We start from the raw sequence: 111,685 nt of genomic DNA, 5'->3' as shown, positions 1-111,685 counted from the left end.
TATTCCCCGCCAGCCCTCGGGGTACACGAGAAGGGACCCCCCCCGCCCCCCTTTCCCCTCCGCAGAGCTGGGATCTGCTTACACCTGCAGGAGCCAGGCCCCAGTGAAACCGAAACACCTGTTTCCACCCTGCCCCCCTCCCCACCCCCGCCTTGGGAGAACGAGGTCACCTGCTGCTTCTGGGGGACCAGGGCTGGGAGGAGGGGAGCAGAGGTGGGCGCCACGGATGCCAAAACTAGGTCACGCCCAAGCTACGGCCCCCTGTGATGGGGGAGGGGCCCTGCCCCCCTGAGCACGGGGAAGCTGGGGGAGGGGGCCGGCCCCCGAGCTGGGGGTCCAGAGGGCCGGGAACACAGCAGGGCTGCCCTGGGGGCAGGACTAGATATGAGGGGTGATGTGGACTTCTGGAGTCCCAGCTGAGGCTTAGGGGAGAGGGCTGGTTTCTGGGGGGCTGAGGGGGCCTGTGGTGGGGGGGCCAGGTGGGAAGCTGGTGGGCTTTGGCCCCGGCCAGTGTCGGCCTGGGTTCCATGTACCAGATCATGGGGCTGGGGCTGAGGCCGAGAGACTTTGCTAGGGACCGGAGCCGGGCCTCCGGGTGGTGGGCCTGGGGCCTGAGGTCGGGCTGGGGGAGTGGGCTCGGGTTGGAGTTCTAGAGTCAAGCTCAGGGGTCTGCAGACGGAGCCCGTTTCCAGAGCTGAGCTGGATTCTTGAGCTGGTCTGGGTTCTGGAGCTGGGGTGAGTTCCAGAAATAGGCGGGGTTCTGGAACTGAGGTGGGCTCCAGAGCTGGGTTGGGTCTCAGAGCTGAACTGGGTTCCAGAACTGGTCTGGGTTGTGGAGCTGGGTTGGGTTCTGGAACTGAGGTGGGCTCCAGAGCCGGGCTGAACTTTTGACCTGGTTTGGGTTTCAGAGTTGGGCTGGGTCTCAGAGCTGAACTGAATCCTGGAGGTGGCCTGGGTTCTGGAGCCGAGCTGAGTCTCAGAGCTGAGCCGGGTCTCAGCGCTGGGCTGGGTTCTGGAGCCGAGCTGGCCTCCAGAGCTAGGCTGAATTCTTGTGCTAGTCTGGGTTTCAGAGCTGGGCTGGGTCTCAGAGCTGAACTGAGTTCCAGAACTGGTCTGAGTTCCGGAGCTGGGTTGGGTTCCAGAAATAGGCTGTGTTCTGGAACTAAGGTGGGCTCCAGAGCTGAGCTGTATTCTTGACCTGGGCTGGGTCTCAGAGCTGAACTGAATCCTGGAGCTGGGCTGAATTCTTGCACTGGCCTGGGTCCCGGAGCTGGGCTGGGCTCTAGAAATGAGCTGAGCTCCAGAGCTGGTCTGTTTTCCAAAGTCCAGCTCAATACCAGAGCCGCCTTGGCTTGTGGCCTGGAGCTGGTATCTAGAACTTGTCAGGGTTTTCGAGATGAGCTGGGTCTCAGAGGTTGGTTGAGCTCCTGGGCAGGGCTGGATCCTGGAGCTGGGCCTGCTATCGGAGCTGGACAGAGTTCTGGAGCCTAAGTCTGTTGCTGCATTGGTCTGGGTCCCAGAGCTAGATTGGATTCCAGAGTTTGCCTGGATTCCAGAACTTACCTGCGTCTCTGCCACTGACCGCATTTTGGAGCCGGCTGGGATTTCAGAGCCAGTCTGTGCTCCAGAAGTGAGCTGGGTTCTGGAGCTGGGTGGAGTGCCTGAGCTGGACTGAGCTCTGGCCCTTGGCCAGGCGCTGAAGTCGGTCTGGGTCCCGGAGTTGGACAGCATTCTAGAGCTGGTCTGCGTTCTGCGGTGAGAGTGGGGCTCAGCATCAAGCTGAGTTCTGGAGGCGGGCGTTGCTTCGGAGATGGATGGGGTTCCAGAGCTCGTCTGAATTCTGGAGATGGGCCTGGTTGTGGCACTGGGCTGGGGTCTAGAGCTGGGCTCAGTCTCTGAGCTGGATTCGGCACTGGAGCTGGACTGGGCCCCAGGATGGGGATACGTACTGGAGTGTCGCAGGGTTTCAGAGCAGGGCTGGGGTCTCGATCTTGACGGAGCTGCAGCGTGCCTCTCAGTTCCTGAGCTGGGCTGGCTCCGTGCATGGGCTTGCCTCGGGGAGCCGTCTTTGAGTCCTGAGCTGGCGTGGCTTCTGTAGCTGGGCTGTTTCTGGAGTCTCGCCTGGGTCCCAGAACTGACTGGCGTTCCTGAGCTAGACCGGGTGTCCAGGTGTGGCTGTGTCACGGAGTTGTCTTGCGTTCCAGAGTTGGGTGGAGCTTTATGGCGGGGCTTGGTCGGAGAGCTGGGTTGGGTCTTAAAACTTGTCTGGGTTCCAGAACTGGACTTGGTGTCAGAGCTCAGCTTAGCCTCAGAGCTGTCCTGGATTCTAGAGGAGGGCTGGGTTTGGGAACCGGGCTGGGTTCTGGAGCTGGGCTGGCTCTCGGGTTGGGGCTGGGTCTCAGAGCTGAGCCTGGCTCTGGAGCAGGGCTGGCTCTCGGGTTGGGGCTGGGTCTCAGAGCTGAGCCTGGCTCTGGAGCAGGGCTGGATCTCAGGTGGGGGCTGGGGCGGGGGTCCGGGCTCCGGGCTGGGGCTGCGCGCTGCCCCGGGGCAGCCTAGCCACAGGCGTCCCTGGCCTCGCCGATGGCGGCCCACACCTCCACCACGAACTCGTCCGGGAAGGCGAACTCGCCCAAGACGGAGTCTAAAAGGCGCGCAAACTCCTGGACGCTCGCCGTCTTCTTGGACGTCTCCACCATCGTGGACGCTGTGGGCCGCGGGGAGGGTGTGGGTGGCGGGCTCCTCGGCCCCCATGTCCCCCGGGGCCCCGCCTCCTCTGCGCTGTCCTCCCCCCCGGGGTCCAGCCGGCTTACCCTGGCCCCTTACCCAGCTCTGGGTCCCGGATGCCCATGTAACTCTCCAGCAGGTCGTCCACCCTCCGTGTCGCCTCCTCTTCGAATTCACCAGGCTGGGGGCACAGGGGTGCGGAACGGGGGGTTGGACCCCTCAGCCCAGCCCCTGCCCGCCTCCCCTCACCCCTCAGATGGGAGAAGGTTGGGACCTCACGTCAGTCACCGCTTCTGGTCCCACAACGAGGACCCATTTTGCAGGGGGGGGGGTGGAAACTGAGGCCGGGGAAAGCAGAGGGTCCTGCCCAAGGTCACAGGTCAGAGGTTGAGCACCAGAGGGAGAGCCCCTGATGACCCCGTCCCCGAACTCACCACCTCCTCCACCGTGGCGGCGCCCCCCGAACGCAGCCGCAGGGTCTCCCTCCCGCTGGTCACCTTTCCTTCCACGGGGCACTTGCTGCCACGGCTCCTCTGGCCGATCATATCTGGAGGGGACAGAGTGGGGGTGGGGTGCGTGTCCCGGGCGGATCCGCATCTTTGTAAACCACTTCGGAAGCCACTCGGAGCCTTTCTAGAACCTTCTTATCCTTCAAGGCCTCTTTCCATCTGTGGGTAATCTTCAGACACCCTGCCTGGGAATCCTTTTGTCCCTGAAATCTCCCTCGGCTTCTTAAAATGACTCTCTCTAAAAGGGACGGCTTAAGACCGTCCAGCGGCCAGAATCTAGAAGAATCCTGGCTCCACCACCGGCTCTCTCTCACTTTCGAGGTGGCTCCCAGAGGCGTCCCCCGCTGTGACGGATGCAGCGCAGGTTCCCGGCCCAGTCCTGTCCCGCTCTCCCTGGGCCCTCCCTCCAGACGTACCAGGGCACTTCTGGACCTTCTTGTTCTAGAACAAGGCTACTCGAAGGACATAACAAGGTTGTGCTAAGATGGAGACCAACATGCTGCTTTCTTCCTCCGAAAAGCCTTGCTGTGAAAAAAAAAAGTCTGCCAAAATAAAACTGACGATCTACATTCTAGAGTGGGGGTTCTTGACCAGGCCATGGTGGGGGGGGGGTGACATTGACAATGTCTGGAGGCATTTTGGTTGTCACCACTCGGGGGTGGCCCCTGGCACCTGCTGAGCGCACAGGACGGCCCCCCCGCGGAGAACGACCCGGGGCCCCAAACATCGCTGGTGCCGAGGCTGCGCACCCCTCCGGGGCCGGTTCCTTCGCTCATGGGTGGACCAGCCTCAGGCTTCTCTTTGAAAGCATCTTTCTAGAACTCCCTCCGAAAACCATTCTCCAGAACTCACCAGGGCCTCAAGGCTCCCGGCCAGGTCACAAAATAGATGGAGACACTTCCTGGTCCCATCCGCGTCTTCCCAAGCTCCCCGCCCTGCCCGGACTGACTCTATAACAGTCTAGAAATTACCTACCTGGTCCTGATACAGTGCCAGAAGCCCCCTGGCATGTCAACAGGGGCATCTAGAACCTTCCATCCTGTCCCATCCCCCACCCTCCACCGGCCCCGGGCACCCAGGGAGCCCCCTCTCCGCCTGCCCCCTGGGTGCCAGGCGGCCCTCACCAAAGGCTCTCTTAGGCTGCACCAGGCGCAGGGTGAAGGGCTGGGCCTTGGGCAGCTCCCGGAGCATCTTGGCCACCTCATAGTGGCGGCAGCCCACGATGGAGTGGTCGTTGATGGCCTCGATGCTGTCGCCCACGCACACGGCCTCGATGCGGTTGATGATGCTGCCCTCTTTGATCCTCTGCAGGGACCCGGAGTCACTCACGGGGCCACCGCAGCCACCCCCCCTCGGGTCCCCCAGAGCCCCCTTAGACCAGAGAGGGGCGGTGGCTCGCCCCAGGTCACCCAGCACCGGGGAAGCCGCCGCCCCCGCGGGCACCTTGATGAAGGCGTAGCCCGCCCCGTTGTCCGTGATGGTCAGTCCCAGCGCGTCCTCCGTCTTGGTGACCTCCACCTCCTTCGTCTCGCCGCGCACGTGGGCAAAGATGAAGTCCTCCAGCCCGATCTGGCCGCCCAGGAGCTTCTGCATGTCCACTTTGTGGCTGTTCAGGGTGCAGAACAGGATCTGTCCCGGGGGGAGAGGAGGAGCCCAGAATTACCTAAGCGGGCACCTCCGCCGTCTGCGCACAAAGGCTGGGACGATGGGCTCTGGGGCCCGATGGGGAAACTGAGGCACAAAGAGGCATGGAACTGGCCCCGGTCACCCTACCACCCAGGATCCCAGCCCCTGGGAAATGGCAGGGCTGGGACCCCCGGAATGGGGAGCGGGGTGAGAAGGAGGCCGCGGCCAGGAGGAGACCCCCTCTCCCCCACCCCCGGACACTCCCAGACCGTCCTTTTCGGGCCTGTCCGAAGCTGCGGGCGCCCCCTGGGGGCTGCGAGGCGCACTGCTCTGCGGCCCAGCCCCTGACCCCTGCGACCTCTGATTTCTCCGCTGGAAAGTGGCTGCGGAACCCCAGCCCCCGCCGCGCCCAGGAACCTCCCCAAGGGCCGGGATCCAGTCCGGCTGGGGCGGCAGAACGGTTTCCTGGACGGTCTGGGGATCCACCTACCCTAAGACCTGCTCATCCTTCTTGCAGGGCATGCAAAAGGGGGGTCCCCGCGGTATGGGCACCCCGGGATCTGAGAGGTGCGTCTCTGAGATCTGGAGATCGAAGCCCCTCCATCCGGGGATGGGGATCCGGGGCCCCCAGTCCAGGGATCCAGGCTCCACCCACCTCCACCCGGTGGTCCTCACCTCGGTGGGCGCGATCCCGAAGGCCTCGGCGATCTTGGCGTAGAGCTCGCGGACGTTGGTGAAGCCCTCGATCTTGCCCGTGGGGCTGCCGTGCGCCAGCTGCGTGCGGAAGACGAGGCGCGGGCGGGCGCGGGGCGCGGCGGGGGGCTCCGCGGGCGAGGGCGGGGGCGCGGACGGGCGCGGGGCCTCGGCCCCCTGGGGCTCGCGGGCCGCTGCGCTCTCCATGGCCCGAGGCGCTCGGCCACCCGGGCCGCCGTCGCCGCCGCCGCCGGATCCGCCGCTTCCTGCAGCCTCCCCTCCCCCGGCCCAGGGCGCGACAGCCGAGCCGCCCGGGTAAGGGGATCCAGGAACACGAGCCGCCCGGCAAGACGACACCGCGGGGTGCGGGGAGGGGCCGGGCCCCAGGTGTCCGAGCCCTGCCGGGGCCAGCTGCGCGCTCCCATGGGCCGCCGGACGTGCGCGGGAACAACAAGGATGGTGGATAATTAGGGGCGGGGACAGCTGAGCGTGTGCCAGCGCTCACTCTCTGCTAGGCGCACCTATTCGTCCTTGCAACAACCCTAGGAGGTGGGGAGGATGGTCACCTTGGTATAACCTGAGCTACATCCGGTCTTTCCTCTGCCCGCAGTCCCCCAGGCTCCACCTTTCTCCAGGAGGAGGCCTGAGGCCTCCCTGCTGTCCTCCAGGCCCCCAGGAGCTGCCTGTCCCCTCCCTGCCCTCCATCCTCCCTCTCTCCTCATCCTCCCTCTGCTCCAGCCACACGAGCCTCCTCGCTGCTCTTCATATACGCCAGGCCCAGACCTGCCTCAGGGCCTTTGCACAAGCTGTGCCTGCCACCTGGAACGTCTTCCCTCACCTCCTTCAGCTCCTTACTCAAATGTCGCTCCTCTCACCACCTCCTCCTGGTCTCTCTTCCCAGCTTGCTTTCTCCCCCCAGCCCTGAACACCACCTGACATGCCAGATATTTTACTTACTCATCTCGGGTCCTGTCTGCCTCCTCAACTGGCATGTCAGCTCCAGGAGGACGGGGGTTCTGGTCTCTCGTTTCCCCTGGCTGTGTCCTGGTGCCCTGGGCCTGGCACACGGTGGGCGCCCAGGCAATCTGTGCGGAAGGAGTGAATGGACCCCCAAGGTAGAGATGGGGAAGGCGGCTCCAGGCACCAGGAAGCGCCTGGAAGAATCGGCTGGAATACAACCCCTGGGCCTCCACCCACAGGAAATTCAGCTCAATAAACAGGCGTGCCGGCCGGGGGGATGGACTGCCACACGGCCGGGCGACAGAGGGGCCTGGGAGGAATCTCAGAAACCAACATGGATGGGAAAGGCAGGTCGCCCAAGGCTCTGGAGGATGCGAGAAATTTATGTAAAGCTTAAAAAACCTGCACAAGGTGACACAGCCGCGCGTGGACGGACTTGAACCCATGACGCTCAGGGACAGAAGCAGACACAGAAGGACACACGGTGTGTGATCCCATGGACGGGAAACGTCTAGAACAGGCCGATCCACAGACAGAGAGCGGGCTCGTGGGTGTCGGGGGCTGGGGAGGGGGTGGGGGTGATGCCAATGGGACGGGGCTGCTTTTGGAGTGAGGAAAACCTTCTGGAATTAGATTGTGCTGCTGGTTGCACAACTCTGGGAATATACCAGAAACCACAGAATTGCACACTTCAAAAAAGAACTGGAAAAACAAAAACCAACCTTGTTAAAATGATGCTCTTGTAGGAAGGTGTGCAAAGACCCACCCAGGAATGAGAAACCCCAAATCTGGGAAGGGGGTGCGTGTGCCAGGGCGGGGGTCACACTAGGGAGCACACACCTGGAGGGAGAGGGCACGTGACACTTTCTGGTTCCATCAGTCTTCCAGGGCTGCCAGAACAAGACGCCACAAATTGGTGGCTTAAAAGAGAAAAGTAGGGGGCCGGCCCGGTGGCGCAGTGGTTAAGTGCTCACATTCCGCTTCGGCGGCCCGGGGTTCGCTGGTTCGGATCCCGGGTGCGGATATGGCACCGCTTGGCAAGCCATGCTGTGGCAGGCATCCCACATAGAAAGTAGAGGAAAATGGGTACGGATGTGAGCTCAGGGCCAGTCTTCCTCAGCAAAAAGAGGAGGACTGGCAGAAGATGTTAGCTCAGGGCTAATCTTCCTCCAGGAAAAAAAAAAATAGAGAAAAGCATTCGCCCCCAGTTCTGGAAGCTGGAAGTTCTCATCAGTTTGTGGGCAGGACCACGCTTCCTCTGAGACCCAGGGGAACCCTCCCTCGCCCCTCCTGGCTCCTGGTGGTGGCGGCAATCTTTGGTGTCCCCTGGGGCTCTGCATTATTCCAGTGTCTGCCTCTGTCATCACACAGCTGTCTCCTCTCTCTGTCTGTCTGCATCTTTATCTTCTTATAAGGGCAGCACCGCTATTGGATTTGGGGCCCACCCTGCTCCGAGATGACCTCATCTCCACTAATTATATCTGCAACGACCCTATTTCCAAATAAGGGCACATTCTGAGGTGCTGGGGGTGAGGGCTGCACCGTTATCTGATGCATCTGTCATTCAGCCCCATACGTTGGGGTTTGTCAAGTTCTCCGAATTTTTAGGATGCCTTAAATATGCCATTAAACGCAGCAGTCTCGGAGAGGATTCCTCAGTAAGTTAAGCACAGAATCACGACAGGACCCAGCAATCCCACTCCTGGGGATGCACCCAAGGGAACCAAAGGCAGACGTTCAAACAGAATCCCGTACATGTGTGTTCCCAGCGGCCCGAGGGTGGAAACGGCCCAAATGAGCATCGACGGATGATGGACCCACACAACGCAGTCCATCCATGCACTGGAATATTACTCAGCCAGGAAAAAGAAGCGAGGCCCTGACACAGCTGCACGTGGATGGACCTTGAACCCCTGACGCTCAGGGAAAGCAGCAGACACAGAAGGACACACGGTGTGTGATCCCAGGGACGTGAACCGTCCAGAACAGGCAGATCCACAGACAGAGAGCAGGCTCGTGGGGGCCAGGGGCAGGCCTGGGACCCCCAGCAGGGGCATCTTGGGGACCCTGGGCACATCTTCTGGCCCATCCCCACCAAAAAAACCCCACACGCACAAGATTGAAACTGAAATTCCACTTTTTATTTTAAAAGTCCGGATTAGGTGGTGGCAAAAGGCCGCTCCAGGAGGGTCCCTCGGCTGGGTGAGGGCGGGATGCTCAGTCCCACCCCCCCATTCCGGGGTGCAGGCGGAGGGCCCCCCGAGTGTGCAAGCGTGTCCCTGCAGTGTGCCTGTCCGTGTGGGGGTACCTGTGGTGGGCACCTGCCGGGAGTCCTGGTGTCTCGGGCGGGGGTCTCCCCTGCCTGGTGTCTGGGACAGGTCCTCGAGAGCTGTGTAGCGTGTGACCGGGTGTGGGAGCCGCCGTGGGTCCCCTTGTGTCCCGGTTACACTGCCCGCGTGTGGTGTCCCTAGGTCCCTGTAGTGTGACGTGCCCCGGGGGGTGAGCCGGCCCGGCCCGGCCCTGGAGCCAAGGGTTGTGTGTGTGTCGTGCACGGCGGCTGGTTTTCCTAGGTTGCGGTGCTGGGGAGGTGGGAGGCTAGAAAGACGCTGTAGAAATTTAATTTTAGGGGGGCTAGAGCCCCCAAGGTGCAGGATCGGGCCTGGCCCCAAAGGGTGGCCCCCGCCCCTCCTCCATGGGGTGGGGGTGGGGAAGGGGCTGCCACAGAACTTGGTCTTCTCTGCATCCCGGGGCCGCCGACACCCTCATAGGTGCTCACTGTGATGGGAGAGAGGGCACTGGTGATGGGGGACCCACATCACGTCTCAGCCCCCACCCCCACCCCCAGCTCCTCCAAACATGCCAGAGTGGGGGGGCCCGGAGTTGACCCCACCCAAGCTGGACCGCGGGAGCCACCCAGCAAAACCCACCGAGAAGCTCTAGGGAGGTTCTGGTCCCTTCCAGCGGACCCCCGCCAAGAGGGGCTGGCAGATCCCCCCCCACCGGCGACATGAGCCCAGAACCGGCCTCACCGGCGCCCCCCAGTGGTCAGGCTATTAGCCGCCTGCGTCACGCAAACCCCACCCAGAGGATCCCCCAGGGCGGTGGCCCCGGAGTACGACCCGGGACCGGGACCCCTCCCACCCCCCCTGGCACGCCCACGGACCCCGGGAACCCCACTGGAGGGCGAAGCCCCGTCATTCCTGCAGGGGCCGCCCAGGCAGGGCAGCGCCACCAGGACGGAGCGGCCCCGGGGTCCTGCCGGGCACGCACCTGGCGACCTGGGCCAGGATCTCCTTGATGCGCACGATGAGCTTCTCGTGCTGGGCGGGGTCGCGCTCGATGGCGCCGTGCAGCCGGGCCATGTAGAAGTCCAGCGTGCTGAGCGTGGGCGTCTCGCCCGTGCCTGCGGGGGCGGGACGGTCAGCGCAGCCCGGCGGGAGTCGCCACGATCGGGGCGCCACAGGGACAGAGGTCAGAGGAAGAGCGGGGTCCTGGGGAGGGGGCCGTTGGCGCGCGTCAGGAGGGTCGGGTGGGGGGCCGGGGCGTCTGCACCCGGGGAAGTCGAGGTGGGCTGTGGGTGGGGGTCAGAAGGTGGAAGTTGGAGAGAGCGAGGTCGTCATGGTAATATGGGGACAAGTGAGGGACAAGGAATTAGCCAGGGTCAGCTGGGGACACAGTGGCGGGAGGCGGGGACGAGGCGGCGGGGCAGCCAAAGAGCTGCGGCCCATTGGGCGGGGCTCGGAGTGGCCAGGGGCGGGGTCAGCGGGGCAGTAGAGGCAAGAAAGCAGAGTTAGCAGGACAGGGTCACAGGGGCGGGACTAGCGGGGGTCCAGGGCGGGGCTGGCGGGCGGGACTCAGGGAGGTCGGGAGTGAGGCGGGGCTAGCAGGGCTCGGGGGTCAGGCATGGGGTCACGGGCCGAGGGACGGGACTCGAGGTGGTCGGGTCTAGCGGGGTGATGGGCGGAGCTCGGCGGCAGGAGGCGGAGTTAGCGGGGTTCGGTGGGCGGGGCCAAGCGGGACCCGGGGCTGGTCTGGGTGGGCGGGGCTCAGTAGGCGGGGCCTAGCGGAGCTCGGGGCGGGGCCCGGCGGGCTGGGGGCGTGGCAGGGGCGGGGACAGCGCGCTGGGGGCGTGGCTCGCACCGGGCACGGGCAGCGAGGCGAAGCTGGCGGTGAGCGCCTGGCGCACGGCCTGGAGCTGCTGCTGCAGCGCCAGCGTGCGCCGCTCCTCCAGCGCCAGCTCCTGCTCCAGGCGCTCGCGCGCGCTGCTCATGCTCTGCGTGTGCCGCTGCAGCACCGCGTTCTGCTCCTCGAAGGCCACGTTCATCTTCCGCAGGCGCCGCAGCTCCGCCTCCCGCGCTGCAACGGCGGAAGGGGGGGCGGGGCCCGGGGTCAGCGCCTGGCGCCGCTTCGCGTCCCCTAGGCGGGCCCTGACCAGCCCCACACCTGAGCTCCCCGGGCCGGGGAAGCGGGAGCAAGGCACCTGGCTTCTACAGGCCAATTCCCCCAACCCTGACTCGGGTCTGGGCGCCCTCCTGGCCCACCTCTCCCGCGCCACCTGCCCCCACTGAATCCCCACGAAGAAGGATCACTCGTCAGCGCTCACCTTTGTTTTGGTCCAAGAACTCTTCAGTGAAGATGGGGACGTCGAAGGTGGAGAAGCTGTCGCAGTCCCCACCCTGGGACGACAAGACAAGGTGGCAATTTTGGGGGGCAGGGGGCAGCCCAACTCTCCCTGGGACATACACCAAGCTTGGGAGGGTCTCCTCCAGCCCCCTGGGTGGGAGTCCGTTTGCCAACATCCCCAGGGGTGGCTGCCCCTCCTCGGCTTGCACACCTGGAGGAGGGGTGCTCACTTCCTCCCATGAGCGTTGGTCCTGGCTCACCCAGGGGTCTTGACCTCCAGACCTCCCTCACCCAGATGCTCTCCTTGGAGGAGTGGCGCTTACCTTGTGTCCATTCAAGAGCGTATTCATGAGCCCGGAGCCCGAGTCCTCTGGTGGCGGAGGGAGGAGGGCAGAGTCAGCCTCGCAGGTCCCCTCTGACCCCACACTTCGCACATGCTGTTCCCCCTACTGGAATATCCTCCTTCCCCTCCCACCTTGGTCAGCCCTACTCATCCTGGGACAGGCTCCCTGCCTGGGGTCCCCGTGACTGCGTGTCCCCCATCTCAGCTCCGATCAGCCCAGCTCACTCCCAACTGTGGTTACCTATCTCTCGTCCCCACTGGACTGTGCGAGCCACAGAGGGGGGCGGGACGCGGGACGCGGGGCGGGGCCCTCCCCACCTTTCTTGATCTTCTTCTCCTGGATCTTCTCCGTGCACATCTTGTAGGCTTCTGACTGCTGGTACGCCCGCAGCTCCTTCATGTACTGCTGCTTCTCCCGCTCGGCCTCGTCCAGGTACCGCTGGCGGGGCAGCGCCAGAAGTCTCGGGCCAGCCCCGGGGCCGGCGAGGCCTCGGAGGCTAGGACTCCGTCTCCAGCCCTCGGCTGCACCTTCCCAGAGCTCCCCGCTGCCCTCCACACAAAACCCTGCCCTTGGCCTGCCGCTCAGGGCACCTCCCAGCTCCCTCCCTCCCCCTAACTCCAGCTTCTAAAAGCCACACTCCCTGTGGCCTGGATGACGACAGGCTCCCACCTCCAGGCTCTGCCCATGTCTAGACCGCCCTCCAGCACCCACTTCTGCCTGCTGAAGTCCCAGTTAGAGGGGACAAACTGGTGGTGGGTTTTGTTACGTTTCCATGATGTCTTTGCAATTTCTAAATTGCCAGGATTTGAAAATCGGAAGATTTCACATGACCAGACCCCATCCTACATCTTTAGACACATTCACGCTGGTTATTGTTTTACTCCCTTCTGCTTACGACTACCCTCCCCTGCCTTCAACAAGCTGGAGAGGGCCCATGGGTGGTCACTTCTCCGGGCGGAAGGAAGGGCCCTCCACAGCCGGTCCTTTGGGGAACGTGGCTGGCAGGGGGCGTCCAAGTAGGTGGGGGGAGGTCAGTGGTCCCGGGCCGGCCCCACCTGCTTCTCCGCCGGCTGCAGCTTGCTCCACTCGGCGCCCAGCATCTTGGTGATCTCGGGGAAGGGCAGGTCCGGGTGGCGCGTGCGGATCTGCTCTCGGCGCTCGTTCAGGAAGCGCACGTAGCCCGTGACAGGTGCCTTGGGCCCGTTTGGCAGGATCTTCTTCCGCTTCTTGCCCTTGGGCCAGCCGCGCTTCTTCACGGGCTGCAGAACCGGGCTGCGCCGTTGGGAGGGGCCTGGAGGGCTGGGGCGGGGCTGAGGGGGCGGGGCCTTGGACGACGTGGGCGGGGCTAGAGGGGTGGGCGGGGCCTTCCAGGAGATGGGACCTGGGAGGCCTGGAGCTACGACCTGGTCAGGGGTCAGGATTGGGAATGGAAGGTTAGGGGAACCCTGGCCAAGGTGAGAGGATCAGAGATACTGGGGTCAGGAGTTCAGCCCAGGGATTGGGCTGGCTTGTGTTGTGGGAGTGGCCTCTGGGGGCGTGGGCGTGGCTTCTGAGCTGGCGGAAGGGCGCCAGGAGGACGGGAACGTGCCTCCCGCAGGGAGGGGAGCACGGCGGAGCTGGCATTCGGCGGTGGGCGGAGCCTGGGCACAGAGTGGCAGTGGCCCCCCTGGGGGCGTGGCATCTGACAAGGGGCGGGGCCTCCGCTTCGGGAGGGAAATCTGGACTGTGGGCGGAGCCACAGCGAATTCAAATCTAGCCCGGGGCGGGGCTTCAAGGCTGGGGGCCAGACCCAGGGCCTCCCCCATCGCAGTGCAGGGGCTCTCACCTCCTCCTCGTGCGACCCCTTCTCGCCGGCCCGCGGGCCCTCGCCGCGCTCTTGCTTGACAGCCACCACGAAGCCCCCATGCTGGCCCGGAGCCTTGCCGCCCGCCGGCCTGGAGCCACGGGACGCCAGGGTCACCCCCACCCGCCACCTCCCACGCCCGACGGCGGATCTGGCAGCGAGGGTTCTGGGAGGACGGATCGGGACAGGAGCACTGGGAGGGGGCGGCCAGTTGGGAGCTCAGCGGGGGCGCTGCTCCAAGCTGTGGGAGTCAGGACCCTGGGGGGCGGGGGTCGAGCAGCTGCGACGGGGCGGGGCTGGGCTGCACCCCGAGTGGGCTGGGGGAGGGGAGGTGGCACTCACGCGGCGGCCGTGCCGGGCTGCTTGGGGCCGTGGGACATGGCCGCTCCCGGCCGCACCTGGAACGCAGACGCGTGGCGGAGTGAGGGGCGCCCGAGCGGCCGACGGCGGGGCCCCGCCGGGCAGCCCCGGAATGCCGGGCCCGGGGCGCTTGGGGGGGCCGGATCCGGGGGCGGGGAGGCCCTCGAGGGCGGGCGCCCCAGGGATCCTTTGTTGGGCGATCGCCCCCCAGGAGGCCCGAGTCCGCCCCGTCCCGGCCCAGGAGGGGCCCCGCCCCGGCCCCGGGACCCCCGCGCCCCTGCCCCCTCGCAGGGCCCCGAGTTCCGCGGCTGTTTTCACCTCCAAAGAAACTTTCCCGGACCTCTCGGCTGCTGCGACGCTCCAACCAACCGCCCCGAGCCCGCCCCTGCCTTCCGCCCCGCCCCGCCCCGCCCCCGGCATGCTAATGACCACCTCCGCGAGCGTCCGATTGGCTGCGGCCGCCCCCTGGGGCGTGACCATGCAGATGAAGGTCGGCGCGCCGGCCGGCGATTGGCTGAGGCGGCCGCGGCGCCGCGTGGGAGGTGGGTAAGTCGGGCTGCGGGCGGGTGCGTCAAGTTCGGCTGCGCTCGGCCGCTCTCGGGACCAATCAGGACGCTTTGAGGCCTCGCTGGGCGGAGCCTCTTAAAGGGCCAGTAGGCGCGGCGCGGGCTCCTTCTCCGCGGCTGAAGGCGAGACTCCCCGCCCCTGCGGGATCCGGGCACCTGCGGAGCCGGTGGGGCCCCGCCCCAGTTGCCATGGGGACGGCGGCAGGTTGCTAGGGAAGGAGTTACGGTCCTTCGGGCCAGCCCCCTGCCCCGGGGCAAGGTGAGACCTGCTCTTAGCACCCTGCAAACCTGGCTGGGAGGTGTCTCATTCATCCACTGGACTGCGGTCCCTGCTGTGGGCCCGCAAGGCTTTCCCCCTGCGGCCGGGGCTTTCCCTCCTGTGCAATGGGGACGGGGGACGCTGTCCGGGACCAGGAGGATGCGATGCTGCGAAGCTGAGACCCGGAGCTGGGCTGGAAGCATTTGGAAGAAGGTGGTGCGACAGGAAGGCTGCAAGGAGCTCGTGAAGATGGAGGGGCAGGAGGCTCTGCCCTGGGATCTTGGGGACCCCCCCCCCCGCCCCAGGAAGCAGCCTGGTCGTCTCCTGACCTGGGCTGGGGCTGGCCCTGCTCCCAGGATCCAGTGGTGCTCCCGATGGCCCATTAGGCCCTAAATAAGCCACCCACATCACCTCTCTACCCTCATCTCCCCCCGCTCCACCCCTCACTTTCCCCACGCCGGCCTCCTCCAATACGTCCATGTCACTCATCTCCACCTCTGGGCCTTTGCGCAGGCTGTTCCCTCCACCTGCAGGGCCCGCCCCTTATCTGCCTGGCTCGCTCCTCAACCTCCTTCAGGTCTTTGGCCAAACGTCCACGAGGCTTTCCCAGGCTTGAGCCCCACCCTATACACCCCGTCTTATTTTCCCCATGTGTCCATTTCCTCCATGTGACCTGGGCAGTTCCTCAAAAGGCGACATAGACACGGAGTTACCGTGCCATCCAGCCATTCCACTCCCTAGGGACAGGCCCAAGAGGATGAAAAACCTGTGTCCACGCAGCACCTTGGACGCGAATGGTCACGGCAGCAGGATTCCCAATAGCCCCAAAGGGGAAACAACCCAAATATCCATCAATTGGTTCAGACAGAAGCAAAATGTGACCCATTCATCCAGTAGAATATTTTCAACCATCAAAAGGAATAAACTGCTGATTCATGCTACGACAGAGATGAGCCTTGACAACATGACCGTCAAAGAAGCAGTCACCAAAGGGCACACAGCGTGTGATCCCCTTGATGCGAAATGTCTGGAACAGGCGCATCCACACACCCAGAGTGGGTTTTTGGTTGCCGGGGGCTGCGGAATTAGTGGCAAGGGAGAATGGGGTTTCTTTTTCAGTGATCAAAATGTTCTAAAATTAGACTTCGGTGATGGTTGCATAATTCCGTAAATACACTAAAGCCACAGAACCGTACCCTTTAAATGGGTGCATTATATGGTGTGTGAATTAAGTCTCAATGAGCCTGTTTTCCAAGAGGCAGCCCAGGGTCGAGGAGGATGAGCGGCCCTGGAATCTTGACAGAGCCGCATTCCTGACCTGCTCTGGTCAGCAGATCGGCTGTGCGATCTCCTCCCTCGCGACCCCTCTGCTCGGTTAACAATTCAGGTGAGACGTCCAAGCCGGAAGACGGGAGGAAGCCCCGCCCTCCGAGCCCCGCCTCCTGGGCGTGATTGACACAGCTGGCGTTGCCATAGAAACCGTCCTTTTCCCCCTCGCGAGGTACCGCGCAAAGATGGCACATCAAAAAGAAAGGAAAGGTTTTGAGGTTGCTTTTGAAAGCAGCTTGGCCCTCCTTGGCAGCAAGAGAAGGGCCTTGCTGCGTGGCTATTCTCTACAAAAAATTAAAGCGTCTTCAGTCCAATTCATGCCAGCCACCCCTTCCTCCACCCCAGCAAGAGACAAGTAGCATTTATCCTCTTTGACTTCTTGTCCTTCATGCATTTATCTAAAAGCACATCCATTTTGCTTTCCAATTATACATCGGTTTGTCTGAGCAACGTGAAACGCTCTTAATTCCGAGCTTTCAGTAAAACCAGTAACCAGAGCTGTCTAAAGTCGCATAATTTTGTGTTGCTCTCTTCGCATTCCTTTCTGTGCTTCCTTTGGAAATCTATACGGTGTGAAACCAGGAAGAATATCCCAATTTGTGGTCCTAGAAATGCGAGCTCCCCGAAGGATCTTAAACATCTTTGTTTCTGAAATGAACTTTGTGAGGCAAATAACGTGCAAATGGATTTCATTTGTACAAAAGGAAAGTGTGCCGTCAGGCCACCGCACCTCCGCGGCGCTCCTCATTATTGGCTTGCTACGTCTCTTACTAAAACTTTTCCGACAAACTGGGAAAATGTCAACAGAAATTTTAGCATCTCATAGTTCTGGGGGCCAGAAGCCCAAGATCGGGGACTCGATCAGGGCTGGTTCCTTCTGGGGCCGGGAGGGAGAGTCTGTGCCACGCTCTTCTAGATTCTGGGAGTCCTGGCCGTCCCTGGCGGTCCTTGGCTTGTGGACGCATGACCCGGCTCTCGGCCTCTGTCTCCACGTGACGTTTTCTCTGTGCTTATGAGTCTGTGCCCACAGTTCCCTTTTTTTTTTTGGCAGATTAGCCCTGAGCTAACATCTGCCACCAATCCTCCTCTTTTTGCTGAGGAAGATTGGCCCTGAGCTCACATCCGTGCCCATCCTCCTCTACTGTCTACGTGGGACACCTACCGCAGCATGGCGTGCCAAGCGGTGCCGTGTCCACACCCAGGATCCGAACTGTCGAACCCCAGGCCGCCAAAGCGGAACGAGCGAACTTAACCACTGCGCCACTGGGCCGGCCCTCACAGTTCCTTTTTATTAGGACATCAGTCATGGGACCAGGGCCCGCCCATTCTAGTGTTACTCATTCAACTGACGACATCTGCAATGACCCTATTTCCAAATAAGGCCCCATTCTGAGGTCTGGGGGTTAGGGCTCCACCTGTTCATTTGGGGGCGCAGCGCAAAGTGCAACACGCTCCTACGCACGTGCACATCCCTGTGTGTGTCCTTGTATTCCTGTAAGTGTGAGGTCACGTCTCGATTTTTCTGATCACAGTGGCCTTGTCCTCCTTCACGCCATAACCTTTCTCCGAGTGTGTCTACATCAGGTGCACGGCAGTGCCTCATTCGCCCCAGGCAGGGTGACATTCCACCTCGTCACCGCGCCACCGCCTGGTTAAAAAATCCTGGCTGACGCTGACGCACCTTCTGGTCCTGCCCGAAGTTGCTCCATCACAAACGTCCCCAACCTGCTGTCCGGGGCCCCTGGATCGCTTTTCCAGGCCAGGCAGAGGGACACGGAATTGCTGGCCTGGGGCGTCTCCCATTTAAATGTTTCCTGCCTATTTGCCAATAGTGGGTGGCTCAACCTTTCTCCCCCCTCCCCGCCCCCAGGAAGAATCAGGGTCTCCCAGGACATCTCAACCTCCTCAGGCTTTTTTACAGGGTGAATTGAATACAGGGGATCACTTTAACAGGTCGTGACGGGAAACACTTCCCCAACAAAGGGGAGTGGGGACGGGGGTCTCAGACCCCCAAGGATGCTGGACCCTCAGAAGCACAGGGAAGCAGCGCTGAGCCCCCGCTGTGTGACTTGAGCAACTTAGGAAAACTCTCTGTGCCTCAGTTTGCCGCTCTGAGAAATGGGATGATAGCCGTGTCTACCTTCATGAGGTTGTGGGCAGGGCTCAGTGAGTTTCATGCACGCGGCTGCTCAGAGCCGGGCCTGACCAGCCAGGGCCGCAGAAAGCATTAGCTCGTCTTGTCCACGAAGGAGAAATCCCCTGATACGGAGAATTTTCTGGTGGATGGCTTCCCCCCCCCCCGGGGCCGATTCGGCCCCCCAGGGGGGGACTGGGCAAGGTCTAGAGACATTTTGGGTTGTCACGACTCGGGGGTGCTCCTGTCACCTGCTGGGCGGACGCTGCGGTGCCCAGGTCCGCCCCCCACCGCAAAGCAGGATGAGCTGCCACATGGCCATAGCGCCCAGCTTGAGAAACCCTGCGTGGGGCCTGGAAGTCCTTACCGGCCTCCCAGGAACCTCCTCCGTGGTGGTGTTCTCACCCCCATTTTACAGAAAGGGAAACTGAGGCTCAGTGGCTGGCATGCGACTGCCTGGGTTTGAGCTTGGCCGTGGCCTTCCCTGCCCACAGCCACCCTGGCATCTAAGGAGGCGTAGGCTGAGCCTCAGAACCCCCCTCCTTTCCCCTCCCCTCCCCTCTCTGCTCCCTTCCTCCCACCTCTCCCTCACCCCAGACCCTGGGCCTGCGTGGCAGAGGATGAAAGCCAGCGTCCCCCCCGCCCCCCGGGATATCCGATGTCCGGCCGAGGGAGGGGGGACGCCAGGCCGGCGTCGGCGTCGGGGCCGCTGGGAACGCTCTGGGGACATCAAAAGCTGTCCCCATCTCTGCTGACCCGAGCCTGTCTGTGCGTCTGTCCTCCCCCTCTAGCATTCATCTCCCCTTCCCGTCATCCCTCCCTCCAGGCAGGCCTTCTCTGAGCTCCCAGGTCCATCGGACACCCCTCTCTGATGTGCCCTCTTCTGGTTCCGGCTCTGGGACAGACCGCCCCACCCCCACCCCCCAGGATTCTTTATCTGACCTTCCCAGCCTCTCTCAGAACCCTCCCATGGCTCCCTGTGACCCGAGGGTGAAGTCCTGACTCCCTGTCATTCCATCTCCCTCCCGGGAGGATTCCTCCAGCCCTGGCACTGACCCTGGAAGGCTGTCCCGGCTCAGACTAGGGGGCTCCAGCCTCGCCCAGCGTGAGGCCAGATCCACTGAATGAATGAATGAATGACACGGGGGGCGGGGGGGGCAGCTCCCCCTGCTGGGCCCCAGGGTCAGGCAGCCTCCCTCCTGCCTCCCCACAGACTCAGGCCCAGGAAATACTAGCTGGCTCCAAGAGGATGAGAACCCAGAGACTTCCACCAACCTCCCCTCCTCCCCGGGTCCGATCTGCCCCAAAGGGCTGCTGGGAGGGTTCCGTGGGTCCCGGACCATAGGGGAGGCGGGTAAGAGCAAGCCCTGAGCCCCTTTTCCCGCCCAGCTGGGCCCGCCCCTCTGAGCCTCAGTTTCCTCATCTGTAGAATGGGCAGGAAGCGGTGTCAGCACTCCTGGGGCCGGGGTGGGACAAAAGGGGACGAGGACCCTACTTCAGAAGCCTAGGTTCCAGGTATTTCAAGCGTCTTTGAGTTCCCTGGGAGCAACCTGACCGGGACGTGCCCTGCGGGGAGGAAAGAATTGACTTTCTTATCTCGCTTATCCGTCCATCTCTCCAGTGCGGTCTACCCCTATCTCCCCCCGCCCCCCTAGATTGCCTCTGAGTCCCCGTGACCAGGCCACACCCAGACTTCAGGCTCCTGTTCATGAAAGAGCGGGTGTGGCAGGGGGGCGGTGTATCACCGCGTGGGGGTCTGCGCTGGGGGTCCCTTGGGCAGCCTGAGCCTCCTGCTTGTCACTGGCTCCCTGTCGTTTGCCGGATTTGCGTCTGCATTTCTGATTCTCTGCCTATATGGCCACCCTTCGACCAGGGGAGAGCTGATGTCAGGGCGGGATGGGGGCAGCCCAGGGAACTGGGGGGGACCCAGAGTCGTCACTGAAGGGGAGGAGGCGGTGCAGAGAAGGCTTTCTGGCTGAGAATATTAAAAGCTGACATTTACGCCACTTTTAACATCCGTCATACCCATTCCAGAGCAGGGAGACTGAGGCCCCCCCCCGAGTTAAGGGAACAGCTGGCAGGGGGTGGGGGGCTGGCTCCGGACCCCACGATTGATTGCGGCTCCGGAGAGCGGGTTCTGAGCCGCTACCCCAGGAGGCCTGGAGGCGGGTGGGGGAACGGTGCCAACGCTTGGGGGAACTTGAAACCGCTTTGTGTGACCCAGTCGTGGGAGGGCCTTTGGCGGGGTTGGGGAGCACCGGCCGGAGTCGCACGCGCATGACTCACCGAACGCCCCTGGGCGCCCGTCCCCTCGCCCGCCCTCTTCCTGGAGGGTTAAATGGGAGAGACACTCGCTCCGCCTCCCCGCCCGGCCGGGATGAGAAAATCCACGTGGGCGCTTGGCACAGTCAGCGCTCATTAAATGCCAGCTGGTGTTATTATTATGATGGTCCCCATTATTATCGTTAATAACTAATTAATTAGAACTAATGCGTCCGATTGGGTCTCTCCGGTCCAGGATGTCATCGGACCCCAAGGGCAGCTCCAACTCAGACCTCCCCCCCCCCCCACGCCCCCAGCCCACTACCTCCTCCCCGGCCCACATGAGGCCTCGGAAAGCTGCAGGCAGGCTGGGGTGGCGCGGGCAGGGAGGCGGGGTGAGGGCGCCCCTGGTGACGCCCCCCACCTCGGTGGGGAGTCCCGCAAACCTCATTTCGCGTAGTCGGGCTCTAGGACCGCGCGACCCCGTCGGTGCCGGGTGTGGAGGCCTGGCTAACCCCGAGGCCACGCCCATCCACCTGGTGATTGGCTCTGGGGCCCCGGCGCGCGGCCCCGATTGGCGCAGGCGGCCGCCGCTCCGGGGATTCCCCGCCCCGCCCGGGCCGGAGTCTGGGGTTCGCGGGTCCGGCGGGCGCAGGCTCGCTCGGCCGGGCGGGCGCGGGGATCGCGGGGATCGCGGGGATCGCGGGGCGGGCGGGCGCGGGGATCGCGGGCCCCGGCCGGGGGCGCGGCCGCGCCATGGTGCCCGGGTCCCCGGCGGCCGGAGCGGGGCCGGCGCCGCGGGCGCTGTCGCTGGCGGCGCGGCTGAGCTACGCGGTGGGCCACTTCCTCAACGACCTGTGCGCGTCCATGTGGTTCACGTACCTGCTGCTCTACCTGCACTCGGTGCGCGCCTACAGCTCGCGCGGCGCCGGCCTCCTGCTGCTGCTCGGCCAGGTGGCCGACGGGCTCTGCACGCCGCTCGTGGGCTACGAGGCCGACCGCGCCGCCGGCCGCTGCGCGCGCTGCGGGCCCCGCAAGGCCTGGCACCTGGTCGGTGAGTCCGCCGCCGGGGCTCGCGCCTGCCCGCCCGCGGGGACCGGCCCGTCTGTCCGTGCGCCCTCTGTCCATCCGCCCGAGGCCTGGGCCTCCCCCCTCTGTCCCCTGGCCTGGGCCTCCCCCCTCTGTCTGTCTGTCCTGTGGCCTGAACCTCCCCGCTCTGTCTGTCTGCCTCATGGCTGCCCTCTGACCTGCAGAGCCCCCTCCACCTGTTTATCTTTCCCTCCAGTGCCCCTTCCCTTTGTCCGTCTGTCTGACCCCGGGGCACCCTGAACCCTCTCTGGGTTGGGCCTGACTGTCCAGCGCCTCCTCTCTCCGTCTGTCCGGTCTGTCTGTCAGGGTGACCACCCAGGATGACTCTGTCTGTCTGAGTGACGGTCAGGCTGCCCAGAGCCACCCCCCGTGTCCGTCCGTCTGTGTGTCCGTCTCCTGCCTCACCTCGGGTGACCTGGTGACCGGGGGCACAGCCCTGGGAGTCGAGCGTCGCGGCCGTGCTGGCTGGCGGCCCTGGGGGCTGCGGGTAGCAGAGGAGGCATGGGGCTGGGCGCCCTGCCCAGTGCATGCTGGTGACACTGCCTGCTGGACCCGGGGCCTGGTGACAAGCCAGCCACTGTCCCTGCAGCTCGGCCGGGCAGAGGCGCCCGCATCCTGGCATCTGGCCGCCTGGCGTTGGGGGGGCACAGCCAGGAATCCCGCCCACCCCCGGAATTCCGGGCGGCGGCTTTCCAGAAGCCAGGGGACAGTGACGCTCGGCCCGGTCACGTTTGCAGGTGCAGCAGTCACCTGTGCAGCCACAGCTGGGGCGGGGTGTCAGGTGTCCCGGGCACTGAGCGTCTCGTGAAACCCTAGCAGTTGGGAGGGGACAGGGAGAGGCGGGCGGCTGGCGGTGGCCACCACGTCAGGGACGGCCGTTGAGGTGTCCTCTCCGGGCTCATGGTGGGGTCGCGGGTGGAGCCGAGCCCAAGTCTCGGAGGTGACCTCGTCCACAATAGTGAGATAAGCTGCTCGATGAGCGACAGGATGGCTTCTGGGCCAGAGAGAGGGGGACCCCCGAGGAGGAGCCAGCTGGGGACAGGGTCCCGGTGGAGGACACCGCGTGTGCAAAGGCCCTGAGGTGGGAGCCCCAGGCATGACAGTCGGCCTGTTTTGTGGGTGGGAGGCCTGAGCTTCCGCGGGGGTCCCTCCTGACCCCGGAGCCAGGACCTGGGTCCCCAGCAGAACCACCCATGTCAATCCAGAAGAGGAGGCTTTGTGCTCATGCAGACGGGCCGGGCTGGGTGCCCCTGCCCCACACCAAGCCCCACCTGTGCCCCTCCCCCACCTCAGGCCAACCCTCGGGCCGAGGATCGGTAGGGAAAGGAAGCTGGCCACCCCTCGTGCTGCCCGATAAGGTGGCTTGAGTAAAGGTCACCTCCGCAACAGTGCCCACTTCTCTATTCTTGCCCCGAGTCTGTGGGTGGTGGGGGGGGACTCTCCCTTATACTGCCCTCGGGGCTCCCCCTCTAGCCCAGGGAGGACCCTCAGCGCCAGACGTGGACGTTCCAGTGGGGTCTGGGCTGGGGCAGGTGGGGGACTGGGCTTCGTAAGCAGCAGAGCTCTGGAGGTGGAGACATTACCTTTGGGGTTTTGAAGGATGAATAGGAGTGTGTCTGTAAACTGACACCCCAGGCCGTTGAAACAGCTTGTGCAAAGCTGTAAAGTAACTCAGCTTTGAGGGGGGCAGGGGTTCAGAGCGGTGGGAACTCTCCCTTTCACACTTGAACTCTTAATTCTCACGCCGACCTTGCGAGCCTCGTATTTTTATTGTCCGTTTCTGGAAACTGAGGCCCAGCGGGCGGAGTCACTCACCGTCGTCCCCAGCGGGCAGCCGAGCCTGGCAATGGTTAACCCATCCGGCCGGGGCAGCACATTCTTTGGAGCTGAGTCCACGGTCAGGCCAGGCCCTGGGGGCCGCTCGGCCTCAGTTCCAGAGAAACAAACGGCAACGAAGGAGGTTTTGCTTTCAGTTCCCGGTTCCAGGCCCCAGGGCGGGCCGAGCCTGGGATGAGGTCACCCCCCGGCTGGGGACGGAGGCAGGCCAGCTGCCACCGGAGAGGAGGGAGGGGGCAGAGGGGAAGGGAGGTGGAGGGGAGAGGAAGGGGAGGCAGGATGCTCGGTGCCCCCTCTGCGGCCCGGTCCCCCTGGAAGCCGTCCAGCTCACACCTGACTCATGGTGACTCATTGCTGTGCCCGTCCCCGTGCCGGGGGCTAGGGACACAGAGGTGACCAGAGGGACTGTTCCCCACCCCACGGAGCCCACGGTCCGGTGGGGGAGGCAGGCAGGAAACAGGCAGATGGACAGACGCAGAATTCCCAGGTGTGCCGAGCGGGGTGAAGGACAGAAAGCAGCGTCCAGATGTGTGCCGGGCGGGGAGGGGACTGCTGGTGACCGGGCTGGTCAGGGAGGGCTGCCTTGAGGAGGTGGCATTTGAGTTGAGTCCCGAGAGATGAAAAGGAGCTGGCCCTAATGGGATGTGAGGGGAAGAATGTTCCAGGCAGAGAGCACAGCTGGTGCAAAGGCCCTGGGGCAGGCCCGGGCCTGGTGTGTTGGAGGAAGAGTGAGGAGGCCTGTGTGGCTGGAGCAGAGGGAGGAGGGGGAGAGAGGGAGGAGGGAGGGCAGGGAGGGGCCTGGGGGGGGCCGCAGGGAGGACGGACGTGGGCTTATTCTGAGCTACTGGAGTGTTCTCCAGGGAGAGGCCCCCTCTTGAGGTGACGGGGACACAAGGCTCGGAGCGCAGGGTCCAGCCGAGACCCCCAGCGTCACCTGGGCCTCCTGACTCCTGGTGGCCCCACAGGACCCTCAACAGGAGCTGGGAGGGAAGGCCCCTCCGCTCTCCGCCTGCTGCATGACCTCAGGCTCTCTGTGCCTCAGTTTCCCCACCTGCCACCCCCCTCCCCTCTCCGCCTGCTTCGTGACCTCAGGCGCTCTGTGCCTCAGTTTCCCCACCTGCCACCCCCTCCCCTCTCCGCCTGCTTCGTGACCTCAGGCGCTCTGTGCCTCGGTCTCCCCATCCGACACAAGGGGCATGGAGCACGGGCTGGCTGGCGGGTGGAGGCCCGGCCCGGCCCGGCTCAGCATCCCGTCGCCCCGCCCGCAGGCACCGTGTGCGTGCTGCTGTCCTTCCCGTTCATTTTCAGCCCGTGCCTGGGCTGCGGGGCCGCCACGCCCGAGTGGGCCGCCCTCCTCTACTACGGGCCCTTCATCGTCATCTTCCAGTTCGGCTGGGCCGCCACGCAGATCGCGCACCTCAGCCTCATCCCCGAGCTCGTCACCAGCGACCACGAGAAGGTGGAGCTCACGGCCCTCAGGTACCTCCCGGGCGCGGGCGGGTGTCGGGCAGCTGTGGCCGCGGGACAAACGGCCGCAGAGTTAGCAGCTGGATCCTTGTGCAGCGTCCGCGGGTCGGGGGTCCGGCTCGGCTTCGCTGGGTTTTCTGCCTCTGGGTCTGTCTCGAGGCTACGGTCCAGGCTTCAGCCCTGACTGGGGTGTCACCTGAGGCCTGGGGTCCCTCCCCCGTGCTCACACAGTTGGTGGCAGACGTGGCACTCAGGGTGGCTAGCTGCTCTGAGGCCAGCAGGACCCTCTCTGATCTCAGGGAAGGGCCAAGTCCTCGGTCTGAGGATCACCTGATTAGGTCAGGCCCACCCAGGGTAACCTCCCTTCGTTGCATCGCTCAGTCTCTTTACCTAGACATGGGAGTGACAGCCCGTCACCTTCACAGGCCCCGTCCCCAAGGGGAGACGGGGTGTGGGGCTCCCCAGGGCCGTCTTAGAATCCCGCCGGCTACATGTGGGTGCAGTTGGCACCCGGCTTATCTGTCAACCTGCTTGCGCTGCTGAAGGGGATTCCGGATATGACGACAATGGGAGCATTTATGGAGCGCCTGCTGTGTGCAGGGCACAGTTCTAGACCCGACATGCGGATCACCTGCTTTAACCCTTGCATACCTGAGAGGCTGTCACCGCCCGAGGCCAGGGTTTGGGCAGAGCGGTGCCCCCAGGACGTGCGCGTGGGAGGGGCACAGGGACAGCACGTGCGCAGGGGCGGGTGGCCGGAGCTGCTCCTGGTGGGCGCCCTGTCAGTGCCGGTTCCTCCTGCTGCCGCAGCGGTGGCTTTCTCGAGGCCCCCGTCCCCACTGCCGCGGCCTGAGTTCCCCATTCCGGCCGCGGGTGGGCTGGAGGCCCCTACACGGGGTTGCCCAACGCCGCCCCGGGGGCCTCTGCCTGCGAGCGCGTCACCGCCAGTCTTGCGCCATCGCACCTGGACCTCCGGGGGAGGCTGTCCCCACTTCCAGGAAGGAAGCAGGCCTGGTGGGATCCAGAGGCCCCCCCGCCCCGTTCTGCCCGGATTCGGATTCGGATTCGGGTGGCGGCCGTGGAGGGGGTGCCGGGGGTCCAGGCCGCGCTGACCCCTGCCCGCCGCAGGTACGCCTTCACCGTGGTGGCCAACATCACCGTCTTCGGCGCCGCCTGGCTGCTGCTGCGCCTGCAGGGCTCTGCGCGCGAGGGGCCCCCCGACGAGGCCGGCGACCACCTGGGGGTCCAGGACGTGCCGGTGTTCCGGGTGAGCTGGGGCCGCGGCGGGCCGCCCCGAGCCCTGCGCTCGAGCTGCGGCCGCTGACCGCCCCCCGCCCGGTCCGCAGACCCTGTCGCTGTGCGTCGTGGGCGTGGGCGCCGTCTTCTCGCTGCTGTTCCACCTGGGCACCCGGGAGAGGCGCCGGCCACCGGCGCAGGAGCCGGACGAGCGCAGCCCGCTGCTGGCCCCGGCCACCGCGCGGCCGCTGCTGCTCTGGAAGCACTGGCTCCGCGAGCCCTCCTTCTACCAGGTACGCTGGGCGGGGGGCGCACGGACACCCCCTCCGCGGGCTGGGCAGGGAGGGCCGGAATGGGCACACGCGCCCCTTCTGCAGTCCGCACCCGGGGCAGACATGACTAATCGATCAGCGTGCTCTTCCCACGGCGCCGGCCCGGGCCGTGGCTACTAATGGATCAGGCGCAGCGCAGGGGCGCCCCCTGCTGGCGGGAGAGCCCCCTGACCCCCAGCATCCCTCTGTCCGTCTGCGCACAGGTGGGCCTGCTGTACATGAGCACGAGGCTCATCGTGAACCTGTCCCAGACGTACATCGCCATGTACCTCACCTACTCCCTCAACCTGCCCAAGGTGAGCGGCCGGGGCGCCCGGGGCGGGGGTGGGGGGTGTCGCCCGCGAGGACCCCGCTGAGCCCGCGCCCGTCCGCCCGCAGAAGTTCATTGCCACCATCCCCCTGGTGATGTACGTCAGCGGCTTCTGCTCGTCCTTCCTCATGAAGCCGGTGAACAAGTGCATCGGGAGGAACGTGAGTGGTGGCCGCCGCGCCCTCGCAGCTCAGGCCCCCGGAACCCCGGGATCCAGACCGCGGCGTGGGCGCCCCGTGGAAGCCCCGGGCCTGGGAACCGGGTTCCTGGATCTCGGGGCTGCAGAGCGCTAGAACGTTCGGCACTGACCACAGGGCTGGGCAGGGGGTGGCCCCGAGACGGAGGTACAGAAGCCTTTGTTTTGTTTGAGTAGCTCTGCGTTTCCATGTGGGCAGCCACTGCCTCCGGTGGCAGCCGCGTGCGACGGCCCGGGCCTAGGATGTCGGCTCCTCGGAGCTCCCGGCACCTCGGGCTCCCACAGTCCCAGGATCCTCTGAGCTCAAAGCTGGGGCTCCTTAGGGACGGTCTAGCTCGACCCCCTCATTCCTGGGAGGAGGGCAGTGGATTGAAGACCAGAGAGGGCAAGCGCCAGGCTCCTGGCGCCCAGCGAGGTGGGCCTGACTGGGGGGCCGGCCTCCTCTGCAGATGACCTACTTCGTGGGCCTCCTGGTGATCCTGGCCTTCGCAGCCTGGGTGGCGCTGGTCGATGAGCTGGGCATGGCCGTGTACGTGGCCGCCGTGCTGCTGGGCGGGGGCTGTGCCACCATCCTCGTCACCTCACTGGCCATGACGGCCGACCTCATCGGCCCGCACACGGTAGGGCTGGGGGCAGGGCCGGGTGGGGGTCGGGGACCGGGGTCCGGCCGTGGGTGCTGACCCCCTGCGCGTGTCCCCCAGCACAGCGGAGCTTTCGTGTACGGCGCCATGAGCTTCTCAGATAAGGTGGCCAATGGGCTGGCGGTCATGGTCATCCAGAGCCTGCACCCTTGCTCGTGAGTGTCACCCATTTGTTCGTTCATTTAGTAAGAGTGTCCTGAGTGTGTGCTGTGTGCCAGGCACTGCCAGGTCTGGGGGTTTGGCGGTTTGGGTTTGGGTCTAGGCGGTTCACAGGCTGGGGAGACCAAGTTGTTCCTGTCCTCAAGCACTTCGTTTATTCATTCAACAAACACTGTCTCATGTGCCAGGGGCTGAGGGCACAGCATACAGGTGTATGGGGGAACGTGAGTGGGCAGGGCTGGGGGAACCTGGAATCTGCGTACCTCCGGCCCTCAGAACGTGGGGTTCCAGACCCCCGAGTTCACACCTTGTAGAAGCCGGGGACCCGGAACCAAAGCCGGCCTGGCGTCTGTGCTCGGCGAGCTGGGGCAGCACCCGCCTCTCCACTCATCGCACTAACCGATGTGTGACGCAGACCAGTGGTGAGGGGTGGGGAGGACACCACTCACGGCCTGGCGGGGCGGCAGGTCAGGGAGGGCCTCCCGGGTCGGGGGACGTTGGTCCTGGACGTCGGGGAGGTAGTTCTGGCAGACGGGGAGGGACAGCCCTGGGGCAGGACGGGGCCTGGGGTGTGGGAGGAGGAGCCAGGGGGATCCTGTGGCTGGAGCAGAGGGAGGAAGGGGACAGAGGGAGGAGGGAGGGCGGGGAGGGGACGGGGCAGGTCGCGCGGGGCCTGGGGGGCCCAAGGAGGGGAGCCTGGAGGGCTGCGGGCGGAGGCGGCGGGACGGACTCGGGCTCCGGGCGCCCTCTGGTGGCGGCCGCGGGGAGGACAGACGGGGACCAGGAGGAGGGGCCGGCGCTGGTCCGGGAGGCGACGCTGGGGGCCCAGGCGGAGGCGGAGCGGGGAGAAGTGGGCGGGCCTGGGGTGGCCTGTGAGGCGGAGCCGCACCGGCTGAAGGTGGGAGGGAGGGGAGGAGGGGGTCGAGGGGGCCCCTGGTGCCGGGAAAGGCGGGGCTGTGCCCGGCTGAGCGGGAGGAAGGGCATGGGGGTCCCTCGGCGTCCGCTCACGGCCGCGCCCCCCCCCCCCAGCCTGGAGCTGTGCTGCAGGGCCTGCGTGGGCTTCTACCACTGGGTGATGGTGGCCGTGACGGGCGGCGTGGGCGTGGCCGCCACCCTCTCCCTGTGCAGCCTCCTCGTCTGGCCGATCCGCCTGCGGAGCTGTGAGTTGTAGCCCCTCCCCCCCAAAAAGCCCAAACAGCCACGCCTGGTGGGACAGGGACAGACGCCCTCACTGACCCCACCGCCTTCTCTTGCAGGGGACCCTGGAGCCCAACCCTGACCCCGCCACGACCCCCCGTGTGGAGGAAGCACGACTGCACATTCCACGTCCAGCTGAGGCCGAGAAGCGCCCTGCCTGGCTGCGGGCCGGCGGGCGAGGGCGGGACACGCAGGACCCTGGCGGCTTATCCCGCTGGGACAGGGCCCCTGAGCTAGGCCCTGAGGTCCCCAGGGCCGTGGGGTCCTCGCAGGTCTGGGGGTGCCCCGGTACAGCTCTGGATGGTCTGGGGCCCTCTCTCTGTTGTGTGGGGGCAGGACGTGAGGGGCCCAGGGCTGTGCCGGGCTCAGCCCCGGTTCCTGGCTCACCCTCGGCCCCGCTGGGGTCTCCCGGCCGCTGCCAGGCCTCTTGGGGACAGTGTGTCACGGAGGCAGCCAGGAGTCCCCACTGGGGCTGCCCAGGCCCGGGGTGCCGGCAGGTGAGCCCAGCTCCTGGCTGCGCCAACAGTGAATAAAGAGCCGCCGGTGGGCGCACAAGGACTCGCTGGCTGTTTGCTGGGACCAGGAGGGGAGGGGACGGCTGGGGCCCTGCGTCCGCCCGGGCTCAGTCACTAGCGCCCCCCAGCTGCCCGCCCATCCCCATCCCGTCCCCATGTGGACACACACACGGCGGCCTGGGCAGCAGGTCTGTATCAGTAAGGGGCCGTGGGGAGAGCTGGGGCCCGCTGGCCGGTGGAGGGACAGTAAGGCTCCAGGTTCCACTGCTGGTACATCTGGCTGGTGTGGCGCGGGCGCTGGGCCGCGGACAGGAACGGCACATAATCGGATGCCCGCCACAGCGGCTCCACCCCGTGCGGGTGTCTGTTGACCACTGCAGGGCCAGGACCTGTCACCTCCTGGCCCCACCTCCGTCCCCGGGCAGGTTCCCCCCTCTGGGGGCCACCCGTCCCCGTCCCCATCCCCTGGCTCGGCCACTCCTCACCGTACTCCTTGCCGGGGGTGGCTCTGTCCTTCCACAGCATGCTGCCCCAGCGCGGGTGGGGTGCCCCGGACTGCGCGGGGACCACCGGGTCGTACCAGGCGGTCTCGCGGAGGCGCAGGGTGTAGGCTGCAGGGGGGGTGGGGAGGGGGGAGGTCATCTCCGCTCTCCGTTGTCCCACCTTCCCTGGGGCTGGCCGGGGGCCCGGGCGCTCACCTGACGGCAGGCTCCGCTCCCGATGGCTGCAGCATCCGTGCCAGCGGGCGTAGGCCTCGCGGTAGGGGCTGTCCGGGGACCTGGGGAGCGTGTACCAGGCCTCACGGGGGTCCGAGTTGGTCAGGCCGGTGTACCACAGCTGGCCGGCCGCGTCGTGCCCCATGGGCGTGTACTTCCAGCGTGTGGCCTGCTTGATGGCCGGCGCCCAGCGGGGCCCCTCCAGGGACAAGTAGTCATCGCTGGGGGCGGGAGGTGGGGGAGGCTGAGCCCACAGCCGCCCTGTCCTCTCCGGGCCTCTGCTTGCCCGTCTCCAGGAGGGGCGTTGCCACGCTGAGGGTGCAGAAGCCTGGCCATGGCACGGGGGCCTGCCTCGGTCCCCACCCGGCCCTATCTGTCCTTCGGCGCTGGTCACCCCCACCCGGGCTGGCAGAGGTGGGCCGGCTGACCCCTTGTGGCCCCCTCCTCTGCCGCTTCGTCCTTGGCTCCCCAGGACCCTCCCAAACCTTTCAGCTTTTCTTGCCTCTTCCCCAGGGGACTCCAGGGAGGGACGAAGGCTCTGGCCTCTCCTGGGATCCTGACCTTGTTCAGCCTCTCAGCCCTGCAGGCCCCTTCCTCCAGGCAGCCCCCTGGCCTGGAGGTGCGTCAGGAGCAAGGGATCTAGGCTGCAGCTGAGTGGGTGCCCGTTGGTTTGGCCTGAGAGCCATGGACTGGGGACACAGGAAAAGCACGTGGGGGTGCCCACGCTCCTGGGCAGCCCTTGGGGAACCCTGTGCCATTGTCCTGCACCCAGTCGTCAGGGGCCAGCTGGGAGTGAGGCCGAGCTCTTGTTGAAAGGAGAAACTATGTAGTTACATGTGTCTGTTCCAGGGGCCTCTGGCGCCAGAGACTGCCCTGGGCTGAAGGCACCAGGAGGGCTTCCCTGAGGCAGAGGGGGCGGCATGTGCAAAGGTCCTGGGGCAGCAGGGGGCCGTTTAAGGAACAGAGGCTGCGGTGCAGACAAGGGAGTGGAGATACACTCATCATGGCAACAATCAAACCTCAGTGAGGTATCATTGATACTAAAAATGAAGAAAAGTGACAAGACCCAAAGCTGCAGAAGCTGCAGGGAAATCTGCTTGACTGGAAACCTCGAATGGCAGTTCCTTCCTGGACACAAAGACGGGCCTGTGCTTTGACCTGGCGAGCTTGCTCCTGGGAAATCCCCCCAGAGGATGAGGGGTCAGCCCCAGGATGGCCCAGCAGGGCTCCGACAGAAGGCTTCCATCTCTGCCTCGCACGGGGCGCCGGCTCAGGGTCCTCGCTCCAGCAGATGATCGGTCATGGAGAACCGGAACCCACAGGTCTCATGAAAGGTGGGGCCTTCAGTTCAGTTGAACGACACAGCAGAGGGTGGGAGAGCAGACAGGCGAACCAGAACAGAGGGTCGGCCCACTGAGGACCAGGCAGGGGAGTCACCCAGTCGGAGCAGCAAAGAGAAGAGTGAAAAATGGTGAAGATAGCACGAGGGGCTTATGGGACGACATCAAGCAGACCAACACTCGCATTACAGGGGTCCCAGAAGGAGAACAGAGAGAAGAAGGGGCAGGAGTCCTGAGGACATAGAGACTGAAAGCTCCCCTAACCTGGGCAGGGAGACAGACATCCAGACCCAGGAAGCCCAGAGGGTCCAAATAAGATGAATCCAAAGAGACTCATGCTAAGACAGATTGGCATCAAAATGCCAAGAGTTAAGGACAAGGAGAGAATCTTAGAAACAGCAAGAGGAGGCCAACTTGTTCCGTACAAGGGAACCCCCGTGAGACCATGGCAGGGTTCTCACTTCGCAGGCCAGAACGGAGTGGCATGTGCTGAAAGGAAAAACTTTCAACCGAGAAAACTACCCAGCTAGGTTATCATTCCGAATTGAAGGGGAGAGGAAGAGATTTCCAGACAAGCAAAAGCTAAAAGAAGTCATCACTACTAAACTGGCCTTACAAGAAATGTTAAAGGGACTTTTTTCTTTTTTTTTTTTGAGGAAGATTAGCCCTGAGCTAACTGCCGCCAATCCTTCTCTTTTTGGTGAGGAAGACTGGCCCTGAGCTAACATCCGTGCCCATCTTCCTCTATTTTCTATGTGGGATGCCTACCACAGCATGGCGTGCCAAGCGGTGCCATGTCCGCACCTGGAATCCAAACTGGCGAACCCTGGGCCACCAAAGCGGAACGTGCGCACTTAACCGCTGCGCCACCGGGCCAGCCCCTAAAGGGACTTCTTTAAGCTGAAAAGAAAGGGCACTAATTAGTAACAGGGAAACATGTGAAAGTATAAATCTGACCAGTAGAGATAAATATGTAGTAAAAATAGTGGCTTAATCACTTATAAATGTAATATGAAAGTTAAAAGCAAAAGTAGGAAAAACAACTAAGTCCAATGATTAGTTAAGGGAGACACAAGACAAAAGATGTAAAATGTGACATTGAGGATATAAAACGTGGTGGGGAGTAAAGATGTAGAGCTTTACACCGGGATCAGGTATCCGTGAGCCTCGTCACCACAAAGCAAACACACACAGTAGATACACACGAGATAACGAGAAGGGAACCTAAGCGTAACACTACAGAAAGTCATGCAACACGAGGGAAGGAAGCGAGAGAGGAAGAGAGAACTGCAAAACAGCCAGAAAACAATTCACAAAATGACAATAAGTACAGCCTATCAATAATCGCTCTAAATGTAAATGGACTAAGTTCTCTGATCAAAAGACAGAGTGGCTGATTGGATAACAAAACATCTATATGCTGCCTACAGGATACTGACTTCAGATGTGAGGACGCACAGACTGAAGGTGAAGGAATGAAACAAGATGTTTCATGCAAATGGAAACCAAAAACCTGGGGTAGCTATTTTCATATCACAGAAAATAGACTTTAAAACAAACACTGTAGAAAGAGACAAAGAGATTCATCATTACATATGATAAAAGGGTCAATCTAAGAAGAAGATATAACATCTCTAAGTATTTATGTACCCAACAGAGAGGCTCATAAATACATCAAATAAATATTAAGAGACCTAAAGGGGGAAAGTGACAGCAAGACAATACTAGTTGGGGAGTTTAATACCCCCAGTTATGTCCATGGATAGAGCATTCACACAGAAAAGCAGTAAGGACACACTGTTGGCCGACCTGGTGGCATACTGGTTAAGTTCATGCACTCTGCTTAGGTGGCCTTGGGTTTGCAGGTTTGGATCCCGGGCGTGGACCTACACACTGCTCATTGAGCCACGCTGTGGCAGCATCCCACATACAAAATACAGGGAGATTGGCACAGATGTGAGCTTGGGGCAAATCTTCCTCAAGCAAAAAGAGGAAGATTGGAAATGGATGTTAGCTCAGGGCTGATCTTCCTCACCATAAAAACAAAAACAAACAAACAAAAAAACTTTTGGAAAAAAATGACACACTGGCCTTGAACAACACATTAGAATAAATGGACTTAAGAGATGTATACAAAACATTCCATCTAATAGCAGCAGACCACACATTCTTCTCAAGTGCACATGGAACATTCTCCAGGAGAGACCCTATGTTAGGCCATAAAACAAGTCTCAGTACATTTAAGAAGACTTAAGTCATATCAAACATCTTTTCTGACCACATGGTTTGAAAATAGAAATTACACTAAGCAAACTGGAAAATTGATACATGTGTGGAGATTAAACAACGTGCTAATGAACAACCAATGGGTCAAAGAAGAAATCTAAAGAGAAATAAAATAACCTTGAGACCAAAAAAATGGAAATACGACATACCCAAATCTGAGATGCAGCAAAAGCAGTTCTAAGAGGCAAGTTCATAGTGATAAATGCCTATGTCAAGAAACAAGAAAAATCTCAGATGAACAATCTAACTTTACACCTAAAGGAACGAGACAAAGAAGAACAAATGAGGCCCAAAGGCAGAAGAAAGAAGAAAATAATAAAGATCAGAGTGCAAATAAATTAAACAGACTAAAAAGATAATAGGAAAGATCAATGAAACTAAGAGCTGGTTCTTTAAAAAGATGAACAAAAGTGACAAACCTGTAAAAAAATGGGAGAGGACTCAAATAAATAAAATCAGAAATGACAGAGAAGTTACAAGTGAAACCAAGGAAATAAACGGTTGTAAGAGACACTACAAATGAGTGAATGTCAACAAATTGGGTAACTTAGAAGAAATGGATGAATTCCTCGAAACATACAACCTACCAAGACTAAATCACGAAGAAACAGAAAATGTGACCAGAGCAATTACTAGTAAGAAGGTTGAATCAGTAATCAAGAATCTCCCAGCAAACAAAAGTCCAGGACCGGATGCTTTCACTGTGACTTCTACCAAAGAAAGAAGATTTAATACCTATCCTTCTCAAACTCTTCCAAAAACAGGAGAGACCATACACTTCCAAACTCATTGTATGAGGCCAGCATTACCCTGATACCAGAATGAGGCAAGGAGGCCACAAGAAAAGAAAACTAGACGCCAATATCCCTGATGAATGTAGATGCAAAAGTCCTCATCAAAATATTAGCAGACCGAATTCAACGATGCATTACAGGATCCCACATCGTGACCCAGAGGGATTCATTCCAGGGATGCAGGGGTGGTTCAACACCTGCAAGTCAGTCACGGTGACAGACCGCCTTGGAAGAATGAAGAATGAAAACCACATGATCATCTCGATAGATGCAGAAAAAGCACTTGATAAAATTCAACATTCTTTCATGATAACTCTCAACAAAGTGGGTACAGAGGGAACAATACCCCAACATAATAAAGGCCACATATGATAGGCTCACAGCCAACATCAAAGTCAACGGTGAAAAGCTGGAAGCTTCTCCTCTAGGACCAGGAACAAGACAAGGATGCCCACTCTCACCACATCCAACCTAGTATTGGAAGTCGTAGACAGAGCAATTAGGCAGGAAAAAGAAATAAAAGGCAGTCAAACTGGAGAAGAAGAAGAAAGCCTGTCACTCTTTGCAGATGACATCATCATATACAGAAAACCCTAAAGACCTCATCAAAAAACTGTTAGGACCAACAAATTCAGTAAAGTTGCAGGGTAGAGAGTCAATATGCAAAGAAATCGACTGCATTTCTATACACCAATAAGGAACCAGCGGAAAGAGAACGAAAGCAACCCCATTTACAGTTGCATCAAATAAGAATAAATACCTAACAATAAATTTAACCAAGGAGATGAAAGACCTGTATATTGAAAACTAGAAGACACTGATGAAAGAAACTGAAGACACAAATAAAGGGAAAGATAGTCCTTGCTCAAGGACTGGAACAATCGTTGTTAAAATGTCCATATTACCCAAAGCAATCTACAGATTCAATGCAATCCCCATCAAAATTCCAATGGCATTTTTCAAAGAACTAGAATAATCCTAAAACCCGTATGGAACCGGAAGAAACTCCAAATAGCCAAAGAAATCTTGAGAAAGGAGAACAAAGCTGGAGGCATCGTGCTCCCTGATTTTAAATTGTATTACAAAGCTACAGCCATCACAACAGTATGGTGTTGGCATAAAAACAGACACATAGATCAACACAACAGAAGAGAGAGCCCAGAAATAAACCCACGCACATATGGTCAGTTAATTTACAACACAGGAGGCAAGAGCAACACAATGGGGAAAGGACAGGGTCTTCAATAAATGGTGTTGGGAAAACTGGACAGCCACATGCAAGAGAATGAAACTGGACGCTATCTTACACCAAACACAAAAATTAAGTCAGAGGAGATCAAAGACTTTAATGTAAGACCTGAAACCATAAAACTCACGGAAAAAAACATAAGCAGTAAGCCCCTTGACGTTGGTCTTGGTGATTTTTTTAATCGGACACCAAAAATGGAAACAATGAAAGCAAATAAGTGGGACTACATCAAACTAAAGAGCTTCTGCAAAGCAAAGGAAACCATCAACAAAATGAAAAGAGAACCTACTGAATGGGAGAAAAGATTTGCAAATCATCTCTCTGATAAGGGACTAATATCCATAATATATAAAGAACTCATACAATTCAATAAAAAAAAATTTGATTAAAAAATGGGCAGAGGATCCGAGTAGGTTTTTCCAAAGACGACACAGAGAGATGCTCGACATCACTAGTCATCAGGGAAGTGCCAATGAAAACCACATGAGATGCCACCGCACACCTCTTAGGATGGCCATCAGCAAAGAGTCGACAGATAACAAGTGGACGTGGAGAAAAGGGAAGCCTGGTGCGTGGCTGGTGGGATGTAAATTGGTGCGGCCACTATGGGAAACGGCATGGAGGTTCCTCAAAAACTAGAATTCTCATACGATCCTGCAATCCCACTTCTGGGTGTTTCCTAGAAGAAAAGAAAAACACTAACGCGAAAAGATCTATGCACGCCCGCGTTCATCACAGCCTTATTTACAATCGTCATGGAAACGACCTAAGTTTCCAACAATGGATGAGTGGATGAAGAAGATGAGGCGTGTGTACATATATATGCAACGGAATATTATTCAGCCAGCAAAAAGGATGAGATCGTGCCGTTTGTGACAAGATGGCTGGAGCTTGAGGGCATTACGCGCAGTGGAATAGAGAAAGACAAACACTGTATGATCTCTTACACGTGGAATCTAGACAACGACAAGCTCATGGATAAGAGAACAGACTGTGGTTGCCAGAGGTGGGGGCGGGGGTGGGAGAGCCCGGTGAAGAGGGTCAGAGGCTAAAAAGAGAAAACGATACGGTGCATTACTGAGGATCGATGACGACAGAAGACGCGATCGGTTTCTTCTTGATGAACGAACAGAAAAGCAGGATGGAAGTTACCACAGTATCAATTCCAGTTCAAGTGACTTTCCTTTTGAACCGTAACATGACAAGAAAACTTACTTTGAAATAGAAACCCTAGTTTAAGGAATATCCATGCTCACATTTTCCACTTGAGCAAACAACTTACATTTACCTGTTTTCTGCAAAAAAAGTTGATTCTAATAGGACCTTTTTAGTCAAGCAGAGCAGCTATAAAGGGTTAAGCATGAAAATAACCCTTGTTAATACTGATAGGAACCTTTCATAATATAAGCCTCACACCAATGAAATACACAGAAGGTGACTTTCTAAGTATTTCTGGCATCATCTTAAGTTTAAAAAAAGAAAAAAAAAAAAGACAGAGAAAAAGCCAGGATTGGCCTGGCCGGTTCCAGATCGTCCGTCTGGGGAACCCCACATCGCCGGGTTTGCCCCGCCAGGGGGATTTCAAGGGACGCCCCACCCTTTAGAAGTGAACGTTTCTGAACTGCAAAAGGCACCTGGTTTGTGAGATGCGCTTAAAACGCTCTAAAATAAGACGCGTGTGAGTCTCTATGTTGCCAATGATCCCTCATGAAAAAACAAACATTATAGCTGGGAAAAATTTTTTTCTCGTGACAAATGAATGCCTTTTGGTCTCGGATCAAGAGATTTCCTTGCATTGAAATAAAAATTAGTGTTAAAAAAAAGTGTCCCCTCTTGCCCCAGCCGCCAGCCCCCGGCATGTGGGCTGCCACCCTCATTTCTTCTGCCCGCTTCCAGGAGGAGGCAGCGTGCGTGGATCTGCCTTGCTCACCGTTTCACTTTTTTTTTTCTTTTTTGAGGAAGGTTAGCCCTGAGCTAACTACTGCCAATCCCCCTCTTTTTGCTGAGGAAGACTGGCCCTGAGCTAACTGCTGCCAATCCCCCTCTTTTTGCTGAGGAAGACTGGCCCTGAGCTAACTACTGCCAATCCCCCTCTTTTTGCTGAGGAAGACTGGCCCTGAGCTAACTGCTGCCAATCCCCCTCTTTTTGCTGAGGAAGACTGGCCCTGAGCTCAATCCGTGCGCATCTTCCGCTCCATTTCACACCTTTCCTTGATGCCTTTCTTTGGACACAGAGCAGAAGCTGCTCGCTCCTGTTTTGAGAGCCGCGTACTCATCCGTTAGTCACTGTAAGCAGTCCTTATTAACAATGCTTTCCAGGGCTGGAAGTCCCCCCAGATTCACGTGCCCTCCCGTGGAAGCAGGGGCGAGTGCAGGACTCTGTGGAGGTGAGGTCATGCTGGGGAGGGTGGGCTGGCTGCACGGCCTGGGCCCTTGTAAGGAGAGGGCATCTGGACACAGACGGGCAAGGTGCGCCATGACGGAGGCAGAGACGGGAGTGAGGCCCCCACAGGCCCAGGGCCACCAAGGCGTGCCAGTGAGTCACCGGAAGCTGGGAGAGACACGGGACAGAGCCCCCTGACATGAGGCCCGGGGGGAACCCCCTGGATCCCTGACTCCGGCCGCCAGAGCTGGGGGAGGACGGATGTGTGGGGCTCACGCAGACACTGGTTCACTCCGTGCTGGGCACAGTGACCACTCCCGTGGGCACAGCCTGGTGCGCTCTGCACGCCAGCTGGGAGCTGGGTACCGGGGTCGGGGGCGGGGAGGGGATGTGGAGCCGCCCGGCTAGGATGCTGGAGTGGTGCAGACGGGCCGTCTATGGGGCCGGGGAGCTGGGCATGGGGGGGGGATGCGGGAGCAGCGGGGTTAGGATGCGGAAGGGCGGCACCGCCCCTCTGCTCCTGCGTCGCTGTGCACCCCTAGCCATGTTGCACAGGGTCCTCAGGGCCTGGTGCCCCCACACCTTGGAGCACTGGGAAGCCCCCCACCCCAGCCCCCCGGCCCAAAGCCGTGGGCTCCCCCTGGGCCGCTGGAGAGAAGCCAGACCCAGGCCGAGCGGCCTGAGACCCAGCGAGCTCGCTCCGTGCGGGGCGGGGCGGGCGCCCACCTGTACAGAGGAGCCGGGGAGTCCACTTCGAGGGTCCCCCGCGGGACGTAGGGCAGGGCAGGGTCCCGCTGCAGGCTCTGCATGTCTGCCTCCGGGTCCCAGGAGCTCTGGCCTAGAAGGCCTGGGGACCACTGTTGACAGCAACAAAGGCCGCCCACCCTGGGTGTCCTGGCAACGGCGCTGGCCAGCCCGGCCCCATCCAGGCCCCTCCCCCGGCTGAGGGCAGAGGCTGCAGGCAGGAGGTGGGGACACCCCTGGGGGGGTCTAGCCGTGAGCCCCGCCTCCTGGTACCTCGAGCTGGGCCCCTCCCAACACTCCCACGGTGGGTCTGCCAGCTGAACGAAGCTTCCCGATTCCCCTCCCGCATCCTCAGCTCCACCCTCCCAGGGCTCAGGCTGGGACCCGAGTCCCCAGCTCCTCTCTTCTCACCCCACCACCATCCAGTCCTTCGTGTTTCCAGAATAAACCAGAGTGAAACCCTGCACACCCACGTTCACAGCAGCCAAAGCTCAATGCCCATTAACCGCAGAACGGATCCACAGTGTGTCCATCCACACGCTGGAGCACAACGCAGCCGTGACGAGGAGCAAGGCCCTGACACAGCCGCACGTGGACGGACCTGAACACACGACGCTCAGGGAGAGAAGCAGACACAGAAGGACACACGGCGTGTGACCCCATTGACAGGAAACGTCCAGAACAGGCAGATCCACAGACAGAGAGCGGGCTTGTGGGGGCCAGGGGCTGGGGAGTGACTGATGGGGACGGGGGTTTCTTTTGGGGGAGATGGAATGTTCTGGAATTAGTGGTGATGGCAGCACAACATAATAAATATACTAAAACCCACTGAATTGTACAGTTTAAGACAGTAAATTGTATGTTATGCGTGTTTTATCAAAATAAAAAAAATGGAACAAAACCCCAGAATCTCCACTGTTCACCACCCCCACCTGGTCCCCGCCAGGGTCACATCATCACCCTCCTAGACAAAGCCTCCCCCCTCGTCTCTCTGTGCCCCTGCCCCCGGTTGTCGGGTCTCCACACAGCAGTCTCCTCCCTTCCCAGGTCAGCACACACCCAGGGCTCCCCACCACTCAAGGGAGAAGCCCAAGTCCCGCCCAGGCCCACTAAGGCCCACACGACCTGCTCCATCTCTTCCTCCCTCTGTCCCCCTCACTCCCTCTGCTCCAGCCACATGGGCCTCCTCACTGTTTCTCCCACACGCCAGGCCGGGGCCTGCCCCAGGGCCTTTGCATGGGCTGTGCCCACTGCCTGGAACACCCTCTGCTCAGGTGTCTCCTGCTCTCCTTCAGGCCGAGGGTTCAATGTCGGGTGTGTAGTGGCCTCTACTCAAAGCCGCCTCTTCCCAAGGCTTCCTACTGTGACAGCCACGTGGGCTGCCTAAGGCTCTACTGTGCCACTCACATGCCACAACAGAAGGTCTTGGGGTCTGGTCTCATCACCATTGCCCAGGACGGGGGTCTGCACCTGGAGGGAAGGGCCTGGGGTGCGCCACCCGGTGTGGGCAGCAGCTCGCTGCAGGGGCCTTACCCCGTTCTCAACACCCCAGGGCCCCCAGCCTGCCGGCCGCATCCCGTGTTGCCACCCCATCAGCCTCCCCTCTGGCTTGGCTTTCCAGGCCCCGGACCTCCCGCTCCCCCTCGGTCACTTCCGCCACCCCTCTCCTCTGCACCTTAGCACCCTGGCCATGCTCCCCGCCCCTGAGCTCGCCCCCCGGAGGCTCCTGTGCCCCCCGCGGGGATGCGCGCCTTCTGCCACTCCACCCTCGCCTCCCTGCCACCACGCCTCGACCTTCCCCTCTGCCAGCACCAGCTCCCTCTCCCTTCATCGCAAAAGCGACTTCGGGCATCAACAGAGACCAGCCTCGCCCCAGCCCAGCCAGCCCTCCTGCGTGCAGGGCCCCCGCAGGCCTCGGTCCCCGTCGGGCAGCCGGAGGCAGCAGCAGCGCCTGGCCCCCGAGAGCTGCTGTGCGCCCCCTCCGCCAGCCCTCACTGCGAGCGCAGGCCACCTGGGCCCCATGCTCCTTGCCCAGACAGCCACTGGGGTCTCCTCCTCCCCACAGCAGGGGTACCCGGCTGGGCCCCAAGGACTGGCAGGAACCCATACCCTCAGCCTCAGGGACCACAGATTCAGGGACCCCGGTGCCCCCCGCAGACCGCCCACGAGTGGTCTCTGCAGCCAGCTCGCCCAGGGCCAGCTGCTCGCTGCCCGTCCGTGACATTCAGGCTGGTCTGGGGCCCCGGGTGTGTGCAGACTCCAGCTGTGGGCCCCCACCCCAGCTGGGCACCAAACAGACAGATGGACAGCCAGCCCTAGGTGTGCATGAACCCACTCTGGTTTAATGACAATGACACAGCATTCATTACATGAGACCTAGGCTGGCTCTGCGCCGGGCGCCCGTCGCCTCCCCTCCACCCAGCTCGCGCACCGGGAACAGCCTTGCCACTCTCAGCTGGCTGCCCTGGTGCAGTCGGGTCGGGCGGCACCCAGGGGCTCGCACACAGACAGCTCCCAGGCCCTTTGGCCACTGCACGGGGCGGGGGACCACAGACGGGCTGTTTTCTTCTTAAAAAAAAAGACTCGAACAAACAAAAATAAGGTCTCGACGGATCGAAATACACACATCTATGTACACTGCCCCTCGCCCACCCCGAGTCCAGGCAGGTTCCGGGCGCGGAAGGTGGCGCCCTCGGCCCCCTGCCCTCCCCAGCCAGCCTCACACACTGCGGGGACCCGTCTACAGAGACACGAACACGTCCAAAGAAAAGTCACAGATACGTATATACACATGCACACACGAGGCCGACGGTGCGAGAGCACGAGGCTGCCAGAACCCGGGAGTGGGGTGATGGGGTCTCTGTGCGGCCGTTCCCGGGCCCTGCAGGACCCTCGCCCCGCCCAGGCCTGCTCGGCCCCGACCTGAGGGGGAGGCGGCGCTCAGGCCGCGGCCCAACCTCCCTCCCATCCGATTTCTCCTGGTCTGGAGCTAAGGTCAGAGGGAGCGGGCCCGGGCGCAGCTGGGGACAGGGCAGAGGACGAGGAGGCGGGACAGGGTCTGGGAAAGCTCAGGAAGCTTCTGGGGGACCAGCTGGCTGCCCCAGAGCTGGAGGTGCAGATGGACAGGACCCATGGTGGGCCTGGAGGGAAGGCTGGGAAGGATGGCCGGGCGCCCGCAGGACCTGGCCCTTGGGGTCACTTCGGCCCTCAGGGCCCCTAACTGGCCGTCCAGCATGCCACAAGAGCCGGAGTCCCACTAGGGAAGGGAACAGGGCTGTGAGCCCGTCAGTGACAAGGATGACACACGGTCAGGGTGAGGACATGGTGACACGAGGTGACTTCAGTCTTGCCGGGACAGCCGGTCCATCTCCAGATGACCTTCGGCATGGAGCCGCCTGGGGCCTGCTCCTGCCGCCCAGCTGGGCCCCCGGAAACATCCCCAGGGTGGCTGCCGGGGCAGGACGGCAGAGGCGGCCACGAAGAAACCTCAGAGGTGGCAACGTCCCTCTGACCCACGGGCCAACCTGAGGTGGCACGTCGGCCCAGCACTCGGGTCCTCCTGCGGCCGGCCGGCCTGGCGTCCAGCCGTGCGTCCCATGGCAGGTGTGGCAGGGGTGGCGGTGGTGAGCACAAGCTTCTGGGAAGAGCATGCAGCCCCGAGGTGGTGCCGGCACGAACGGAAGCGGGCGGGGGCCAGGAGGCGTCCAGCCCTCTCTGAGGGCAGCTGGTCCGAGGCAGGGCCCGCTCCTGGGGCCGACGACGTCCCCGCCCCAGACACCGGCGACAGGCTCACAATCAGGCTTTAATGAGAAGCTTCAGGGTCTCTCCAGGCCCGGCTCCCCGCCCACCCGGCCGCCTGCCTCCGGGCCCACGAGCGGGGAGGGGAGGGTCTGTGCGCGCTGACGGGCCATCTGCCGACTGGGACGGCGGGCCCGCAGCTTTACCGGATCCTGGTGAAGAGGTTGAGGACGGACACGGATTCCTGCAGGGCACACGGGGCGACGCTGAGCTGCAGCCCCAGCGGCCTCCCGCAAGTGGCTCAGCAGGGGGGGATGTTCATCCCAGGGGGAACCCAAGGCTTCGGGCCAGGGGGCTGGGGTGGGCGGCTTCCCAGCGCCCAAGGTGTGGGGCCACCAGGCCCTGAGGGCCCCATGCAATGTGGCTAGGGGTGCACAGCCATGCAGGAGCAGAGGGGCAGGGCACCCAGGAGGACCCCCGGGGAGAGATCAATGGGGCCAAGGGTGGCGGGGGACGGCCAGGGGACAGGCCGAGGGGACGCGCAGGGGGACAGCTGGCACTGATACCGACCCACTTTACCTTTGTCGAACGGGTTTTGCTAAAGACATTCCAGAACCTCAGGGTTTCATCTCCAGCACCAGTGACGATGGCCTCTCCATCAGGGGACATCGCCTGCAGAGGGACAGATGCCATCGTCCTTGTGCCCTGCAGATGGCCCCGCCGACAGAGGATGGCAGGAGCCAGGGGCAGGGAGTCGGGCCCCAAAGCCACAGCAAGCCTCGGCTGCCAGCTCGGAAAGGGAAGGCAGGCCCGAGGCTGCCCCACCAGACCTGGGGTGGAGCGTTCCTCTGAAAACACGGAGGATGCCACCACCCTATCTCCAGGAGGAACGGCCTGCTCTGTGACGCTGGGCAAGGGATAGGCCAGATGCAGCACAGAACATTTCTTTCTGGTATGACACAGAAAATGGAAGAAGGAGCATGGCCGGGAGACGGGCTCCTTCTCCAGCCTCGTGCAAACGACTCTGAACCGTCCAGAGACAACCGCAGCCGTTGGCACGGGGCACTTCTGGCAGCGGCTGTGTGCATGTACACACGCGTGTGAAAATAAACACCCAGGTAGAGACTCGAGGAGGCACAGCCGCCCTTCCCCACAGGGCGGGGGGAGAGTCCGGCCCAGGAGGCCCAAAGCGATGCCACCACTGGATGCCCGAGGGCACCAGCCACCGGGCGGTTGGGTCCAGGCCCCTGCGCTGGAGTGGCTGACCCCCTGCCCCGGGCCCGGCGGACTCACCAAGTAGAGGACCCGGTAGGAGTGGCCGGTCAGCTTGGCCACCTGCGTCAGAGACGGGTACTTCCAGACCAGGATCTGGTTCTGCGAGTAGCCGTGCGTGCTCACCTGTGGGGAGACGGCGCCATGGGCCCTGGGGCTCCTCCCGCGGCCCTGGGCCCAACACACCCCTGGGAACAAGGACAACGGGCCTGCCTCGTGGTGCAGACCACGGTGACAGCCCCTCCCCCTGCACTCGGTGATGGCTGGATGGAGACGGGGCCGCTGGCTGACTGAGCCCAGGTCCTCTGAGACCTGGGGGCAGGGGCCTGGCTTCCCCCAGGACCCCAGGGGAGGCCGTGACGGGCCCAGGGCTCGTGCTCTGCCCGCCTGCAGCGCCTGGCCGAGCACCCGGCCGAGTGCCCCCAGGCTGGGGGCCCACACTCACCAGCTCGTTGGCGTGCTTGGACCAGGCCAGGTTGCACACCTGGGAGCCCGTGTCGATGCACTGCAGCGGCTGCCCCGTGAGCGTGTTCCAGAAGCGGATGCAGCGGTCGGCCGTGCCTCCGCCGGACGCCAGCAGCCCGTGCTGGTGCGGGGACCAGGCGATGGCCTTCACAGCTGCCAGGTGCTCCGTGTACTGCTGCACGGGGCTCAGGCTCGAGTGGTTCCAAACCAGCAGCTGGGGGGCAGTGGCTGTGAGGCCGGGGTGGCGGCGGCCCCCATCACGGTCCTCACTCGGGGTCCCCTGGGGGTGCACCCTCTCCACCCCTGCTCTCAGAGAGGGCTGGCCAGGTGGGAGGGACAGGCTGAGGCCGGGCCAGTGAGGGGTCGGGGTGCCTACCTTGTTGTCGTTGCCCCCTGAGGCGAGGAGCTGGTGGTCCGTGGACCACTTGAGCCCGCACACCTCCTGCCGGTGGCCCTGGAGCCGCCGCTCCGACTGCAGGGGCGGGGTGCGGATGTCCCTCTGCAGGATCATGCGGTCCCGGCTCCCCGACGAGAGCTGGTCCGCGTTCCAGGCCAGCGCCCCTGGAAGCCAGACCAAGAGCGGGATGAGGCCTGGCCTCTGGGGGTCGCACCCGCCCCCAGGGACCCGGGCGGCTCCTCACCGACACGCGCCGTGTGGCCTTCCAGCATGGACAGCTTCTTGCCCGCGGCCGCGTCCCAAATCTGCACGAAGCCCTTGTGTGTGCCGACGGCCACCAGGTTCCCCTAGGCCCGAGGACGCAGGCAAGAGGGCGTCAGGCCCAGCGTGAGAACCCTCACTCGGCCGCCTGCCCCCGGCCTCCCTGCTCTCCCCTCCCCCTCCTCACGCAGGAGCCTTAGGCTGTTTCTGTATAAGATCTTTAACACACATCCCTTTGGATCAGGGTGACAACCTTCCTCAGAACTTTTCGGGAAGACGGTTACAGAGCGTAGGTTTGTCAAAACCCAGCCACTAGGGGCTGCGGGCAGCTCTGCGGGGGCCGTGCCCGATCCAGTGTCTCATTCCCACCAGACCGGGGACAGGCGAAGGCACAGACATCCCTCCTGGGACCCAGACACGTGGCCTCCAGGCTGGAGTCTGGCTCCTCTGGGTCTCTGAGACCCCTGACACTATGGAGGGTGGGCCCTGCCAGCGAGGCCTGGTCAGACCTCCCTGCGCCAACCCTGCCCAGAAGGGGACGGCCTGTGTACTGACCCGCTCAGACCAGCCCACGGAGGTCACCGAGTCCCCTTCCACCGAGAGGTCGCAGAGCCGGGTCACCTGGAGGAAAGGGGATCAGTCGGCGTGAGGGGACGTGCTGCCTGCTGGGCCTTCAAGGCCCTGACCCTCCGTTCACCCATCCATCCATCCTGACCCTCCATCCATTTATCTGTCCGTCTGTCTGTCCATCCATCCGCCCACCAGCCCACTCGCTCATCCGTCCCTCACTCACACCCTACGCCTGAGACAGGGGCACCAGGACTGGGATGGGGACAATGTGGCTGGCTGCTTGGGTGGCTGCCCAAGGATGACTGACTGCACAGGGCCTGGGGGACGCTCGGGTGACGAGGGCATCACACAGAGGGGTCCTTCCAGCAGGGCAGGCCATGGCTGGGGGTGGTTGGGGGAGGTGCCAGCCCTCCTACCGCGGGGGCGGTGCTTGCCCTGACCCCCCGACACTGGATTCATCCCTGAGAATGCCCACGGCAGGGCACTGCCCTCGCCCTGCAGCCAAGCCCTCGGTGCGGCCGGCAGCTCCTCGGAGGTTTACCGCTGGGGTGGCAGGGACGACACACTCCATCAGGACGGGGCCTCACGGCGGTGCCCAGGCTCAGTGAGCTTGGCTACCCGGCACCCCTTCTGCTGACTCGGGCCGGGGGACACAGGGCCTCCACCCACACTGCTGACAGACCCCAGAGCCTGGGCTGCACTGGGGGCAGGCCCCATGGTGGGGACGCGCAGGGTGCCACCCTGGGCTCCGGATGGCCCCGCCCGGCTCGGCCACCAGGAGGCCGCTCTGCAGCCTGCGGGGACGCAGATGTGCACCAGCGCGCGCCCACGCACACTGCGCTCAGCGGCGCCCACCTGGCTGGTGCAGGCGCTCCACAGGTACACGCAGGTCCCCAGCCCCACGCTGAGCACGTTGAGCGACGACCAGTCCACCAGGTTCAGATAGAAGTCGTCCTGCAGCTCGGGCGCGTCCAGGACCTTGAAGGGGATCTTGGAGATCTTGCGGGTGGGCTTCCGCGGCGACCGCAGCAGCTTCTGGCTGCAGGGAGCACCCGAGATAGTGACCCTGCCCCGCCCCTGAGCCACCTAGGGCAGCTGTGCGGGAACCTCCCCACCCTGGGGCCTGCGGGCTCCTCCGCCTGCCGCCCGCATGCTCCCAAACCTGCGGGGGACACTGCGGCTGCCGGCCCCTGCGCCACGGGACACCAGGCCACCCTGAGCTCCGACAGCCCTGTCACCCCTCCACCTGGTGCCCCCTCTGGAGGGCCCTCCCTGACTGTCCTCCCTGGGTCTGGGTCTGGGCCCGGGCCCAACACCACCAAGCCCACAGCGTGTCCCCAGTGAGGGGGTCCTCTGGGCCACCTCTGTACCCCACACACAGTCCTAGGACTGACAACGGCCCCCGGGCCCCGGCCGGCTGCCCTGCCCACCCCCCGCCCCCACAGGCGAGGACTCACCTTTTGTTGCTGACAGGGGACAAGGAGTAGGGAGACACGTCGTTGCCGTCGTCGGGGCTGGAGCGCTTGGTGCTAAGGGAATACTGCGGGGGATGGGGACACCCGCTGAGTGGGCACTGCAGCCCCAGAGCTCAGGGATCTCAGACTCGAAGCCCTGAGGTGCTGGGCCCCCGACAGCTGGTGGGAGAAGCCAGGGCCCACGCCTGGGTTCCGCGAACACAGAGGCAAACCAGGCCTTGCCCCGAGGCGTCCTCCGGACAATGACGGCCAGTGCTGGCCTGTCTCTCCTGCCCCGTGGGGCCACCAGCCCCCAGCCTTCTCTCGAAGAACCTCGGCCAGGCTCTTTCCGACACTTCCCTGTGCTCCCTGACCACCCGAGGGAGCCGTGCTGAAGCCACGGCCCCGTCAGCCCGCACCGGGCACCTGCCCCACGGTCGGCTGACAGTCCGGACAGCCCGTCCCCTGGCCTGGGGGCTCACCGTGAAGAGGCCCTTCTTCTCGGGCGTGGACGGCTGCAGTCTCCGGTCCTCCGTCTGCGGGTCCTGCACCCGCTCGATGCCAGCTCCCAGCAGCTCGTTCTTCAGCAGCGCAGAGTAGGCCAGGCCATCTGTGGGCACCAGGCTCAGTGAGGCCGGGTCGGGGGACAGGGGAGGGGTCCCGAGCTGGGGCCGGGCGGGGCCTGACTCCTGACCTTTGCCGTTGTCCGAGGTGGCGTCCTTGGCTTTCCGGTTCTGGCTGGGAGACTTCTCATTCTCCTGCGGGGGAGGGGAGGCGGCGGGTGAATGGGAGGAGCGCCCCCGGCCCCCAGCAGCCTGGGTCCAGCCCGCCCCAGGCCTCACGGTGGGGCCTCACGTTGATCCTGTGGAAGTTCACGCTCCAGTTGGCGCCGGCTCTGGAGGGGATGAAGCGGTCTCCGTGCTTGCTGGGGGAGGACACGGGGGAGTTGGCGGGCGTCAGGGTTCGCCGCATCTCCGTGACCTGGAAGGACGGCAAGGGGCTGGGTGCTCAGAGCCCCAGCGCACCGCGCTGCCCAGCACACCCTGCCCCCTTCCCTTGCTCTGGCTGAGGAACGAGGGGTCAATCCTGGACACCCGAGGGGCGGAGGACAAATGTTTTGGGGAACAAGTCACGTGCGGGAACCCTGCCAGCGGCCCCCATGTCTGGGGCACGTTTGTCCTCCAGCCCCATGGGGCGGGAGGAGGCCGGGAGGGACACCCTGGGAGCACTGCTCTGCCTCCTTCCCTCTAAGCCATCACGGGCGACGGAAAGGTTGAAAGCAAAGGATGAAGAGCATTCATCCCCAAGCGCGGAGCGCTGGCGGCGCCCACATGGATATTTTCGCACCGAACCCCACACAACCAGAGCCTGGACGTGCGGCCAGGGCGTTGTTCCCAGCGTCCCTCCCACCCGCTCGACTGCCCAGAGGTCCTTTCTCTAAAGGCTCTGCTGCGGGTTAAACTGTGTCCCCTGAAAGCACATGCTGAAGTCCTGACCCCTGGGAACGGGACGTGGGACGGGACCTCATTTGGAAACAGGGCCTTTGCAGGCAAAATCTAGTTAAGACGAGGTCATCCTGGACTAGGGAGGCCTCAGATCTAATGCCTGGTGTCCTTAGACGAGAGACTGCCACACACAGAAGAAAGGATGCCAAGTTGGACGCAGAGACTAGAGTGACGGGTATGTGGCTGGGATCGTGGCTGCAGCAGAAGGTGGGGGAGCCTTGCAGCGGGGGCGGACACCCTGCGAGAGAGCCGTGACGGCCCAGCGCGGAGCTCCGGGAACGCGGCCTGTGGCGTCGGGAGCCCGCGACAGAGAAATGGGGCATGGCTGGGGGGCGCAGGAAAGAGCAAGGACGGGGCTCCCCTAGATCGCGCTGGGGTCCAGGAAACGGGCCAGGGCTCTTCAGGCGCCAGCACCCTTCCGCCCCACCCCACCCTGGGAGCGCAGCCCCGGGCCTCTGCCCGTCAGGCCGCCCCACAGGCTCCCACGGCCCAGCGCCCCCAGACCGGCTCCCCCGTGCAGGCTGTGGGACCGCATCTGCACCCCGGCTCCGGGACTCTGGGCCGGAAGGCAGCTCCCACTCCTGCGTCCCCCAGTTCGTCCTGACCTGCGGCCCTGCAGCAGCAGGAGGAAGCGGGGCTGGGGGCTGGGGGCTCACACCCGGGGTGCGGGGCAGCCGTGTTCCTTGCCCACCCGGCCTGCTGCTCCCCGAGGGCTGACTGCCCCGCCGTCTGGCCGCTCCCTGGGCGGCGCTGCACTCACGCACGGCATCGTGTTCTCGTTCTGGACGACGATCTGCCGGAGGAGGCGGCGCTCGTAGTCCTGGTCCATGGCGAGGCGAGGCGGGCACGGCCAAGGTCGCCCAGCCGAGGTCAGCCGGCCAAGGTCAGCCTGGCAGGAAGGGCAGGAGAGGTCAGCAGCGGCAGGCAGCGACCCCACTGCCGCCTGATGACCGCAGGGACTCCTCAGGGACCCCTGAGCCCCCTCCACGTGGCAGGGCCTCCTCGCAGGAGCCCAAGCACGAGCTCGGCCGCAGTGCACAGGCCCTGGAACCAGTGGGGAGGTGACAGGGACAAACAGGCTCCTCTCCACTTCCTCTGCAGGGAACCTTACGCCAGGCCCCTCGCCCTCGTCCTGGTTAGAGCATCTCCCATGGATCCCCGGCCCCAGGGGCTCACCCTAGGCCCCTGCTCCTCCGACCCACGCACCCCATCTCGTGGCCTTCCTGCTTCAGACCCTCCGAGGTCACGAACTGCCCCGGGACCGTGTCCATGCTCCCTAGGCCCCGCGAGGAGTGGGGGTGGGGTCCCCCTACAAGTACATGTGTACGTGTGGGCACGTGTGCGTGCACGAGCAGGAAGTGGGGTTCGCTAAGGCCCAGTTTGCTGCTCAGGATCTGCCAGAGCTGACTGTGCGCCAGGCGCCATCCAGCACTCGGCCAGGCCAGGCAGTGGCCCAGGGATGCTGGCCTCCAGCGGACAGACACACGCTCATACTCAGGTCCACCGAGCTCGACCCAACCCGGGCGGGCCTCTCTGAGGAAGAGAAGCGAGAGCACAGCAGCAAGAGGTAGCTAGAGAAGAACATTCTAGAGAGGGAAGAGCAGATCTGAGGCAGGAAGGGGCTGTGTGACTCCCAAGACAGGGCAGAGGAATGGCCGCCTCAGAGAGGACGCTCCTACTGCGGGATGCAGGCAAGCCCAGGCCCAGGGCCGAGCAGGCCCGCAGCAACGCCCATGCGTCTGCGCCCCTCCGGCTGCCCTCTGCCAGCACGGCACTGTACGCCTTTAGAGAAAGGCCTGCCAGCTTGCCCCGCTCAGGAGCGGCACAGAGCCAAGGGGGCGCGGCAAGGGTCTCCAGGACGGAGCCGGCACAGAGGGCTCCGCAGACGGCAGCCTCGCCCGCCAGGCGCCCGCCCGCACCCTGGACCCCCCCGCCTCTAGCCATCACTGTCACTCTGCTCCCCGGATGGAGCCTGAAGGCTTCCACGGGCGCAGGGCTGACAGCGGCCCACACACAGAGGGAGTCGGAAAGCGAAGGCTGGCCAGACTGAGGACGAGCTCCTGGGCGTAGCCCCCTGGTCAGGTCAACACTCGGCTTTCGAAATCTTCTGGTTAAATACACACAACATAGAGCCCACCAGCTGAACCATCCTAAGGGCACAGCTCGGAGGCACAAAGCACACTCACACTGCTGTGCAGCCATCCCCACCACCCGTCTCCAGAACCTTCTCACCTTCCCAAACAGAAGCTCTGTCCCCACTGAACACTGACTCCTCACTGTGAGCCCCTCAAGGAGTCAAGCACAGCCACGTGGCCCAGCGCATCCTAGGTGTCACCCAGCAGCAAGGTCGACGGCCCCACACCAAGACTAGACTCGAATGTTCCTCCCAGCATGGCTCACAAGAGTCAAAGGAGAAACGCCCCAGCGCCCGTCAGCGGAGGCATGGATAAAGTGCGGTCCATGCACACACTGGCCTGTCATCCGGCTGTACACGGAAGGAGATCCCGACACAGCCACAACGTGGATGGACCTGAGGACACGAAGCTCAGTGACACAAGACAGACAGAAGGACACACTGCATGACCCACTCACAGGAGGTCCCCAGAGGAGACACAGCCACAGAGACAGAAAGCAGAGTGACGAGAAGATTTGTTCCTTTAAGAAGACGACACCTGGGGAAGGGGCCAGCTTGGCGTCACAGGGCACAGGCCTGGTCACCCCGTCCTCGTCCCTCTCCGCGGGCCACCACACGATGAAATATTTAGGCGGATCTGCCTAATTCCCATTTCCACATCCCCAAACAGCCTCTCTGACGGTTCCCGGGTGCTAACAGAGCCCGTGCACCCATGAGCCTGCCGGGCCCCGGTCCTTACCTGTGACTGCGGGACACACAGGGCCACCTCAGTGTGGCCCAGGCTCAAGGCCGGAAGCCCGGCCAAAGGCGAGCCCGTCAGATTAGACTCTGAGGGACAGGTCGGCGGCCAGCAGTCACTGCGCTGGGTTCCACGCCACGTGCCGCTTTAGCGGGCTCCTAAGTGTCTGTGTCCTCCACATGGCCTCGTGACCCAGGTGCCCACCCCACCCGCCCCCATCCACCCCCTCCCTGCATGCCCCGAGCCCCGTTGTTCCCCCTCGGCAGAGAGTGGCCCCTACTCACTGGGAGAAGGGGGGCACGGTGCCTCGGTGCCGGCTCCGTCCCGGGGGAGCCCCAGGTAAATCCCTTCTTGGTCATTGGCTTCCTGCCCCCTCCAGCAGCTCTGCCTGGCAGAGGGCCGCAGGACAGTGACAGGAAGTGGTTCACGGCTGTCTCCCTCCTCCCAGCCTTCCTCACGTCTCCCGGGGGCGGGGCCACTTCCCCCTCCTCCTCCTCTGCTAGCCTGACACTCTCTCCTCCCCTCCCCCCACCACCGGGGCCTAGGCCAGGCCCAGCGCCCCATCTGTGTCCTCACCACGCCCCACCCCGCCTGGGACAGAATGGCCACACTCAGGACAGGAGACACCCGTCGAGCATCTGTCCCGGGTGGAAACACCCGTGTGGAGGCCAGTGTCCCAAGGGCAGGCCCGGGCATCTCGCTGACCACAGTGCCAGGCCGCGCGTGAACTAGAACGGAGCCCCAGGCACCACCCTGAGTGGGGTTCCCGGGGGGCCAACACACAGAGGAGCAACCACGGCTCTGTTCTGGAATGCTCCTGCCTTCAGTGGACGCTTCCCCAGGGTCAGGCCAGTGAGGCGTCCCCTAGTTTGGAGACAGACCAGCTAACTCCCAGGCCGCAGTGTGCAGAGCCGGCCCCGGCTGGCCCTGACGAGGGCCTCGTCTGTCACCCCTAGGCAGTGAGCCCTCGGGAGCCATGGCAAAGGCCGCATTTGGTCCATGTGCTCAGCAGCCAGCCCTGTCCACGCTTCCAGCCCAGCTGGAGGCCACGCGCCACCAGTGCCCCATTCCAGAGAGGCGGCAGCTCGCTCCCCAGCAGAGCAGCTCAGGGCGCGGGGGCCTGGAGGAAGGAGGGGCCCCCAGGCTGCCCTCTGTGCAGGCCCACTGTACTGAGAGCAGGACCAGCTGGCACGCACGAGAAGTCAAAAGGCTGACGCCGTCCCGGGGACACGGGGGGCGGGCGGGTGCTGCCCAGGAGGCCTCGGGAAGCCGCTGCTGAGGCGCCCAGCGTCCCGGAGCCGGGCAGGCAGGCAGGTAGCTCTTCCCGTGCAACAGGTGTGTCCTGCAGGCGTGCCCCGCCCCCGCCCCAGCAGACCCGCCGCCCCTCTGCTGCCGGCTGCATCCCGCCGTGCAGCTCCTGCCAGGGTCTCCCCACTGACAGAGGCGGCTACTCAGCGCACAGCGGCTCCGGACTTGCCACGTCTGCAGGGTCCTCGTCCCCGGACCTGTGGGTGTGTTCTCTCACGTGGCAGAGGGGACTCTGTAGATGGGTTAAGTGGCAGCCCCTGGGATGGGGGTGACCCAGGATTCCTGGGGCCTAGGGTCATCCCAGGGTCCTGATCAGAGGGAGGCAGGAGGGTCACAGGCAGAGATGGAGACGCTGCGCTGCTGGCCATGCAGACGGAGGAAGGGGCCCAGAGCCCAGGACGCGGCGCCTCTGGAAGCTGGAGGAGGCGGGACACGCTCCTCCCCTGGGCCCCCGGGTGCCCTCCCCTGATTTAGTCCAAGTAGACTTATTCCAACTCCTGACGAACAGAACTACGAGAACACATTTCTCTTGTTTTAAGCCATCAAGTTGGCGGTGACCTGTGACACTCACACATCAGGGGCAGGGCAGAGGAGGGTGGAGGCCATCCTGCAGCCCTGTCACTGAGCTTCGGGGGGTGGTGGCTGCCAAGAGGGTCTCCTCCACACAGGCCCCCGCGGGCCTCCGCTGCCCCGGCACCGGGCGGCTCACCCCGAGGGCCCACCAGCCCTGCCTTCTCGCTTCCCTGCGCCTGCCCCGCCCCCTGACTTCTGTCGGGACGTGGCGGGTCTTCATTTCCCCAACACACACCTCTGCCGAGCACCCACAGGCCCGGGGTCGGGTGCGGGGGACACGAGCAGGGGTGGGAGGCCAGGAACAAGCTCCTGGGTGACAGAGGGTCTGGCAGCAGCTCTTGCCCCCAGGAGGCACGTTTCAGAAAAGTGGTCCCTGACGAGCAGCTGCCTGAGTAAGGGCGACAAGGACGAAGGGCCCAGATGGAGGAGGGGCCCGAGGGCCCGCGGATCCCAGCAGCCAGCCTGGGACGGGTTCCCAAGACCCAGCGCCCCACAGAGAGACCCACGGGCGCAGCACAGACAGAGGCGCGCCACAACTAACTCCTTAGCAGGCTCTGACTTTAAACGTGGACAACAGGTCCCGGCGGGAGGTGCCTCTCTGTTTCTAAAGCGCCCCCCGCCCCCAGCCACCCTCCGCGCTTTCTCGGTAAGGAGGTGGAGGGGGAGGCAGACACTATGGGCGCTGACCAAGGTCTCAGAAGGAGAGCGCTAGCGAGCAGATTCGACGGGCTGCAGACACCCAAACCACACGACGCTGGTGACAAAGGCACGCAGCCTGGCCTGCCCAGCAGCCCCGAGACCCTGCCAGCCTGCTCTCAGAGCCCAGGGCGTGCAGCTCGGCGAGTCTGCAATCGGCCATTCTAGAGAGCTGCAGGTGGCACCTGAGAGTCCTCGGTCCCACGCCTGGGGCCTCGGGAGCCCCTGTCCACCTCCTCCGAGATGACCGCTTCCTGCACCACAGAACAAAAGACCCCGAAGCCGTAAGGGAAGAGGCGGGTGAACCACGGATGAGAAACGGAAAGTGTCTGCACAAGACACCGAAGTGATTTTTTTAAAAAGGATGAAACAACCAGGAAACAGATCTGCCACCCGAGGGCAGCCCAAAGGCAGGACATGAGCAAACCGTCTCGGGAAAGGATGCCTGCCCACCCTCAGTCGGAGAGGACACGGTCCCCCAAGAGCCCGGCGTCGTCCTCAGACGCAGTGAGGCACCCTCGGCACCTGGGCGGGCGGAGACGCAGATGTGCTGCACTCTTGGCAGGAGCTGGAGCGGCAGGCCTGCGAAGGCGGGCAGTTTGGCAACCGCTCTCTGAACCCAGAAACGCACGTCCTTTCAGGGCGGTGTTCCTCCTTCTAAGAACGGGCCCCCAGAAACGGGGCGCAGGCGGGAAGACGCCCTCCGCGCTGCTCGCGAGCGCAGAAGACGAGACGGACAGAGCGCCTGCGCCACGGAGGCCATCTCCCCGCAGGGGACTCTACAGTGCGAGGGGGCGGGGGGCGGGGCCCGCGGGACCCTCTGCACATGGGACCCTGCTGTGCAGGACAAGCGACTGCTGAAGGTGGGAGAAGGTGGCAGACGCGGGGTCAGCTCTGGGGGGCACCGAGGATAGGACCAGGAGGCAGAAGCCGCGTTCCTCCTGCCAGCTCATCTCGCTCTTCCTGACTCTGCATCGCGGGGACATGTCAGCTGCTCAAACAGAACCAGCCGGAAGAGGGGAGCACACAGCCCAGGCCGCGACCTGAGGAGTGTGGGGGGTGGGGCATGGCCCTCTGCCGAGTGTCTAAGTTTCCTAACGAAACGTGGAAGAGAGCAGGGGTGGCTCGTCCCTGACGCCGGGGAGCGCAGATGACCTGCCTGGCCCTGGGGAAAGGCGCCCCTGTCTGCAGGATTTAGAGCTGACGCGGAGTCCCCAGAACCAGGGAGCAGGCGGTGAGTGAGGGAGGGAGCCACGGCCGCGCCCTGCTGACCAGGCAGGTGCGCCCTGCTGACCAGGCAGGTGCGCCCTGGGGGGCCGCCACCTGCAGGCTGCTGTCCTGGGTCTGCGGAGGAGGGCTGGGCCTTTGGCCATCCGCTGCCACTGTCCCCTCTGCAAGGGACTATCGCTGGGGGTCTCGCCCACCCACTGAGCCAGCCCTTGAGAGTCTCTCCTTACCCCCTGTGGGCCCCAGAGTGAAGGGCCAGGAGGCCCGCCTTCTGCCACTGCCTCTGAGCCTCACCTGCTCCTCTGGGAAATGGGCATGAATCCCGTCATCCGACAGGACAGTGCCAAGGTCCCTACTCAGCTAGGGCTGAGGTTCCATGTGTTAGGGACCCCCGACCCCCAGAGCTGCCCTCCCGTGCGCACCCATGCCCACCTGGCCTTGGCCCTCTCTGGGAGTCGGCCCACTCACACCAGACAAAGAGGTCCTGGGGCACTGACGGAGCGGGGCTATGTTTCCCAGACGCTGCCCACTGCCCGCTGCCCTCCCGAGGAGGCCCTGCCTGCACCCACACCACCCTGACCTCACCCAGGCCTGCGGTGCTCCAGGGCACCCAGCACCAGCACCTGGGCGAGACCGTTGGTTGAGGATAGCCTAGCAGTATAGCCTGCCCCCAGGGGACATAGGGCTGTGTCTGGGGACATCTGTGGTTGTCACACTGGGGGAGCCCGTGGCATCGGGTGGGTGGGGCCAGGGATGCTGCTCAACTCCCCCAGCATCCAGGACGACCCCCAGAGAGAAAGACCTGACCCCAGCACCGAGGGGGGACCTGCTCCAGGGCTGGGCCAGGGAGGCCGTGAACGAGTGAGATGATGGCGCGTGTGCGCTGGCTCAGAGAGCATCTGTGCCCGAGGCCTGCAAGCCCCTCCTCCAGCTGCAGCAGTGGCGGGCCAGAGTCCCAGACAAGGGACAAGTCCGTGGGCAAGCTCTAACCTCGCCAAGTCAGCCGCCAGCCCCAGATGAGGAAACAAGGTCAGAGGTGCGGCGTGGAAGGCACCACCGGGGCAGGGAGCCCACGCACGGCCTCCCTGGGGGCGGGCGCGGCCCGGTCGCTGCTGCCGCCTTTGCACAGGCCCCGGGCCGCCCGGGACAGAGGCTGTGCTTCCAGGAGCTCAGCCAAATGTCAGGCCTTCCAGGTGCTGCCTGTCTTGAAAAACTGGTCCCGCTGTTTCTACATCCGCCTGGCCCCTCAAGGAGGCCCAGGAAATGAGACATCCCCATGACAGGTCAGTCCTGACTCAGGGTTCTGCGGCTGACTGTGTCTGCATGTGACCACCTACGACGCAGCTTCTACCAGGGTCTGTCCCCGTCGGCACTGTGGACATCGGGGCTGGGTCATTCTCTGGTGGGCTGCCTTGGGTGCTGTGGGGGTCTGAGCAGCACCCCCTGGTCCTACCCACTCGATGCCAGGAGCACCCCCAGTGTGACAGCCACAGATGTCCCTGACACCCCGACGCCGCCCAGCGTCCCCTGGGGGCAGCATCTCCCCGAATGAGGAACTGCCACCCCTGAGGGGCAACCGCACCGGCCAACAGCTTGAGGTGGGGGCGTCTGCCCTGCCCACGGGGTTCGGAGACGGGGGTGGGAGGGGAAGAGTACGCCAGCAGGAGCCTGTGGACACTGCCCCGTCCCGTCCCGAGTGGGCACCAGGCACCCGCGTGAACAGGACACACTCCTGGCCCCGTGGGGAGACCATCAGGACACAAACAAAGGCGACGTGACAGCGGCAAGCCCCGCCTACAGCCGCCAAGAGCCAGCACGGCTCACAGCTCTCGAGCGCCTTACAGAGTTCTGTCCCCCAGCGCGATACCATCTCCACCTTCTCAGGTGGTCACCCGGCTTGGCAGCTGCTGGCGGCGGAGCAGGGAGCCGAGCCCGGGCAGTCCGGTTCCAGCGCTGCGCCCGCCCGCCGGCCCAGGCCGCTCCGAGGGCAAGGGGCCCAGGCCAGCGCCCAGTGAGCCTGGCCACAGCTCAAAGGCACACTCTGGGGGGTCAGCACAACCCCAGGGGACTCTCCACCAGCCGGTACCATCAGGGACCAACCAATCAGGGACCCTAGTGACAAATGGCGGGGGCTCCCTGGAACATCACTTCAGGGCACAGGCTTTGGCAGACGGCCGAAACTGCAGCGGACGGTGCTGCTGTCTGAGGCACATGGCGGAGGACCAGGACACTGGCGGCGAGCTCCAGACGCCCCCAGACTCCCTGACCGCCAGCCCCTGCCTCCTGAGAAAGGTGGGGGATCACACTGGGCCCCAGGGCTGGCCGCCTTATTCCCAGCCATCCTCTAAAGGGTGGGGGACTAGTGCCACATAAGACAGCCCCATCCAGAAAAAGGGGCAGGCATCCAACTGCCCGCCTCAGGCTCAGCAAGCTGGAGCCGACCCTCGCAGCCCCCTCCCTCCCCTCACAGTAAAGCAAAACACCTCAGACGCTCCTAGCAGGGGCATCAGAGAAACGTGCGCCCTGGAGACGGACAGACCTGGCTTTGAGCCCTGGCTCCAACCCTCACAGGCCACTCTGGGCCAGCCACCTCCCTGCAAACTTCAGTCTCTTCATCAACCACCACGTAATGTCGCTGTGAAACTGATGCAGCTTTATGGAGCAGCTGGCAGAGTGCCCGCCGCAAAGGAGACACTAGGAAGTGGTGGCTGGTCCCCTGGGCTCAGTGACAGGCAGACAGCAGGTCCCAGGTGCGCCTGCATCCTGTTCCTCCATCCATGCAGGGCGTGGTGGCTGTGTGGCATGGGAGGTGCCCTGGCGGCCACGGCGGCTGCCCCAGTGAGGTCAGGCCTAGAGCTGTAGGCTGGGTGACCAGGCAGCCCAGCTCCTGCCACGCTGCCCCCGCAGGTGAAAAGGACAACCTCCCCCAAGGGATGGGAGCGGCGGCCTCAGTCAAGGACGTGGGAGGGAGGGCACTGTCTGCCAGGAGGGCTGCCCGTGGTCTGAGGGACACCGACTCTGGCCTAGGCCCCAGGCAGCTGCCCTCATGATGGCAGAAGTAGACTGGGACCTTGGAGGGGAGAGGTCCCACCCCGCGTTGGGCACAGGATGAGCTGGCGGCCCCTTCCTCTAACACAGCAAAAGATGAGGCCAGAGGCGCCAGGATCAACAGGGGCTGCGCCCGGCGCACGGCATGTGGTACATGGCACAGAGACGCAGGCCCCCCTGGGGGCTGATGGGAGTCACAAGACAGGAAAGTTATTTCAGGGGGCCTGGCGGGGCGCTGGGGCCCGGGAGCACAATCCAGCATGCATTCACTCACTCATTCATTCATTCATTCAGCTGATGTTTACCGCCCTCGTACTGTGTGCAGGTTGTGCCACATGCTCATCACGGAGCTGGAAAGCAGAGAGCCGGGGCCACTGTTCCCCAGGGCTCACAGACCAGACGTGAGAATTCCGTCAACACATGGTCTTCTGGACCTTTCTTCTGTGACGATGGCCTGCGGGCACCCTGCTGGCAGCAGTACTCTCACCTCAGACACAACGCCTGAAGGGAGGGCGGCCCGAGGTTTCTCGTCTCCGTGGCCCTATGACCACGCACGGGGTTGTCACTGTGACGCCTGTCAGAGGGCCCACTCGAGGCCAGATGGGGCCATAAAGGGGATCACAGTAAGCAAGCCTATCAGGTTCCCGGAGCCCCTTGTGTCCGTTTGCACACCCACAGGGACGGGGAGCTCACCCCGTAGCTTCCTCTGTCTGCCTCCCTGCGGATCCCACCCATGGGTCCACAGAGGGGGTGACAGAAGGAAAAACCTAGAATGTTTAGGGCGGGGTCCCGTCCTCCCCCACCTGCTAGCACTGCTGACACTGGCGCCGGGTCGGCCTCTGGGGGAGCCGTCACACTGCGGGGGGGGGGGGGGGGGGCGGGGAGGGGATTGAGCAGCATCCCTGGCCCCACCCACTCGATGCCAGGAACGCTCCCAGTGTGACAGCCACAGACACGCCCCCTGGCGGAGGCCCCCTGGTTTAGTGGAATCCTTAGCGGAATAACTGTCCCCCTGGATCCACAGACCAGCGCTGACCTCTCTCGCTGCTCCGCCCCTCCAGAAGTGCAGACAGTCAGCCCGCCTCCACCCAGCGTCGGCACCCCCTTGCTCCCTGCCCCCCGCCCCTCCCCCTACCGCGGGACGCAGTACAAGTACAGCCTGAGCCTTCCCCATGGCCGCACTTCTGGCGGGGACGAGACCATCCCTGAGGGGCAGAGAGCAGTGGGTCCTGGGTCAAGTCTGATCTGGGGAAGCAGGGGGTGCTGGAGCACACGGAGGTCTGGGGAGGCTGGGGTGTGATGGGCACGCGGGGCGGGGGCGGGAGAGGAGGCGCAGCCAGAGGGCAGTCTCCTGGCTGGGCCCAGGGCCCAGGGCAGCGGCAGGGGCTCTGCGAGATGGGCGCTCCTGGGCTGCGGGGGTGTTGTGCGGAGACTGCGCAGTGCGGGGCAGGGGTGGGACAGAGGGGCCAGGGAGCCGGCCAGCGGTGTGTGTCCAGGTGAGAGAGGGGCCGTCCTGAGAAGACAGGGGTGGGGAGGAGGAGCCCGTGGGAGGCTGCGGAGCAAAGGGAGGGAGCCGGGCAGGTCTGAGGCAGGAGCGGCCTCTCTGGACACCCAGGACAGAGGCCGGACGGGCCACATGGGCCTGGACCCCAGGAGCCAGCTTTGGGCAGCAGCAGCAAACGAGGACAGGAAGCTAGGACGAGGGGCAGGCCGCCGAGGGGTGTGCAGAGGAGCAGAGGCCGAGGCCCAGGGAAATGAGATCCGCCACACACAACCCAGACCGACTGCGGGCAGCTCTGTTCACCACAGGGAAGGCGGGCACAGCCCAGGGGTGCACCAGCCGGCGAACGGACACGCACACGTGTTCACCCACACGCTGGAACACGACGCAGACATGAAAAGGAGCAGGGCCCTGACACGGCCGCACGTGGACGGACCTGAACACACGATGCTCAGGGAGAGAAGGACACACGGCATGTGATCCCACTGACGTGAAACGTCCAGAACAGGCAGATCCACAGAGAGCGGGCTCGTGGGCGACAGGGGCTGAGGAGGGGGCGGGGCACTGCTGATGGGATGGGGCTTCTGTTTGGTGTGATGAGAACATCCTGGGATTAGACAGTGGTGATGGACGCACAATCTTGCAAAGAGACTGCACACCACTGAAGCGCACACTTTAAATGAGTGAATCGTACGGCACGATAACTGCATCTGAATAAAGCTGTCACCAACAAGAAGTAATCAACAAGATACGCCCAAGAAGAGCGAGGGGAGGAGCTGAAGGACCGGGGGCAGCGCGCAGGAGGCCGGGGGCGGAGTCCCCATCCTGCTGTGTTATGGGGCCACTACCTATCACCATTACGCTCACATGGTGGCATGAAAAAAGGGCAGGCAGGGCGCAGCGGGTTCTCCAACTCCATGCACACGAGAGGAAACTGAGGCAGGAGAAAGGAGTCACTTGCCGAAGACACAAGGATGTGTGGCCATCAAGAACGCCACATGAGGGGCGCTTTGGTTGTGTCCCGAGTCCTGGTGTCAACAGGCATCTGTCCACAAGGTCGGGGCTGCGGGGCCACGGGGCTCGCCTGGCTCCAATCCCTGCCGCCCGCAGCCCACAGCCCACCGCAGGCATGGGGCTGGCCCTGCAGCACGCCCAGCCCAGGGAGGTCGAGTGAGGGGTGGGCAGGGTGTGACAGGGGGAGTGGACGAGTGGAAGGCCAGTGGGGCAGACACTGGACCCAGGGGAGCCGTCAGGACCCAAGCGGGGCAGCCAAGCACTCCTTCCCAGCTCCACAGGCCTGCGCCCCCAGGCTGGCCTTCAGCGCCCGCCCTTCTCCAGCTCCAGCCCCCCAGGGCACCGCGCAGGCTCTGGGGATGGAGCCCCTGCCCTCAGAGGGCTCACAGTCCATATTCCAGTCCAGGGTGCCCCCCAACATGCTGACATCAGGGCCGGGTCACTCTCTGGGGGGCCGTCCTGGGGGCTGTGGGGGGCTGAGCAGCATCCCTGGCCCCACCTGCCCAATGCCAGGAACTCCCCCAGTGTGACAGCCACAGTGTCCCCAGACATGGTCAGTGTCCCGAGTGGAGAACCTCACTCTAGAAGAAAGGAAGGACAAGGCTGCTGAGATTTGCTCGTCCCTCAGAGACCCAGCCCCTCGATCCTGACGCCAGCCAGGAGTCCCCGGGATGGGTCCTGCAGACAGGATGACTTTTGGGTCCTCGTCCTTCTCAGCGACATCACCACAGCCAAGCCCACTCTGGATGTCCCCAAACCCAGAAGTCCCAGGCAACAAACCCACCCGGCCAGAGGCCAGTCCACAGCGGGGGACCTGGCGCCATAAGCAGACCCACACCTGGAGCCTCCCTAGCCTTTTCTATCTGCTTCTAGGTCCCCCCCCACCCCCAAACAGTCACCACCCCCGGCCCGGGGACAGACTCTGAGATTCTCCCAGGAAACCACATGGGGGGAAGTCGGCTGCCACAGCCACCTGAGACCCTGCCCCAGCTATGCAAGGCCGAGAGCCCCAGCTTTTGGGGAGCGAGAGCCTGCATCCTTCAGAAAACCCTCCCCAAGCAACCCAACCTCGCCAGCTGTGCAAAGCGCAGCGCGATGGCCAGCCCACCTGCTTCCACCCCGGGTCAGGAGGGACGCGCCCAGCATCGCCCAGACGGCAGGGTCCTCCACGTCAAAGAAATTTGCCCGGTGAGCAGCCTAGGGTGCGTTCTGGGGGACAACGTGCACCACTCCGGGACTGTCCCCAGAGGATCTCATGGGCTCCCTGCGTCCCGAACCCACCCCACCTCCTTCCCTTCAAATTCCCGCCCCGTCTCTAACCCTGAGGATGGATCTGAGGGCGGCTGCACAGGCGCTGGTGGATGCCTTTTCTTTAGACAAACGGTCCTCATTCAAGTCCGGTAAGGAGTGGGCATGGAGGAGGGCAGGCAGCCTCCCCACGAGAGGCATGAGGTCATCGCTTGGGGACTGGGGAGCGGGGCGGGCTCGGGGAGGATCAGTTCCCAGCCCCAGGGGCACCCCGAACGAGGAGATGATTTGGGCGGGGGGAGAGAACAGAGAAGAACAAAACAGGTTTAGGCTGGACATCAGCACAGCGCTGGGTCCCAGGCCTCGGGGTGAGGGCAGGTCTACACCACGCAGGACCAACGGGGGAAGGGGGTCACAGTTCTCAGCAGGGGACAATGGCCCTGATGGGGGGGACCACCCCACACTTGGGGGGCCCCAGGCTCGGAGGCTGGTGCCTGCAGGAAGACACAGAATAGGCCCTGATCGGAGGGCGGCTGGGGAAGGACAAGCCGGCTCAGATTTTGGTGGGGTTGGCGCCCAAGCAGGCGACGGTGATTCTGGGAGGGTCAGGCTGGGGGCGGGGGGAGCAGAAGGCGGAGGGGCGGGAGCCAGGAGGGCATTTATGCATTCCACCCGCGTCGCCGAAGGGCTTCTGGTGCCAGGAGCGAGAGGGGCGCGGTGCATACAATGGGCGCCCGGACAGCCTGGATCCGCACCCCGGCCCTGGGGTCCCAGGGTCCGAAGGACTCAGATCGGACTTTATCGGGGCGATTCGAGCCTGGGTGAGTCGTGACAGCTATTGGGGGCCGTTTAAATCTGGGCCGGGCCAGCTAGCATGCTCCGAGCCTGCAGGGCCGGGTTTGACAGGCCAGAGCGCCGGCTCGGGCTGGGCCTGCTGTTCCGGAGGGTGGAGTGGGGGATCCCCGGTTTGGAGGGGGCAGAGCCCGGCCCCATGTTTATAAAGGGGCTGTGGACGCTGATGCGGGGGGAGGTGGCGGGCTGCGGGGGGCCCGGGGTCTGGGGGTCACGCAGGGCCGGATTGAGGGGTTCAGCCGGGAGGAGAGATGCTGAGCTCCCCCCGGGCCTCGCTGGGCTCGGGGGGCGGAGTTCAGGGGGTCCGCCCGGCTCCCGGAGGGCCCGGAGAGCGGGGAGTCGCAGCCCGAGGCGCCGGCTCGGTTTTGGGGGCCCCGGGGGAGGGTTCGCGCCGCCGCCAGGCCCGGCCCGGCTCGGGGGTCGCGGCTCGGGCGCGGGGGGGGCGGGTCCCCAGACCCCGCCGCCTCACCTGGCCCGCTCCCGTCGCCCGCTGGCTCCGCCGGCCCCGCCGCTCCCGGCGCCGCCCCGCGCCCGCCTCCGCCGTCCGCAGCTCCGCCCGGTCCGGCCGCGGCCGCCGCCGACGGGACCCCGGGCTCCGCGCTCCTTAATATGGCGGCGGTCGCTGCTCCGCGGCCTCCCGGCGCCCTCCTCCGCCGCGCGCGCTCCCGCGGCCGGCCACGCCCCCGCGCCGGCGCGCTGCGTGCCGCCGCCACGCCCCTGCGCGCCGGCGCACCACGCCCATCCCCGCTGACTGCGCCTGCGCGCGGCGAGCATCTCGGGAGGACGTGACGTCGCCCGCGATTCGAATCAATACAGGAAGCGCGGCGCCACGCGTTGCCAAGGGCAACCGCGGCCGGAACCGGACGGGCGGCCCCGCGGAGGAGGCTGCGTGGAGTCTGGGGAGATGGCTCTGCTCGGTTTAGGGCGTGGCTCTTTTCTTAGTAGGGGACAGTGACCGAAACGGGGGCCCGAGGGCGGACCCACGCCGCGACGAGGCGGTCACGCCGCGTGATGAGCGCGGATGGAACTCAGCGACAGGTGCACTGGCCGGACGTGCAAACCCCACTGCCGGCCTGAAGACATCCATTCATTCATCCCACATTGATGGCGCTCCTACTGAGGGCTCTTCCCGGCCCTGGAAGCAGGGAACAAAACAAACAGGCTTAAAAAAAATCCCTGCTCAAAAAATGGGCGAGGGATCCAAACACATTTCTCCAAAGAAAATAAATGAATGGCCAATAAGATCATGAAAAGATGCTCATCATCCTTAGTCATCAGGGAAATGCAAATCAAAACCACAGTGAGACAGCACTTCACGCCTACTAGGCTGGCTATCATACGACAAAACAAAAACAGGAAATAAGTGTTGACGAGGATGTGGAGTGGCTGGAACCCTCCCACGTTGCTGGTGGGAGGGTCAAAGGGGCACCCACTGTGGAGAACAGTCTGGCAGTTCCTCACAAAGTTAAATATAGAACTACCAGATGACCCAGCAATGCCACGATTTAAGTATCTACCCGAGAGAATTGAAGATGTGCCCACATAAAAATTTGTATATGAATTTCATGGCAGCGTTATTCATAATAGCCAAGAAGTGCCGACAACCCAAATGTTCATCAGTGGATGAATGGATGGACAAAATGTGGTCCATCCCCACGCTGGAATATTATTCAGCCATGAAAAGGAGCGAAGCCCTGACACAGCTGCAATGCGGAGGGACCTTGAACACATGACGCTCAGTGAGAGAAGCCAGACACAAAAGGCCACCTGGTGTGTGATTCCATTGATATGGCATGTCCAGAACGGGCACATCTATAGGAACAGAAAGTGAATTAGTGTTTGCCAGGGGTTGGAGGGAAGAAAGGAGTGGGGAGTGACAGCCAGGGACTTTCCCACTGGGGTGATGGAATGTTCTAGAATTGATGTGATGATCGTTGCACAACTGAATACACTAAAAATCACTGAATTGTACACTTTAAATGAGTGAATTGTATAGTATGTGAATTATACCTCAATAAACGTCTTATAAAAAAATTTCTGTCTGCCTGGAGCTGAATTATAGGGAAGAACGAAAAAAGGAAAAAGGGAGTGAGGGGTTACAGTGTCAACTATGGTGATCAGAGAAGGTCCCACTGCAAAGATGACATTTGGGCAAAGCTTTGAAAGGAAAGAGACTTCATGGTACACGACTTCTGTTTCTTCATTTGGTGTGAAATTATATATATTATATAATGCACATTTATCTGATTTCAGCGAACTCCGCAACCACCGTAGGATCTAGAACAGAGCCATCAGCACAACCATAACGAGAGCCACACAAGGAATTTAAATTTTTCCAGTAGCTACATTGAAAAATACACAGAAGCCAGTGTCATTAATTTTAATGATATATTTTATTAACTTGATACATCAAAAATATTTACATTTCAACATGTCAACAAAATCAACAAATATCAACGAGGCATTTTATGTTACTTTTTTCACACTAAGTTTTAAAATCCGGTGCATGTTGTACATGGACAGCCTAACTCAATTTGGGTGCCAATTTTCTTTTTCTTTTTCTTTTTTTTTTCCTGAGGAAGATTAGCCCTGAGCTAACATGTGCTGCCAATCCTCCACTTTTTGCTGAGGAAGACTGGCCCTGAGCTCACATTGGTGCCCATCCTCCTCTACTTTCTATGTGGGACGCCTACCACAGCATGGCGTGCCAAGTGGTGCCATGTCTGCACCCGGGATCCGAACCGGCGAACCCCAGGCCACCGAAGTGGAACGTGCGCACTTAACCCCTGCGCCACTGGGCCAGCCCCTGGGTGCCAGTTTTCATTAGTAATATTTGATCTGTGTGTTTTATAAAATTTACAGTGGAAAAAGCAGATTCACATGCCCCAGGTGTTCCAAGCATGCTTAAAAGTGTTCCAGTAACTGAATTGAGTATCAGATTTCTCTGTTTCCATTTAAATTACTTAAAATTTTAAAAATTTAAAAATCAGTTCTGTAGTGGCACTGGCCACATTTCAAGTGCTCCACAGCCCCGTCTTGCTAGTAGCTACCACATTGGATGGTGCAGATACAGAATATGTCCATCGTAGAAAATTCTACTGCACAAAGAATGTCCAGAGCAGTGCCGGGCACAGGGTGGAGGTCAATAAACTTCGAATGAAGAAACTTCTTGAATATCTGCCTCTGCAAACTAGGTCTGATTTCTTTCTCTCCTCAGGCCCAGTAGCAGATTCAGTAAATGTGTGTAATATTTACAGCTCCTCGCTCCAAACCAAGATGATCAACATTCCAGCTAAAATGTGACAAGTAGAATGAAACAATTCAGCTGCACTAGATGTTTTCAAAAAATTCTGATGGTGATGAAAAAAATGTCTAAATCCATAATAGTGCCTACTTTCATTTCAGACCGGACTTAGCACTCAGGGAGAAAAGAAAGTGAGCAAATTGGAATTCCACCTGTGCCATCTGACTTGGTTGTTTTATTTTACTCTTTTTGGAGGAAGATTAGCCCTGAGCTAACATCTGGCACCAATCCTTCTCTTTTTGCTGAGGAAGACTGGCCCTGAGCTCACATCCGTGCCCATCCTCCTCTACTTTATATGTGGGACGCCTGCCACAGCACGGAGTGCCAAGCGGTGCCATGTCCGCACCCGGGATCCGAACCGGCGAACCCCGGGCCGCCAAAGGTGAACGAGCAAACTTAACCACTGCGCCACCAGGCTGGCCCCTTGGTTGTTTTATTTTAAATAAAGACAGTATCCAACAGGGCTGGGATTAGGGTGAGCCAGGTATTTGAGTTGTGCAAGGGCAAAGTTGAATCTTGTCTTTCTTTACAAGTTTGGATTTTTTTTGCATTAATTTTGATTTTTTAAAATATTGCATTAATAAGGGAGGGACGTGTTATAAAAAGGCAACATGGGAGATCACTGTGCATTAGTTTCTGGTGGCTGCTGTAACAAATGACCATAAATTTAGTGGCTAAAAACAACAGAAATTAATTATTTTACCATTCTGGAGGGCAGGAGTCTGAAATGGGTCTCTCGGGGCTAAACCCAGGTGAGGGCAGGGCGGGTCCCCCAGGAGGCCCCAGGGCAGGAGCGTGTCCCGCCTCCTCCAGCTTCCAGAGGCGCCGCGTCCTGGGCTCGGGGCCCCTTCCTCCGTCCGCACTGCCAGCAGCACAGCGTCTCCATCTCAGCCTCTGACCCTCCCGCCTCCCTCTGATCAGGACCCTGGGGTGACCCTGAGCCCCGGGAATCCAGGGTGGTCCCTCATCTCAAGATTTGTAACTTAATCCATCTGCAAAATTCCTTTACTACCACTTAAAACAACATATTCACAGGTACTCAAGATTATCTTTGCGGGGGTCATTATTCAGCCTGGCACATTTGGGATGCTGGCACTGTTTTGTATCATCGTTGTGGTAGGACACACAAAAGTACACAGTCATACAATTGCATAGAACATAATCCACACAAACACGTAAATGAGGACAGTACAAGTAAAACTGAGCAATCTGTATCAGGTTGGTATGTATTCTATCAATGTCAACATCCCGGTCATGATATTATACTAGCGGTTTGCGTGTATTTTGCACAAAGTTACCTTTGGGGGAAACTGGGAGAAGGGAAGGGTACCTTGCGTCCTCTGTATTATTTCTTACAATTATTTCTCTACAATGATCTCAAGAGAAATGTCAATTCAAAAAAAATTGCATTTAAATAGTATGGACCTTATTTACTGAGTTTTGGGGCACCTCCTTCAATTTTGTGCTCATCCCCGGCACGGCTGAGCAAATTGGTTCCACTTGCGGAAAGCATCATGCAATTCCTATTTAATTCGCCATCTTTTAGCAGCGGCTCACGTTTTGACAAACTAGAAGTCCAGAGGGGTGACAGAGCCCTGTATACAGGCAATAAATTATTCCTGGGCTCTGCCTGGGGGGCTGAGAGCGTTCTGCAGGAGCCCAGAGGATGTCTCTTGCTCAGCCTGGGTTGGCGCAGGCGCCAGGCTGGACGCCCAAGCTGAGATGGGAAATCTAACGAAGCGTGCTGGGCTCAATCGTGTTCCCCCCAAAAGACACGTTCAAGCCCTAACCCCCAGTACCTGTGAATGGGACCCTATTTGGAAATAGGGTCTTTGCAGATGGAATCAAGTTAAGATGAGGTCATACTAGAGTGGGGTGGGCCCCAAATCCAGTGACTGGTGCTTATAAGAAGAAGGTTTAGTCACAGACACAGGAAGATGAGGGAAGAGACTGGAGTGACGTGTCTCCAAGCCAAGGAGCGCCGAGGATTGCTGGCCACCACCAGCTGCTGGAAGAGGCAGGAAGATCCCGCCCCTAGAGCCTCCGGAGGGAGCGCGGCCCCACTGACACCTTGAGTTTGATCTTAGGGGTTCCACGGCCAAGCGTCGAGGAGCCACAGAAGGTGCGAGCAGGTGCAGACGTCTCTCCTGCTATCAGTTTCTCAACAGGTCTGCAGGTTCAAGATTCCAAATTCTCTGCGTACACAGCCTCGCTTTGGGCTTGGGTGTGGCTTCCATATCTGCTTCCTGCAGCCCTGGGCCTATCTCCTTCCCCCAGAGCATCCTCGGGGCCGATCACACCCGGCACGGGGCCCTGTGGCTTCCCAGATTGAACACAGCCCCGGGCCCACGGGGAAACCCTCTGTAACCGTCAGCCGGACGACAGAACCTGGGGCCCCTCCAGCTCAGGGCGGGATCGGCACAAACCATTTCCACTGGTCCTGGGGGGGAGGCCGGAGAGACTCTGTTCCGGGGAAAGGATGGAAGTTGTCCTTCCCCTTCCCTGAGGGATGTCCTTAGACTCTGCCTGCTGTGTGAGTGTGAGCGCTGGCACCGGAGCCCACTCGCGCTTCCGGGTCTCCCCGCGCCGCGGCGACTTTGACTGGACTCCTCCCCCCCGCGGCGCTGCGTTGGTTCCGTCCGGCCAGGTCACGTGGGCGCCAAGATGGCGGCTCCCAGAGCGCGCCGCGAGCGTCGCGGTCTGTGAAGCTGCAGCGGCGGCGGCGGCGGGAGCACGGTGCGGAGCTGGGCCTGGCGGGCGGGCGAGGCGGGTACGGCTCGCTGTGGGCGCCAGAATCTGGGATTCGTTGGCTGTGGGGGTTGAGGGGCCTCCTCCTGAGCGATTCCGGGTCCCGGCGGGCTCTTTCCCCGGGTTCTGGGGACCGTGGCTCCGGGGATCGCTGGGCAGCCAGCGCGTGGTGGTGGGGGCGGGGGGTGTCCCATATCGGGCGACCCCTTTTCCGGGGTCCTGGGAGCACCAACCCATGAGGGACCCCGTACTCGGGGCTCGGCGTGGACAGATCTTGAGGCATCCGGTTCCTGGGCGGAGGCGGGGGGGTCTCTTCCATGGAGACCGATCCCGGGTGGGGCGACCCCTCTCCGGGGGGAGTCTAGCTGCGGGGATCTTGGTGCTGGGGGGTCGTGGTGTAGAGAAGTCTGGGGGGGTGAGAGGGGTTCCGAGGACCCGGCCGCCTCCTCCATCCCTTACTCCCTCACCGTGTCCGTCTCTGAGAGACCTTCGTGGAGGGCGGGGGGCGGCTGCCCAGGTTCTGCCTTGATTTTGGGGGCCGATCCCCTCAACCCCACGTCCACCGGGTGCCCCTTCCCACTGACAGACAGGCCTGAGGTGTGAGTGGCAGGCTTCCGGGTGGCTGGGTGTCCCCTGCCTTGTCGGGCTCCCCCAGGAAAGATTTCATGCCGGCTCTGGTTTTCTTTGTGTGCACACAGATCTGCGTGTATATATTATATATATATGTGTGTTTTAAACCCTGTCTTCATGGAGGTTGCTTTCTAGGAAGAAACAGATCCGTAAAATACATAGGACGTCAGGGGACGGTAGACGGATGTGATGGGGGAGGAAGGGTTTGCACCCTTCCACCGGGGGGTCGGGGAAGGCCTCTCCCGAAGGTCATGTCTGAGCCGAGCCTCGAAGGGACCCTGACTTCCATCGATGAGCTGTTCACGGGTTTATTCCAGCCGAAGAAACCAGACTCAGAGATGTCTGCCCCACTTCAGCTCCAGCCACAATCTCTCTTCTTGGCTCCTCTCTTGTCGCTGGAGCCGCCTTCTTGGCCAGATTCCCCTTCTTTCCCAGGAGTTTAAGGTCTCCCGGGGTGAGGAGGTGACGAGGGGCCTTTCCCAGGTGTCCTGAGGGCCGGCCCCCCCTGCAGCCCGGGAGTCAGGAGTGCTGGCTCCTCTCTGTCCTCGACTTGCTGGGTGACCCCAGGCACGTCGCTGCTCGTCTGGGTGGAACAAAGAGTCGGGTTCCTCGGGCCCTAAGGCCTTGCCGGCTCGCTCCCTCCCGGCTTCGGTGGTCCCTGGTGGCCCCTCTTTTGAGGGGCGACCGCCCCTAAGGGTCGTCTGTGCTCAGGCGGCTGCGGTCGCCCCTGCTGACGCCGCTGGGTCAGAGGGCTGCCGACGTGCCACAGCCTGCCGTCGTGTTCATGAACCGTCTGCCGGGTCCTCATTGGTCCAGAGGACAGAGAGGGGACCCTCCTCCCGGGCTGGGTGTGGTGTCCCATAAACGGTCCTGTAAAATGGTGACGGTCCTAGTGCCTCTCTCGTAGGCTTGTGGTGAGTTCACGAATGAAGAGAGCTTCCAGATGCCAGGCACGTAGCTCCTGCAGTGTCAACGTCAGCTGCTGTTACTGTTACGGTTATTGTTTTTCCTGAGGACCTACTGTGTGCTGGGAGGACAGCGGTGACTCTCAGAGTCTCGGTCCCTGCCTTCAGAGTTCTCATATTCTGGTGAAGGGTAAGGCCGACCATCACCAGCTAAACCGAAAAATATCCAGTACGCTATCTGGTGGTGGCCAGTACTTTGAAGAGAGACAAAGCAGAACAAAGGAAAAGGGATGGGAGCGTAGTGTCAAAGACTGTGATCAGGGAAGGCTCCCCTGAGGAGGTGACATTGGGAACCAAGGAAGTGAGAGAGTGAGCATGGGGGCATTTGGGGAAGAGTGTTTCTGAGGGCGGGAACAGCCCGTGCAAAGGCCCTGGGGCAGGACCAGGCCTGGCATGTTGGAGGAACAGCGAGGAGGCTGTGTGGCTGGAGCAGAGGGAGGAGGGGAGGGTAGAGAGGGGACGGGGCAGGTAATGGGGGGCCTTGGGGACTGTCAAGGAGTTTGGAGTAATGTGGCGCCATAGGAGGGTCTTGTGAGGGAGTCACGTGGTCCTGTTTCTATATGGAAAGGATTCGTCTATCCGTTACCTGTGCCAAGTGACCAGTTACCCCCTGTTTAGCAGCTATACCAACAGGAAATACTACCGCCCCAGTTTCTGTGGCCAGGGATCCGGGCCTGGCCTAGCTGGGTGGCCCCGGCTCTGATCTCTCGGGGGGTTGCCGTCAGGACAGTGGCCAGGGCTGCGTCCTCTGGAGGCGGGACCGGGGTGGAGGAGCCGCTCCCACCCTTCGCGCTCTCCCGGCTGTTGGCGGGAGGCCTCAGCTCCTCATCATATGGCTGCCCCACAGCCGGTGATCCCAGAGCAGGGGACAGAGCCACAGGGCCTGTCACGACCTCCCCTCCAAAGTCATTTCTGCCACATCCCATTGTTCGCACAGGCTCCGTGTGAGAGGGCCCCCCAGGTCAGGAACAGCAGGAGGTGGGGGGCATTGGGGTCATCGAGGGGACCAGCCGCCACAGTCCCTCGCTGTGGTGTGGAGGGCAGACGAGCAGAGGTCATTGCTGATGTATAAGAGAGGCCCAGAGAGGGAAGGCCACACAGCAAGCAGGTGAGGCCAGAGCTTGGCTTTCCACCCAGAAAACCACCCCGCCCAGGTCCGAACGTCAACCAACAACCCCGTGAGCGGGCGAAGGACGTCCCTGACCTGCCGCCCGGTTTCCGCCATAGGTTCTCGTGCCCGGGCGGGCCCACGGCAGGCGGAGCGGGGCGGGCGCCATGGTGACCGAGCAGGAGGTGGAAGCCATCGGGCGCTCGCTGGTGGACCCACAGCAGCCCCTACAGGCCCGCTTCCGGGCGCTCTTCACGCTGCGCGGCCTCGGCGGCCCCGCGGCCATCGCCTGGATCAGCCGGGCCTTCGATGACGACTCCGCGCTGCTCAAACACGAGCTGGCCTACTGCCTGGGCCAGCTGCAGGACCCGCGGGCCGTGCCCGTGCTGGTGGACGTGCTGCGGGACACCCGCCAGGAGCCCATGGTGCGCCACGAGGCGGGTGAGTGGTCCCCCCACCCCCGGCCGTCTGTCCCCTTCAGCCTCCCGCGTCCATGTCCGCCTGCATGATCTCTGCCAGGACACTTCTCCATACGGGGCAGGCCAGTCTCTGTCACCACAGCTCCCCTCTGCCTTTGTGGCATAAAAGCCGCCGTCAACACACCGGCATGGCACAGGTCAGAACCCCTTTGTGGACCCTGAGAGTTAAATTTCACGTGTCATAAAATATTAGCCCTTTGATTTTTTTTTTTCTTCTTGCTGAGGGAGATTGGCCCTGAGCTGACATTGGTGCCCATCTTGCCCTATTTGGTATGTGGGACGCCGCCACCACGTGGCTTGCTAAGCAGTACTAGGTCCGCTCCCAGGATCCGAACCTATGAGCCCTGGGCTGCCTAAGCGGAGTGCACGGACTTAACCACTATGCCACCGGGCCGGCCTCCTGCCTTTGATTTTAAAAATGTCAAAAACCATTCCTCGCTCCTATGAAGACAGGTGGTGGCCACAGACGGCCAGCCCCTGATGTCTGTTTCGTTCATTCATTTCTTTCATCGGACAGACATCTATTGGGCGCCTGCTGTGTACCAGGCCCTGTTCTTGTGAGGGACACAGACAGGAAACAAAGGAGCAGCGCCCCTGGCGGGCCTGGGCCGCCGAGGCCGTGTGTCTGTGCCCGGCGAGCTCGCTGCCAGGTCGTCAGCCGGGCCTGGGTTTCCATTCGATGGTTTCTGGGCATTTTGAACCTTCCCCGAGCCAGTCTCTCTGCTGAGGCCGGCCCCCAGCCCCGGCCGCCCCAGGGAACTCTCTAGATTCCCGTGACTGTTTTTGCTGGAGCCGCTTTACAAGCACGCCCCACCCCAAACCTCGCCCTTCCCAGAGGCTCTGTTATTTTCAGTGTGATTTTGCAGAGCGCACAGTCGTGTTAGGGTGGAAAAACTTCCGTAAGTGCTAAGGAGAACAGTAAAGCCGAGAACAGGCGAGGGGGCTGGAGGTGTCACCATTTGTAATTGGTGACCAGAGACCTGAGTGCAGTAAGGGAGTTATCTGGGTGGATATCTGGGGAAAGGTGTTCCAGGCAGAGGGCACAGCCTGTGCAAAGGCCCTGGGGCAGGCCCGAGGCTGGCATGTGGGAGGAACAGCAAGGAGGCCTGTGAGGCTGGAGCAGAGGGAGGAGGGAGGGCGGGGAGGGGGCGGGGCAGGTCATGCGGGGCCTGGGACGCCACGGGGAGGACTCGAGCTTCCCCCCTGAGGGAGGGGGAGCCTGGAGGGCTTCAGGCAGAGGAGGGAGGGACCAACTCAGATTCAGGTCCAGGAGGATGTTCTGGATTGTGGGCAAGAGCATCCTCCACCGGTTTGTAGAGCACAAGGAGGGAGTGACTGAAGGAGGCCTCGGGTCTCCACCGTGCTCAGCACCCGTCTGTGGCCCTGGGAAAACGGTCACACTCCTCCTTGTGGCCCACAAGGCCCTGCCCAGTCCCACACCTGCTGCCCAGTTTCTGCACACCTGCCCCTGCCTACCGGCGACCTGTACTCCACCTGCCTGCCCCAGGGCCTTGGCACGTGCCATCCCCTCTCACCCAGAGGCCTTGCCGTCAAGCCCTGCCATGGTCAGCTGAGCCTCCTCCTCCGGGGGGCTCTCCCTGACGGGCTCCACTCCTCTGAATGTTCTTGGAGACCTTTGTCACCTGTGACCCCAAGTCGTCATGACACGCTTGTCTGTGTCTCCCCATTGAGGCCGTGAGCTCTGGTGTGGGCCGGGTCGCGTCCCAGCCCAGTTCCAGTCAAGTCCAGCTTCTGGGGAAGGGCCAGCTCGTGGGCTGTGCCGCTCCTGCTGCCACCGGCCAGGTGGGGGTGGGACCGCATAGCAGGGCAGAGCTGTGGGGAGGGCAGCCCGAGGGGCCGTGTCACTGGCTGGCGGGGCCCCAGGACATTTCCCTGGCCGGCCAACAGCGCTCTGCCCTGTCTTCTCAGGGGAGGCCCTGGGGGCCATCGGGAGCCCCGAAGTGCTGGAGGTCCTGAAGGAGTTCGAGGCCGACCCCGTCGTCGAGGTAACGCCCCACCGGCCCTCTCCCCGCCCATCCCGGGTCCCAGGACCAGCCCTCCCCCCTGGGTCTGGTTGCCAGGGCGACCGCGGGGCCAGGGATGCGGGACAAGAGGCAGCCGCCAGGGTGGCCGCTGCCCCACGGGGCAGAGCAGGGCTCCGGATGCCGGGGACCAGCCCGCGCCACCCGGCCCTGAGCTGCGTGGAGCCCACCTCGCCGCTGTCCCGCGTCTCCCATGTCCAGTCCCTCCGCCAGGGTCCCCCCCACCCGCCTCCGGCCCACCCACCTCTTCCAGACCCTCCCTGCCACCTTTCCTTCTTTTTCCTTTAATAACAGGTTTATTGAGATAAGTTACACAGCCTAAAATTCACTCTTCACACGTGTACATTGGGTGGCAGGGCATACCCAGAGCTATGCGGTCATCACCTCTGTCTGGTTCCAGAACATTCCATCCCCCAAAAGGAAACCCCATCCCATCAGCAGTCACCCCCCCACGCCCCCAGCCCCTGCACCCACGAGCCTGCTCTCTGTCTGTGAATCTGGACGTTTCACGTCCATGGGGTCACACGCCGTGTGTCCTTCTGTGTCTGCTCCTCTCCCTGAGCGTCGTGTGTGCAGGTCCGTCCACGTGCGGCCGTGTCAGGGCCTCGCTCCTCTTCACAGCTATGTAATGTTCCATTCTAAGCATCGATACCACATTGCATTTGTCCATCATCAGCTGATGGCATTTGGGCTGTTCCACCTTTCGGCTGCTCTGCACATGCGTGCCACCTGCCATATCTACTTCCCACGGCCCGCCCCCCGTCTCCCCTCTGGCAGCCAGGGATGTATGGCACTCTGAAGTCTCTTGACGTGTTCTATGGCTCCAGCACTCCTGGTTTATCATCATCGTTAGGACAGCGTCCCACGTCCTCGCTGGGGCCCGCAGGCCCTGAACAGTGGCCCGACCACGTCACCTCGCCTCTGTTGCTCGTTCCCCCTCAGTTGGCTTGCTCTTCCCAGACGTGTGCGGCACGGTCCTGCCTCAGGGCCTTTGCACGGCTGTTTCCACCTGACTCCCTCTCCCCCTTGGTTCTGATGTCACCTCCATATTGAGCCCCTCCTGGCCTTGTGTCCCCCTGGTCACCCCCTAATCCCGTAAGCCCCCACTAAGCATGGAGCCCTGGAGGGTGGGGAGGGGGCTGTCATGCCCACCGCGGGGGGCGGGGGGGGGGCCCTTGGCCTGCCCGGTCCTGACAGCTGCTGTGTGGACCACCTGCAGGTGGCGGAGACGTGCCAGCTGGCCGTGCGGCGGCTGGAGTGGCTGCAGCAGCGCGGTGGCGCGCCGGCGCCCGAGGGGCCCTACCTCTCGGTGGACCCGGCGCCCCCGGCCGAGGAGCGCGACGTGGGGCGTCTGCGGGCGGCGCTGCTGGACGAGGCGCGGCCGCTCTTCGACCGCTACCGGGCCATGTTCGCCCTGCGCGACACCGGTGGCGAGGAGGCCGCCCTGGCGCTGGCCGAGGGTGAGCGCTGACCCCGGGGCCCGGGCGGGGCGTCCTGCAGATGGGGAGCCCCGTCTCCAGCCCTTCCTGACCCCCCTCCCACCCCCGCAGGCCTGCGCTGCGGCAGCGCCCTGTTCCGCCACGAGGTCGGCTACGTGCTGGGCCAGCTGCAGCACGAGGCGGCGGTGCCCGCGCTGGCGGCCGCCCTGGCGCGGCGCGCCGAGAGCCCGATGGTGCGGCACGAGTGCGCCGAGGCGCTGGGGGCCATCGCCAGGCCCGCCTGCCTGGCCGCGCTGCGCGCGCACGCCGGCGACCCCGAGCGCGTGGTGCGCGAGAGCTGCGCGGTGGCCCTGGACCTGTACGCGCACGAGAGCGGCGCGGCCTTCCAGTACGCGGACGGCCTGGAGCGCCTGCGCGCGCCGCCGCCCGACCCCGACCCCGGCCCCGACCCCCGCATCTAGACCGCCTGCCCCCGGGGGGCGTCCGCTGGCCCAGACCCGGCTGCTTTGGCTTGTTGAGTGCCCAGCGATCGCAAGCTCCCGGGGCCAGGCTGAGGTCTCTGCGGTGCTCCCGGGGGGCGGGGTGTCGGCTGGGTGGGCATCTGGGGGGCGGGGCTGGGCTCCGAGGTGGGGGTTCCGCGGCCCAGCCCCTCTAGGAATGAGAGGCGTTGCTGAAACCCGTCCCCCCGCCTCCCCCGGGCCTGCGGAGGGGCTGTGGGCGTCCGGGGGTTGTGCTGCGGCGGGGAGGGCCAGGCAGACCCCAGGACACTTGCCCGGATCGACCATTAAATTATTTCTGCCAAGCGTGACTCTCAGAGTGTTGGGGGCATCTGTGTGTGGGGGCGGGGCGCCTGAGAGCGGGACCTGAGCGACCACGCACACCCGCGTGCCCGTTTCACCGCCAGTTCCCGGGGTACAGACTGCCCAGCCAGCCCCCTCCAGGCGTCAGCCTGGCCTCCCCAGACCCTCATCCTTACCCAGCTCCGATTGAGGGCCACGGGGAACGGGTTTAGTGGTGTGGCTAGGAGCCCAGGGTGGGGGTTCCCATCCCAGCTGGCCCCTCACTTCCTCCGCGTGCGGCCTCAACCAGCCCACTTACCGCTCCGTGAAACGGGTCTAAGTATGTCATTTCTGCTGCTTTCTGTTGGTCCACGACAGCCCCGACACCAGAAAGGGCATGCACACAGGAGCTGGGGGTCCTCGGGCACCACGACCTGCTGGTAGCACGATGGCCTGTGCTGCTACCAGGCCCTTACGCCGCGGTCACCACCGGGCTGTCCCACAGTTCAGTGGAGACCTGACGCAGACCCCGCGGCCCAGGGCTCAGGGACCGGTGTTCGATGGAGGTCCCGCCACTGGGGCAGCATTGATGAAATCGTCGGTCAGTGGTGATCGGCTGGGTCCCCAGCCCCTCTCCTCTCCCAGGAGGTCGGGGAGGCTGAGCGCCCATCCCTCTGTCCCCACCGCCGCCCCAGCCCTGTTAGCACACACGGGGTGGGGGGGTCCTCTCTCCCTGTCACCCGGGAAATGACGGGGTCTCAGGAGCTCTGCGCCAGGAGCCCGACGGAGGGCAAACACGGATTTCTCATCATCTCACGAGGTCGCGGGCACCGCCTCCCGCATGGCCCGCCAGACCCCAGGCCGCTGGCCAGCCCGGCCATTCCCCTCGTCAGCAGCACAGACAGGCTGTAATTTCTTAAAAACAAGAAAAGAAAAAACACCCACAACCGTCCCTGGACACCCTCCCCAACCCCCACCGGCGTTCAGCTCTCCGTTTTTGCTGATTATCTTCACAGCAGACTCTCCGGAAAGAACTGTCAAACCCTCACCGGCCCCCTCTCTCCGCCCTGCCCCTCTGTCCCCCGCACTGTCCTGGCCCAAAGGCGACCTCCCAGGGTCCACACCCGGTGGTCACATCTCAGTCTCCGTCCGACTGGCAGGCGCCCTCCTCCTGGACCCGCGCTGCTCGGCCCCCTCCTCCGTCTCCCCCTCCCTCCACCTGCCCCCTCCCCCCCGGCGGCCCCGTCCGCCCTCAAGGCTCGAACCCCGTCTGCGCCCCAATGACGCCCACGGTCCTGACTCCCGCCCGGGCCTCCTCTGAGCCCCAGACTCGGGGTCCAGCGGCCCCTCGCCGTCTGCACGTAGATGAGGCGCCCCAATCTCAGCACGTTCTTAGAATTCCCCACTTACCCCCCAAAGTGGCTTCTCCCGCAGGAAATGGAAGCGCCGTCCCACTGGGGTCTCCGCCGAAAACAAGGCGGTTTGATCGATTTAAAATCTACCCCGGATCCGCCCACTTCTCTCTCCACTGTCTCCACGTGGTCCCCCAGCATCGCCCCCTGGACGAGCGCAGTGCCCTCCGCCCTGGCCCCCGGGCTCCCGCCCTCGCCCCCACCATGGTCTGACCTCCCCGCAGCTCCCCACCAGAGGGCGCCCAGGAGCCCCTGAGTCAGGCCCGCCCTCCGCCACCCGCAACCCTCCAGGCTCCCACCTTACTCGTGGGAGAAACCCAAGTCCTCACCGTGCCCCCCAGGCCCTGCACGACCTCCTGCGTCCCCTGCCCTCACCTTCCCTCCTCCCTCTCTTGTCCTCGCTCCCTCTGCTCCAGCCACACAGGCCTCCTCGCTACTCTTTCAACATGCCAGGCCCAGTCCTGCCCCAGGGCCTTTGCACCAGCTGTGCCGTCTGCCTGGAACGTTCTTGCCCCAGACACTCACGTGCGAACTTGTTCTCACCTCATTTCCCCCAACAGGGGTAGCCTGGGGTCACTGGAGGTGGGAGAAGTCAGTAGGGGGCTGACAAGGCAGGTGTCCCAGGCCCGGGAGACCCGGTGAGGATGCTGGTCTATAACCCAAAGGCAGCAGGGAGCCATGGGAGGGTTTCAGGTAGGAGAGAGGCGGGACAGTCTCTGCATTTCCAGGTCTCCCTCTGGCTGCTGTGTGAGAACAGACCGCGGGCAGACTAAGTGAAAAGATGCTCGGCCGCCTTCCAGGAAAGCAACTTAGATGAGGCTGGGGCGCCCCAGACTACCCCTTGGCTGGATTCGTCACCTTTGTCATTTAAACGGGGATGTATAGAATGATCCCTCTAATGTCCCTTCCCCCCCCCCGCATGCTGCGAGCTCCAGGGCACCATCGGGGTCTGCCTTACTCCTGCTGTGTGCCCCGGGACCTGGCATACAGCAGGTGCTCAATAAAAGTCAAAGAATGAATGAGTGAATGAGTGTCTCATGCCCAGAGCCCTGGCTTGGGGACATCTGACACCACAGTGGCTTTCACAGCAAAGCTGTAAAGAGGGCATCGTGGGACCCACTGTACAGACGGGAAGTTGAAACTCAAAGGAAGTGGGGCTCTGTCTGCGCCCGAGTCCTCGGCGGGTCATGGAAGGTTGCCAGGGGGAGGTGGCATTCGGGGGACCTGGAAATGTGGGGATGAAGGTCAAGGGTCAGAGGAGGGCACTCCTGTCTGAAGGGCGGATTGTGCGGGGCTTGGGCGTCCTGAGCGGGGCAGGTCTGTGGCGGTGGCTACGACCTCCACGACATCCACCCTGTAGGGTCGCCCTGCCCCTTGAGTGTCGCAGGACCTGCGGCTTGCTCTAGCCAATAGGAAACGGTCAAGGGGGATGATGCTCTAGCCAATAGGAAACAGCAAGGGGGATGATGCTCCAGCCAATAGGAAACACAAGGGGGATGATGCTCTAGCCAATAGGAAACAACAAGGGGGATGATGCTCCAGCCAATAGGAAACGGCAGAGGGGATGATGCTCTAGCCAATAGGAAACGGCAAGGGGATGCTGCTCTAGCCAATAGGAAACGGCAGAGGGGATGGTGCTCTAGCCAATAGGAAACGGCAGAGGGGATGGTGCTCCAGCCAATAGGAAACGGCAGAGGGGATGCTGTCATTCCCACAACATGCAGGTTCCTTTTTCCCCCTTGTATTTTTTTCAATTATGGTAAAATACATGTAACAAACATTTTTAGGCGTACAGATCAAAGCCATGGAGTCCATTCACATAATTTATAAATAAGCATTTAAAGCTGCAATTTTTTCTCCTAAGCCCTGTTTTCACTGCCTCTCACAACTTTTGATACGTTGTATTTTCATCTTCACCGAATTAAAAGTATTTCGCCATGTCTCGCATGATTTCCTCTTTGTTCTAGGTTATGAGGAAGTTGGTGGTTTAATTTCCAAATATTTGGAGATTTTTTTTTTTCACATATCATATCTTTCTGTGATTGATAGCTCGTTTCGTTTGGTTGCGGTCAGAGAGCATCGTTTGGACGGTCTGAATTCTCTCCGGTGTATTAAAGTCCGTTCGACGGCCTCTCTTGGTGACCAGGAGGAGAGAATGCGGTCTATCTTGGCGAGCGGTCCCCGTGAATGCGAAAAGGATGGGGATCCTGCTGCTGTTGGATGGAGAGGGCGGTAAACGTCATCTCAAGCTGGTTGATGGAGCTGCTCAGGTCTTCTGTCTCTTTGCACAGTTTCCTTCGGTGGGAGAACTCTGAGACGACAGCGTTGGCGTCTCCAAGAATAATTGTAAATGTGCCCGTTTCTCCTCCGAGCTCTCCCGCTTTGTGCTTCGAGTCTTTGGATGGTATGCGGTCAGATCATTGATTGGCTGTATGTGGTCAGAGGCACGCACATTCAGGATTGGTGAATTGTCCCCTTTAGCAGAATACGTCCCTTGCTTTGATGTGCATTTTGTCTGACTTTCGTGTGTCCACTCCAGCATTTTTCAAATTAGTGCTTTGCTGGTATGTTTTCTGAATCTTTTTATTCTTAGCCTCTCTATCTTTTTATACTTAAAAGTGGGTGTCTTGCCAATCATGAATCTTCTGTCCTTTTTTTTTTTTTTTTGAGGAAGATTAGCCCTGAGCTAACTGCTGCCAATCCTCCTCTTTTTGCTGAGGAAGACTGGCCCTGAGCTAACATCCGTGCCCATCTTCCTCTACTTTATATGTGGGACGCCTGTCACAGCATGGCTTGATAATTGGTGCCATGTCCACACCCGGGATCCGAACCAGCGAACCCCCGGCCACTGAAACGGAACATGCAAACTTAACCACTGCACCACTGGGCCGGCCCCCTTCTCAGTTCTTGTTTGCTGAAAAACCCTGTGTTTCTCCTTCATTTTCAAATGATATTTTCGCTAGGTATAAAATTCCAGATTGACGGTTCCCATCTCCACTCTAAAGATGCTGCTCATCTTGTTAAATTATATGGTTCCAGGTGAGAAGTCAACTCTTTTTCTAGTCTTGGTCCCTCCATAGGCAACGTGTCTTTTTTTTTTTCATGGCTGTCTTCACGAATTTTCTCTTTCTCTTTAGTTTTCTGCATTTGGAATATGAGATGTCTGGGTCTGTGTTCGGGGGGAGGTATTTACTCTGCTGGGTATTTTCTGAGCTTCCTGGATCTGTGATTTGATGTCTTTAATTGGGGGAAATTATTAGCCATTGTCTCTTAAAATATTCTTCTGCCCCTCTCTCTTGCTTCTCCCTCTGGGATTCCTATTCTTTGCGTGTTGGATCACGTGATCCCATCCCACAGCCCTTGGATGCTCCTGGTCTGGACACCCCTCTCCTTCCTGATTGTCTTTCTAGGAGAGAGCAGGCTTCAGGCTCCCTCTCCGGCTCCTGGTGGATAAATTCAGGAATTTTCCATTGCATCCATCTCGACAGCCGACCTTGCCCCGTGGCAGCCTGCCATGGCGAATTGTACCTTCCTCTTTAAATCCATCAAAGTCTTTTCCTATAAATGGTTTGGCGGAAAGAAAAATAGTAATACGTGGACACAGGCAAAATCGGGAGGGTGGTCTGTGAGTGACAGAAGGTGGAGAAAGCCTTCGCTATCCAGCCGCCTCATTTTGCAGCTGGGGAAACTGAGGCACGGAGTGGACCTGGGCCCTCTGCTCGTGGTATAGCGGGGCAGGAGGTGGGGGAGGAGCTGGGTGGTCCTCACAGGGATCCAGGCCCTGGCCCAGCTCAGCGGCTGCTCTGGGGCTGGGCACTGGGGCTGCCCTTGGGGGTCCCGGTCTCCACGAGTGGAGAATGTGGCTGATAAACCAGGCCTCTCAGGGGGGGGGGTGCAGGGGTGACCTGCAGCCCCACACCTGCCCTGCTGGACAGGGCGTCGCTGGGTCTCTCGGACTCTCTTGTTCTGTCTCTGTCTCTGTCTCCGTCTGCGTATCTCTCTCCTCTGTCTGCCTCTGACCATCTCTGTGTCTCTCTGTCCCTCTGTCTCTCTCTATCTCTGCGTGTCTGTCTCTCTCCATCTCTGCTTCTCTCTGTGTCTCTCTGTCTCTCCCTCTCCCCCTCTTTCTCTCTCTCGCTGTCTCTCTGTCTCTCTCCATCTCTGTTTCTCTCCCTCTGCGTCTCTCTCCCTCCCTTTCTCTCTCCCTCTCCGTCTAAAGGCTGCCTCCCACATCTGCCTTCCGCCCAGCCCGGGCTCTGACCCGCCGTCTGCATGCCTCACTCCGACCGCACATCTGTGGGGTAATTGTCTCCTGCGACCACAAGGGACCGAGGCAAATTATAGTTACGGGGCGGGGGCCTCCATGTGGGCGAACCGCGTCCGCTGGCCGGGGCCCCGCCGGCCTCCACCGGGCGACATGGCCGAGGCGTGGCCCCGCTCGGGCCCTGGGAGCCCACGCTGGCCCTCCCCCTCTCCCTCCCCCTCCCCTGCCCGCCCTGCCAGGCCTGCGTCTCTTGTGCCAAGATGAAGATGCCTTTGGGGAAAGTCAGCAGGAAATGCCGGAGTTTGCAAAACCCTGACCCGTTCCTCATTCATTCGTTCATTCATTCAACACACAGATCGCCGGGCGCCAGCTCTGAGCCAGGCGCTGTTCCGGACACCGAGGCCAGAGCGGTGAACGAGACAGACACACACTGGCACTGCCCTGGGGACACAGACAAGAAATAAGTAATAACAATAGGAGCAAACAAAGCTGGAAGGGGCTGCAGGGGTGGGGAGGGGACAGTTTTAAACAGGGGGCTCCAAGGGAGCCTCTCTTGGGAGGTGACATCTGACTGAGACCGGAAGGAGGCGAGAGAGGGAGCCGGCCGGGTGGATATTCAGCTCCCCGCCTCACAGGGGTGAGTTCTATTTGCTGTGTGTCCCCGGGCTACTGACTCAACTTCTCTGAGCCTCTGTTTCTCTCTGCCTGTAAAACAGGCCATGCTGGCCTCGCACGGCTCCTGGGAGGAGGAACGAGGATTCCAATAGTCGGTCTAATCCACATGCTTGGGCTTCGTCAGCGATCGTTGGGGTCTGTCGCATGCACGGATCTGTCCCGGGGGATGCAGGTGTCCCAGCAAGGGTTCAGATCCGGGTCCTGTCCTCCAGGGGCCCCAGGGTCGACACGGATGCTCTCGGTCCATGTGGTCAGGGCTGGGGCCTGGGCAGGCGTGGCTCACAGGGCGTCTTCCTATCAAGGAAAATGTGGCTGACCATCCGGGCCTCTGGGAGCTCCCAGTGTGCGACCCAGACGGTGGACAGGGCGTGGCTGGGCGTCTCTCACTGTCTCTCTGTGTCTCTCCATCTCTGTCTCTCTCCTTGTATCTCTATCTAACTCTCTCTCACACTGTTGTGGGGGGAGGTGGGGAATGTCCGGTGGGTTTTGAAGGATGCATAGGAGTCCCCAGGTGATAGTAGGAGGAAGGGTGTGCCAGGCAGAGGGGATGCAGGGACGCCAGCCCCAGTGCCAGGGAGGGCCCTTCACCTGGGGACAGTGGGGACCTTGGAGGGCTGCAGGCAGAGGAGGGAACCAGTCAGAGCCATGTTTTTGGAGGGTTCCTCCAGGTTGTTTGGGGACAGAGCAGAGCGGCAAAGTCTGGGGCCACAGAACCAGCGTGCCACCCTGTCTTCACTCCCCATTCCATGGGGACCAGCCTCGGTCCTCTTTCGTGTCAACACCTCCTGCTCTCTGTGTCCACTCTAATCGACAGCCGACAAGGTCACCGGGAAACCCCGGGGGCCCAACGCCTCCCAGCGACCCCGTCACCGCCGTTTCAGAGCCCCGGGCAGCCCCTCGCCGGGAAATCCTCCTGCTGTCTGTCTCTGGTCCCTCCTTCTGCCGGCGCGGGGCCAGGACATCCACCCACCCAGAGCATCTCCTCATCCGGCTCGGGCACACCGTCGGCACAGCATAAATGCACAGCCATGATTAAACCACGAAAACAGGGCAATCCCCCTGGCTTGCCTCTGCTCAGAGGTTGGGAGGAGCAAAGAAAAAAGAGAAATCACGGCTGCAACATCCCTGCCGCAGGCTTTCGCCTTCTTTTTCACTCCCACCCCGCCACGGCCCTCAGCGACTATCTACCCTTTTCAAGCCCAGAGACACACAGCCACTTGTCCCAGATCACACAGCCGGAGCTCAATGCCCAGAGAAAGAGCGCATTTCTCGCCCGTCTCTCAGAACTCACCCGTCCGCTGTCCCGCGGCCCAGAGCCAACAGGCCTCGGGACCTGCTCCCTGGGGTGGGGGGTGGAGGGACATCCCGGCCTGGGCGGTGGGAGGGATGGAGGGAGTGTAGAGGCCGCCTGCCATGCCCCCCCAGCTCCCTCGGGCCCCCGCTTTCTTCCCTGATGGGACTGAGGAGGAGGCAAGGAGGCAGGAGCGAGGCCGGACGAGCCATACTCCTCCGGGGGCGGGCGGGGGGCATTGCCAATCAGAGACTCATTCACAAAAATTCGGTGTGATGGCCCTGACCGCGGCCACACGCGTGCGCACACACACACACATGCACACACACACGCACGCACACACGGCCTGCGACAGCCTCCCGGGCTGTGGGTGGCCACTCGCATGAGGCCGGCCTGGTGTGTCTCCCATTAGCGCGTCTCCAGCCTCCCGCCCCCTTGCTCGCTCCCATCTCTGATCTCCAGTTCTGCGTCCCGGGTCCCCGTCCCCACTCCCCTGGGAGGAAGCCCCGCGCCCGGGGCCATGGAAGCCGGGGCCCCGTCCCCGTGCCCCGGGCCGCCGGCCGCACGCCAGCTCCTGTCCCACTGAGGCCCGGCGGCCTCGCCCCGCGGCCGGCATGGAGGTGCCCGGGCCCCTGGTGGCCAGCAAGCCGGGCGAGACCTCGGTCAAGTGGCAGCTGTGCTACGACATGACGGCCAAGATGTGGTGGATGGTGAGTGCGGGGTGCCCACCGCGGGCGCCAGGATGGGGGGCTCGGGGGCTGCGAGGGGACAGAGGGCAGCAGAGGGGGCTTCCCGACCCGTTTTCCAGCCTCGCGGATCTGGGGACGCTGGAGCCTCAGCGCTGGGGGTCGGGCGTGGCGGGTGGCAGCCGTCCCTCCCCGGGCGTCTGCAAAATGGGGATGGTGGTCGGGAGCGGGGAAGAAGTTGCTCAGTCTCCCACCTGGACGCGGGTCCAGGGCTGCCCAGGCGCCATCAGGAGTTGGAGGCCAGGAGGGCGAGAGGGTGGCCGTCCCCCTGGGAGGCCGGCAGTGACTTAGCGGGACCTGGGACCTGGCGATGGCGCAGCCGCGACTCCTGTTGCCCTGGGGCCTGCGATGGGAATTTCTGGGTGCAGGGAACACTGGGGGGCTGGGGGGCTGGGGGACTGGCGTGCACCCTGGGTAACCAGCCAGAGTCTGAGCCACCGTGGGAACCCAGTCATGTCTGCGCCCCCTGGGGAAGGAGTGGGCGTCCGGCACCATCTGCCCCCAAGACCGGGCACCCTTCCGGAAGCTTCCGGGGAGGGTGGCCACGTTCCCCGAGCCAGGAGCCAGTCGATGGGGCGAGCAGCCTTTCCGGGCCAGGCCGGCCGTGGAGCCTGGGGCTGGAGTATCTGAGGCCCTCACGGCCAGCAGGAGGCCACCAGGCCAATGCACCAGTGTCCGCCGCTCTGTCCTCTGGGAGGTGGCCGGTCACCCGTAGTGGAACTGAAACCGCCTTTCCACACGGTTCTAGATCTCGCAGATCCCAGTTTGAACCTGGGCCTGCTGTGTGACCTGAGCCAGAGGCTGACCCTCTCTGGCCCTCAGGTTCCCCCATCGGGAGACAGTTTGGGGCCTGGACGTCTGGGGCCTTGTGGCCGGTGCTCCCCGGGGTGAATCGGGCCTTGGGGTGGGAGACGGCACCTCACGACCTGCCGCGACCCCTCATGGCTGCTGCGGACGCAGGCGGGTGGGGACGGCAGGAGCTGGGACAGGGGGTCTTGCAGCACTGAGATCTCGGGGTCCATGAGGGCTTTCCCCCGCATCCTTGGGGTCGTCGCGCGTTGGTTTCAGTTTCCATCCCTCATTCAGCCGACATCCGTTGGATACCTGCTGTGTTCCCGGTCCTGTGCTCAGGCTGCAGACACAGCAGCGACCCAGACAGACAGAGACCCCTGTGCTCTGGGGGCTGATGCTCCAGTGGGGGGGACAGAAAAGAAAAACACCTGTGCCCCATATGCGGCTTAGTTATGGTTGTGGAAGGGGTTCTAAGGAGCTGGGGGCTCTGAGTTAGGCTGGGCAATCTAGGAGGGCTTCACTGAGGAGGTGACAGTCACTCTGAGACCTGGCAGATGACAGAATTCATTAGAAGAGAAGGGGGAAGTGTATTCCTAGCAGAGGGCACAGCCGTGCAAAGGCCCTGGGGCAGGCCTGGGCCTGGCGTGTTGGAGGAACAGCAAGGAGGCCTGTGTGGCTGGAGTGGAGGGAGGAGGGAGGGCGGGGGGAGGGGATGGGGCAGGTCGTGTGGGACCTGGGGGGCCGCTGGGAGGACTCGGCTTCTCCCCCAGGGAGGGGAGCCTGGAGGGCTGTGAGTGGTGGAGGGCGGCCCTGTTTCACATTTTCTTAAAGTTCCCTTGGGTTTCCGCGGGGAGAAGGGCGAGTCTGCGGCTGACGTGGCAGTCGGAGCCCCGAGGGCAGTGATGGGGGCCCGGGGTGGAGGGACGTGGGTGGGTTGCCGGGGAAGACTGACAGGCCTTGGCAGTTCAGCTGGAAGCTCAGAGGATGGAGTGGCTGGCTCAGAGTCACACAGCAAGTGAAGGGCGAAGCTGGGAACGGGAGAAGAGGCTGGGGGCCAGAGGTCAGAGGTGAGGGTAGCGATACCCCATCCCCCTCTCCAGGGTCCTGGGAGAGTCGAGCAGAATTCGCAGTCTGAGAAAAGGAGAACATTTCTGTGCAGCCTTGGGGTCTTATCAATAGAGGTAGAAGCCCCAGGACAGGAGAGGTTATGGATCCAGCCATCAGCCAAGGTTGATTGAGAGACTCAGGGTTCAGCCCGAAAGGAAGAAGCCTGGACGAATTTGGTTAAATCCGCCACATTCTCTCCGACCTCTCGGGGCTCAGGCCGGCGCTGGCTCATCGGGGTCCCCGCGGAGGGTCAGGCCCAGTGCCACCCGCAGGGAGCTCCCGCACACATGGGCCGCATCAGCCAGACCCAAGACAGGCCTCCCCTCCGCCCGGCGGGGCAGCCCTCGGGCACAGGAGGCTAATGAGGGCGGGGGACGAGGTCCGTGCCATGCCGAGGGCAGAGCTCGGCCCTGCAGGGGTCAGTCCAGCCTCGGTAAGGACTTGCTCCTCCCTGGCTGTCAGGTAGTGAGACACCCATCCCAGGGGGCATGCAAGCCCCAATGGTGGGGGCGGGGAAATGCCACCCCATTGAGTTGAGGGGACCAGGCGAGTCCGAAAAGGGCGCTTTGTGCTCAGAGCATCAAGGACAACAAGGTGGGGGAGGCGCCGCGGCCCCCAGAAATGTTTTCATTTTAGAAAAAAACAACGACCGTGAAATGCCGACTAGATAGTCACGAAGCCACAGCCCGGATTGTGCGCCGCTGGGCCCCAACGCGGCCAGAAAAGCTCTGTTCAAGGAGCGTGTCATCTCGCCTCCCCGTGCCTCAGTTTCCCCATCTGTAAGACAGGGAGGGGCACGAATAAGAGGGCCTCCGCCCTGCAGGGTCTCGGCGGGGAATGCAAGGAGCTGACGACCGTGGGGGCGTCTTGCAAACTGTCCAGCGCTGTGCCCGGTCGGCAGAGGCGTGATGCTCCTGGCGCTAAAGCAGGGGAAACTGCGACAGAGGAGATGCACCAATGCATGCGGCCGATTCTACTCCAGAGGAGGCTGTGACATGATGGGGAGAGTGACAGCCCGCTGGGGACGCGGGGCGGGCAGGGGAGGCCTCTCTGTGCTGCAGCCTGAGTGATCGCAAGGGACCACGGTTCTGGGGGCAGGGGGCGGACGGCACAGCGCGTGCAAAGGCCCTGGGGCGGGCGTGTGGGAGGAACATTGAGGAGGCCGTGAGGCTGGAGCGGAGGGAGGAGGGAGGGCGGGGAGGGGACGGGGCAGGCCACGCAGGGGCCCGGGGGGCCGCGAGGAGGACTCGGCTTCTCCCCCGAGGGCAGGGGCGGCCGGTCCCCAGCGCCCGAGCGGTCCCCGCCGTCTGCGCGCGCCCCCCGCGGCCTCGCGGGCGCTGGGCCGGGGTCGGGGCGCGTCTCCCAGCCCCCGGCCGCCGCCCACTCTGCCCACATCTGAGGCGCCGCGGAGCCGGACAGTCTGCTGCAAACCACGGAATGTCTCCCGGAGCCCGGCCGGCGAGGGGGGGCGGGGAGCCCCGGGAGGGGGGGCGGGAGCCGCGACGAGCGGCGGGCGCGGCCGGGAGGCCATGTCACCCTCCACCCTGGAGCGCGGGCCCCGTGATTGTCCCGCTTTGCAGATGGGGAAACTGAGGCACGGGGCGGGGAAGGGACTTGGCCGCAGAGCGGGGGAGGGGCGGCGCTGGGAGTCGAACCCGGACCACCGGGCGGCAGCGCGTGGGGGCTTAACCGCTAACCCGGCGTAAAGGAGTCAGCGCGGGTCCTTCCGGATGAATGAATGAATGAACGAATGAACCGACCCTACAAGTGAGTGAGTGACGGCCGCACACCCGCCCGGCCCGCCCTCCCACTTCCGCCCAACGCGACCCGGAACCCGGACGCCATCTGTCAGCCCCCATTCTCCACGTGCCGTGCTTCCCCTGCCTTCCTGGGGTCCGACCCAGGGCTCCTCCATCCTTTCTTCTCCAGGGCAGAGGACGCGGGGTCTTCAGACCCGCCCCTGGGGGCTCCTGAGCCTGTCCCTGCAGCCAAAGGGTAGACCCGGGCTGCTGCTCATTCTGGAAGTTATCAGAGAAGGGGAACCCACGGCTCAGAGAGGGACAGCACCTTCCCCAAGGTCACACAGCAAACTGCTGTCAACTCGCCGCCCTGAGCGAGACCTCAGGATGACAGTCACGGCTGGCCGACTCCGCACAGTCGATCTCATTCCGTCCTCCTCACAAGCCTAGGACGGAGGAGCTGGGATCATTGCCATCTTATGGCTGGGGAAACTGAGGCCCGGAGAGGGGCGGTCGAGGGACGAGGTTGCAGGGAAGTGGCCAGAGTAACGTGGAGGTTCAGGGCTCGCCCTCCGGAGCAGAGGGAGCAGAGGTGTCCGCGTCTGGCTTTGCCGCCTGTGAATGGGTGATATTCTAGAAGGTCGTGTCACCGAGGGAGGTGGGTGTCAGGCCCTGGCCCCACGCTGAGCCCTCACGAGCTGCATGACACGCTGCCCCTGTCCCCCTTTGTGCCTGGAGGCCTTGCGAGGCTCTGAGAAGCTGCGGGGCAGGGCCACTGCAGGGTCCTGGTCCCTGCCGCGGGGCGGGAGCGGTCCTGGAGTGGGGCTCCCTGGAGGAGGCGGCGTTGGAGCCAGGCCTGGAAGGACCCTGAGGCTTTCCCCACAGAGAGGTGGCAGAAGGAACTGCTCAGACGAGGGGTGGCAGTGGGGACGTGCTGGGTGTGACAGCTCAGACATGGGGGAGGTGAGGCCACAGAGCGGGATGAGGGAGAGGCGCAAATTGGACCGTGGTCGGCCGTGCGCGCTGGCCACGAGTCGGGGCTTCGTCTCCGGGGCAGGAGGGAGCCTCGGGAGGCGTCTGCACGGGTTGGGGGGGGGACCCGGCCGGTGGGCGGCGGCTGTGGGGTTTGGAATGGGGGCCGGGAGGACAGGAGAGCAGGGGGCCACACGGAGGAGAAAGCCCTGAGCTGAGGCCAGACGGTGGGGGGCGGCGGGAGAGGCCGGGGAGGGGAGGGGGCAGACGTGCCGACCGACAGGCTGTGGGGAGTTGGGGGGAGGAGGCCTCAGGGTCAGGCAGCCATGGTGCAATGTCCCTGAGCCGGGACACGGGAGGAGGAGCAGGTTTGAGGAGGAAGATGCTGAGTCTAGGGGTCCTGGGGCGTGTTCTGGGGAGACGCTGTGGAAGGTGTGGAGAAGGCCACCGGGGCCTGACACGAGGCCTGGGACAGCTCAGAGGATCCCTAACCCCTTGTCAGTGGAGCAGAGGGAAGGAGGGAGGGAGGGATGGATGGTGGACGGTGATGGATGGTGGACAAATGGATGGATGATGGATGGCAAAATGGATGGATGAATGAAAGGTGGATGGATGCATGGATGGGTGCTTGTGGATGGATGAATGAATGGATGGGATGGATGGATGATTTGTGGAGAATAATGGATGGATGGATGGGTGGATGGACAGACGGATGGACGAATGGATGGATGAGTGAATGGATGAATGGATGGATGAATGGATGGATGGATGGATGGGATGGATGGATGGATGGATGGACAGATGGATGGATGGATGGTGGATGGATGGATGGATGGATGGATGGACAGATGGATGGATGGAGGTGGATGGATGGATGGTGGATGGATGGATGGTGGATGGATGGACGGACGGATGGATGGATGACTTGTTGGATGGACGAGCAGACAGACGGACAGATGGATGGACGGGTAGATGGATGATGCGTGGAGACTGCAGACGTGGTTGTCCCGAGTGTGAAGGCCGCGGGCCCAGAGCAGCCCGGGAAGCCCCCCTTCAGGGCCGGGCAGGGGAGACTTGGAGGCCCAGACGCCGTGCCAGTCGCCCCGTAGCGGCCTCTCGGGGGGCCCCCGTGCCCCTGCTGCCTGTGGCGGCCCGGGGCCTCGGGGCTCGTCTGCGCACACATGGCTCGGCTCTGGGGGGCCCACCGCAGACAAATCAGTGGAAAATTAAAATAGTGGCTGCGAGCGGGTTTAGGCGGCCTCAGCCGGGCCACTTAATGACCCCTTTCTGGGGATTGTTCCCAGCTGGAGGTGGCTGGGGGAGGGGGCCGCCGAGCCACCCAACCTGAAAGGGAGACAGAGGGGGGTCCCTGGAAACCGGCGCTGGGGAGAGGAGACGAGCCACATGGTGGTCGTGAGGGGGGCGGGGGGAGGGGGAAAAATGAGCCTGGGCTCCCGGCATGGGTCCACCCAGGTCCTGCATCCCCGCAGGGGCTCCCTCAGGACCTTTGCCTGTGAAATCCCTCCTGCCTGGGGCTCTCCTTCTCCCCCAGTTTGCCTGGGTGGCTTCAGCTCATCTTTTAGGTCTCAGCTGCAATGTCACCGCCTCCAGGAAGCCCTCCCCAGATGAGGTCGACGCCTCCGATCATTTACTCTCAGAGGCGGTGGCCCTGCCCGCCCATATATGTAATCTTACCCTGCCGGACACGCAGGGATGAAGGGCCAGAGCTCCACGTTGCCACTCACCAGCTGTGTGTCCTGGGGCAAGTCACTGTCCCTCTCTGTGCCTGGCTTTCCTCATCTGTAAAAGGGAGATAAGAATCATTCCTTCGTCATAGGCTGTTGGGAGGATTAAGTGGGTTATTTGGGGCAAACTGGGGTTTGCTGAGCAGTTACTATGTGGGGCAGGGGACTGAGTCTGGTCACCAAATCCTTGCAATGTCACCTTAGCGATGGCGTCACTGAGGCTCAGAGAAGTTAAATAAACTGACCTGGTACCAGTGTCATGGGCCTCGGCCAGTATGAGCCCTTCTGCCTTGTCCCCCCTCCCACTTTGGTCCCCGCAGTCCATCCTGTCCACAGCCCCTGCAGAGGGCGCCCAGGAGCCCCTGGGTCGGTCCCGCCCTCCTCCGCCCACAGCCCTCCAGGCTCCCATCTCCCTCGGGGAGAAGCCGAGTCCTCCCCGCGGCCCCCCAGGTCCCGCATGACCTGCCCCGTCCCCTCCCCCGCCTTCCCTCCTCCCTCTCTCCCCCTCCTCCCTGTGCTCCAGCCACACGGGCCTCCTCGCTGTTCCTCCAATCACCAGTCCCATTCCTGCCCCAGGGCCTTTGCACATGCTGTTCCCTCTGCCCGAGATGCTGTTCCATACCCCCCTGGCCAAGATGGCTTTGTCTCACCCCTCTGTGCTCAGCTCACATGGCACCTGGGCACCCCCCCTCCTGGCTGATGTAGGTCCTGTGGGGTCCCCTCTCTGCGCCTCCCCCAAGCTTCTCGTTAATGCGACGTTGCAATTGTATCCTGTGTCGTTCTGTCTCCCCGCCTCGGCTGCGAAACGGGAGCAGAGGCTTCTGCAGGGGCCGTCTCCGCGTCCCCAGCACGCAGCGTGGGGCCTGGCACACAGCAGGCGCCAAATAAATGTTTATTGAATAAACTCAATGCCTTCGTTTCCCCCCACTCTGGCTGACTTCACGATTATTTTAAAATCGTAGCTCCTGGGTCCTACTTCCGTTTCTTCTCTTTCCATCCTGAAGAGTCGGTGACATCCTGGACCAGACGGGGCCGCAGGGGCCTGCTGTTTGGGAGTCATTTCAGATTTACAGAAAAGTCGCCGAGATGGCACAGAGATGTCCCCCACACCCTTCACCCGCTGCGCGCAGTGTGGACGTCGTCCTTAATGACAGGCCGTTTGTCACAGTTTAGAAACGGACATTCCTAGGGTTTATTCACTCAACTCGACTTTATTCAACATTCACCTGTTTTTCCATAAATGTCCCCTTTCGGGTCCAGGATGGCACGTAACATTTAGTTGTCACATCTCCTCAGGCCCCTCCGGGCTGTGACCATCTCTCCATCTTTCCTTGTTTTCCATGACCGTGACGGTCATGAAGGAGGACGGGCCGCCGTCCTGGGGACGTCCCCCGATCTGAGTTTCTCGGACATTTTCTTATGATCGGACTGAGGACATGGGTTTGGGGGAAGGACACAGAGGCAGGTGCCCTTCTGGTCCTGACACCCCCCGACATCACCCCAACGTTCACCTTGACGCCTGATTAGGGTCGGCCCACCAGGTTCCCCACCGTCGGGTCGCCGTCTGTCCGTTTCTCTGCTCTGATCTTTGCAAGCGAGTCATTGAGCCTGGACTCACCCCCGGGACGGAGGAAGAGCTACAGAGAAGGTTCGACATTCTTCTGCGAGGAAAATCATTCTATTTGCCCCCCATCGATTTCTTCGTTGCCATCGGTGTGGCCTCACTTTGTTAAGGTGATGCTTTAATTGATCATCCGATACCGTGTTATTCATTTTTTGCTTTAATTTTACCGGCTTTGCTAATGACGTTGCCGCCCTCTGCCGTATCTGTCATCAACATGCATTACGGAGGGGTCAAAGGTTTAGCTGTAAAAAGATTAAAACAGAAAAGTACTAGAAGAAAATATGGGAGAAACTGTTATGGGATCGGAGCGGGAGGGCTCTTGTAAGCAAGCACGAAGACTTGGAGACCAGAAAAGCAAGACTAATATTTCTTTTTTTTAAATTGAGGTGACATTGGTTTATAACATGATACAAATTTCAGGTGTCCATTGTTATATTTCAACTTCGGTGTAGACTACCTCTTGTTCAAGACTAATCAGTTTCATTACATAAAAATTAAAATATAACGCATGACCAAAAGGCCAGAAAACCAACCTCAAATGTGAGAGAAATATTTGCAACATGCTTGCGAAAAAGATCTTTACAGGACCACAAATATGTAAAGAGTTCCCACCAAGCAATAAGAAAAGGCCAACTGAAAAATATGCGAAAGACATGAGCAGACCATCACTGAAAAGAAATGAAAGTGGATTTAAAGTCTAGGAAAAGATGTTCAACCTTTTCAGAGGAAGAGGTAACATCTGCCAAAATGCAAAATGCAGCCCCCTGTTAACACAACATTGTCGATTCTCATCACGGAGCCACAGGTCTGCAAAGACGTGTGTGGAGAGATGTGCAGCTCGGTCCCGTTTATGGGGGCAAAAGACGGGACAGCACCTCGGGGGGGGGGGAGTCACACAGGGAAAGTGTGGTCTGCGGAAAGCAGCCTGGTGGGTCCTCGCAACTTCAGCATAGAATCACCATGTGGTCCGGCAGTGGCGCTTGTGTGAATCGACCCCCAAAAGTCAAATGCAGGGGCTCCAAGAGGTTTTTCACAGCTGTGTTCGCAGCAGCACGACTCACAGTCACCAAAAGGTGGAAGCAACCCGAGTGTCCGTGATCGGATGATGGATCCACACAGTGTGTCCATCCACACCCTGGAATATTACGCAGCCATGAAAAGGAAGGAGATCCTGACATCTGCTCCCACGTGGACGGACCTGGAGGACGTGATGCTCAGGGACGTGAGCCAGACACAGAGGGACACACACTGTGTGATCCACTCACAGGAGGTCCCCAGAGGAGCCACAGCCACAGAGACAGAAAGGGGATGGGGGGCCAGGGGCTGGGGGAGGGGCGGGACTCAGTGTTTCATGGGGACAGAGGTGCAGTTTGGGGAGATGGAAAGTTCTGGAGAGGGATGCGGGGATGGTGGCACAACCATGTGAATGTGCCTCATGCCGCTGAGCTGGGCCCTTAAAAATGGCTAAGATGGTGAATTTTAGGTTAAATGTATTTAATCACAATTAAAGGAAAAAGAACAAGAAAAGCGCGGGGCAGCCGGCGCTGGAAGTTGGGGCTCCGCCCTGTTGATGGACAGACGGTGGCAGCCGCCGCGATGCGCGCGGGCCCCGCTAGAGGGCAGCACGTGACCGGGACCCGCCTCGGGCTTTCCCGGCCCTTCGATCCTTCTGGAAGGTCTCCTTTCTCCTGTTCTCCCCCTTTTTCTTTAATTTACCCGCGTATTTCCTTCCTTTTTTCCCACTGCCTTCCCTTCCTAGGCAAACATCTCAAGGGCTCACCGTGTGTCTTATTTTATTTCTGTGTGTCCTCGAAACCCCTATTTTGTCGTCTGTTGCACACGTGTGTAAGACGCCTGGGAAGATGGTCCAGACGTGGATGCGCGTGACCGCGTGTCAATAAAACTTTATTTGTAAAAGCCAGGGATGCACCGCGGATCCTCGGAATTCTCCAGAGAAACAGAACCAACCGGATGTGTGTGTGTGTGTGATTCCATCGATACACGGGCACCGAGCGATGTAAACAGACCGAGAGAGAAATACAGATATAAATAAATAGGCAGCTATTGTAAGGAACGGTCTCATGCCGTGCGGGGACCGGCAAGTCCAAAATTTGTAGGACGGGCCAGCACGTGGGAATTTCCAGGAAGAGTCCCCGTCGCCGTCTTGAGCCTAGAGTCTGTAGGGCAGGCTGGAAACTCAGGGAGGATTCCCGCGTTCCAGTCTCAAGGCAGAATTCCTTCATTCACTCGGGTTTGGCTCACCACCCCTTCGACTGATTGGACGAGGCCCACCCACACCACCAAGGGCCGTCTCCCTCCCTTAACGTCAACCGATTGTGAATGAGAATCGCGTCTGCAGAATCCCTGCACAGCCACATCTGGACGAGCGTTTGACCAGACAGCTGGGCGCCAGAGCCTAGTTTAGCGGACAGGAAATGTAACCATCACGGGCTGGATTTGATTCGTGGGGCACAGCTCACCAGCTCACGTGTATGCATTTCCAGGAGCTGCTGCAACAAAGTACCACAAACTGGGCACCTTAAATGACAGAAATTTGCTGTCACCCCATTCTGGCGGCTGGAAGTCCAAAGTCAAGGTGTCGGCAGGGCTGGCTCCTCCTGTGAGCTGTGAGGGAGAGTCCATTCCAGCCTCTCTCCTTGGCTCGTGGATGTCCATCTTCATGTTCATGTGGTCTTCTCCCCGTGTGTGCACCTCTGTCCAAATGTCCCTTTTTCATAAGGACAACAGTCATACGGGGTCAGGACCCACCCTCATGACCTCATTTTCAGCTTGGTCACCTCTGTAAAGACCCATCTCTGAAGACAGTCGCATTCTGAGGTCCTGGGGGTTAGGACTCCAACATATGAATTTGGGGGGCATACAATTCAGCTCATAACACCCTGTTATAATGGAGACGGTCCTTTTTCTTTGCTGTATAATATTCCACCATGTGACCAGAACTCGCTTGTCTCATTGGTTCTCATGTGGAGGGGCATCTTGGTTCTTTCCAGTCTGGGGTTCTTGTGGATCAAGGGGCTGTGGATGTTCCGACATGTGCCTTCTGGTGGACGGAGCTGAGCATCTCTTCTTGCACAGGTGGTCTCTAGGCTTCTCTCCCATGAAAGTCACCTGTTTGGACAAGTTGTCCACTTTGCCGTCCCTTTTTAGTGGTTTTGAGGAGCTGTGCCACCCTATCGCACACGTCGAGGACCAACATTCTCCTTGGGACTTCTTGGAGCTCAATTAGACTAGAGTAAGAATGACTTCCCCATGCAATATGCCAGACAGCAGCCCTGCGGAGGAGTCCTTGTGTATCTGGCTCTCAGCCCTGCCATTTCTTGTCCCGTCCTGTGGTCTCTCTATTCCCTCTGTGCACAGCGCCCTTCCCTGGACAGAAATCTTATCCTTCATGGTTGTGTCTTTAATCCGGGTGGCGTCCCTTCTGCAGGCGCTGTCAGTCAGGAGAGCAGTTTCAGTTCTCTCGTGGAGCAAGCGAGTTGTCCCCAGGGCCCTTGACTGACCCGTCATCTTTCTTGGTGGCTTGTGGTGTCACCTCTCCAGACACCCGAGGATGCGTCTCTGGGCTCCGAATCTCTCCAGTTGGTCTATTTCATCACTGTGAACATACTGCCCCACCTCGGAAGCCATTTATGAGGTTGGAACTCTTACCATCTCCCTTTGACAGATGGGGAAACTGAGGCTCTGGGAGGCAGAGTGCTCCCTAGTCGTGCTGCAGGAGGTCGAGGGTAGAGTCAGGACCCGAAGCCAGGGCGGAGTTGGCTGTTTTCGTGGGTTTGATTTCTGTGGTTTAGTCTAAAGCAGGGGTTGCAAACTTTTTCTAGAAAGGGGTTCACGGTCAGTGTCTTCGGCTGTGAGGGCCGGACCATCCCCGCCGTGACGGTGGTGGCACAGAAGCAGCCAGAGGCGACTCGCGAAGGAGTGGCCGTGGTTGTGTGCCAATAAAACTTTATTTATAAAAACAAGTCGGGGGCCGGACTTGGCCCCTGGGCCGGTTTGCTGACTGCACGTCTAAACGTTTATCCAGCTCCTACTGGGGGCTGAGCCCTGGTCCAGGTCCTGGAGAAACAGCGGCGACCAAGACAGACGCGCACAAACACGGAAGCGCTGAAGATAACTTCAGAAAACGAGGCTGTGAAACCAGAAATGGGATGAGGGGAGGGTGACAGCTGGGAGGGGAGAAGAGAGGGAAGGTGTCCTGAAGGATGAGAAGATCCTTGAAGATATTAGGGAAGAGCATTCCAAGCAGCGGGCACAGCCTGTGCAAAGGCCCTGGGGCAGCCCCAGCCTGGCGTGTGGGAGGAGCAGGAGGAGGCCCGTGTGGCTGGAGCAGAAGGAGCAGGGAGGGCAGGGAGGGGACGGGGCAGGTCATGCAGGGCCTGGGGGCTGAGGCAGATCCGAGTTCTGATCTGAGCTGTTGGAGATGACAGAAGTGGGTACCCAGCGCACAGTAGGCCCACAGAGATGCTAATGGGGGTGAGTGGTGTGGGTCCCGGGCAGCCCCGCCCCCCGGAGGGGGTGGAGGGAGGAGCAGAGAGGACCAGGAGGTTGCGACCCGCTCCACACGTCCCCTGGGGCCACCCCCTCCTGCTACCCGTGTCTCTGCTCTCCCTGTTCTGTCCCCGTCACAGGATGGGGGTCCCCAGGAGAAGCCACCTCGTGAACCCGGTTACCATCGGTGGGTGGGTTCTGAAGGCTGGGGACAGGTGGCCGAGCCGGAAGGAGTGGGTCACAGTGTGGACCACACAGGGGCCACCTGTGGGCCAGTCCGGGGTGCATGTGGGGTCAGGGAGCCTCACCTGCCCCTCCTAGTCTCTGGGGACATCAGACACTCAGAAGGGGCAGCCAGGCCCAGGGCTGGGGGTCGGTGGGGGGGGGTCACTGCTGTCTCCTCGGCCAGTCCAGCTCCGTTGCCCATGGTGGGGACCTTTCTCCGGTTCCGGGAGCTGAGCGGCCGGGAGCATCCTCGGGGGCAGGGGGCAGGCTCGGGCCCCACTGGCTGCTGGAGGCGAGGGGGCCATGGCCACCGATGTGGCACCAGCTGGAGGGTCCTTGTCCCCCGAGCGCTTGGCATCCCCCACGCGGCTCCAGGTCAGCAGCTCAGCCGGGAGCCTGGACATCAAAGGGTCCCGGGTTCCAATCTCCGCTCTGTCCCACTTCTGCAGGGTGACCTTGAGAAGGTGACCCCGCTTTCCGAGCCTCAGTTTCCTCCTCTGGAAAACGGGAGCGATGACACCCTCCCCCTTCCTGGGTTTTCGAGCCTCAAACGCGAGCCCGTCGGCCGCCCTTCCCAGACCGCGTGCCGGGCGCCTCTGAGGGCCAGGGCCTGTTCTCGACGCTGGGGACCCGGCCGGCAGCGGGTCAGACAAAGATACTTGTCCTGGTGGAGCCGGCGTCCCGGGGTCCAGTGACCAAACCCACATGTGGTGTCGAGGGACACTGACCCCCGTGCAGAAAACGGAACGAGCATCAGATTTTATGACCGTGGCGACGGCCGCTGTCGACGCGCCATTCACGGCGCGCAGAGCCCGCACTCCAGCTTCTGACGCCTTCCGGGGCGTGCAACTACTTAGCACCGACTGTGTACCACACTCCAGACCGCAGAACCCCGGGCGCCCATTTCCCAGAAGAGAAAGTGAGGTCTCGGGTGCAGCCAAGGTCGCAAGCCGGATGTGCAAGTGGGGCCCCGGAGCGGAGCTGCCAGGTGGCACGCTTCCTGTACCCCCCTGCCCGCCCCCCACCGGGTCCCCAGGCAGAGCTGGCACCCGCCCCGCGGCTCCCTCCATCCTGGGCTCCCTCGAGCAGGGGTCCAGCACAGCTGGGCCTCAGCAGGGAGGTGGCCGGGGTTGGGGGAGAGAGCAGAGCGGGAGCAGGGTGCCCGCCCTCCACCCCCGGGCTGCCCAGGGAACCGGGACACCTTGTCCTGGTGATGATGGGACCCGCCCGCTGCTCTGTTTAATTCCGCTGGGCCTCTCCGTCTGTCACTCTGGGGTGGCCCTGCTAATGGGCTGGGCTGGGGCGCCGGCCAGGCCTCTTCCAGAAGGGGGTCTGCAGCTCCCCCCGCCCCTGTGCCCGTCCACCTCTGACCCCGGGGCTGTCACCGCTCCGCTCTGCACCTCAGCTTCCTCCTCTGGAAAATAGGGTCCCGTGGTCCCCTCTTCAGGTTGCTGGGGAGCCCACGCAAGGAGCCTGGCACTGTCACGATGAACCTGGAGACGTGTTGATGCCCCCCCTTCCCAGGGCACCTGGGCCGGCCCTGGGACCCCCTGACCTGGTGGCCCTCCCCAGGCCCTGGCGTTTCCATCCGTGAGGTGGGGAGGCCCCCACGCATCTCACCCTCGTGGATCCTCAGGGCAGCCCCCCGGGAGGAGGGATCAAGTGCCAGCTCCTCCTTTCCCAGCTGGGCCATCCCAGCGCTTGGCCGCTCTGTGCCTCAGTTTCCCTCTCTGCAAAGGGGGGATCTGAACGGGGCCCGCGCCTCCTCTGGGGTCCCTGAGAGGGTTCAACTCATTCGTAGGAAGCGTGAGAATGGGCGCTCGCGGGTGTGGACATGTGTGTCTGTTAAATCAAAGAGAGTTCAAACCCAACATAGGTAAACGAGCGAACCGGGCCCACTGCACAGATGGGTAAACTGAGGCTGGGCTTCATGGCGCGTCAGGGGCAGGGCTGGCGGTGAGAGACCTGGTCAGCGGCCCCCCACTCCGCCCCCAGGGCTCCAGGGGGAGGGGAGGCTGGGGACACGGAGATGGGGTGAGCCGTCCGGTCCCACTGGGCCCCGTGCAGGCCCTGCTGGGTCACCTCAAGCCAGTGGCCGTCCTGCTCTGAGCCCCACTTCCCTCCTCAGCCGGCTGGGCCGGGGTGGCAGCGATGGCAGGTGCCCGCCTCCCGCTCTGCCCCTTTGCACAACCCGGCAGCACAGCCGGAAATCGCCGTGCCAACGACTCGCGCCCTCTGTAACCGACTTCCTGCCGTTGGCGACCCGGCTTGGGTGCCAGCGCCCGCTCCCTGCCCCCACCCGGCCCGGAGAAGCACCTAGACGAGGCCCTTCTGCCCTTGGCTGGGGACATCGCTTGCCAGCTGCCTCCTGCTCGCCTCTGGAGGTCAGAGGGCAAAGGCCAAAGGCCAAAGGCCAAAAAAGCCCCTTTTTCAGATCGAGAGAAGCAGTCGCCGTCCCCCAGCTGTCAGTTGCTGGGGCCGGGGCTGCCCTCCTGGCACAAAGAGGAGACCCCAGCCCTGATGTGGGAGGGGACGTGGGGACGTGAGGGGGGTCCCCGGGGCGCCCCTCCAGCCACCAGGGCAGCCGGTAAATACTGACAGCACGATCCTCGTACGCCTGTGCCCATTTGACAAATGGGGAAACTGAGGCACGGAGCCCGGATGCCGCTCCTCAAGGCCGCATGGTCTGTGAGTGGCAGAGCTGGGGTTCGAACCACTGAAGGCCCCGGGGGCCTGGGGCTCAGGGAAGGAGGCCTGGTGGGCTCTGTGGGGCTGGAAACCACGAGGCCGCCCTCACCCCCGTTACTGCACGGAATCCATCTTCTCTTCCCTATGGCGCCCCCTGCCGGCACGTTGGTGGGTTCCCCCATTGGACAGATGGGGAAACTGAGGCCAAGAGAGTTGGCCAGAGCAGCTTGTCTGAGTTCCTGCCGGACAGTGGGAGATGCTCAGCCTGGGGAGTGACCAAGCTGGGCAGGGAAGGGGGACACGGAGGCAGTGTTCCCACATCCCATGACTTCCAGCAGCTCCCACCGTGCGCGATGCTGGTGCCCTCAGGCCTCAGTTTCCCCGTCTGAAGGGAGAGATGCCAGGGAGACATGAGCGGGACTCCGGAGGCTGGGCGTGTGCGGGCAGCTCCGGGCGGGCCGGGCCCACCGCCAGGCAGGGCGGAGGCCTCCCCCGTCCCTCCGGCTGCCACGCTCCATGACCTTGTTGTCCCCGAACGTGCCTCGCTCCGTGCCACCTCCGGGCCTCGGCCCCCAGTCGCAGGGCCAGCAAGCAGCAAACCCAGATTCCAGCCCGGCTCGGCCTGACTCCAGGCATCCGGAGAACGTCCAAGAACTCGGGGGCTCCACTCCCCGGCCGGCCGGGAGTCAGTCCCGCTGCCCACGGCGAGTGGCCGCGTCTCCTGATGTCCTTCCGAAGGGTCATCGCTCGCCCGCTCTTGGCTCTACTTCTCTCCAAGGGCGTGAAGTGAGTCCAGAGCGGGGGAAATTGGGTGAATTTCGTGCTCCACGGGCCTCCCAGCCCGGGAAGTGCTCCCGGGGTCTAGCTGCAGGCTCTCCGGCTGCTTTGCTCCCCTCCCAGCTGTTTGCAGGCCCGCGGGGACGAGACGTCGTGAGCCACACCTTGAGCGTGTGGACAGGAGTGCCTCCCCCCTTCAAGGAGGGTTGGGGCGCCCAACTTGGCAGAAACAGGGGCGGCAGTCTCTGCGTGTGGGACTGGGTGCCCCCCCCCCGGTGCCTTTAACAACAGCCGGAGCCTAGGGGGACTAACGAGGACAGACACTGGCTGTGGGCACCGGGCCGGGCCCCTGGGTGGGGGAGCAGGTGGTTCTCGGTCCCAGGCAAGCGACTCGGGGCTGGGCTGCAGGAGTGCCTACTGTGTGCCCTTGTCCTGCCCAGGGCAGCCTGGGGAGGCGGGGACATCGGGCACCGGGCAGGGGCCTCCGTCTGTGCATTTGTGACATGAGTGAGGAGAGGCGGCCGCGCCAGGCGGTCATGAGGGGGCCGCGCACACGGAGGAGGCATGGGCTGTGCCCACACATAGTAGGTGCCCTGTAAACCTGCCAGGCTGTCATCGTCCCCACCTCCTGAAGCTGTCCCCAGGGATAAATGAAGCCTGCCCTATAAGGGCCTGGCCCATGGTGGCAGGTCAATAAATGCTTGTTGAGTGAATAATAATAATCAGGCAACTCCTTTCCTGTGCGCTGTGTTCTCAGTTTCCAAACGGCTACACGTGCAGTTTCTCCTCCTCGGCTGTGTGGACATCTGGAGGGCCGTCATGGGCGCTGTGCGGGGCTGAGCAGCATCCCTGGCCCCACCCCCTCGATGCCTGGAGCTCCCCCAGTGTGACAACCACACATGTCCCCAGACGTCCCCCGGGGTGCCGAGCGGCCCCTTGAGACCCCTGCTCTGTGGTGTCAGTAGCCCCGCGACCTCAAAGATGCCCTTTAGCGGAGGAGGCACGGAGGCTCCGAGCCCCCAGCGCCTCGGGGGTAGCCGACCCCGCCGCAGGGAGGGGCGAGCGGTCCACACCCGCGCGGCCAGGCCGGGTTCCAGGAAGCGGCAGGGGGCGGAGCCCAGGGCAGGCCGGGGTTGCAACATCGGAGGGCGGCACGGCGGCGTGCGTGCCCGGGCAGTGCCACCGCCCCGGCCCCGCGGGCCCCGCCGGGGAGGGAGGCGCGGACACCGGCGGGCGTCGCAGCCCGGGCGGGGCACCGGAGTGGCACGGCCCGCTTAGCGACGCGCCCTGCAGCCCCGCCAATCAGGAGCCGGCTGGGTACGCCCTGGCCAATGAGGATGCCCCAGCGAGCCAGGCCACACCCCCAAGCGGAGCCCATTGGCCCAATGGAAGGGCTGGGGGCGGTCCCTTAGCTCCCCCGAGCCCCGCCCTCTTGGTCCCTTTCGGACGTCCCCCTCCCGGCGCTTCCTAATATAGGGGCGCCAGGGTGGGTCCGAGGGAGCCCCGCGCCCCTCGGCTGGCACCGCCTTATCAGGCCCAGAATGATGCTCACATTTCAGGCAGTCGTTCATCAAACGTTTCCCGAGGATGCGAAGATGAGCAAGGCAGATAGAGAGGAAGAGGCCCGTTGAAGGAGGGCATTCCGGGCAGCGGGCACAGCCCGTGCAAAGGCCCTGGGGCAGCCCCTGGCCTGGTGCGTGCGAGGAACAGCGAGGAGGCCCGTGTGGCTGGAAGGAGGAGAGGAAGGCAGGGAGGGCACGAGGAGAGGTCGTGCAGGGCCTTGGGGGCTGCGGGGAGGACTTTGTCCTCCTGAGGGCAATAGGGAGCCGTGGAGGGCTTTAGACAGTGCCACATAAAGACTGTGGGATTGGGGACAAGATCCTTTCCCTCTCTGGGCCGTCTCTCCTCATCCGTGAAATGGGGGCATGGTAACCCCCATCTGGGGAGTGGCTGTGATAGTAAAGGCGGTTTCAGCGAGGTGCCTGGTGCATAGTAGGTACACAGCCTGCATCCAGTCCGTTCCCTGTGGTCCTCCACCCTAGCCCCCTCCATCCGGGTCCCCCGTCTGTCCTCCCCGTAGCCCCCACCAGAGGGCGCCCGGGAGCCCTGAGTTGGTCCCGCCTCCTCCGCCCACAGCCCTCCAGGCTCCCCTCCCTCGGGGGAGAAGCCGAGTCCTCCTCGCGGCCCCGCACGATCTGCCCCGTCCCCTCCCTGCCCTCCCTCCTCCCTCTCTCCCCCTCCTCCCTCTGCTCCAGCCACACGGCCTCCTTACTGCTCCTCCAACACGCCAGGCCCGGGCCTGCCCCAGGGCCTTTGCACCCGCTGTGCCGTCTGGCACACTCTCCCCCCAGACACGCACGTGGCTCCTCCTTCACCTCCTTCTGGTCTCAGCTCCTCGAAGGGCACCCCCAGCCCAACCCCTGCTTCCCCGCCCCCTCTCTCCCTCGCTTTCTTCTTTCTCCATAGCGCTCATCGCCACCCCGCACACTGTCCACTCGACTTCTGCATCTTGCTCGCCGGCCGGCCGTCCCCCCTCCATGGACCGACAGCTCCACGAGGGCGGGAGTTTTGACTCGTTTCTTCCCCGCTGCGACCTCAGGGCCCAGAACCGCACGGGGCGCCCAGCGCGTGCTCGTCAGTGTGGACGGCGGATTCGGACACAGGGCTATGATCAGCTTTTATAGTCACCCCCTCAGTGTCCCAGCTCGGTCTCTGTCCCCCTTCCTGTGTCCTCTCCCAGCCCTGGGGGAGCCCCAGGGGTTCACTGGGCCCAGAGAGGGAGGGGGGGCGCGTGCAGCCAGGGGCCCCCCAGAGACTCGAGAGTCTGGACAGGGCCCCCCCACCATGTGCTGGCAGGAGGGCAGCCTCCGGTCCCCTGGTCACGCTGCCGGCCACTTCCATGTCCCCAGGAACTGCTTTTTGACTGACGGGCGGGTGGTGGAGGCGGCGCGCGGGGTCTGGGGCCCGGCCAGCGTCGGAAGGGCCAGCCCGTTTCCCAGGGGACCGAGGAGCCGTGTCTATGCGGGTGTGTGTGTGTGAAGGGGCCGTGACCCCCCCCCCCCAGCCCGGAGGCCCGGCGGGGACCATCGGGGATGCCTCGGCCCTGACCAGAGTCCCCGCCTCCATCCCGGGCGCTGGGTCCCCGCCCCTTCGCTCCGGAGTCCCTTTGCCAACGAAACCCCAGCGCGGAGGTTTTCAATGAACAGATGGTCCCGGGCCAAGGGGGTGGGGGTGCGGGTGGGGGTGGGGGTGGGGGTGGCGGTGGGGGTGCGAGCTGAGCCCTGAAGGGGGCCCGGGGCGCCCGGAGCAGCCCTGCTGGCCTCCCAGAGGGGAAACCGAGGCAGGGCGCTCCCCCCAGGCCTGCGTGCCCGGGGCGGGGCGCGCCCTTCTCGAAGGGTCCCCTGGTTTGGCCACGTAGCGCTTGGCAGAGGCGGGCGCGGGGGAGGGCCGAGGGCCGGGCCCGCTGCCATGTCAAATTCCTCCCGCGCGGGGGTGGGGGGGGGATGTTTTGTTTTTTTTCCAACAGAATCAAAAGGAGGAGCGAGCTGCTGGCAGGAAGAAGGGCCCCGCGCCAGGCCCAGCCGGGCTCACCCTCAAAATCACGCTCCCGGCCGCGCGGCCCAGCAGCAGCAGGGCTGGGGGGGCGGGAAGGGCAGCTACAAGGGGGCGGCCTCCTCCAGGCACAGCGGGCACGGCCTTCAAGGCCCCCTGGCTGTTGCAGCCCCCCGCCCACCAGTGCCTCCCAGGCTTCGCGGCCTCTACACCTTTGCTTGGGCTGTTCCCTCTGCCAGGCATGCTCTTCCCGTCCATTCCTGTATCCCACCCAGGTCACCTCGGATCTGGTCTTCCATCCCCTGGACCGACAGGGCCGAGGCTGAAAAAAAAAAAATCAGTCGTCTCCATCCTGTCTTTATTTAAACGTGGTATTTTGTGCCTTGTGGATCATCGGCATTCCTTTTGATTCTTAAAAAGATTGCGTTGGGGTCGGCCTGGTGGTGCATAGTGGTTAAGTTTGTGGGTTCGCATCCGGGTGTGGACCTACACACCATGCTGTGGCGGCATCCCACATACAAAGTAGAGGAAGATGGGCACAGATGTTAGCTGAGGGCCAATCTTCCTCACCAAAAAAAAAAAATAATAATAATAATCTCATTTAAAGGTTAGTTATCTAGAGCTGCAGGCAGCAAGCCATGACAGCCAGGCCCACCCATCTAAGCTGGTCGTCGGCTCCCTCAGTGCTCAGGGAACTTCTGCCTGGTCCTGGAGCCCACCCTGGGAGGCCATGACCCCAGCAGGCCTGCTGGCACCAGCTGTGTGACCCCGGGCAGGTTGTTTCCTTCTCTGGGCCTGAGCGGATGTCTCTTCCATCAAACCAGGTCCTGCCTGGAGGGCAGCTTGTGCATCAAATGGGATAATGGCTGGAGAGGCCGCCCACACAGTGGAAGCTGTTATTAGGGCCGTGGGGCCACCCAGGCCTCAATTTCCTCACCTATCAAATGGGCATAATGAGCTGGCTGCTGCTAACCTCCCGGGGCTCCAGAGGCTTCGAGAGAACATCTGAAGACTGTCCCACCCACTGTGGGGACAGGGGCTTCTGCTGGGAAGTCTGGCCCCCTGCCCCTGATTATAATAACATCTCCTGCAGAAATATGGAAAAGGAAAAAAAAAATCGCAAAAAAAAAAATTGGCAATTGCCACCTCCTTCCTCCTGGTCTGTTCCTTCCTTGCCATGCTTTTTTCCTTTCCTGCCCTTTTTCACAGCCAAGAGCCAGAAAGTAGGACCCTCCTGGGGTAGGGAGAGGGGCCTGTGAGCCAGGCTGCCACCTTCAAATCCTAAGCTTCCTGAGTTCTGGCTGTGTGACCTCGGGCCACTCTCTCAACCTCTCTGTGCCTTAGCTTCCTTGTCTGGACCATGCGAATGATGTCAGTGCCGTCCACGTGGATCTGTGGCAATGACTTAACATGGGGATCAGCAGACTATGACCCAGGGGCCCCATCTTTCTGTTCAGCCCGAGAACGAAGAATTGTTTGTACGTTTCTAACTGCTTGGGAGCAATCAAAAGAAAAATATTTTGTGACATCCGGAAATTATGTGAAATCCGCATTTTGTGTTTGTAAATAAAGTTTTATCGGCACACGGCCACGCCCATTTATTGATTTCTCATCCCTGGTGGCTCGAGCTACAAGGGCAGGGCTGAGGAGGCGAGAGAGACCGCCTGGCCCGCCACGCTGAAAATCTTATTCTCTGGCTCTTTGCAGAAAAAGCTGGCAACCCCTGGGTGACCCTGGGCAGCACTGTGTACAAAATTCTCCAGGTGTGCTTGGTGTTGTTAATAAATGTGTGGTTCCTACACGAGTCACATGCTATTGTTCCCCTGTAAACGTTGCATCGCCAGCATTTCTCCCGCCCCACTGACGATTTCGGGAAGCCCGCCTTGCTCTGCCATCCCGGGACATCTCTTGCGTGATCCCCCTTGGCTGGACACGCAGGTTGTTCCCAGTGGCTAAGGGAGGGCCGTGAACAGCCTGGCGTCTCGAGCCGGGTCTGTTTTACGTAGCAGACTCGCCTCCATCCTTTGCGTGCGCTGCATCCTGTTCCGGGCAGGTTGCAAATAACTTATTTAATCTTCGTCAGGACTCACCCCCGCTGCCATCTGGTTGGCACGCTCCCCATCCGTCACCGGGCTCGGCCAGCGCAGGGGGCGCAGCTGGAACTCCATCTCTCCGGGTGGGTGTGGCAAATGGTGCAACCACTTTGGAAAACGGTTTGGCGGGTTCTTAAGAAGTTCAACGCACACCTACCGCAGTGGGACCCAGCCTGCGCCCTTGGGTCTTGACGCAAAAGAAATGGAAGCCTAGGAAGCAGGCCGTGCAAAGGCTTGCACGCAAATGCGCTGGGCATCTGATGCAGTCTGCTCCCAGACCTTTATCCCACAGGGCCAGATGCAGATGGTCACCCGAGGGCTTGTGTGGGGGGGGCTCCTAGCTGCTCTCTCTGTGACGGTCCAGAACGGGCAGCAACTCGGATGTCCACAGCAAGGGATGCACACACGGGTGCTCACACATCCAGACAGTGGAATATTAGCTGGCAATAAAAAGGCGGGAATTCTCAGTACCCAGGACAAGGGGATGAACCTCGAAATAAGTGGGTCAAGGAAGCCAGACGCAACAGACTGCGATTGACAGGCAGCCACACCCGCTCCTTTGCTGACAGTCTGTGACGCTTCTGTGCCGCAGGGAAGTAACCGCAGGTCATTGGCATGTACGGCTCCGGCCTCAGTTCCCACATCTGCAGAACGGGCTTAAACACGCTCCTACCTCACAGGTGTGCACACCTGCGGCTGCGATACTGCGCGACTTTGCTTACGCGGCTCTACGTAAGGGTTGGAGGTGCGTCGTTATCGTTCAGCGATTTGTTTCCTTTTTTAAAAACTTTCCCTCCATACAAAGCATCTTGGGGATTAATTCCCGTCAGCGCTGTGGCTGAAGGGCCCTGCTGGGTGTGCGTGTGCATGACTCTGTTAAACATGTGTATTTACATATTTAACACGCATATTTACATATTCACCATGCACGTCCACATGTCCGATACACATATTTGCATATGTAACACGCATATTTGCATATACATGCATATTCACAAGTCTGCCATGTACATTTGCATATTCTGTACACACATTCACATATCTGATATGCATGTTTGCATATTTAATATGCCTATTTAATATCTGCATATATTATACAATATATAAATGTATATTATATAATGCATACTGCATATTGAATACATATATATTTATATGTAATACATCTTATATATGCATATATAATATGTATAATACATATTTACACATATATATACACATACACGCATATATATACATGATTTCTTTTTAAAAATGAGATTTACAAGGCCTTTAGTCCTTCCGAAACTTTCATTCAGTCAACAAATATGCATTGAAGACCTACTACGTACCCGGCGAGGTCCTCAGGGCCAGAGACACAGCCGTGAACAAAACAGACAGACTCCCCCCGGCCCCCAACGTGGAGCTGACGGTCTCCTTCTGGCAAATTCGTATTTTTAGTGATTTAGCTGCTTACTGGGACTTCAGATGCTGCAATGAGTTTAATCCCAATCTGACTCATGATTGATTCTCACCATTGTTCCCTTTAGTCGTAACTTTAAAAGTTCGCGAATAGAGCAAACAGCCACCCACTCGGCAGCACCAGGATAAACAGACCTTTCGCAACAACCCACACCCCAAAACGCGGGTCCTGCCCCCTGCTCTCGGAGCGCCTCCCTGCCCCAAAGTTAGTCATATTCTGGAATCTGGAATGTGTCCTTTCCTCACTTGAAAATAATTGTATCTCAAATAGGTATTTCCCCCAAAATGTTGTTTCCTTTTAGTGACTGTCCATTCAGAAAGAGGGTGTCATGCTGTGTGTAATACGTGGGAGCTTCTTGGGCGTGTCACTGTCACATTGCTGAGTCCATCCATACCGTCTGCCTGCGGCTGAGAACACGGCTGTGGCTGCTGAGTAATATGCCTCCGGGTGAATTTCCCACAATGCATTTCTCCATTCTCTCAGCGATGGGCATTTGGATCATTTCTGGCGTTTCGCCTTCTTCACGGTGCAGGGATGAACATTTTGGGGCACGTTTCCCGGGGCTGTAAGCCAGGGTTTCTTGTGAATAGACACCTGGGAGAGGAAAGGCTATATTATGTGGCACATGAGTGTTCAGTGTTGTGAGGAATGTCAGCCCGCTTTCCAAAGCTTTTGCCGTGTGGAAGAGCTCAGTGTACGCACAGCCTCCCCGGGTATTGCTGGATATTTTAACTTTGGGGCAATGATAGAGGGGTCTCGTGGTGGCCTTGTCATGCATTTCCTTGATCCCTAAAAGGGGTGGACATCTTTTCATGCACTTCTTGGCCCCCCACGTTTCATCATTCACACTGCGCCTGTTCATGCTTTTTGCACACGTTTCTTTTGCGTAGTTGTCTTTTTCTTATTGGAACCTCGCTATTTTTAAAGGACCCTATCACATGCCACCGGAAGGCTGGCCGTTATTTACAGCACGCGTTCTCAACAGGGGCCCAAATTGGTTCTTAGGGCATGAAAAAAAATTTCACTCTCTCAATGTACAAAGCACAGACATGCATACAATACACAAACCCATAGGCAGTGTATCTGGGTGTTAAAATTTCACGAGGGCTGATTCCGAGAAAAATGTCTAAAAACAGCTGAAGGGGCAATCATGAAAAAAAAGTTGAGAAACACCAATTTGTAGCCATTTTCACAAGTGTACGGCAACGATCTTATCGAGGGGCATACATACCTTTTCCCACGTTCGGGACAGACTCCCGGAAGTTGGACCCTACCGTCTGAACTTGTCTCGGGCCTCGCCGTGCAGGCCGAATTGTTTTCCCAATTCTTACCATCTTCGCCTCCAGGCTGTTTATGAAAATGCCCGTTTCACCACATCCTCACCAGCACTGGGTTTTATCAATTTAAAAATCTCAACCCACTTTGAAGCGTGCGAGAGCATGGCACGTTCTTGCCGGGGTTCACCTTTCTTTGGTCTCTGCAAGGCCGCATCTTTTTTACACGTTTGCGAATTCCTCTGTCTCTTTGGAACGTTCTAGAGTGGAAGAGCTGTAGGCCAAGACATCTGGAGCGAAGGGGATTCCTGGCAGAGAGGGGCAGCAGCTTAGCTGAGTTGCGTCCCCTGGTTCCACGGAAAGCAGAACTTGTTGGTGATGCAGCTGGATGCTTAGCGAAGGGGAATTTCCAGTCGAGCGTCAAAGGTGTCGCCCGGTTTCTTCTGGCTGCTTATGGGAGAGGAAGGAGAGAGATGGAAGGAAGAACGTTTGAGCAGAAAGGAACCACGTCTTGAGGATCTGGAACCCTGTCAGCCTGTCCAGATCACAAAAGAAACCAAAATTTAGAGATTCATTGTCAGAAAGGCGTCCTCCGAACCATCATTGCCTGTGAGCTGGGTGACCTTTGGCAGGTGTCTAAACCTCTCTGAGCCTCAGTTTCCTCATCCATGAGATGCAGATGGAGGCAACAGCGCACGCCTCCCAGGGCAGCTGTGAGGGATGGCTGAATGGGCTCGTGTGAAGTGCTATGTGCCCACAGGCCTGCTGGGGAAAATGATGGGTGGGGGGCTCCTTGCGTGCCCCCCCTTACTCAGCTCTGGACCCCAATCCCTGCCCGGCTCCATCAACCCATCCCTCCCCTCCCCTCCTCCCACATAGCTAATTCCCCAGGCGGGAGGGGCAGAGGAGTCAAGCTGGGAATTAACGGGCAGATTATAGACGAGCTGAGAGAGACGGGGTCTCTATCCTGTAACCCTTGCCTCCCCGGGGCCGGGGCTGCAGACCCCCTCTGTCGCCTTTGGCTTCAGGGGTGTGAGCCGGGCCGCCTCCAGAACCTTCCCCCAGCCCAGCAGAGCACCCTGGAGAAGGCCTTAGGATCAAAGCCTTTGCGCTGCTGACATGCTGGTCGGCCCCGGGAAGATGATTCCCCCTCTCTGGGCCTCGCTTTTCTGTTCTGCAAAGTGGGGAGAGGAATGTGCCGATGAACGGAGAAACCCTCAGCGTCCCGGGCTGATGCTCTGGGGACAGCTGAGATAAGGCCTACGGGGAGCCCATACTTAGGGACTCCAATTCAAGGCAAGGCTGGGGTCGCCCCCATTTGCTTCAGACCTCCCAGCCCCCCAGGGCCCGGCATGGCACCCAAAAACACACAAGCAACTTCCAGAAGCCCCCGGAGTCAGCCGTGGCTGCAGAAGGGCCGGCCAGGGCCTGATTCTCCTCCTGGCGCGGGGCCTGCTCCCACCCTAAACCCTGGCGTCCTGCCTGGAGGAGCGGGGAACCGCTGTCCCCAAAGGGTCGCTGAATTCCCGGAGCCCCAGTGTGGGGAACTGGGGTCGCGGGGCGGGGGAAACTCAGACACGAGGCGGATCACAGGATCTCCTCCCCACCCCAGGTCCGGGCAGCCCCCCTCCCCTCGTCCCCGCTGCGCCAGACGCAGGGCCCAGGCGGGGGGAAGGGGGCGGTGCCTGCTCTGCGGCTGCGGGCGGAGGGGGGACTGCGGGAGAGCGCGGGGTGGGGGGGGCGCTGCGGCACAGCGTCCCAGCCCGCAGTGGCCCGCGCGCCGGGGGCGGGGGCGCTGACCCCCCTCGGCCCGCCCCTCCCCCGCTGCGGAGGCCTCGCCGTCCATCCCCCCACCCACGGAGCCGCCCGCGCGCTCCCCGCCCCCGCCCCGCCTGGAGCCCCTGCGGGACCCCCGGGGGACCCCTGCCCCCCAGGTCTGTCGCCCTCGGTGTCCGAGTCTCTGTGTGTGTGCCCATCCGTCCCGTGTCCCCACTGCGCGTGTCTGTGACCGTGTGTATCCGGGACACCTGCATTCACGGGCCAGAGGGGCTGGCGCGACGGCCTGGGGGAGGGGTCCTGGGGGTCGCGGGGTGTGGCTCCGTCCCAGGGCTGGAGTGTGTGTCTACGATTGGCAGTCTGTCTGAGCGCCTGGGTGACACCCCGCAGGCTGCGAGTCTGTGTATGTGACAGCGCGCAGGCCGTGGGTGTCTGGGTGACACCCCGCAGGCTGCGAGCATGTGGGTGCCCGTGTGTGTCTGTCTGGGTGACACCCGCAGGCCGCGAGTGTGAGTGTGTGTTTGTGGCATCCTGCAGGAGGTGTGTGTCCGAGACTCCCCCAGCGGCTGCGAGCGTGGGTCCCCGCGTGTGTGGCTGCCACCCGCAGGCCGCGTGTGTCGGTGACACGCTGCAGGCGCCGCCGGGGTGGGTCCGCGCGCGGCGGGGTGCGTGGCGTGTCCGTGCCGGAGTCGAGGAGGCCCCGGGCGAGTGTCCCCGAGCCGTCTGCGCGCGCGTGTGTGTGTG

At 61.8% G+C, this 111,685-nt stretch overlaps 6 protein-coding genes across 24 annotated transcripts; 2 read left to right on the top strand and 4 right to left on the bottom strand.

Annotated features, from left to right (window-relative positions):
* Positions 1 to 2,401: 2,401 nt before the first annotated feature.
* Positions 2,402 to 6,236, bottom strand: GIPC3 (GIPC PDZ domain containing family member 3). The gene is made up of 6 exons (XM_070622571.1): positions 5,535 to 6,236; positions 4,677 to 4,862; positions 4,358 to 4,538; positions 3,159 to 3,271; positions 2,824 to 2,905; positions 2,402 to 2,704 (listed from the first exon to the last, which is right to left on the bottom strand). Exons 1-6 carry the CDS (start codon positions 5,757 to 5,759, stop codon positions 2,553 to 2,555), a joined length of 939 nt encoding a protein of 312 aa, XP_070478672.1. The 5' UTR covers positions 5,760 to 6,236; the 3' UTR covers positions 2,402 to 2,552.
* A 2,395-nt stretch (positions 6,237 to 8,631) lies between these two features.
* Positions 8,632 to 14,095, bottom strand: HMG20B (high mobility group 20B). The gene is made up of 10 exons (XM_070622569.1): positions 14,001 to 14,095; positions 13,665 to 13,720; positions 13,305 to 13,413; positions 12,535 to 12,738; positions 11,797 to 11,917; positions 11,459 to 11,505; positions 11,116 to 11,188; positions 10,653 to 10,868; positions 9,783 to 9,915; positions 8,632 to 9,287 (listed from the first exon to the last, which is right to left on the bottom strand). The coding sequence occupies exons 2-10, from the start codon at positions 13,700 to 13,702 to the stop codon at positions 9,275 to 9,277; spliced, it is 954 nt and encodes a 317-aa protein (XP_070478670.1). The 5' UTR covers positions 13,703 to 13,720; positions 14,001 to 14,095; the 3' UTR covers positions 8,632 to 9,274.
* Positions 14,096 to 20,846: 6,751 nt separating this feature from the next.
* MFSD12 (major facilitator superfamily domain containing 12) lies at positions 20,847 to 29,253 on the top strand. 2 transcript variants are annotated; one of them, XM_070622554.1, is made up of 10 exons: positions 20,847 to 21,286; positions 24,426 to 24,636; positions 25,753 to 25,891; positions 25,971 to 26,153; positions 26,396 to 26,488; positions 26,571 to 26,663; positions 27,148 to 27,318; positions 27,400 to 27,494; positions 28,528 to 28,658; positions 28,755 to 29,253. In XM_070622554.1, the coding sequence occupies exons 1-10, from the start codon at positions 20,989 to 20,991 to the stop codon at positions 28,775 to 28,777; spliced, it is 1,437 nt and encodes a 478-aa protein (XP_070478655.1). In that variant the 5' UTR covers positions 20,847 to 20,988; the 3' UTR covers positions 28,778 to 29,253. The 2 variants fall into 2 exon arrangements, with proteins under 2 accessions (XP_070478655.1, XP_070478654.1); XM_070622553.1 differs by having other exon boundaries at positions 20,886 to 21,286; positions 24,426 to 24,640; positions 25,757 to 25,891.
* A 132-nt stretch (positions 29,254 to 29,385) lies between these two features.
* On the bottom strand, positions 29,386 to 38,914 carry TEKTIP1 (tektin bundle interacting protein 1). The gene is made up of 4 exons (XM_008506836.2): positions 38,705 to 38,914; positions 29,909 to 30,147; positions 29,696 to 29,821; positions 29,386 to 29,584 (listed from the first exon to the last, which is right to left on the bottom strand). The coding sequence occupies exons 1-4, from the start codon at positions 38,785 to 38,787 to the stop codon at positions 29,406 to 29,408; spliced, it is 627 nt and encodes a 208-aa protein (XP_008505058.1). The 5' UTR covers positions 38,788 to 38,914; the 3' UTR covers positions 29,386 to 29,405.
* Positions 38,915 to 41,042: 2,128 nt separating this feature from the next.
* On the bottom strand, positions 41,043 to 63,335 carry FZR1 (fizzy and cell division cycle 20 related 1). 8 transcript variants are annotated; one of them, XM_070622550.1, is made up of 14 exons: positions 63,194 to 63,335; positions 49,145 to 49,273; positions 47,735 to 47,860; positions 47,574 to 47,637; positions 47,362 to 47,489; positions 46,883 to 46,965; positions 46,281 to 46,464; positions 45,411 to 45,476; positions 44,839 to 44,941; positions 44,574 to 44,758; positions 44,178 to 44,411; positions 43,754 to 43,858; positions 43,040 to 43,132; positions 41,043 to 42,704 (listed from the first exon to the last, which is right to left on the bottom strand). In XM_070622550.1, exons 2-14 carry the CDS (start codon positions 49,211 to 49,213, stop codon positions 42,663 to 42,665), a joined length of 1,482 nt encoding a protein of 493 aa, XP_070478651.1. In that variant the 5' UTR covers positions 49,214 to 49,273; positions 63,194 to 63,335; the 3' UTR covers positions 41,043 to 42,662. The 8 variants fall into 8 exon arrangements, with proteins under 8 accessions (XP_070478651.1, XP_070478650.1, XP_070478652.1 ...); XM_070622549.1 differs by having other exon boundaries at positions 43,031 to 43,132; positions 63,194 to 63,328; XM_070622551.1 differs by lacking the exon at positions 63,194 to 63,335 and adding an exon at positions 61,945 to 62,554 and having other exon boundaries at positions 43,031 to 43,132; positions 49,149 to 49,273.
* On the top strand, positions 62,564 to 76,247 carry DOHH (deoxyhypusine hydroxylase). 11 transcript variants are annotated; one of them, XM_070622563.1, is made up of 7 exons: positions 68,026 to 68,764; positions 70,314 to 70,501; positions 71,599 to 71,920; positions 73,888 to 73,964; positions 75,220 to 75,460; positions 75,551 to 75,918; positions 75,989 to 76,247. In XM_070622563.1, the coding sequence occupies exons 3-6, from the start codon at positions 71,647 to 71,649 to the stop codon at positions 75,898 to 75,900; spliced, it is 942 nt and encodes a 313-aa protein (XP_070478664.1). In that variant the 5' UTR covers positions 68,026 to 68,764; positions 70,314 to 70,501; positions 71,599 to 71,646; the 3' UTR covers positions 75,901 to 75,918; positions 75,989 to 76,247. The 11 variants fall into 11 exon arrangements, with proteins under 11 accessions (XP_070478661.1, XP_070478658.1, XP_070478662.1 ...); XM_070622564.1 differs by having other exon boundaries at positions 68,761 to 68,798; XM_070622568.1 differs by lacking the exon at positions 70,314 to 70,501 and having other exon boundaries at positions 67,960 to 68,150.
* The last annotated feature ends 35,438 nt before the right edge of the window (positions 76,248 to 111,685 follow it).

Source organism: Equus przewalskii, chromosome 6 (genome assembly GCF_037783145.1).
Source record: "Equus przewalskii isolate Varuska chromosome 6, EquPr2, whole genome shotgun sequence".
Taxonomy (NCBI): domain Eukaryota; kingdom Metazoa; phylum Chordata; class Mammalia; order Perissodactyla; family Equidae; genus Equus; species Equus przewalskii.
This window is presented reverse-complemented; position numbering and strand designations above follow the sequence as displayed.

Coding starts and splice junctions, on each gene's coding strand:
- GIPC3 (XM_070622571.1), bottom strand. CDS start 5,759: ATGGAGAGCGCAGCGGCCCGCGAGCCCCAGGGGGCCGAGGCCCCGCGC. Junction 4,863..5,534: donor TCGGGATCGCGCCCACCGAG/GTGAGGACCACC, acceptor CCCCCGGGACAG/ATCCTGTTCTGCACCCTGAA. Junction 2,906..3,158: donor CCGCCACGGTGGAGGAGGTG/GTGAGTTCGGGG, acceptor CTGTGCCCCCAG/CCTGGTGAATTCGAAGAGGA.
- HMG20B (XM_070622569.1), bottom strand. CDS start 13,702: ATGTCCCACGGCCCCAAGCAGCCCGGCACGGCCGCCGC. Junction 11,506..11,796: donor GGAGAAGAAGATCAAGAAAG/GTGGGGAGGGCC, acceptor CTCCGCCACCAG/AGGACTCGGGCTCCGGGCTC. Junction 11,189..11,458: donor CGCTCTTGAATGGACACAAG/GTAAGCGCCACT, acceptor TTGTCGTCCCAG/GGTGGGGACTGCGACAGCTT.
- MFSD12 (XM_070622554.1), top strand. CDS start 20,989: ATGGTGCCCGGGTCCCCGGCGGCCGGAGCGGGGCCGGCGCCGCGGGCG. Junction 24,637..25,752: donor GTGGAGCTCACGGCCCTCAG/GTACCTCCCGGG, acceptor TGCCCGCCGCAG/GTACGCCTTCACCGTGGTGG. Junction 25,892..25,970: donor AGGACGTGCCGGTGTTCCGG/GTGAGCTGGGGC, acceptor CCCGGTCCGCAG/ACCCTGTCGCTGTGCGTCGT.
- TEKTIP1 (XM_008506836.2), bottom strand. CDS start 38,787: ATGCAGAGCCTGCAGCGGGACCCTGCCCTGCCCTACGTCCCGCGGGGG. Junction 30,148..38,704: donor TCCCCGGCTCCTCTGTACAG/GTGGGCGCCCGC, acceptor TCCCGCCCCCAG/CGATGACTACTTGTCCCTGG. Junction 29,585..29,695: donor CACCCCCGGCAAGGAGTACG/GTGAGGAGTGGC, acceptor CTGGCCCTGCAG/TGGTCAACAGACACCCGCAC.
- FZR1 (XM_070622545.1), bottom strand. CDS start 62,211: ATGTCCAGCCTAAACCTGTTTTGTTCTTCTCTGTTCTCTCCCCCCGCC. Junction 47,638..47,734: donor TGAACTTCCACAGGATCAAC/GTGAGGCCCCAC, acceptor CCTCCCCCGCAG/GAGAATGAGAAGTCTCCCAG. Junction 44,412..44,573: donor CAGGGGGCAACGACAACAAG/GTAGGCACCCCG, acceptor ACTGCCCCCCAG/CTGCTGGTTTGGAACCACTC.
- DOHH (XM_070622556.1), top strand. CDS start 68,538: ATGTCCTTAGACTCTGCCTGCTGTGTGAGTGTGAGCGCTGGCACCGGA. Junction 71,921..73,887: donor CATGGTGCGCCACGAGGCGG/GTGAGTGGTCCC, acceptor CTGTCTTCTCAG/GGGAGGCCCTGGGGGCCATC. Junction 73,965..75,219: donor AGGCCGACCCCGTCGTCGAG/GTAACGCCCCAC, acceptor GACCACCTGCAG/GTGGCGGAGACGTGCCAGCT.